We start from the raw sequence: 117,210 nt of genomic DNA, 5'->3' as shown, positions 1-117,210 counted from the left end.
TCTCACAAAGCTGATATTTAACAGGATCTTCTTATATCTTTAACCTCTAAGCAACCAAAAAAAATCATGAAAAAAGGTAAAGAAAAATGATAATCTTGATTTTCTGACTTGTAATTTGGCACAAAACTAACATCAAATTGATGAACTTAATGTAAGTTCATCGATCAAAAGCACCATAGAAAAGTATTCTTCCAAACCGATAAGTTTGTATATAATAATAGTTTATGTATTAACACCTTTGCTTTCTTGTGCTCTATCGAAGTGACAAAAGCGGCAGAACTGACGAAGCCAACCTACCTCTCATCCCACCACCTAAGGTTTTCCCGAGCCTTCTAGCCTTAAAAAAAGAAGACCTGAGTTTGAGCATAGGTTTCATAGATTGTTAAGATATTTTTAGTGGCAAAGCTTTTGCATTGAAAATGCGTTCCCCATTGATGCGTAGCTTCAAACCAGGCTTCTTGGCTAGCTCACCGACTCTGTCTATATGCTCCATGGGCAAGCATCTACCATCCGAGTTGCATTGAGTAGAAGTGAACTGATCTAAGATATTTCAGTCAAGAAAGGATAAAGAAAAGAGTGAAGTAAACAAATCATTTAACAACTTTAACTAATCAGTTTCTTAAGATACCACTAAATAGGAAAAATCTAAAGCATTATCAAAAACCATATTAATTTGAGGGCTTTACATATCTAGTTTGGAAATGTGATGGGTTCTAAGAGATTTATACCACTGATGATTTCCTCATATATTCACATTTAAAAGTAGGGGCAGCCACAAAAAATATTATGCGAGAACTCGTACGCATATAAAATATAATTGAAAACCTGCCCCATTTTAGCTCTCCCGTTAACAAAATTGTGAAACATCCCAACATAAATCGAATTATTAATTTGTGTGTGTATGAATATATTAATTTATGTAGAGAGATCAGGTGCAGTATGATCGTGTGATTATAAGTGCTATAATTGTGTGGTATGATCGTATAAAAAATTTTAGGGTTTTATTTTAGTCATTCAAGTGCTAAATTATTAACAGCGGTTGATTGTATATATCAAATCATGTCCACAATTATATTTATACTTTCATTTTGGTTATTTAATTTTTAGGTCAGTTTCATTTTAGTCATCGAAAAAAATCTTTTCTTTAAGTCTTGATTTCAGTAAAAAAAATTAAAGATTAAAATGAAAAAGCTATAGAAACTAAAATAATGCATTAAATATTTGTCATATTTTACTTGTTTACCCCATTGAGAAAGTTCTTAAAATTTTTTCAATATTAAAAATTTAAATTCCAAAACATGAAAATCAATTAAACAAATTGTTGAAAATTTTTTATCTCTTGATACTGTTAGCCGATTTATTACTATAATATTGAAATTAATTAATTTAATCTCCTAAAATTTAAGATTTATTTTTTGTTTTCCAAATTAACATCAAACCAAATAACTAATATTTAATAGTTGTCTGCAAAACCCAATTTTTTTATTATATGATATTGAATCTTCCGTACTAAGCTAAAAGTAAAGAAAAATTCCTTACAATTAATTTTATCTTTCATGCCAAACAAAACTTCAAATTATTTTCATCACTTCTTTACCAAAATGAGGAACAATAAATTAATTAATTAATTAATTGTAAGGACTTTTTCTTTACTTTTAGTTTAGCCTAGAAGATTCGAGATTATATAATCAAAAGAAATTTAAATTTCATAGACAATTATTAAATATAAGTTATTTGAGTTGATTTTGTTTAGAGTAAACCGGAAACATAAAATTAAATTTAAAAATTTTAAAAATTATATTAATTAATTTCAATATTATACTAGTAAATTGGTTGACATTATTAAAGGATAAAAGAATTTTCAGTTTTTATTCAACTCATTTATGTACACTTAAAATGTTTAGTATTAGATTCTAAGATGGCGATTGATGGAGGGGTTGAGGGCATGTAAGCGGATGATGAGAATCTCCTTGGTGACTCGGGCGGGACATCAAGACTAGCCCTAGATCGTGGTGTTGTCGTGTGAACAAGAAACTTCGATGCAGAGAGGAGAATCTTCATAATGATTTTATGGAGACTAGTGATGACAGAGGCATGTTGGCTTCTTTCCAAGATGTATTGGCGAACGTGTGGGGCATGAATAAGAAAACCAATATGTCAGATGATGATATTTAACTGAAGGAAAGGGATGTGCTTACTGGTACACTTGATTGCATTCCATCAATTAATTTCTCTGATAGGGTGTTGTAAAAACGACGGGTTTACTTGCTTCACAAATAGAATCTGTAACTAAAATGGTGCTTGAAATTGTGGTAATAGTTCCAACCACAAGATCAAAATATGCACAAAAGTAAAGACGAATATTGAGATGGTTTACGTAATTTGACATCAATCTTCATATGCGGGGTCTTAATAATGATCTACTATCTTTCTCATAGTACAAAAAATTATTTAAGTCCTAACATCAATCTAATTCCCACTAATTTAGCGACATCGCCATTGTACAAAGACTAGATCACTCTCCCAACCAACTTCCTTATTGAAAGCTTAGCTATGCAACTCAAGAGACTCTCTTTGATTGTTTACAAACACAATGCACACATAAACTTTCCTAACTTTGACCTAATTTGTGCTCTATCAGACTCTCAATCCCTCAGTTACTTTTAATGAATACTCTAACCTAGACAAAACTTAAGTTTATCTACTACTTAAGTTTTGCTTACATAAAAGTTATAATCTAATCACTTTTTTATAAAGTAAAACTAAAAAATAACATAAAATAAAACTTTCATAAGAGTCTCCATGTAATCCAAAGTCTTCAACTTTAGAAAGTGACTTTACTAATCTTCAAGTCTTCACTTTTTTATAAAGTAAAACTAAAAAACAACATAAGATAAAACTTTCATAAGAGTCTCCATGTAATCCAAAGTCTTCAACCTTAGAAAGTGACTTTGCTAATCTTCAAGACTTCAATTTCAACTCAATTGGTCTTTATGTTTTGGGCTCTAACTTGTCCAAATATTTTCAAAACAACTAGCACAATATCACCTGCAGGTTTATGCTGTAGAATTTACAACCAATAACAAGTTTCATCTACAGGAATTATTTCTGTGAACCCACAAACGAAAGCAGATTCCAACTGCAAGGACTTGTTGTGTGTCCACAGCCAAATGGCAGTTATTATGTGCGAACCAGTAGTGATATATCCACATCCCAGTGTGTTGGAGAAGGGAGTTATAGGGAACTCTCATGATGGTGTATAGCGGTGGGGTAGGATGTATTTTGTTTAAACCTGGAATTGTATGGCATCTTATATGGTGTGTGTGTGTTTGTTCTAAATACAATTATTATGAGTTCTTAAATTTTGATGATGATTGCACTAAAAAATCAATACTCTATACTGAATTGCTATCTATAATTATTTTATTCAATGTTATTTAATATGTATTAACAATTGTTTGCACTAATTTAAGATATTATGCTATGATTAGTAATTAGTATACATGAACCCCAGTAATGTTTTATCTAAATGACTGATGTAATCTTTCAAATTTGGGTCCAACATCTAGGCCGGGTTGAGGAGATTACGTTTAGATAGTTGCTACCCCTTTATATAGCCTAGGTCTCTTTCGTGCTTTGTAAATGTGGGATTCTCCTAGAGTGTTACAGTGTTAATAGCATATGCTATCTACACATGTTACTTATTAAATTATTTATTATTAGATTTAAATTTTGACAGATTTTTATATTTATTAAGATTATAATTAATTTAAACATTAAGTAAATTGGTTCATCGCATAGATAAAGAAACTAAGAGCGTATATATTACCGGCTATACAATAATTTAAACATTAAGTAAATTGGTTCACACGCTGACAAGTGACATTATTGATTACCTGAGACAGTTTAGTTTTGTCAATATTTCAATTAGTGGGTCTCGGTAGTATTTAACCATTTTAATTAATGAAGTTTTGTCAATTTCAAAATCTTAAATGTGTTTTTATTAAATTATAGGAATTATAAAATTCAATAGTAATCATACATAATTGTGATAATTTGATGCAAAATTATACTAAAGTTTAATAGATAAATGCTAAACTTTAAAAATTAGAAAACAATGGCATTAAAAAAAGTTAAGAAAAATAATTGTAAATAGTTTTTATTCAAAATTTACCAATTTTTAGGCAAATATAATTAATATTCTATTGAAATTTTAAAATAAAAAAAAATCGAATTGTATTTGTAAATATTTATTAAATAAAAATATAAAAATAATAATTTATAATATTTACAAATTTTGTTATGTTAATGATATACTAAATATATTACATTTTATAATTTTTTCATGTAATCTCAATGTTATAGAATTAATATTTCTTTTCATTATCATATTGTTTTTGAAATTTTACGAATTTAAAAAAAAATATTTTAATTACTATATATAATCAAATTTATGCATTTCATGAAATAAAAAAATAGTTTATTTAAATGGTGAAGAATGGAGGACTTAATTTTAATAAAATTAAAATACTTGGTTAAGAAATTTTAGTTAGAATAATGGAGTGAATAAAAATATGAAAGCATTTCATAACTAACATGCTATTATTCTAGGTTAGGCTTTGGATGAGTGTTAATATTCACCAAACTTTCCAACTCATAATTGCTAATTCAAACTCAATTTTATTCTTTTTAAAGATTTTCTTTACGTTATAATTACGATTATTTCTAAATTCAATAGCTGATTAATCTTACCTACCAAAAACATTCAACTCTCAGTTTGTAGTAAATATGGAATTTTGTCCCATAAATTTAATTATTCTATTTTTTAAAATTTTAAAATTTAGGCTCAACTGTTAAGATTATTTTGTTAAATTTAGATTTATTACAACATCATTTTTTTTAATTGCGATACTACCATGTGAATGTTTTTATTTCAAAATATCACAGCAACAAATTTTAAAAAAAATTTATTCGTGTTGATAAATGTACTTAAATTTTAAAATCTGAAAAGTAGGGAAATTAAATTCTTGAAAATAAAAATATAAAAATTAATCTTCAAATTTGCAAATAGTATAGTTACTTGATGTATGATTTCAACCAGTCAACAAAATTCTTGAATGCCTTATCAGAATTCCCACCTTCACCGACACTTTTGGTAACCATTTGCTTCAATTCAACGGCTCTTGTTTTGAAATTTTCATCACCAACCAATTGTTCCACCTTGGTTCTAATCTCTTCTTTTCTAATGGTCCCTCTTTCATCCCTTTCAAGTTTCAATCCAACCTTCCAAATATCATAAATGTAACTCTCATTCAGAAACTGGTCAAAAAAGTATGGCCAACATAAGAAAGGCACCCCATTGCTTACACCTTCAATGGTGGAATTCCACCCACAGTGACTTATAAAGCAAGCAATGGAGGAATGACCCAAAACTGCTACTTGCGGTGCCCAACAAACAATCTTACCTTGATTGCTCACTCTTTCTTTAAACCCTTGTGGGTAAAACTGGTGTTTTCCTTTGATAATATCCTCTCTTACTACCCGAAGGAATGGCTTCTTGGTGAGTTCAAGTCCCAATGCTAACTCTTGGAATTGCATTTCGTCAAAAACTGTGGAACTACCAAATGCGACATATATGACTGAACCAGGTGACTGTTGATTCAGCCACTGCAAACAAGTCGGATCCTTGGACCAAAAATTCCCTGATAAGTTTCCGACCTGATTGGTTGCTGAAAGTGGGCCTATGGGTAAGACTTTGGGAACCAAGTTGCACGCTTGTGGCTCCAACTCCGAACTTGAGTTATAAAGTACCCAATCTGCTGTTTCCACAGCTTTGTTGTTTATTAGCCTTAAAAAATCAAACATAAATTTTTGTGTTGAAGGAGAGTTACCAAAGTTAAGCCATGCAAAATTCATCGGGTGTACAACAGGCGTCATTGGTGACAACTGAAACATCTTATGTTTCATAAGTGGAGTGCCTGCAAAAACAAATTTAAATATTCATTGATAAACCATTTTTAATATTTTCTTTTTTGGCGTTATTCAATAGTTAAAATCACATTTTGTATGGACTATTTTGGAATTCATTCACTTAAAAATGAGATTAGCGTCTTACCATTGTCATCAATCAATCCATCTTCAATAAGCTTTGGGATACGAAGGAAGAACATTAGCTGAAACATCGACGGGGGCCACAAGCCCGCTGTAGGAATCCCCAACTCCGCTGCAACATCAAACGCCAACCCCAGGCTTATATCAGCTAAAGCACATGAAATCTTATCATCATCAGATCCATTAACCTTATCAATTAACTCCTTCAGATGACCAGGCATAATTTTTCAGTTAAATTCCCTATCTGATTCCTATCTTCCCCATCTTCCAACCCATCGGGGACTGAAACTAGATGAAGTAAGCCATTTTCATCCAGCTTCTTGCCCAGAGCATTGATGACTCTCATGATTAAACTCGGTGTTAACAAAGCTGATTTTGATGCCTTGTTTTGCTAAATTTTGGGATAGTTCCATGAAAGGAATAACATGACCTTGTGCTGGATATGGGACTACCAAAAGATGTGGATTCCCCATTTTCGAAACTAAAGGTTTTTTATAACTTAGAGCTCACACACTGATCTATTATTTACGGGAACAACTTGGGGCCAATACCCATTTCCATTGCTATCCTAGTAGAATTTAAAACGTTTTCATTTAAGCTTTACTTGGTTAAGTGTGAAGGAAATTTGATTGGTAGAGTTGAAAAATGGATAGAAAGAAAATAGAATATTTGAAAAATATATAATTTTAAATTAGCAGACACATATTATTTATTTTTTTTCCTTTCATCTTTTCAATTTAGAATGATTGATTAATTTTATGTATTAGAATGAAAAATAATCCTTCTTTTTTACTTTTTTCCTCTTACTTTTCTTCTCACCAAACATGCTCACAATTGATTTTATTTTCACTTTTCCACTCCTTATTTCCTTATTTCCTTCTTTCCACTTTTTTACACAACCAAGTGCATCATTAATTTCGTTTTTAGTGAAATTTCAAGACAAGACTATAATGTAAGTATGAAAATATGTTAAATACAATTAAATTATTTATTAAATTTTTTACATTAGAAGAACCTTAGACTTCACCTCCTCCTACCCATGATGTTGCTAATTGAATTTAGCTTTGATTGGCCTATAAAGATTGGTAAATAGAATTGTTGGAAATTTGGCTCTGTATACAATTTTCTAAAACAACAATAAAAACTATAAAAATAACTTAAACCAAATTAAAGATAAAATATTAATATGGTTCGAGATTAAAGCAATATATATGCTTGGAAGATAGGAGTGAAGAATGATTTGTTGAAATAGTACCCTGGCCCTCAAACAGGTTTCTCTGGCTGGAAGTGTTTCATTTAACAGGTTGGCGGAGGTATGCGGGGTCGCTGATTGCCCTTTTGGATTGTACGATCGGTAAGCTGAGCGTTTCGGTGGTGAAGACGATGAAAAGAAAAAAAGTACTTTTTGGCTGTCATTTTAATTTCTTTTACAAAAATGACTTTTCACACTGCACCCACTAATCACTTGTTCCCAAAAATTACTCTTTTTTTAAATAATGACATTTTAATTTTATAAAAAAATTATTTTAGCCTTTTATTTAATTTCTTTTGTCATTTTTAACTCTTGAATTTATAATTTTTTATTAAATTATCCTAAAATAGATGAAAAAACTAACCTTTGTTAATTTTGTTGACATGGCATCTACGTGGATTGCCACGTAGATATATTAGCATTTAATTAATTTTTTAAATATTTAAAAATATTTTTTTTAATAATTTTAATAATTTTTAATTTTTAAAAATGGTTTTTATAATTTTAAATTTTAAAAAATTAACATGTATGCATCGTTAACAAAGTTAAAAACTTTAACTTTTCATTTCTTTTGAGTGATTTAACAAAAAAAGTAAGTTTAAGAGCTAAAAATGTAAAAATTTAAATAGAAGTTTAAAATAACTTTTTTCGTAAAGTTTAAGGGCTAAATAAGTTATTATGAATTTTTTTTACCTTAATTTTGTTTAATTTAGGTATTTTTATTTTTTATTAATTTAATTTTTAATAAAAGTAGGAAACAAAAGATAAAAAAAGAAATAAGTATTTATTTTTAAAATAAATAATTAATTAGATTATATATTTAAATTTTAAAAAATATATTATATTTGATTGACTAAAAATGAAAATAAAATAAATTGGAAAGACAGTGCATTTAATGTTTGGGAAAGAAAAAAAGGGTAAACTACAAAGTTGGTCACCTAATGTTTATAAATTTTCATTTTAGGCATAAAAAAAAGTTACAATATAGGCATTGTCATTACATACTATTATCATTTTAGTTACTGTTATTACATATTTTTATCATTTTGGTCACTCATCGATAATTTTTCATTAGATGCACTTAATTTAGTCACCCAACTTTAATAAGTTTTTGTTTTGCTCATTCATTTATCTTTTTTAATTTCTTTTATTTTTTAAAAGAATTAATTTTAGTTTTTTCTTTTAATAAGGGGAAAATTGGGGTTAGAAAATTTATTTTATTTTTTAAATTTTTATTTCTTTTTTAGAATTAATTTTAATTTTTTCTCTTGTAAAAGAAATACAAAGATTACTTGACTTTTTATAGGAAAGCTTATGAGGTTATACAAAAATACACTATATTTTTTAATTAAATAAATCGAGTCTTAATTATACAGATTAAATCATTTTATAGAAAAAATATATTTTAATATATAAATTATTTGAATTAAATTATTATACAAACTACAAATTAATTAGAATTAAATTTAAATATACTGAGTAAATTTTAGCTCAAAATATACTATATGAAAATTTCAAGACTTAATTTATTACTTTTATATTTTGTCAAAATGGGTCTATTTTATGTACAATTCTTTTAATATAATGTATTTATAACAACAAATATATATTAAATTTAGTTTGAATCAATTTACAGTTTGTATTAAGATTAAAAAAACATTTTGTACATTTTATAATTAAATTTACATAAAGTATTTTTTATATATAATTAATTTTATTTTAAAATAAAAAAGAAACTTATCAAATTTGATTTAATATGGACCGATTGTTCGAGCCCACACTCGAAGCAATTTGTGGTATGAGAATAGTGAAAAATTTGTTGGGTTGAAAATCGGGAAGGTCTAAGATCCGTCTCGTAGAAAGCACAATTATTTTTTGGAAAAAAAATTATTAATATAAATATCACAAATTGACTCGATTTTCAAAGTTTTAATTTTATTTGTTTCGACAACAAGCACATTTCTGCTGCTCAATCGGTAATGGTAAAGAAAAATTTTAAATTTCATTATTTTCAACTAACTTAATTTTAAAGTTTTAATTTCTTTTATTTTGTTGATGATTATATTTTGGAGGGGTTCAAACACAATTTATCAAAGAGCACACCCAATGAAATTCGTGGTTATTTACAAAATACGATATTCTTACATGCTTTACGTATATTCAGGGACTGTAAATTAAATCCTTCACTTATCAAGGTGTTGATAAAATTAATGGCATTTCAACTCCTGAAAGTGAAAATCACAGACGACGGCTAAAGTTATAAAACTCGACTTATATGAGATTATTCATCTTTATATGTATAGTTGACATTTTCAATACATTACCCATTTAAAAGGTATATTTATATTTTATTATTTAACATCTTCATCAGAAGATCAGACCTTAGCTCCTTTTTTTTTTAGTCTCATTAAAACGTGGATGCTTTCAACTTGAAACTTCACCTAATTAGTCATCTCAATGGTCGAAAAAGATAAGTTAAAATTAAGGATATATTAAGTATCTAATTTTTAGATTTTACAAATATAATTAAAAGCTTGATAAATATCTTATAGAGATGTACTAAAATAAATATTTATAAAAAATAACCATTTTTTAAAACTGTTTACTAATATACCAAATATTAACTCATATATTAATAAGAATATATAAATAATTTAATTTTAAAAAATATTTTATAATCACCTCTAACAAAAACTATCTCAATTGAAAATCGGGACTGGATCTGTATATTAGTTGGCGGATTAATCTGTGAGATTGAACCGGGAATTGAATTGAATATTTTTTTAATGATTAATAAATCTTATGTCTGTGAAGAAAAGGGAGACATGTTTGATCTCTTGTTTGGAATTTGCGATTGATGGTTCATCTTAATTTCTGGATTTCAGATAATTAAATTCAACTTGTCGTTTCTTTTGTCTTATATCTGAAAACATCTATAGAAATAATTCAGATTTTATTTGTTTTAAATTCCATGTTGATCTCTTTTTAACTTGAACTGCCACTTGTATATTTAAATAAACTGTCTTATTCTTTTATAAAATAAATTACTCAAACTCTCCACTTTGTTATGAGTAAATTAATTAGTTATATCAAGATTTTTTTTTTAAGACAATCTAAACCTGAACTCCAATGGCAATGCTACCTTAATACTACAAAAACTGTGAAATCTAATGCCAATGTATTTATCAACTCTTACCCTTTTTTTAAATATGCCATTTACTTAAAATTTTGTAAAATCCAATGTCTTTTTTTTTCTTTTGAATTCAAAGATGTATTCAACGTTTCTAATCCACATGATATGACTCAATGGTTTTCTTTTGCTTTTCTTTATCCTTTCACCACAATCATTTGTTATTAATATTAATGTCAAGGAGGGTAAGTCTAATTTACATATTTGGATAATTAGATTCTCAATCTAAATTTTGTCTTAATTTAAATTTCGTTAAATATGATATGATTTTAATGATCCTATAATGTGCTCGATTGATATGGGCATCATTATTACTGTGAGTTGGAGTATTGGAGTATGTTGAGAAAAAACTATGGATAATTCCAATTATTGTATCAAAAAGAACATAACTTATATATACTTATTTGATATTTGTTTATCTCAATACTAGAATTGAGTTTGTGGTTGAGTATGCTGTAGACTTAGTTTAACATTCTCAAATGAAAATATTTACGACTAGACTTTAGTCTTTCAGCATTTGTTGTTTTATCTCATTCATGGAATTGTGTTTTTTTTCCCTTCACATATAATATTTACAGGAATTAGTATTATTTTTTTAGTTACAAATTAATTTAACAAATTTGATCATTTCTATGCGTAGACCTCGTCTGCAATCTTTAAACAATATATATAAATAAAGTGGGTCATACAGGAGGAAGCAGTTAGAATCCTGCCCCGCAGCATTCCGCGATAATTGAAGCAGACACTATGAAAGGTGAGTTTTATCTACATTTTCCAAAGTTTCAACTTTACAAGAAAAAGGGAAAAAAACATAAAACAAACTAAACAAATAAAATCACATAAGATGAAACATGAAACAAGATTGAGCACTTCTAAAGTTCACCCTCCATCAACAAAAGTTGCGACCTCCCCGGATTCAATGAGACCAAGAAAAGAAAAGAAAAGAAAAGAAAAAGTTAGAGAGAGAGAGAGAAATTCTACCAAGGAACATTAGTCTCCGTTTCACATGAAGTTAGAAGCTGTTCCAAGTAATCAGCTCCTAAATCCTCCAACACCACTAAATTTTGATGTTGCAATGGCGTTGGGGCCACGTTTTGTTTGGTGTTTTTGTTGCTGGACTTGGATCTTTTCCTTAAGCAGTGCCTCTTTTTAAGAGCCACAACAGGGGAGCAACCCTCCTCACATCGATACTTGATGTCCTGAAGCGATTCCCTCACCACTTCCACCGGGAAATTCAGAGTAGCCAATGACCCTTTCATCGAAAATGCGGCTTGATCGTAGGCTATGGCGGCTGCTTCGGCGCTGTCAAATGTTCCAAGCCAGACCCTGACGCCATTCCTGGTCGAGTCTCTAATCTCGGCGGCGTATTTCCCCCAGGGCCTCTTCCTCACCCCTCTGTAACTTTTTTCCTTCTTGGGATGATTAGCGTCAGAGGTGACCTCTTCCTCCCTCACACTGTTGGTGGAGTTGGACTCTGTGGATTCCTTGGGTCCATCACCCAAAGAATCCATCCAAATCATTTCATCTAAGTCATTGAAGCTGAAAGGAATGGAAATATTGTAGTCAAGAAGAAGGTCGTCCCAGCAACCAAACGATGATGATTCAGGGGAGAAGTCTGGTGTAGTTGAATTTTGGAATAAAGTGGGTTCTTCCATAACCGCTGGGACTTGGCTTTAGATTTTGGCGATCGAGGTTGTTGTTGTTTTCTCTGTGGGAGGGGATGATGAATTGTGTTTTGGTCTCAGCAACATTTGAAGTACCCTTGGACACTTTATATACCAGATAGTAAGGGCAGATTTGAACTAGAATTATTTTTCCTTCTTCAAGAAAATGGATTAAAATTTGGAGAAGAGATGAAAACGAAGATTAATTACGCACGTGAGTCAATAGTGACGTACGGCGGCGGGGTTGGACCCAAAATTGCTTAAGATGTGATGGATACCGCAATATCACCACACTTTGGCTTCTTTCACCCACGTGGCAGAAGCTTTTCGATACAACGTGGCATGGAATTTCCTCTTTATTAGGAAGCAGCTTTGATAGATGGTGCTGCCTAAAAGGAATTTTTCATAACCTCAGCAGAATTTTATAAAATGTTTTAGGAATTTTGTAAGTTTAATAATTTACTTAGTAGTTTTTTTTTTAATTTATTCAATTTGTTTTCTTATAAAATAAAAATTCCCCATTATCCTAATCAAACCAAAATTTATTGTTTATTAGATTTGATAAAGACTGGGTGGATTTCAATTGATATTTGGTTTGCTTTCTGAGAAATCAAATTACTGCAGGGTAAGCACATTTTTTAAAACGATGAGTCTGAAATGGCAAACCTCCATCCTTTTACACACACTATTAAATGTTGAAAACATATCAGATTGTCCATTTCATGAAACAAGGGAACCACACACTGCCCTGCTTATCCTTGCTTTCCTTTCACATTGTTTTCATGTTAACTGTTTTTCTCACGCATGATTAATCACCAAGTAGAACATTTAACTACGCCTTTTCTTGGCACATCACTGGGTCAATGTTGGTCTACTTCAATCACTTCTTTATGCTCCACTTTTACAGTATTTAGCCCCATGCAATCAATCAAAAGTAATTGGCAATTTCCTATCAACCAAAAGAAATGCCTAATAACTGTTTGGGTTTGGTGGGAATAACAATCATGCTAAATAACCCTACACATATTTCACTTTAATAATATACGACCAACCATACATTTATATCTGTACTTTTTTTTAAAGCTGTTTATTACTACAATTATAGTATAAATATATAAGTCCAAGCAACTATAAAATAGAATTCAATCAATACAAAACACAATAAATAAAAAATCCGACAAAATCCATCTATACTAAAAACACACCTAAAAGACTTACATAGCACAAATGCTTCGAATTTGAGTGCTTAAGGACCTAGGACCTTAACCTAAACTGATAACATGGTTAACAAAGAGGGGGAGAGTAGAGAGTACAGCTCCATCTCTAATTTCTATCAACACATAATTAACACCAACAATGTGCGCATGACCATCACCATGTACTAATACACCAACAAGATTGAAGTCAGCTTACTAACCTAACAATTAATGTACATTGAAAAAAAGAAGTCACAGTTGAAATAGTAGAATCATGAATGAGTTGGGAAGGAAATTGAGGTGAGTTAAAAGCGACAGGAGGCGTGCTTTGGCGTCGCTGCTTAGTTTAGTGAAAGAAATGGTGCAGATTCAGCCCCCATCCATCCATCGTCCCCGTCTTGATAAGCCGTTGAAGGACTTTGGTATTAAATTGGTTGAATTTAGCAAGTCCTACCAAAATAGGAAACATGGGTGGTTGGTGTACTTTGATTGCGACCTCCCCTCTCTTAGTCCCCTACTTTCTTGTTTAGTATAAAATTACAATTTACGCTTTTGCTATATGGGTGGATAGTTTCCTTAATTCAAACTTCACCAATTTTTAGCATAAAAATGTGTTTGTCTTGACTTCAATATATTTACAGTCTGGTTACTATTATATATTGGATTCAAACTTGAACAACTTTTCCCTGATGTCGATCTGTGTTTCTCCTTTCCTAATCATTCAAATTCACTTCATATAAAACACCCATTTTTATATGGACTTCACTTAGAGTGTGTAATTTCTTTTAAAATTACACACATCATCACATATTTTTATTTAATAAATTTTATTATTTAGTGATCATTTCAAAAATTAATGGTGAAAATTTGTCTGTAAACTTAAAAAAAACCCACACCCAGTCTCTTTTTAACACAAAAAAACCCACCCCCTAAAATAGTCCCATATCGGATTTTTTAAAAATATAATTATATAAATAAATATATTGGTCAAAAGTTGATATAAATAAATGGGACTATATTCAAAATAAAAATAATAATAAAGGAGCTTTAGTTGAATTGTAAAGTATAAATGTAAATAATTAAAAATGTATGAGTTCAATTCCTATATAAAATGATAAAGATATCTTGAAAAATAATATAATTTTTTTGAAAAATAAGGGTGTTTTCGTTATTTTCTAATTGAGTTGACATCCAATCAACCTACGACACCAATTCAAATAAAAACTTTATAATAAGTAGAAATAAATAATTACATGTATATAAAAAAATTTGTGAAATTAACCAAAAAAAGAATATATTTGAATAACTGAATATAAATTCCAAAAACAAATATATTGTTTACAAAGCATCAAAGTAGAATTAAGATATCAAATATCCAAATAATTAGCATTAAAATATATCAGTGGTATTGCATATATAGAGAAGAAAGAAAGCAGGCAGAGTGAGATTGAATCGAAAATATATATATATATATATATATATGAAAATCTACTTTTTTAGGAAAGTTGTATGACGTCACGTGGGTCAGGTCAAGAACCATACCTGGAAGACTGGACTTGGTCATTTCTAATTTGACTCAGAAAGAAAATAAAAAATTGTCAGGATTCATCGTACTTGGTCACTTCCAAGATTACACGTTATAATATGTTGTATTTTAATCCATCAACATTTCTTTATCAAGCCCTCAATCCTGACTGCCCTCCTAATGACTTTACACTCATTTCACCGTCCGGCGCAGCCGTCACCGTCTCCGGCGACCACTATCGTTCTTATCGGATCTTAATGGTATCACTTTCGTTTCTAATAAATTATTTATGATGTTGACTAAAACTTTGGAAGCTTCTGATTACAGCTATTAAACCATTACTTTCAATGAAATATTCTTTTTATCCACAATCAAGAAAACATTTGTACAAATTTGAACACACATATTTCTTATCTATCTTACTACAGAGAGTAAGAAAAAAGAGGGAAGCTTTCCTAATTAGGGGATATCCATGGTGACTTCATTGCACTGCTGGCAATCCATTTAGAACTTTGTCCTGGTTTTTTACAAAATTATTATAAAAAATAAAAAATAATCAAAATGTTATCTTTTTTTTATTTACCAAAATATTATAAATTTTTTTATTTACTAAAATATACAAAAAAAACAAAAACCTGCAAAAAAAATCTGTGGCGGCACCAAAGGTGCCAAAGTGATTGACCTGACAAAATGTGCCAAAGAGATTGGCAGCACAGAACTAAAATGTAACTCTCTGCAGTTTCAAGGACCTGACATGCAAATTTACCATTTTGAATTTTAAAAGTGAATTGGTGCGGCTGTGGGTGTGTCAGCGCCAAAATTGAAACTTGACTAATTGCCTTCTAAGCCATCCTTATTTATTATTTTCTTTTTATTCCCCTTCAACTCACTTTTTTATTTAATAAACAAGCCCTCAACCTATTTTTGTAGTTAAATAAGCTCTTAATCTATGATTTTTACTCATAAAAGCCCTTTATTTTATTATTAAAGTAAATATATTTTACCTAAAGTAAAGCTATTTAAAAAAGTATAAGCTAATTCGCATTTTATGTATTATTTTGGTAATTTGATGAGAATAGTTTATTAAAAAGTAATTGTCGAAACCATTTTTTTCTTTGAAAAATGGGGATCGATTTTGAAAATGAAAATGGGAGTTGCCACCGATCTTTTATTGTACTGCGATCGGATCACCTTGAAAATAATTTTAAGTCTGCGAATTTTTGAGAAAACAGGTTCGGGAGTCAATTACGCACGAGGAAGGGTTAGCACCCTCGTGACGCCCAAAATTGGTACCGAATTGATTGTTTAATGTCTTAATTTCGAAATTTTAAAAAGATTTTAAAATACGATCCTTCCCTTTTTTTATTAATATTAGTTTTATAAAAGATGCTTGGATAAATCGAGGCGAGTGCTAAAGACCTTCTCGTCTCAGAGTAATAAAACGTCACACCCAATACATTAGGGCACGACATTTTAATCCTCGAGAATAAGCTTGTCTTTTGATTTTCAAAACTCGTGTGGCGAAATTTAAAAAGGGACATTCAATTGCTTTAAGTCAGATGAAAAATCGAAGCCCAATACGTTAGAGCACAATTTCTCAAAATTCCGAGCATTGAGTGTTGCCCTTATTATTTTTTAAATCTTCATTTCGAGAAAACGACATGTCACATCCAATACATTAGGACACGACGTATCGAATTCCCGAGAATGAGTTTTAATTTATGTTTTAATTAAAAAAGGGTATTCGATTTTTTAGAACCCGAGTAAGATTGGGATCCAGTAAGTTAAGACACAATCTTTTCGAGGATCCCAAATTCCGAGTGTCGCGTTATTTTGGAAGTTTTTGAATGAAATGACTTTGACATTTGTAATCTCTTGAATGAATGATAAAAAACGATTGTACGACGCGAAATGATAATTCGTAAATTAATACATATGCTAATACATAACCTAGATTCAAAATACGAATAAACAATATTGCATACATAAGAACCACAGTTTTATATCCTATATTGTGCAAACATTCAAAGGCTAGTAAATATAGAATCAATCGAAACACCAAACAAATCAACACATGAAATTGTACAAATTTAAAATAACTTAAGAAATATGAAAGAAGGGAAATTATAATAAAGTAAATTTCAAATAAATAGTATATATATATACATATGTGTAAATTTGAAATTAATAATAAAAGAATAATAAAAAAATACTTCATAAGATAAGAGTATCCTATTAAATTTAAAAAATAAGTATTATATCAAAATACATAAAGTCATATACATATATTAATTTAGATAAGTACCATAAAAAATAAAATAAATAAATAAATAAATGACATGCGCATGTACTAATAATAGAAATAAAATTAATTAATTAATAAAAACGAATAAAAAGGGGTAAATCACAAAAAGGTCTAAATTACACGAAATTAATAGAATTAAAACAAAGTGGGGGGTCTAAATTGCAACGCGCGGATTATATGGGGGCCAGATGGGAAATATTCCCTCCATCCCAAAACACAACGTTTTATGCGGGCCTAATTAAAACAAAATATTAAAATGCGGGGCAAAATTTAAAGGAAATAAAAGATCTATTTAAACACGCTATATTAACCGAGGGACGATTTGCGCAAATATCCCTTCCCATGCCAGAACACGCGGACCTATCGGTGTCTGGGTCGGGTCATCGGGTTTGGTCCAATACGGCACCGTTTTGGTGCCATCGAAGCAAGGCCCAAACAGTGCCGTTTCGCTAATATAATTGCCATATATATATAAAAAAAACCTAAGTCATTAGCTCCCATTTAGCAGTTCCTAAATCGGGTTGGCAAAACCCTAGCCACTCTTCCCTTAAAAATCTGGCCGTCTTAATGTGGATTAATCTCCGCCCAGACTCCGACGGCGACGGAGGGAGCGAAGATCCAACGGCGCCGTTAAAAGGTAATTTCACTCCTTTTTTATATCTTCTTATATATCTCTGATAAAAAAGGAAGAAAGGAGATATGAATCGAAAAGGAACCGAAAGGCAGAAAGAAAAAAGAAAGGAAAACTTTGAAAAGGAAATCACCTCAAAAAAAAACTCAGCCTTTTTACTTTTTCGATTTTTCTATTATATCCTCTGTGTGTGTAACCTTTTTATAACGCGTATTTGGCTTTTATATAGCCAAAAATAAAAAGAAAATGAAAAATTACAACAAAATATCTTTTACTTTTTTTTATTTGCTGTTGTTTTCTGTTTGTTTCGTCTTGTTTGCTTGTGTGCAGGTACGGCCTAGAGGAGGTACGTGTGGACCTGGCGCGGAGGCGCAGCATGCGCGGGGTCTGACTCTGCTGCCTACTGCTGCTGAGGCGCAAGAGTATTTCAGAAACCCTAGGGGTTTCTGGGATTCGAGTTGTTTAGTTTGGGCTTAATTGGGTTTGGGTTGTAGCTGGGTTTAGGCTTGTTGGGCTATTCGGGTATTAATATTTGGGCTTGAATTTTGGGTTTAATAATCTGGGTTTAAATTTCTGCAAACGGACATTTAATTATTTTTTGGTTTTTATTTCTTTGTGATTTTGGGCCCGGGCAAAGTGGGCCTATTATAGCTGCCCCTCTTTGCTCGTTGTCGTGTAACGAGAATAGAGCAAAGACTAAAGAGGACCAATTTTGCCCGGTTGTGCTTGGACATTGGTGCTCTTTTTCTTCAAGTGGCTCCATTCCATCCTATTGCATCTTCAGAGGTATAGGAATTCGCGCTTCGATCCACTCCACTGTAATATCAGGGAGATAGGATTCGATTCTTCAGTCTGCCCCCCTGTGACTTCAGGGGGATAAGACTTGTTTTCTCAGTCTGCTCCGTTGCAACTTCAGGGAGATAAGATCCGATGCGATCTGCTCCACTACTGCTTAGGGAGATAAGATCTATTGTTTTAATCCGCTCCACTACAACTTCAGGGAGATAGGATTGATTTCTTCTGTCTGCTCCACTACTGCTTAGGGAGATAAGACTTGTAATTTCCAACCTATTCCACTGCTGGCCAGGGATATAGGACTTGTAATCTTCGATCTGCTTCACTTTCGACGCAGGAGAGAAAGATCTGCTATCTTTAACCAGCTCCACTGCAACTAATGGAGGCAAGGCTTTGTTTTCGATCAGCTTCGCTGTTAACGCAGGAAGGAAAGATCTGCTATCTTTAACCAGCTCCACTGCAACCGATGGAGGCAAGGCTTTGTTTTCGATCTGTTTCGCTGTTAACGTAGGAAGACAAGATCTGCTATCTTTAACTAGCTCCACTGCAACCGATGGAGGCAAGGCTTTGTTTTCAATCTACTTCGCTGTTAACGCATGAAGGCAAGATCTGCTATTTTTAACCAGCTCCACTATAATCGATAGAGGTAAGGCTTTGTTTTCGATCTGTTTCGCTGTTAACGCAGGAAGGCAAAATCTGCTATCTTCAACCAGCTCCACTACAACCGATGGAGGCAAGGCTTTGTTTCCGATCTGCTTCACTGTCAATGTAGGAAGGTAAGATCTGCTTCTTTAACAAGCTCCACTGCAACCGATGGAGGCAAGGCTTTGTTTTCGATTTTCACTGATCTATTCTCTGGGGAACATGCCATGTATAATGAACCTAATTATGCCTAATGATTAGGATGACATGATCAAAATGAATCAAATGCTCCTAACTAGACATGTGTGAATGGTGTTTACATGAATGCAGAATTTTATTTTTCTAAGAATGATCCCTCTTAGGTTGTCGTTACTCGAAGTTTATTAAGGCTTTGTGACTGATGTGCTACATCGCCTTCTCGCTTGACCATCTTTTCTGAAAAACATTTAGCCAGGTTGCCCCCCCACTGTAAACCTTAAAGTTTAATCCACTGGGGCAAAAGAATTTGTACCATCATTCTCCCACTGTAATCCAAGGATAGAAATATGACTTTTCCTCAATCCTCTCTTATCCCAATTCAAGGATACAGGGTCTGAATCGTTTTGGTTTCTTACACCATTCTTAGGGTGTCATGCCAAAGACTCTTGCGCAAATGAAGGCTCTCTTCTCTGAGGTAACCTTTTCCTATTGTCTGATGATCATTGCTTGCTTGTTCATTTAAGCTTTGTCATTAACCCGTCATCTTATCATCTTGTTCAACCAATGCATTTGACAACAAAATCCAAAGAGAAAGTCTAAATCTAGACTATTCCTTCTCAAATTTTCAACCTTTAAATAATAGTCCTGTTTCAGGCTCCTATATTATTTAGAAACTTTTCAGAGTAATATGCAAAACTTCCTTTGTGAAAGTTTTATTAGTCCATTAATCATTATTCCAATGCAACATGTTTGCAAAAAATGTCACAACAATGGGTAAGAATAAAGTTGGTTCTGAGCATAGCTCGAAAGAGTAAATTATCAAAAATAGTGAAGAAGGATGACAAAGAAATTAATTAGGAACGTGTATCTTGGAAAAGAATGAAATATTCCAAGAACAACAAATAATATGAGAATTGGGTGCCCCAGATATCGCAGCTTGAACTTCTCTGTACAAACTTTCTGAAGACCATTTTGAGTTGGACATGTGTTTAGGAGATCTATAGTGCTCTTTCGATGCCCCAAGATGTCGCCTATCCTTTCCTGTTGATTCAGGCATAGCAAGATCACCACATGCCCCAATCTGATCAATATTTGAGCTGCCCTTTTCGGGTTTTCAACTCAAATCTCCTTTATCCTAAGGTGCCCTCTGCGGGTTTTCCCCTTAGCCTCTCCATTTTTACTCTTTCATTTTTCATTTTTCATCATCTTTTTTTTTCATTGTCTTACAGTACGTGACAAATCGTGATGTCTGATTACAGGCCGCAGCTATCGTGTTGTCATTCAAGTTTGATGCAATTTTCAATACCATCCCCTCTGGAATTCTATATCGGCATATGATGACATTGACGCATGCAGTAGCATCTATCCATTTGATGAAGTAATTAATGATCTCAATAGTGAAGCAATGCCCATTAGAAGTCTTTGATAATGGTGATGTCCATGCCCCATTTTGCTCAAAATTTGAGTCGCCCTTTGTGGGTTTTCAACTCAAAACCTCATTTGGTCACAAAACGCCCTTTGCGGGTTTTCGCCTTGGCCTCTCTTTTTCTTTTCTTTTTCTCTTTTTCTTATTTTTATTTTGTCTTTGATTGATTTCTCTCTTTTTGTATTTGATTTTGATTTTTTGTTTTTTTTTGAACCCTTTCGATTAGAATCAATGTTTTTATAGATAAGATTTCTTACTTTCATCTTGTATGCGAAAAACCCTCCTTGGTATCAGGTTTCTTTCATAGAGCCTTCTGAGGCGAAACTACGATAGAAAATTTTGGATCCTCCTCTTCAATCAGGATAAAATCTAATAAAGCTTGAAGAGATAGAAACTCAACTTCAAACGGGCAAAGCTATACTGAGTTAACAAGAAAGGCATTGCCCCAGCAAAGAATTTTCATTGCGTCATTCACACTGCAAATTTTGTCATTGTGCTGTTGCGCAGATTTCATTATCAGCGCTTAACCCGGCATATCCTGGTATGATCCTACAAAAATATCTTTGAACAAGGTCTTGCTTCATCTTTGAGGACAGGTCAATTCTAACCTTTACCAAGCTCAGAATTCCTAATGATTCCTTGTGAGGTAGAATCTGTCTATCCTCCTGTTCAACCATCCTCAATAAGTCCGGAGGTAAGCTACAATCTTTGTCATTTTCACAGTCCTGAGATCCCTCTGAACATATGCATTGCTCAAAAGGAAAATCTGAGTCTATAGCAGTGTCATTCATGTCATTGATATCTGAGGACCCATAATAAGCACCGAAGAATATACAAAAAAATGTATAATTTTATGAATAATTATTTATACAGTATGGTTATGAATAAATGAATGATGGTTTGGAAGAAAATCCAAAAGAATGAAAGAATATAGAATTATCTGTAAAGAATGAAAATGTTGGCTCAAAAATAATCGCAAAGATGTATTTCATTAAAATAATAACGTTCAGACATAAGCCTATTTCACAAAGGAATTTCTATCATTTCTAGGCTAAACATAACAAAAATGTTCTGAACATTACTCTAGATAAGCTCTAAAAACTATAGGTATTTCTTCCGCAGTCTAATTGCTTAGAACACTTCCACGTTTGTAAGGGCGGATATCTAACAAGGTCCCTTCTTCAGTTGCTTGTGCTTTGCATTCACTCCATTTATCAATTATGATTGGGTAATGAATTTTTCGCACTGGAAGAATCATCAAATTTAACGATGCCCATACTGATAAGCCTTTCAATCAGTTTCTTAAAGGCAATGCAGTTTTCTATGGAATGCCCCGTATTTCCTGCATGATATTCGCATTGTGCATTTGCGTCATGCCATTTGGGGTACGAAGGCTGTCGAGGCTTTGTGTACAGAGGGGCAACAATACGCGCGTTGTATAAGTTTTGATACAGCTCCTTATACAACATCAGAATTGGCGTGAACTTGAGGTTCTCAGTGCCTTGTTTCACATAAGATTCTTGTCTTGATGAACCTTGTTGGCTAGCGACCCCTTTACTTAGATGACTTACTAACCTTGAGTAACCTGTGTTATTCACCTCATTTTCTCTTCTCCTTGGGGTTGACCTCTTATCAGTCTCTTCCGCCTCAATTTTTCCGGCTCTTATAGCATTCTCGATCATTTCACCATTCATAACTATGTCAGAAAAGCTTTTTGTTGCGCCTCCTAACATATACGTAATGAACGGGGCCTTCAGCGTATTGATGAAAAGTATTGTCGTCTCTTTCTCCAAGAGGGGTGGTTGAACCTAGATTGCAACCTCCTTTCACCTCTGTGCATACTGTCTAAAACTTTCGCTCGATTTCCTTTCCAAATTTTATAAAGTGATTCTATCGGGAATCACATCCGTCACATGACTGTATTGTTTCATGAATGTCTGTGCTAGGTTCCTCCATGAACCAATCTCGGTACGGCTCAACTGATTGTACCATTTCGACGCTGCCCCTACCAAATTGTCTTGGAAGTAGTGTATTAGCAGCTGGTTATTGTTAATATACCCAGTCATTCTCCTACAGAACATGGTGATATGAGCTTCTGGGCAACTGGTCCCACTATATTTCTCAAATTCAGGCATCTTAAACGTGTGAGGGAGTACTAAGTCTGGAACCAAGATCAGATCTTTTGCTTCGATTCCATGGTGAATATCGGTGCTTTCCAGGGCTTAAAATTTTTCCTCCAGCCATTTACACCTATCCTCCCATTGTTTTGACAGTTCGACGTTTGCCTTATCTTTTTCAACCATTTCGTCGAAATCAGGAATAACAAGATTCACTGGGTTATCTCTAGGATTAGAACCTGATCCAGCCTGAAAGTTCATCAGCATTAAAACATCAGTTTGAAACCTCTGAGGCTCAATTGAAACAGAAGATCTGTGCGGAGGTACCTCGATTTGAATCTGTGCATGCAGAGGCGTAAAACCTAGAGAATAGATAGGTCTATCCTTGTCTTATTCTTCATCTTTAACCATAGGACCCTTCCCCTTATTTACACCTTTAGTCAGTAGGTGAGTCAATTCAGCCATCGCATCTTTTTGAGCCTTGATCAATTTTTCCGTTATGTCTTCTTGAATTTTATCTAACCGCTCTTGCATTTGTACTTGTAACTGTTCTTGCATATCCTTTTGCATTTGCTCCAGTTTCTCTAATCTTTGATCTATTTCTTTTGTTTTTGGACGAGTGCCGTATTGATGCTTAATGGGTGAGCTTTTTTCGGTTTCCAGATTAGCTGAAATAAATTTTCTCAATTAAACCCTTTCAGTGGACTCTAATGCATGTAATGCAGATGCATAAAATGAATGCCTAGAGAGACATTGATTTTGATTCAATTACATTTAGGAAACTTTTCTAGAAAGCAAATTCCTTTACATAAAACGGATACATGTACGACCTCTCCCTCATATTCCAAAAAACAACATCTATCTTCTTCTTCATGCGCATGTTTGGGGTATTCTCGCCAATAGATGTCATTGCTAGCTCCTTCTCTTATTCTTGGTCGCGATTCCATCACCTGCCCCTCTTCATAAAGCTCGTCAGCTTCTTTAAGGGGTTGAAACATCGAAGACTCTCAGATGATCGCCTTGAATCCTCAGGCCACGAAGCAAGGTCACGAACTCTTCCATCACTCTTCTTGTATTTATCAGAATATATTCGGGAAGTCGTATTGTTTTCCACTTTATCAAGGAATTCGTATTCCATGACAAGCTTTCTAATTTAGTAATCGGACTTGAATCAATATCTCTTTCCTAAGATGCAAATGCAATGCAATCATAATCAAAACACAACAAGACAGGTTAGTACAAAATAGAAGCAAACAAGGAAAACAGAAAGTACCTAATCAGGTAACCACTAGGGATTTGGAGTGGCTCTACCTAGGTTAAGTTCTTAAGTCCACTATATGAGGGTTAGTTCTAAAGTCAAGGTACCCGAACCAGCAGATTCCTCGATCTTCACTCATTATAGGCTCATACAAACCGATTTCGGTTCAGGGGAATACATTTCCCTATGGCTGCACGGAGATAAAAATCTCACGAAGACATAGGTACAGATGTACTCCGAAAGTGATCCACTATCCTGTACGGAGGTGAAAACCTCACGAAGGAGTAGCTTCTCACTCCCACTTAAAAGGGTAAGACCAAAATAACATTTATGCAATATGATGCCAAAATATACAACTCAATTTACAATAATCATGCAAGCAAGTGCAAAGAAAAGATCGTAATTTTTTCAAATCAAATTTTCAGTTTTCGACAATAAGACAGAAACAATCAATTTTACGGCCTGACTCTCTAAAGGCGTCCACAGTGGAGTCGCCAAGCTGTCGAAACCATTTTTTTCTTCTTTAAAAATGAGGATCGATTTTAAAAATTGAAATGGGAGTCGCCACCGATCTTTTATTGTAGTGTGATCGGATCACCTTGAAAATAATTTTAGGTCTGCGAATTTTTGAGAAAATAGGCTTGGGAGTCGATTATGCACGAGGAAGGGAATAAAAGAAAATAAAAGATCTATTAAAACAAAATATTAAAATGCGGGGCAAAATTTAAAGGAAATAAAAGATCTATTTAAACACGCTATATTAACCGAGGGACGATTTGCGCAAATATCCCTTCCCATGCCAGAACACGCTGACCTATCGGTGTCTGGGCCGGGTCATCAGGTTTGGTCCAATACGGCACCGTTTTGGTGCCATCGAAGCAAGGCCCAAACAGTGCCGTTTCGCTAATATAATTACCATATATATATAAAAAAAACCTAAGTCATTAGCCCCCATTTAGCAGTTCCTAAATCGGGTTGGCAAAACCCTAGCCACTCTTCCCTTAAAAATCTGGTCGTCTGAATGCGGATTAATCTCCGCCCAGACTCCGACGGCGACGGAGGGAGCGAAGATCCAACGGCACCGTTAAAAGGTAATTTCTCTCCTTTTTTATATCTATTCTTATATATCTCTGATAAAAAAAGAAGAAAGGAGATATGAATCGAAAAGGAACCGAAAGGCAGAAAGAAAAAAGAAAGGAAAACTTTGAAAAGGAAATCACCTCCAAAAAAAACTCAGCCTTTTTACTTTTCCGATTTTTCTATTGATATCCTCTGTGTGTGTAACCCTTTTACAACGCGTATTTGGCTTTTATATAGCCAGAAAATAAAAAGAAAACGAAAAATTACAACAAAATATCTTTTGCTCTTTTTTATTTGTTGTTGTTTTCTGTTTGTTTTGGCTTGATTGCTTGTGTGCAGGTACGGCCTGGAGGAGGTACGTGTGGACCTGGCGCAGAGGTGCAGCACGCACGAGGTCTGACTTTGCTGCGGCGCGAGGGTAAAAAAAGCTGCTGCTGCTGAGGCGCGAGAGTATTTCAGAAACCCTAAGGGTTTCTGGGATTCGGGTCGTTTAGTTTAGGCTTAATTGGGTTTGGGCTGTAGCTGGGTTTAGGCTTGTTGGGCTATTCGGGTCTTAATATTTGGGCCTGAATTTTGGGTTTAATAATCTGGGTTTAAATTTTTGTAAATGGACATTTAATTATTTTTTGGTTTTTATTTCTTTGTGATTTTGGTCCCGGGCAAAGTGGGCCTATTATAGTAATAACTCTATTTTACTTTAATAAGTTTATTAAAAAGTAATTTTATGTATTATTTTTACTTTAATAAGTAAAATTTTATAAAAAATAGAGAAGTCTCATATCAATTAATCCAAATTTTTTTTACCTAAAAGTATTTTTGTAAAAAAGGTGATTCCAACCACAAATAAATTTTATTTATTTTTAGAAAAATAATTTTCTATTTAAATTATGTCTGACTTAGCAGTTAACGGTACTCATAGTAGTTTTCTTTCGCTCACATTATATTTAGAAACTATAAATTTAACTAATAATTATAATTTATACTTGAAAATATTTTTCTAAAGCTTTTATAATTATCCTTATTATCAATTTAATTTACGTATACAATATAAAATTTTAATTATAAAAACTTTAGAAAAATCTTATTATGTATAATTTATAATTATTAGTTGAATTTATAGTTTCCAGATATAATGTGAACAAAAAAAAATTATTATGAATATCATTAACTATTATGTCAGACATACTTGAAAAAAAAAATTATTTTTTGAAAAATAAATAAAATCTATTTCCGGTTGGAATCGATTTTTTACAAAAATACTTTTTGGACTAATTGGTATAAGACTTCTCTATTTTTGGCGTTGAAAGAGAATAATAAATAATAAATAATGAAGGTTTATGAAGCAATTATTCTTATTTAAGGTTTGATGTCGCCACACTCTCAGACGAGACCTTAAAGCTTTTTTTTCAACAATCAATCTAAATGAAAAATTTACTTATCAGGAGTTTGAATATTTTAATTTATCATATTTCAGTTTGATGTCGCATGTTTAATATTATTTTTAAGAAATATTTTTAGGATAAAAAATATTTCTAAACAAGTTACTTTTTAAAAGAAAAAATACTTCTCCCAAATAAAAAATTAGCTAAAAAAGTATTTTTTTTAAAAAAGCTAAAAATTTTTACTTCTCCTTAAAAACATTTTTTCCTAAAAGCATTTTTTGAAAAAACATTACTAAACTAAGCCTAAAAGCAATAATTTATTAAAGTAAGGGTGCGTTTGTTTGCTATAAAATGGTTTCCAGAAAATATTTTACACCATTTCCAGTGTTTGTTTGGGGGAAAATGAAATCCTTTAGTAAAAAATTTTCCAAAACACGGTAAAATCAAACCCATTCCTCCGGAAAATGTCTTACGGCTTCAAAATTGTAAGACATTTTCCATTCTTCTCTAAGCAGACATTTTCCATTCTCTTCTAAGCAGCAAACATTTTTCATTCCTCAAAGCTTCCGCCTCTCCTCCTCATCTCTGCCTCGCCATCTCTGTCTCTCAGCTTCATCTTCCTTCTCCATCTCTCTGCTTCATAGATCTGTCGGTGAGTCACCCAAAAGCTTCAAGTTTTTATGAAATTGGTGGTTTTTGCTGGATTTTCCAGAAATTGGAAAAAGGATGAAAACTCATCCTCTTCTTCCCTACACCACTCGACCCCCACTTCTTCACTAAAGGGAAGCTTTCCCTTTTAATTTTCTTGCTATTTTCACTATAAAAATCTCAACATTTCTACCTTTAAAGCTTCAGTTAGTAGATGAGATTGACCCGATTCATTTATTAAGTACATGATTATAAATCTTGCTTATTTTTGCTGACTTACAATGATATCGGTATTTCTGTAACAGGCTTATTTTGTTTCTTCCTCTTGATTTTTGAGTTTTTGATCCACTGCCTTGAGAGAGTGAATCTTTTTTCTGAAGGGATGCTTTGGGTTCATTTAAAAATGCATGAAAAAGGCACCGATGAAATACCAGTAAATTCTTGGTGACAGTTTATATTACTAGGATTTGGATTTTGTGTTTCTAATGTTTGCCTTTTTTTGAGTGGAATTGTTATAGCTTTGATTCCAATTTTAGAGACCAGATAAGAAGAGAAAATGGAGAAAAAAAGAAGAATATTTGGTATTTTTTCTTTCATGAGAAGTTGTGAATACACTTGATAAACAATGCATGTTTTAGCTCTTATCTCAATTATAATAGCTTTTACCTTCAACTGCTTCCTTATACAATCTTGCTTCGTTGTTTCCTTCTTGCCTACTAGTTTCACGACACTCTTCTTGATTTCCACTAAAGTAAAAAGATGGTCAAGCAACCAATATGTTTACATACAGAGAAAAAGAAAATCAGGAATTTCTCCATTTCAATTACCCTCCCTTTCTACAAACTCTGAATCACAACTGATTAGGGACCCTGCCTCGGACAGAGTATCTGACTCCTGGGTGGTTCTGGACCGCCTGGAGCTTCCTTCACCACCCATGTCTTTCACCTTCTTTCGCCTACTTTTCTTTGAGTCTTTTGTGGTTATCTCAGTTGTTTGGCTTGCATATAGGATAGTAATCGTGTACTTAATAAGCATGTAGCAGATTAGTAGCGTCCTATGTGGAGATTTTAGCTTCACCAGTGGTGCACTAAATAATCCTTTTTTTTTCATGGAGACAGTAGATTCTTTTATGTTAAGCATACTAGCAAATAGTGTATTCCATTGCAATTCCTCCTAGGCTCCTGCTAATGAATGATGTTGACACCATTTTTTGTTGAAAACGGGGTCGACTTGGATTTAAAAAAAAAGAATGAAAACGGGAGTCGCCACCAATCCTTTTTTGACGAGGTGTGATCGGGTCACCTCAAAAAGTGGTTGTTTTTAATAAATGATTTAATTTTATTAAAACAACGATTTTGGTCTACGAAATTCAGAAAAATGAGTTCGGGAGCCGGTTACGCACGAGGAAGGATTAGCACCCTCGATACGCCCAAAATTGGTACCTAGTTGATTAATTAGTGTCTTAGTGTCGAAAATTGAAAATTTGAAGAGTTTTTAAAAAATACGATCCTTAAAAGAAAATCTGATATCGTGAATTGAAACATAAGATTCTCTTGTTCCGAAGGAATATCACATCCAGCACGTTAGGACACGATACTCTAAACCATCGAAACCAAGATCACCTTATAGTTTAATGAAACCATACTTTGAAGCTTTAAGAGGATATTTGGCTATTTAGTCAAACGAGAAATCGAAACCCAGCACGTTAGGGCACGTTTTCTCGAGTTTCCAAACGCGAAATATTGCCTTATTTAGAAAAATTTTCCTTTTGGTGTTTAGTGTCAATGCTTGACAAAACAATAACGAATACGACAAGGTGAGCAAAGTAAAGTGAGTAACAACAATGCAATAGGCAAAATGAAATGACGAGGCGATTACATAAACAAAGCATACAAATAAATAAATAGAACTAACATTTAAAAAAGGCACAAGTGTACACGAATAAATAAACAAACACCAAATAACAATGATGATAATAAATACGATTATGTAAAAATGTATATGCATATATAATTTTAAGCCATAAAATAAGAAATGCATATAAATTATAGAATATGAAAACATAGATAAATATATACATATATATAAAATCAGTAAGTATTATAAAAATAAAAATGTAAATATGTGTTTATATATATTTACAAATCGTGATAATATAAAATATATGTATGTGAATTATGAAATATGTGAAATATACAAAAGGCATTTTTAAGAATATAAAGAATATATATAAGTATGTATATGATATAAAATATGCATAAATATATGTAAGTATATAAGAATTAAGAAATATGAAAAATATATTTAAGTATGTATAAGTACGTATATCTACATATATATGTAAAAAATATAATATTAAAAAAGGGTATATATATATGCGTAATATATATAAATACATATATAATATAATGTTAAAATATTCACATAATATACATAATAATAATGTTGAAAACATCTATTAATAATAAATATATACTTATATGTATTAAAGATATATTCATAAATACAAAAACATATACTGATAATCACAATAGTAAAGATAAAAAATGTATACGTAACATAATGCAAAAATATATAAATGTTGTGATATCTAAAAACATATACATAAAAATGAAAGAAATATATGACGAATAATGCAAAGATATTTGTATGAGATAATGGGAAATATACGAATAGCACGATATTTACAAGTGTATACTTAATATAATTATTTAAAAAATGATATAAATAAATGAATACATGAAAATAATACCATATACACAAAAATACCTATATATATACGTAATGAAATATGTGAACAAATATTAATATTAAAGAATATATAATATATGTATATAATAGTAGAAACGAAACAATATATATATAGTTAAATATAATACAATAATAATAAAACAACAATGATAATAATATTATATATATAACAATTAATATTTAAAATTGAATTAAACAGCAAAAATATTATGAAATTTAAGGTAAAAAAATAGATGAAAAAGGGATGAGATTGGATTAAAACCAAATCTTTGGGGCGAATTTTGAAAGAAATTAAAGGAGAATGGACTTATCAGAACGCGCGTTAAACTATGGGGGATCAAATAAGTAATTTATCCAAACACTTGAAACGACACCGTTGGAAGGGGACTAAATCGCAAAGTGTAATGGATTTCAGGGTCAATTTATAAACAACGAATAACTTGATTGCGAAATATAAAAATGCGGAAGGGCCAATTGCGCAAATAGCCCTTCCGCTAAAAAACACGCGGATCCTGCCCTGGTGCGGGTCGGGTCGACCCGCCCCACGTCCGAAACGACGTCGTTTTATCATTAAACAGGGGGGACCAAAACGGTGCGTTTTGGTCCCCTATAAAAGCTAAGTTTTTTTGAAAAATTCATTTGTGACCAGGTGAGGAAAAAAAAAGAAAGAAAGAGGGAGAGGGAGGGCACGGGGCGATTTCCGGCCAAGGGGGGGTCACCGGACGGCCACCGGAGGCTCGCCGGCGCCGGCGCCGGCCACAACTTTGTTATTTTTTTTGTTATTTGTTCTTGGTCTTAGAATATATAGATTTTAGGTTTATATTAACTTTAAAAATGTATAGATATGTATATAGAAATCGAAAAAAAGTAACCTTTTCCGTTTGCCTTTCCTTTTTTCCGAATGCTTGCTATCTCAGTACTGAGATCTATGTATTTTTTTTAAAACTCTAACTTCTGTTTTTTGTATTCAAATGCCGAAAAAAACAAACAAAAAAAAAAGAAGAAGAACCAAAGAAAAACACCTCTCGATCGGGTTCCTCCCCAAGGCTTTATAGCCGATTTCGCTATTGTTTTCTGCTATCTCCTTTGCTGTTTGCACATGGTTTTTGTCTTTTTGTGTCCTCTTTTCTTGCTTGTTTGCAGGCTTTGAGGGGTGTCAGACGCATGGAGGAGAGGGGCATGCGTGGGGCGTGCGACGGTGGTAGTGCGCAAGGTGGCCAATGGTTGGCCTAGAGGTTCGGTAGCACACCTGGGGGGCTGAGTTGCGGCTGAAGGTTGATTGCTGAAAAATTTTGGAATAGTTGGGCTAGGGTTTTGGTATTGGTTTGGGTTTAGGGTTAATTTTGGGTAGTTTGGGCCATATGAAATTTGGGCTGCAATGTATTTGGTTTATGTTTTATTTTTATTTTGTTTTTGTTTTGCACTGGGCCCGGGCAAAATGGGCTCATACAAATGATATGGATGTTTGAGTTATGCTAATTGAATTTCAAATGCAGTTTATCCTGAGGTGCTTAATGTTTGAGAATGGATGTTAAGCAATATTATTTGTTTAGTTATTTCAAGGATATCATACTTTTTTGCAGGGCTATTGAGCACCCAACTTTTTCAGCACTTACAAGAACATTGTGTGATCTGTATTCACTTATTCCTCCTCTTCTAGTTGTAACGCATAAGAAACTCAGGATATGTAGATGTTTTTGTAGTTTATGATATTCTGAATGCCGTGGGTCTTATTTACTGGAATAAATTGTTAATGATTTTAGTCCTTTGCATTATAATTGATTCCATGGTTTAGTTTTAGCATTGAGTTAATGGATTAAAAGGAAGTATTGAGGTGATTCTCCTTTGCAGTTTAACATGGGAAATGATGTGTTGTCTTTTGGTGATTTGAATGTTTATGGAAGTTGAGTTCTTCTAGTAATGAGTTTGAGAGCTTTGATGGAGGTAATAAAGGGAAAGCTGCTGGTTTTTATGGTGTTGAAGATTGGGGTGAAACTAGTGGCATTGATCCCTTGCCTTCTGATTATGGATTAGGCTCAGGAGTTGCAATGGGCAAGCACTAGGTTTAAAGGCAATTAGGATTTTATTGATGTGCATGTATAAGTTTTTTAGCTAATGTCTGGTTCATCATTTTTTGCTGCAGTGAAATTTATGCTAATGTATAAGAGACTTTATGCTTGAGATTTTGGACTCGTTTTCATATGCCAATTGTTTGTGAAATGAGTTGGTAACATGCTGAACATGTTTAAGAGCATGTAGGAGACCATTAGCATATCTTGAAATTCTATTTGTTTGAGTTACTCTATCAACAAATTTTGCGTCTTTCATCCAAATCCTCAAATTTGCACCTAATAATATATTGATTTTTAAATGAATTCCATTCAAATTTCCCATTCAAATTCTTGATTAAATATATAATGGGGGATTAATTAATTAATTAATTATACGGGAAAGATAACCTAATAATATATAATAAAATCTTGCACCAATCAAACTCATGATTCAACACATTAGTTACAATTCTTTCACAATTTCCTACAAGAAAACTCATTTTTCATGCTTTCATTTTAAGTGGTACTTTCAAAAAATTTATATATGTAAAAACAATTTATTAATATATATTAATATATATTAATAAATATATATGTTAATATATGTAAAAACAACTTTTCTGGAAAATATTTTCAGGAAATCTGCCAAATAGCAGAAAATATTTTACACAGATTTACCAAACACTAGAAAATATTTTCCAGTAAATCATTTTACAGAAAAGTAAAACATTTTCCAGAAATCATTTTACGGAAAACATTTTACTGCCAAACAAACAGACCCTAAAATAGAGTTATTACTTAATTAGAATTCTAATTAAGTATCTTAATTATCAGTTAATTATAAATTTTGGTAATTTGATGAGAATAGTTTATTAAAGTAAAATAGAGTTATTATTTAATAAACTATTATCATCAAATTACCAAAATAATACATAAAATGCGAATTAGTTTATATTTTTTAAATAGCTTTACTTTAGGTAAAATATATTACTTTAATAATAAAATAAAAGGCTTTTATGAGTAAAAATCATAGATTAAAAGCTTATTTAACTACAAAAATAGGTTGAGGGCTTGTTTATTAAATAAAAAAGTGAGTTGAAGGGGAATAAAAAGAAAATAATAAATAAAGAGAGCTTAGAAGGCAATTAGCCAAGTTTCAGTTTTGGCGCTGACACACCCACAGGTGCACCAATTCACTTTCAAAATTCAAAATGGTAAATTTTCATGTCAGGTTCTTGAAACTGCAGAGAGTTACATTTTAGTCCTGTGCCGCCAATCTCTTTGGCACCTTCGGTCAGACCAATCTCTTTGGCACCTTTGGTGCTGCCACAGGGTTTTTTTTGCAGGTTTTTGTTTTTTTTTTGTATATTTTGGTAAATAAAAAAATTATAATATTTTGGTAAATAAAAAAAAGGGATAACATTTTGGTTATTTTTTATTTTTTTTGTAATAATTTTGTAAAAAACCCACATTGTCCACTCATTCTGGAATATCTATGCTCACTTCATTGCACTGCTGTCAATCAAATTAAAATCCACAAATATTATAACTTATTTTAATTACAAAAAGATATTTCCGTAATTTCTCTAATCGAGTTGGTGTCCAGTTGACTCGTGACACCAACTCAATCATTGGCTTAAGTAATAGTAAATACATAACTAATTGAGATAATAAATTATGCGTATTAAAATAAAAATGTATACAACATATTAAAATGAAGCTTTGGTTGAATGTTAAAATAAAAAATTAAAATAACCTTGAATAATATAACTTATTTTTATGTAATTATAAATATATAATTTTGCTAAAATATAGGTTTTTAAATGGACTCACTAGATAGATAGGAGTAGAGATAAATATTGGGGAGAAAACTAAAGGTAATATATATAGTAGTGGAAAGAAGAGAGGGGAAGATAGCATAATATACGAAATCTGATGATAGCTTGTTAGTGAATTAATAATAGGAAAGTAAATGGTAAGATGGGCATGGGACCGGTCGGCCGCCCATGCCAAAATGCTAATTTTCAACTCATTGATGCAAAGATGCATGAACGTGTTAAATGGTGGGAGTTTATGCTCAAACATTAAGATTTTGCAGACGTTTAATTAAATGCTATAGATTCTGACAGTTATATTATTTAATAATTAATGTTTATGATAATCCTAAATTGTATTCATGGCCACATTCAATGTTTCATGCTCCAGTGACTCAACCGCTTAAGGTGGGAATTTAATTAGTGAAACTAGTAACACATCAACGAAATTGGAGCCCTAAACCAAAAACAGATTTCTAGTTTGTGGGTGGCATACTCAAAACAAGTGTACGGTCTTCCCACGTGATATAGCTAAGCAAGTGCATGAATCCATTCATCATCCTCATCCTTTAATTTTATCCACTTTGTAGATAAGTAAAAAACAAAACATAAAAGAGTGTGTTGTTGGTCATGCATGTTGCCGATATAATACCCCTTTGCAATGTTGCCGTTTACGGTTTTTGGTTGGGGATCGAGATGAACAGATAATTGCATTAACAAAAGTGGAAAATGAACAGTTAGGCTTCATCACATTCATATATTAAAATGGATTATTTCCCACTTATAAAAGTAACACTGATTAGGCGTTTATACCAAATTCCATGAATCATCTTAGTTTTTAAAATCAAAATCAGCCTAGTTATTGTCTTCTTCTACGTTTACATGGTGGTCCCCCTTTTCTCTTTTTTCATCTGTTGAGCCCACTACTAACTATATTACATATTTACATGAAAAAAAATAATTAATTGAACAATCCATGGTAGTGAACTTTTAAGCAGATTCAAAATTTATCCACTGTGAATTTTATTTAACTTTGTCCATTGATGTGTTTGATTAAATAAGGATGATTGTGTAATTTTTTACTTTATCGAAACAATAGTGGAGTGGGTTGCATTCACAGCGAAAATCATCTGCTGTTTGGAAGTCTTGAACTTGCTTGTCAATGGTCCAAACCAAATTGTTATTTGAAAAAGAAGAAAATGATGATTAATGTATAATTAATAAGGATTAATGTATGGTTAGCGTTGAATTTCAAACGATAACTTGTGGCTTGTGGTGGGGACAACAGAATCTAGATCGATCCCAGGACTATGTCACCTATGAACAACATTTGATTTAAATGCATTGCACAACTGCTTTTCCAGCGACCATGTAATAGAGACACAGGATTAGATTACAAAAAGTGAGCATTACCAAGACGTCTACAATTTTGTCTTCTACTTAGGTTAGGGCACTGCAACAATGTCATGATCAGTTGCAGCTTCTACGAAGTTGTTGGAGAGACAAACCTCGTACAATGGCGGATTAAGAAGAAGGAAACCCTGTCCCTGTTTGAAATCAATTTTGTATTTTACTTGAATTGATTTATTAATATTTCAATGTGAAAAGAAGATGGTGGAACATAGATTTAGAATGAATGCAGTTTCCTATTAAATTAATTTTGAGGAAGCGTGCACCATAATTACAAAACAAGAAGACCAAATTAAAAATGTTGTCCAGCATACAAGGAATCGTTTGACTAAATTAATTAAAGTTTAGACTGATTCACCCATGTTACGTCGGTTAAGGTTGGGCTTTGAATTTCAGCATTCTCTTTGAATCATATCGCCAAACTAAACCAATTCCTTGCTTCTCTATTTGATGCTGACAAACAAGCCTCTTCAATACCTTTAAGTTGTAGCAGCTGAAACTAAATTCAAACCAGCAAAATAAACTTATTTTATAAAAAATATCATTTTACTCCCCCATTTAAAATTAATTAATTATTGATATTGTATCCATGTGGTAGTCCACATTTATAAAGGTTAAAATGATATTTTATAAAGTTAGGAGGTGGAAGAAATTTTGTTGAGGTGAAATTAATTTGGATCTCTAGGCAGACTGACAAATTCATCCAAACTGATGGTCCAATTATTGAACTCTATTTGGATAAATCCATCGTGGAAACACTAATTTTGTTGGGCCCATAAGGCTTTGGCAATGACTATAGATGTCAGATGATGCCTGCGAGCTGCATGCAATTGATACCTCCCTTAGTCCCTTATAAATCTATACTATTTTTCAAACTTTTATTAAATTACATCACTTCCTTCAGGCCCACTCATTTAAAAATATGAATATTTATACTTTTAATAAAATTAATAAAAAATTATATACATTAAAAATTTAAATTCATACCACCAATAGGCACCAACTCATTTAGGTAAATTACTAAACTACCATTCATATTTGGAATGAGTTATATTTTTACAAAAGTATTTATCTTTTTGTATTTTAAAAAAGGGAAAATATTTAGTACACTGCTAGTTGAATTTTTAGACTCCACGAGTATGGTTAGAAGGTTGACACGTGTCTTATAGAAGTATAATAAAATATTAAAAAATATATATTTTTAAAAAGACAGGTCAATTTTTCAAAACTATTTATAAATTTAAAAAAAAATACACTCCCAATATACCAAATACTCACCCTTTAAATAAAAACAAGTAAAAAAATTGCAAACAATGAGATTTGAACCCATACAATCAACATACATAAAACCTCAACTTTACCACTCCAATCAAAGCAATATAATAACATTTTGACATTTTGATAACATGTTTTTTTTATACAATACCACTCATAATCCCTCTCAACTTTTTTTTTAAATAGAAAAATAAATGCATTTTAGCGTTTCCTACATTAGCAGCAAGATCGATGCCAACTAAGCTAAAACATTTTATTATGATGATAGTAAAATGAGCAAGAAAGTAATTGGAGTGCATCTAATATTCATAATCACATGTATTTACTTCTGTAAAATTATTTTCACTCACAATTTAAACTCATATGTTTTGTTTTAATTTCATACCTATTGCATGTATATTGTTATTATGGTTGGTTTCAAATAATATGTTTTATTATTCGTTGAATACTATTTTTAAAAGTACACATGTCAATTACGTTTTAACTCGATTAGTATGAGCATTGTTGTTAATGCAGGAAAATATGGTTTCGAGTGCGCTGAAACACATCATCCTTCTATTTATGAGTTGGAAAGGGGCTATGAATAGTTTCAAATATTGTCTCAAAAATAACAGATGAGATTGTTAAAAAATAAAAAAGCTTTGTCTTTCGAAATTATTAGTTTTTTTTCTACCCAACAAAGATGATGCTATGCTACTATGGTTTTCTAATTTGTAACAATAGAACAGTAGAAGAGCATTAAGGAAAGGCAGCTATATATTAATTGCAAACCAACGGCAAAATGAATCCACTGAACGTAGAGCCGCCATCTCAGACTTGTCAGCACTAGCATCATGATTCATGAAGCTCCCTCCTCTCTCACTAAACTTTCTGCAACAAAAAGAAAACCATTACTACTGTCTACTAGCTTTTTCATATATCCACTCCAACGAAGTTTCCTAGCAATAACCATTTCCAACCGTCAGCTATGACTATGCTTTTCTTCCTAATAATTTATAAATGCTATTGCTATTCATTCTTTTTTCCCAACTCAAGTTACGAGTCTTCATTTTTGTGAAACTACTTAATTTGGAAAAAATCAACCAATGGAAGCACCTCAAGGAGGGAAGAAGTCGGGGAACATTAATGCAGAGGTTCGGTACAGGGGAATCCGGAGGAGGCCATGGGGAAAGTTTGCGGCGGAGATTCGTGACCCAACGAGGAATGGAGCACGGTTGTGGCTAGGAACATACGAGACGGCTGAAGAGGCTGCGAGAGCCTATGACAGGGCTGCCTTCGCTTTCCGGGGTCACTCGGCTATTCTCAACTTCCCAAACGAGCACCAATATCAGAACTCAACGTTTCCTCCATCCTCTTCTTCAGCTTCATCGTCTGCTACAGCACGAAGAACTGAAGTTATAGAATTTGAGTGCCTTGATAACAAGTTGCTGGAGGATCTTCTTGAAACGCAAGAAAAGCAACGGTCATAGTGAAAAAGTTGTTTTAACAACTTTGTATTATTCATTTACCTATATTTCATTTGATTTTGCATTCTTTTTAAATCTTTGTTAGAAATTGCTATTGTATTTGGAATTTATTAATGAATTTTGTATTATTCTCAAAGGAAGGAGAGAGCAACAGCCCATGGCGGCTGTCAAAGTAAAAACCAAAAAGCACATGCTTAGGATCAGAACAGTAATGTGGAAGATTAGACTAAACGTCAGCCAAATGAAGTAAATGTCAATCCGTACTCTCAATATGGAGCCATGAAATAACAAATAAAAATATTTATTTTTGCAGAACAAGTTCTCCAGAAATAACAATACTCAACAGTTCTCAGTGTCAAAGACTGTTCAATAGTCAAACATCACAACCTCCAAACATCATAAAACATGTATAAAATTAACAACTTATGATTTGGGTTTAGAATGAACATTCCATTTCTTCCAATACTTGGAAGGCTGTTTCAAACCCTGGAGCCCAAATAAAGAAATTTAAACCAAACAAACAAGTCCACTAACAAATCAAATCCTACTTCCCAAATTTAGGGTTTAGAATGAAATTACCATTTCTTCCAATACTTGGAAGGCTGTTCTCCATCACACAATCACAAGTTACAAAGCCAAACATACCCCCAACTGTCATAAAGTTGTTCTCTCTATCATCTATCCCACTATCACCATCTTCTGACCACATTGACTATAACTGTGAGTATATAATATAACCCAGAAGCACTTTGCTTGCTAACATACACCCTACCATGTAATGTGTTCCTCCAAATCTAAACTTCGATTCATTTATGGTACTATACTCAGATATGAAACAGCAGCGAGGACACCAAAAACAAGTCCAAGCTTATATTGGTATCTGTTACCATTACTAAAGATGATAGAGAACGTCCCACAAACAAAGCATATCAATATCGGGGAAGCTTTTATGACTGCTTCCTTTGCTTGTCCAAGTAAAAATGAATTTGCTGAAAATTCAATATGGCCCACAGAAATTGACGAAAACCAATCTCCGGCCAAAGAACCGAAGGCGAGTATAAATAGCAGTTTGCACTCTGCCATAAAAGAAAATTGCTCAAACGAGTCTCACCAGAAGTACGTATTATGATATCAGGGTCAGGTGCAGCTGCCATATACATATGCTTCTCGATATCAGTAAGTTTTATAAGGTGATCCATTTCATCCTGTTCATACCCTCCAAGGCTGATTAAGCCATAACCTGCTCCACTTGAATTCAATAGAGTAATTTCATCCCATTTTTCTTCACAAGATTCTTGAACAGCATGCATGATCTCATTAGTGGAAGTGTAGGCAACACAAATGGACAAGACTGCCTTGGAGTTCTTAGCAGTGGCAAGCATAGCCCTCTCCGCTGCCAACCTAACTGGTTCACTCAAGAGTTTCAGGTTCCCTGAAAATATAACTCTAACACCATAGCGGTTGACAATGCTCTGTTCCTTGAGTATCTCTTCAATCTTTTCTAGCATCAAGTCCATCAACGATTGAACTTCTTCAGGACTTCGCTTGAAATTTTCAATGCTGAAGGCATAGACTGTTACGTATCTCACACCAAATTCGTAGCAGTACTTGAGCATGGACATGAGAGCTGAAAATCCAATTTTATGGCCTGCTCCTTCCATCAACTTGCACTTCTTTGTGAATCTCCGATTCCCGTCCATAATAAATGCAATATGATTAGGTATGGGACCAACAGAAAGAATGCAAAATATGCATTTCTGCAATAAACTAACTAAGTTGCCATATATCTGGATCACTCTCTCTCTAATTCTCTCCATATCAAAACCTAGTAAGGATTTGAAATCTGTAAGAACTGTCAAAATGGAGAAGAGAAAGAATTGAAATTTGGTTAATATATGTAGGGAAAATATTTCACAATCTATCAATCAAATATGATGTGACTATTAAGTAGCAATTAAACATGGCTAAAGATTTAGACAAGAAAAATGTCACAATGTTTTGATAAATGAGGATAGTTGGTAAGTTTCACGCTCATGTTTAAACTCCTTGCATCAGACCTATAGGCTGTTTGTTCAGGTCCTAAAGGACTGTTCCCCAGTTCATCATGACTAAAGAACCAGAAAAGCAGAAGCCTTAAGAAATCAAATCATAGCCAATACTGCTTCTGGAAGAGAACTGATGGAAATGTGTATCTTTAAACAGCAAAGCATAGCACATCTAGACTAGAGGTTCCTGACTTTAAGACACCACAATACCTAGTAAACTCACTTAACTGTTAATATGTTACTTTGCCTCGGGCAAAACCTAAATGACCATTGAAACTAAATAACAAGATGAGAAGGTACAGGGTTGTATTGATCCCAACACTGGTAGATAAAAAAGCTTGGATTTTTTTTACTAGGTTGCCAAGGACATAGTGCATAAGAGAAAAAAATGGATTGCAGAGACGCTCAAAACACACAAAAGGTAAGCATGGAACTAGTGCATATTCTTTACGTTGAACAAGAAAGATTAAGTTTCGAACTTGTAAAAGAATAACTTAACAAGAGCAAGTAACCAATGCATAATTAAAGCATCAAAACCCAGACTTTTCTTTATTATTGGTAACTAAGCAACCACTACCGCATAGATTCAATTTAAGCACTAGTCAATTCTAAACACCCAAAACCCAAACTTGGTATCCAGCATTGGTGATAAAAAGAAGGTATTTTTATTTTACAATCGAATCAAATAAAAAAAGAAGTAATAATCGGGTTGGTTAAAATTAAGAACAAAAAGAATCAAAACATTAGATTCAGATTCCAGAAATTCCTTTGGTTTGTAAGGCAACCAAAGCAGTAGAGTTGGACTGGTTACCTTAGGATGTTGGATCGATTTCGAGAAACCCAAATTTGCCTCTTCCTCTATTCTTTGACTTTGCTCCAAGATTTTGGATGGATTATAACTATTTTTAATGTTGTATTAGTTGAAACACTGATAATGGCTGACACTTGAACGGTTGAACAAACTATTTAGACCAAAAAACAGGGCTTGGATCCGATTAGGCTCCCAGCGCCCATGTTGGGCAAAGTAGGCCTGACCCAATCCATTACTTGCTTGATATGGAAGTTAACAAAAGAGAGATTGATAGATTATTCACTAATAAATTTGTAAAAATATTTATATAAATATTAAATATACGAATTTATAATATTTTGAGTTTGAATCATATCACGTGTATATATATTTTTTATATATTATATAAAAACATAAAAGGATAAGAATATTTTCAAAACTTTATTTAACCCCTTTGTTAATATAGGGAGTTTTTAATAAATTTTCAATTAAATTAAGATTCGGTTGAGAGTAGCATTAGCTCAATCAAAACTTTAAATGTCTATTAATAAAAAGAGATTTGATTTAATTTTTTTAATAATTTGTCATTACCAAATTCATATAAAATTATTTTATATCAACTTTTTTCTAGCTTTACAATTATATGTGAATATCGCTTATAAAAATAGATTTTACATTGAATCTTATATAAGTTTAACTTCTAATTTATTAATTATAAACAATTTGTTCCAAAAAAAAATATGACTTAACTATAATTTATTTATCATATTTTAGTTGCAAATAATTCAGTTTCTATTCCAAACACTATTATTTCAATTGAATTTTAGTTTTAGTTCTTTCAACAATTTTACTTTTTTTTTTGTTTCTACTTCAACCGAATCAATTCAAAGGTTTCACAAATCAAAGCTTCAACAAATATTTTCGGATTTAGATTTCTCTTCTTCCTTCTCTTATTTTTACATTTAATTTGAATGGGCAATATTCGAGTAGAGAAAGTTGCGTCTAGTATGGCCAAGAACTAAAAACCCTTGGAAGGTTGACAAGCGAAAGTGAGACTGATTGACTGAGGGTTCGAGGTTTACCATAATTTAGTTGGAATAGGTTAAGTGAGATTAAACCCTAAGATTGACGAAACCAGGAAGTAACTTAGGTAGAGGAGGCCGAAAGAATAATCTACTTAGCACCAACTTAATCTAATCCGATTTAAGCTATCAGGTCGAAAGATAAGTAGGTTGAATCCATCAATTAATCTGGTTATAGGCCGAAAGGTATTAACTAGGTTAATCCTTAGCTAATTTGTTAAAAACCTCAATCTAAAGTTAATCATGAACACAAATGCAATTTAATCTTCTGTCTACTTAATTTATGTAACAACTCTTATCCGGTCTGGTCACCGAATCCAAGTTACGAGATGCTACCGTAAAATACAGGAACATTTACATGCAAAGTTTAATGAGAAATTTTGTTTTAAAATCATTAAAACTATTCTAAACACATTTAAAAGCAATCATCAATAGATTCAAGCATGTTTAAGATTCAAATGGAAAATTTTAAAACATAACGTGCCAAGGTTATCTGCCAAAGATAAGTTTCGCCAAATGACTACCCGCCAAATGGATTAACTGCTAAAGATGATACACAAATCCGTCCGCCAAATTTCTCACATATACTCCACAAGCCATAACCACTCGCTCCCTAACATGTCTACCATGTTGGTTTGCCTCTAGAAAATACGCCATATCAACTGGATTTCATATAGTCCGCATATTAAGTCACGCTTGGACCATCCACCATGAATGCTCACACAATTACTATCTACGGCTTTGAACATACTTTTAATATCCATTTAACAACCCATATTTATAAAGTCCACCATGAAACCAAAAATAACTTCACACATTCAAGGCATGCATTCATTTCAATTCAAGCAATTAGTTATCAATGCCATACACATGAACAAACATCATCAATATATATAAATACCTATAATTTATATCATCAACTATTCATATTCAATTCCTCAAAATAGGCTTGTATACAATTTAAAATTATATACATGCCACTTAACCGAGTGTAGGATTAAAAGTAAAATCTATCGAAACATGAGTTGGATAGTGTGAGTTGTGGATTGATCCATCTGTCAGGTTCCGCAAAATATAACTACAAGAATAGGGAAATTAAACAGAGTAAGCATTAAATATGCTTAGTAAGTTCATAGGTTTAAAACATTAAAACTCACCTCACAAAACATTAATATAAATAACTTAACCAAAACTCGTATTCCCCTGTCAACAAATTTCACACGTACAAGGTGAGTGCATCACATTGAATCATGTAACATTTTCCATGCATTTTGTACCATTAAAACACAAGTCATTCCATCAAGCATTCTTACCTTTTTCCAAGATATATATATGTATATATATCACCATAAAATCAATGACACCCTTACTTTAAGTAGTCAACCCGACAAATTTTTGTGAACAGAAATGGATATACGGGTAACCAATTGAAACACACCAGTTTGCTCATAAGAGCTATTTTGTTCGATAACACGCCAGTTTGTTTATAACAACTATTCTATCCGATAACACGACAGTATACACGAAGAGATAAAATTGGAAATGCGCAACAAATGTTGGACTCCAATAACATCAATGAACTTCTTTCATCTTCTTCACATCCCTTTTACAACCCATACATCTCGCAATAACCCTATTTGCATGCTAATTGTATCCTTTGCTCGTTTGAGCTCTATATACATATTTGAATATTCCTTTTTACCATTTAATACCTTTCTCACGTTATGTGCCAATTTGCTAACATTTTCTATATTCATTCAAACTTAAAAATTTCATAATTAAACACAACATTACCATATGAACTTACTTGGTATAGCAACAAAAGTATAATATCAAAGATTAATTCGTGATCTTTCCTTTTCCTCTGTTATCTACTAGTTGATTTGGTTCTTGATCTATACATTAATACATTCAATTCATAAAGGACAACTCTTCAAAACTTAACAATTTTGAAATCAGACATATAGGTTAGCTAAATCGAGATACAACAATCTCAAAAATGTAAAATTCATGAAGAATTGACTTTGAAAGCACTTACATGCAAAGTCGATTGTTCAAAACTACCTAGAGCTTTTTTTTTCTTTCTTCTTTAATAGAGATGGTTTCACTGGAAGAAGATGAGAATGAGACTCTTTGTTTCCATCCACTAAATATTTCTATTTATATACCTCAACACTAACCAATATTTTCTAGGAAAATGTGGTTAATTGCCGCATAAAACCTATAACAATTCTTATTAAATCCATTTAACTAGCTAACCAATAATGTGTAACTTTTACCATTCTTACAGTTTAGTCCTTGCATCTACATTATTAACTTGTCAACCAAATTACCAATTCAAGAATTGATATAACACTATAACGGACTTGTAAATATTAATGAATAATATTTATTGACTCACTCATCAAAATCGTGGTCCTAATACCACTATTTCTAACACTACTGAAAACCGAGCTATTACAATTTGATTGAAATTTGGATAGTTTACTTTAGAATTTATTTTCATGTTGATTATAAATCATATCTCCATTATTTTCTTTGTTGTAATATAATTAGTACGTAAGTAGTATTTATACCTAATAATGTGTAACTTTTATCATTCTTACAGTTTAGTCCTTATATCTATATTACTAGTCAACCAAATTACCAAATCAAGAATTGATATAACACTATAACAGACTTGTAAATATTAATGAATAATATTTATTGGCTCACTCATCAAAATCGTGGTCCTAATACCACTATTTCTGACACTATTGAAAATTGAGTCATTACAATTTGATTGAAATTTGGATGGTTTACTTTAGAATTTATTTTCATGTTGTTTATAAATCATCTCTCTATATTTTCTTTGTCGTACTATATTTAGTACATAATTAGTATTTATACCTAGTAATGTGTAACTCTTACCATTATTACAGTTTAGTCCTTACATCTACATTACTAACTTTTCAACCAAATTACCAATTCAAGAATTAATATAACATTATAACAAACTTGTAAATATTAATAAATAATATTTATTGACTCACTCATCAAAACTGTGGTCCTAATACCACTATTTTTGACACTATTAAAAATTGAGCTGTTACAATTTGATTGAAATTTAGATAGTTTACTTTAGAATTTATTTTCATGTTGTTTATAAATCATCTCTCCATTATTTGTTTTGTCGTAATATAATTAGCATGTAAGTAGTATTTATACCTAGTAATGTGTTAATTTTCAATTTAGTTTAAACAAGCCTCCATTGGGTACGATTATCGAAATACTTCCTAGTGTTTCGTTGTAACACCTTAACTATATTACAATTTGACTTGTATACTTGCAGATACTACACTTAATACTTTATATTTAATTGCATATTTACAAGCTCCAGCGTACGCACAGTGGGGTGTGGTCACATGTCATACAGAGTGGACCGACGTGATCTTTAAAAGATATATGAGGAAGAGTGATAACACTCTAGAATAAAGTATTTTTATGTACTAATTATGTATTTATTCTGAGTATGATTCTGCTAATTTGAGCTATTTATGATCTTTTATCTCATAGGGACTAAATTTGAGGCAAAAGTAAAATTAAGGGCCAAAAGCGTAACTTTAGAGATAAAATGGGCCAATGCACGACACAAGGAAAAGTTGGTGCCAAAAGTGCAAGCATGGAGGAAACAAGGGTTGAAATGCAAAAAGAAGAGATTTTATTCTATCAGACTCTATTTTAATTATATTAGGATAATTAATATTAAGATAATTATTAAGGATTATTTAATTTTAGGATTTAATTTTATTTATCTTCAATTAAATGTATTTATCTTTTGGGAGTTTAAGTAGGATTAGACTATCTCCCCTAGCACTATAAATAGGGGTGAAGTGACTCAAAAGGCATCCATCTTTTTTTCTGTAAACACTCTCTCCCCAAAATTCTAGGCTTTTTCTCTTCTCATATTTTCATTCAATAAAATCTCCATTTTTATTTTATTTATTTTCTTTTCCACCACAATCATGAGCCACTAAACCCATCTAGCCGAAGGTTGTCGATATTCCCCAAAAAGGGTTCTTGAGGCTTAGAGTCCATACTTAGCCTCCTCGCTGAGTATTCATCATTTCTCCGCACTATGGGGCTGACGCTTCCGTCCATGTCCCTTAAGAAGTAAGCTTTTCAACATATGCAAAGGCGACCGCTTTGTATGTTTTGGGAAGGTTGCACAGTTGGTTCGTTAGCTTACTACATCAGAGGTTAGCGAGCCCAAGAGACAAAATGGCGTGGGATTCGCCATTGAAAAGCGTTGATCTAGCATAAGATGATCCCACAGAAGTGATTGTTGGCTAGAGTCAGGTTTCACTAAATCGTAAGTCTAAATCCTTGGAGCTGGTGGTCGTAGGCGTCCTCTTCCACTATAACTGGCTTATTCAGTTTGGGAAGGATCATATAAAAGTCGAGGATTGAACCCAAGGCGGAATGAGACAACTGGAGGCTGGAACCTCCCATAAGAATTTCCTTTCTCTCAACTCTATTTTTAATTTCTCGAATCTTCGATTCAATATTCTTAATTCTGTTTTTATTTTATTTTTTGTTTTCAGATCCAAACCTTTAATTCTGTTATTTTCTTATTTTTCCAAGAACGCAGGTTTTCTTGGGCAAGATTCTGCCTGGGATTTCACGGAACAAGACATTGTGCAAATCCAGTCCATGAGGATTTGGCCCTACTTCCCTTTTACTATTCCTTTTCATTATTTATTAGGGATAGAATATTTTTGGTGCTTTCAACGACCGCATCAAAGAGTTTCTGATAACATTGTTAGTCAATCACATACCTAACTTGATGAATGCTTCGTCCAATCCCTTTAGGTCAACTCTAAAAGTACTCTCAACTAACATCCACTGCTTTACCACATGCACTTGTGGAATAGGAAAATCAGTATGTAATGCCCTATACCTGACCCGATCACAAGGTCTGAGCTCTACGATGTCACATTCGTTGCCGAAGCAGCTACAAATAATTTCCATTTAATTTAACATTTTTGTTCGTGCTGTTAAGATTATTACACACTTATAACATTTCACAATCTTATCTGAGCTTTAAATAGGCTTATGAAAGCTCTTTTAATAACCCAAAGTCGAATAAAAATTAAATTGTAAAGTTTTTAAAACTTTCTAGGTGACGTCGCGACTTCAAGGATTTTAGGTCATGAGGCGACATCACTCACTGTCCAATTCTTGTCATGACATGAAGGATCTGACGTTGCGACATGAATTCTGTTTTCAAATATATCAAACTCAAATATTAAACCACTAGATACTTTTTTTTATTAGTTCATTAATTCACTTGTGTACATGCCATACTCTATATCATAAAATTTATTTTATAACCTTTTTTTCCAAGCTTTGATGATATGGTGAGTTGTGTCGAGGTTGCTACTTTGTACAAAAACTTCACTTCGATCTTTCATCTACACATTGAAAAATAACACGTTAAGCTTGTGAAAGCTTAGTAAGTACCAATGAATTTAAATATTTTCATTTCTTTAATTTAATTAATAGTAACAATATTACTAATGTACTTACATGAACATATCATTTAAATCAAGAGAATATTCAATATATTTACCAAATTTACTAATACTTTAATTTACTATATTATCACTTTACGCTTTAACATAAATTGTTATCGGAATTCACTTATCATATATCTTTCTTTGACACTTATTCCATTAATCACATATCTCTCGTTCTCAAGATTCTTTAATCACTTACCAATTATGTTTCTCATGAGTTGATAACCCATAGTAGACTCAATTGAACAAGTAAGATATGCGGAAATAACATTGTAATGCATCGAAGTGCAAAATCATTGAAATGCTCTGAAGAGTCGCGATCATTTGCACATATTATAATTTCCTAATGGCATGCCATCTATATCGAACATGTTCAATGCTAGTCTACATAGGCACTCGAATATCATTGAATTTACAATAATTAATTACAGATACTTTATTCCATAATTTTCACAATTTCATTACACTTTCACTTTTTTTTTATTCGAGTTTACTATTTAAGATTACCTGAACATATAATTTTGACATTAAAATTTTCAAGAGTATTTTCTTTACACTTCCACTTCATGAATAACCGCAGTTTTTATTCATACTAATATTTATTTTATGATTTTTACAATTTAACTACTCTTTTGCACTTATTCAATTTAGTACTCATATCCACTATCTAAAGAATAATTGTAATTTCAATTACAATATTCATTAGATTTCAATCACTATATTTTTAATTTATGACATACTATATTTAATTTTCACTAGCATTAATTTCGCTGTTTACAAGATTTAACTCACTTTTGATTCATTTACAATTTAATCCATTTTTACATCATTAAAACATTTATATATACAAAAATCAATTATCAAAATTATTAACCCTATTTATTTTATCCATTATCAAGTGTTCTATTTCATAATAAATCTTCAAAAACCATGTATATAAATTTCAAGATCTCTAACACTTATTAAAATCATTAACACTATCAAAGTATATAATCATTGTCACTAGAAAATTAGTATCATGTACGACTTTACATTATTATCACACCCCAAATCTAGCGGATCTGAGAAAAAGGCGTGTAGTTGTGAAGTTATTTGTTTTGCATAGTGTAGTCTACCAGCTAAATAGTCTTCTTGCGGATTAGAATTTGGTGTATGGTATATGGGTGAGCATTCGATCGAATCAAATCGAATCGAAAATTTTCGAGTTAATCGAGTTTTCGAATCCCATTTTATCATCCTAACTTTATTTGAAGTTTTCTCGAATCGAGTCGAGTGAGATGGAATTCAAATTGAATCGAATCGAATATGTTTGTTCGAGTTAAATTTTAAAAAATAATTTTGGGTCCTTGTAACTACTGTCACCCATCGTAATAAAATTTGTCCACCTTAATCAAATTTTTTATTAACTTTCATCACCTCATAATTTATTTATTAATTTTTTATATACTGGTTAGCTTCTTCGCTTGCTTAGTTGTTTCAATTATCTTCAGATTCTTGTCACTATGTATTTTGGAATTAAAAAATATATTAAATGTAAAAATATGATTTTTTAATAAAACTTATTTTAAAAATAAAATGTGAAATTGATATCAATATAAAATTTTAACACGAATATTTTATGGCATAATTAATAATTCAATTTTAATATAAATATTCAATATGACTAAAAAATTCAATAATATAAATAATATAAAATGTGAAATTTAATTTAATAATATAAATAGTAGATATAAATAAAATTATTACTATTTATGTTTAGTGATTTTTTTTGGTTAATTTTGATTTTTTATTTGAGAGTAAAGGATGAGAAGTAAAAGTTTAGGGGGAAAATAAAAAGTTTTGGGGAATAAAAGTTTGAGGGAAAGTAAATAGGGGAGAGAAAAATTTTGGAGGAAAAATATTAAAATTTAATTGGAGGGGGAGGGTTTGGGGTAGATGAGAGGTGGGATGGGAATGGAATAAAAGTTTTAGGGGAAAAGTGGGAGGGAGTAAAAATTTTAGGGGAAAATAAAAGGTTTTGAGGGTTTTTGGGAGTAAAATTTTGAGAAAAAGTAAATGGGATAGTAAAATTTTGGTGGGAAATGAATTTTGGGTAGATTGGGGGGTTGGGAGGAGAGGGGAGTAAAAGTTTTAGGGGAAAAGTGGGAAGGAGTAAAAGTTTTGAGGGAAAAGTAAAAAGGTTTGAGAGTTTGGGGTAAAAATGTAAAATATTATAGTTTTATATTCGAATTATTCAAATTCAAAAACTCAACTCGATTCGAACTCGAAATTTGAAAAAAAATTCGAGTTGATTCGAATAACTCGATTAACTCGAATAACTCGATTCGTTTAACCCGAAATTCGAATTTTTTTCAAATTTTTTGAGTCGAATCGAGTTTTACTTACCCCTAGTATGGTATTCGCTGTAGAAGTAATTAAAGGTTTAGTCTCAGGTTATTTTGCTATCTAAGGAAAGGATATGATAAGCAAAGAGTAAGCCTGGTGAGAGTTAGAACTAAAGCTATAGTATGCCCAGTTATTTGAGCACTATGCTAATTGGTTTGTGTAATGTGATCTGGTTAGAAGCCAACTGGATTGACTGGTCAAATAACATTGGTACATGATTCTCATTTATATTTATCTCAGACTCTGTAGGCCATTTATTAGGACAAATTTTGGATACAATTGACACTTGTCAAGATCCACTAAAGGGAACTGGGTATGTATGTATTTGGTGAGAAAGGATTATTTGGGTGGTTTTTCTTCCATCGATATTATTCCCTGGTTCTTCTTCTTTTTAAACTTAAATTTTCTCTTCCTTTATTAAGATGGAAGCTAAGGTTTTTGAAGTTATCAGTGGATGTTCCACCTCCTGGTAAGTTTGATAGCTTTGCATGTTAAGTTTGTAGAAGAATAAGGATATTAAGAAGCATATGATCAGTAGATTGTGAATAAGAGGCCCTGCATGGGGGTCGTCTGTATTTGAGATGTTAGCAAATTGTCTATATATGGGTTTTTAATGGTGGTTCCATATTTCTTAAACAGTTGTTGCTTTTGGGTCAAGAAGGATGTCAGAGTTTGGAACTTCAAGCTACAGTATATGTACTAGGTGAGTCCCTAGTCTTGACTCTTATAATCGTTCCAGAACGTTCTTTATATAGTTGATGTTCTAGTAATGATGCATGAGTTCTTGAATGACTATTAAACATGTATATGTGATTTTCGTTTAGTATCCGTGTGAATTTAGTTGTGTGATGTGTTGTATGTATGTATGGATACTTGTCATTCTGTGAAGCAACTGTATGTGTGTACATGGAACATATACTTTGATGCATGATCGTGTTGATGTGGGTGAAGTATGTAAGAAGTATGATTGAGTTAGAAAAATGAGTATAGCTTACATAAATGTATACTTATGTTAGATGTACAATGCATGAATGAAAATGTTGGAGAAATAGGGGTTTAATGGAATGTTGAGAAATTATGGGATATGAGTTCTAACACCGCGATGGTATTCAATGAAGTCCGTTGGGACAGTAAACACAAATTTCGGTACGACAATTCTGAGGAAAGACCATGGCTATGGCACGTTCTAGAATAGACGGATAAGCCGCATCTATCTACTAGGGTTTCTCGTGTCCCAAGGTGATGATGGTCAAACCTCACGCGATAATGAGTTTAGGCAAATCCATATCACAAACACGATAGTTCATATGATGCGGCAACCAAATAGAGCCTTTTTAGGCAGGTTATCTATGGTGCCTTTGTAGCGTATTCTTGACCGCCTCCAGACTTACCAACGTCTAGAGTAGAAATCCTGTACAAAATACATGAAAGGCAGTATTTGCAAGTATACAGGTCACGTTGTAATATAGTTACAACAGAGTAGGTGAGTACTTCGAGGATCGTACCTAAGGGAGGCGAGCACTAAATTAATTCTAACATAAACATAAATAAATCTAAGTAGTACTTTAGATGGATTATATTACGATGAATAACAAGAAATGTTGTGGTAATCTATACTAATAATAAGAAAAGAAAGAAAAGAAATAAACAAATCACCAAAAATCAAATAATAAAATATATATCAAATCTAGGCATGGGTGATTAGCTCGCTTCAGTAATCATAACCAACTACTGTTTCGAGTTTTCTTGTTCAATCAACTTGTCAATACCCTAGTAGGATCTTCTGATCTTCTACTGAAATATCGAGTCGGCAAGAACTACTTATCTATCGACCTCACAGTCCAAACCAATTTAGGGTTAATGTGTTCACAGATAAGTCATACCAAATTTGGGTTAATTCCCACCTTAATGACTTTCTAGGGTTGTCAGGCTTAGGGTTTAAGTCCTTTCTTTCCTGAACAGTTGATCCACTAAGAAAACCCTACAAAATAGTTAAGTAATCATCCTCCACTCGCTAATCCCCCATAGGAGGATTAGTTCCTCATGGATCTTATAAACAATATAAACTTGATAGGAAGAATAAAAATGAAGAATAATTCAAAAGAATAAAGTTTAGAAGAAGCCTGATTCATATTAGAATTAAACACATAATCCTTATAGAGTTTGATTGTGTTTCACAAATTTGATTTCTCCCACAAAGGCAAATAGCAAGAACTGAAATAAACCTAAAATCTAAGAAGAGAAAAACTAAAGACTAAATCTAAGAAGAGAGTTATACAATATAAAAAATTGTTCATAACATGTGCTAAATGAGCTTATTTATAAATTTTAGAGTGGTTGTTGTCCTTAACCCTAGGTCAACTGCCGTCCTTATGCTTAACATTTGATTGTGCTGACCAAAACTCCCTTGGCTCATAATTATTTCCCGTACAGAGGTGATGTCGATGTCGCAACACACCGGGTCTTGTGTTGCGACATCCAAGATAGTATGCTCATCTTCAGGGTATTTTCAGGGGTGTGCCGTGACATCCTCAGGTTGTGTCGCGACACCGAAGGTAGTTTTAGAATTCTTTTATTCTGCTCCCTATGTTGTAACATCCAATGCTCCGTGTTGTAACACATCGACCGGTATTGAGTTAGCACACCTTCTAGTGGTCTTCTACACTCTCATAAAGTATATTAGCTCACCCTTAGGCCTCATTTGGCCCTTAAGGTAAATAAAAGACTCAAATTACACATTTTATTGAATTTAACTAAACTTACGAAAAAATAATTAAAACTTAACTAAAATGCTTATGTTCAAGCTCTTAAAGTGCGAAAACTAGTTTAATCTGTTACATTGAATTACAACAGATCAATTCTGTAAGTGCCCTTGTGACGTATTCTGTAAGTGCCTTTGTGGTGTATTTTGCAAGTGCCTTTGTGGTAAGTTTGTATCGCCTAAGTGGCGAATATCTATTAGCCATTTTCGAGGAAAGGTTTGAATTTATGTTGTAGAAATGTGTGACATAGTTTCTCTACAGATACCTAATAAATGAATCCACTATGGTTTTACCAGAATAGAGAGTTCAATGGGCTTGAATTTACGAGTAGTATAAGTGTTTATCAAGCCAGGGTATTTCCATGCTAAGTATAGTTACCTGGTTTCTGTAGTATCTGTCTAATACGAGTATCTCTAGTTATGTAATATAATGTTCTGGGATTCTACTAAATGTCTTAAAATATTACATCCATTAGAATTGGTTGCTCTCTGGGTTGATTCAAGATATGATCTGATAAGTAATCTGATAGTTACCAAAACAAATATGAGAATTCGCCAAAATTAAGACTAGCATGAAATTCAACTGATGAGATATGTTAGTCTTGATATCCGTCAAGAGAAGTGTTTGTGAGTATCCATCCTGGAAAAAAGTATTTTATGACTGTTTGAATAGGGTTTCTTCAATGGTAGGCTTTGTATAGACATTCTTTTGAGAAGTACCTTCGTGATTCTCAGAGAAAAGAAGATATGTACATTGTCTGGTAAGATTTGAAGTCAGCCAAAGAGTGAAGCGAGAGTTGATATCTTAAGTATGATAGTTAGCGTAAAAGTATGTATTCGATATTATGAATGCATCCACCAAAGACAGAGCAGTAACCCAAAATCTTCAGGATGAGGAATTCAACTAGGAAGGCTCCAAGGTATTTTATTATAAGACTCACTAAGTTCGTGTGAACTTACAAATGTTTGTTCGTGTTTTAGGTTTTGCTGTAAGAGTGAGTACGCCATGAGGGACCAAGCCAAGAATGCATTGAGAAAATGGTGATTTTGGGTTATTATGCATACAAGGGACATCTTAAGAGTTTTGGCGTGTAGTTCTCTACGTCAAGAAGACTCTGTTTTAATAAAATTTTATAATTTTGTATACTGTTTCATACGTCATTGTAATTATTTGTATTCTCTTTATATATAGAAGAACAATACAAAAATAATACGAACTATGTTGAAAAAGAATTACACGCAAAGTGTTTAAAATTTATGCTAAGTGTTTGTATCTAGTAACATCCGATATCCGGATTAAGTTTCGAGTTAGGTTGATGGTGCTACAATTATTTTCAACTTCTTGGTCACTTTATAAACAATTTATTTTCATATAATATCTCACTTGAATATTTTATCTCAATAATTAGTTCATATACCCACTTTTGGAGAGTCATTAGCATCATGAAAATTCCATATTTACTATAATTTCACTTTAACATCACTTTATATTTAATCCACTACCATATTACACTTCAATTAAGTCTTCTATCATATTATTTGATTTCACATTTCGATTTTTTTACACTTTATTTTAATAATTTACCACAAATTTCATAAACTTTACATTTTAGTCCCTAGGTAACAAGAAAATTCAAGGGTACTTACCTATCACCAACCTCAAACCACTTGGTTTTCCCTTATCCTTATCACTTGATTCACTTTCTCGATTTCTTTCTTTAACAAAATGTCAAGAACATAAAACTTTTCATGTGTAATCTTTACTTTAACATCATTTATATACTTTTCTAACAACTTGAAAACATGATAAAACCTTGGTATTCATACTTTTTTCTCTTTATTTCAAACCTTAGTTTGATTTTGTCTCTCCTCTAACTTGAACAAACATCTTCACTTAAAAATCACCTTGATATGATGTTGTATTCTTGATTTCACTAAGGATTTCTATGGAAATTTGGTGGTTTCTAGCTTGGATTTGATGATTATGGTGGAAAGGGACCAAATTGAAAGAAAATGAAAACATTTCCTTTCATGTAAGATAATGGTGTGAGATGGAGAAGAAGATGAATAAGTGTTCTATACATTTCCATCAAAATATCTATTAATTAAAATATTAAAATATAATAAATTAATCCCAGCATCATCATTATAACACCCCTCACCCGGTCTAGTCGCCGGACCCGAGCTACAGGGTGCTACTACTATTATCGGAGCAATCATATGTAATTCTCAACAATAATTCATTCAACCATCAATTCTTATAATAAATGCATGCACGTTATAGTATACAATCAAAACCAAAAATCATTCGAGCTTATGAAAGCTCTTAAGTTAACCTAAGCATGAAGAATGATCAATCTGAAAACTTTTCAAAGTTTGAGAATAGGTATTGAGACCAATATCAGGTACCGATACAACTTTCAGCTTCAGTATTTAAAAAATCAAGTCAAATACACAAGTATCAATACTTGGAATAAGGTGTCAATACCCTTATTATGAAGGTATCAATACTATTTTGGCATTTTGCCATTTTCAAAATTTTGAACACAAGCCAATTTGTATCGATACTTTTATAAAGTATCGATCCTTGAGAAGTAAGTATCTATACTTTATATTGGCATCATTACCAAATTGACATTCTGTTGTTTTAAAATCTTGTTCATTTGGTAAAGTACCAATGCTTCAACCTATAATATTGATACTTTTTTCTAGAATGTCCAAATATCACATTTTGATACCATTTTCATGTTCAAACCAAAAACTAATTCAAATAGTGCATTAAAGAATATTTAGAACCTATTCAAAAATATTTTAAAACATATCTCAACATCCATTAAGCAATCTTAATATCAACCGAACGAACATGTCACATTTTGGCATTATTTCTCATCAATACATACCAATTTCATAACAGAAGCACAACATCAACTTATTTTCCATTCAACTAACCAATGTACCCCAATATGGTACCTAAATCATAACAAATCAATTTATGCCAATTCATTCAATACCATGAAAATTACTTCTTACCATTAGCCAATTACTACTTAATCAATATCTATTTCACATATGGATACTTTATAACATAAAACATTACTATTTCTCAAAATTATGCATAACATATACTACAATTCATATACCATTCAAACAGACACAATTCATCACACCTATATACATGCCACAAAACCAAAATTAAAACAAGCAAAGGTTTACCAAATCACTGATAGGATAGTGTGAGCTTCGTGGTGATCCAACCGACGTGTTCCCCAAACCGAAGATCTACAAGGAAAAGAAGACTACGAGTAAGCATTTTGAATGCTTAATAAGTCCATACGAAATTTACTTACCTTAACATTTCAACAATTTATACAATTGTAATAGATTGATATTTAACATGGCATCTTTGGCAACCTTACACTTTCATAATCATTTCAACAAATATATCAAATGGGTTAGTTCGATTACAAGTCATGAACTCATAATACAATCATATAAACATTTAACATTCCATCATATGACATATACCACTAGTTCAATTTCAACTTATAACATATGCATATAATTTAATTCATATATATATTTTCATTCCAACCATTTTGTTTTCATATAGTACCATTTCCATTTCTTTTTTTCGCTTAGAGAACTGAAGTAAATTGTACTCGGATACTCGAGATTCATTTGATTACATATGCTGACATTATCGGGCTGCTAACACTAGCTTTGGATAAAGGTTGCTAACACTATCTTGGTTCAATGTTGCTAACACTAGCTTCAAAGAACCCACAACATATGCTAGGCCTCAAGCCATTGAATTAATCCCTGATCATAACACTCGTTTTCCTTTTTGGAACCCTAATGGCATGTCATTCGTATCCCAATCGTTCACTAAGTTCACAAGGGCTTTAATACCATTTCCATATCAATTCAATCTCTCCATAACAGTTCATACATATTGTATAACCCATATCATCATATCTTTTCCATTCTATACCTCGTATAAATTCATGGTTGCCGTATAATTCGTACTTTACAATTTAGTCCTTTAGATGCCAAAATCGTCAATATTACACATATTTATAAATTTATAAGTATAATCACACAATTCAAACATAATATAAAAGAACATAGTAAGTTTCATATGAACTTACTTGAGAAAACAACAACAAACAAGGTGTCAGGGACTGATCCTCAATTTCTCCTTTTTTCTTCAATTATTTTCTGGTTGATTCAAGTTCCAATTTATAATAATTCATTAAAATTTATCAATTCTAAATATCTTTCAACAGCCTATTATAACCATGTATCACTTCATTTCATTTCTCTACAACCGTATATTATCATAAAGTATAACTTATTATAACCAATTCTAAACATCCTTTTCTTTAATTGTGAACACCTTTTTCTTCAATTATCTTCTGGTTGATTCAAGTTCCAATTTATAATAATTCATTACAATTGATCAATTCTAAACATCTTTTAACAACTTATAACCATATATCATTTTAGTTTCATCCCTTTACAACCCTATATTACCATAAATTACAAAAATTTAACATCAATTATGAAATTCATGCATTTTAGTCTCTATGTTAAAAAACTAGCAATTAAACTTACAAACTAGTCATATTTCTAAGCTTCAAATTTAATCAAATAACACCAATAACTTCAAGAATTCATCAATGACAACATTTTGAAAATTTGACAGTTTTGAAAAATAACACACGGGTTAGCTAGACTGAGCTTTTATGATTTCAAAAACATCAAATTTACAAAAAAAAACTAATCTAAGCTTACCATGCAAGTGGCCAAAAAAATTGCTTTAAAAGAAATGACGTCTCTTGTTTTCTTGGTCTCTAAACGGTGAAGAAAAGAAAAAAAGATGAAGATGACAACTTATTTATGTTCTATTCATTTATTATATTATAATATACTTAAAATTTAATAATGCTATAACAAATTAATCATCAACCGTCCACTCGCTTTTAAAAATGGCTTACTTTTCATATTAGACCATTAATTAACACTCTTTTAGTCCTTTGACAAATAAAAATCTATAGCAAATAGCTTTTACCACTCTTACAATTTAGTCATTGTACCTTAATTAATCACTAATTCGGCAAAATTACTTATCCAAAATTTAATTCACCTATATAATAATTCAAATTACTAAAACGAGGTTCCGATACCTCATTTTTCAACACCATTGATTTTAGAGTGAAACACTTGTACTTAAACTAACTATTCGATTTAGGGGTGAGCAAAACTCGATTCGACTCGAAAAATAGAAAAAAAATTCGAATTTCGAGTTAAACGAATCGAGTTATTTGAATCAACTCGATTTTTTTTCGAATTTCGAGTTCGAATCGAGTTGAATTTTCGAATTCGAATAACTTGAATAATTCGAATAATTCGAATATCAAACTATAATATTTTACATTTTTACCCTAAACTCCCAAACTTTTTTACTTTTCCCTCAAAACTTTTACTCCTTCCCACTTTCCCCCCAAAACTTTTACTCCCCTCCCCTTCCAACCCCTCAATCTACCCAAAATCCATTTCCCACCAAAATTTTACTCTTCCATTCATTTTTTCTCAAAATTTTACTCCCAAAAACACTCAAAACCTTTTATTTTCTCCCAAAATTTTTACTCCCTCCCACTTTTCCCCTAAAACTTTTATTCTCTTCCCATCCCACCTCCCATCTACCCCAAACCCTCCACCCTCCAAATTTTTTTTAATATTTTCCCTCCAAAATTTTACTCCCCCTATTTACTTTCCCTCAAACTTTTATTCCCCAAAATTTTTTATTTTCCCCCTAAACTTTTACTTCTCACCCTTTACTCTCAAATAAAAAATCAAAATTATCCAAAAAAAATCACTAAACATAAATAGTAATAATTTTATTTATATATACTATTTATATTATTAAATTAAATTTCACATTTTATATTATTTATATTATTGAATTGTTTAGTCATATTGAATATTTATATTAAAATTAAATTCTTAATTATGCCATAAAATATTCGTGTTAAAATTTTATATTGGTATCAATTTCACATTTTATTTTTAAAATAACTTTTATTAAAAAATCATATTTTTATATTTAATATATTTTTTAATTCCAAAATACATAGTGACAAGAATCTGAAGATAATTGAAACAACTAAACAAACAAATAAGCTAACCAGTATATAAAAAATTAATAAATAAATTATGAGGTGATGAAAGTTAATAAAAAATTTGATTAAGGTGGACAAATTTTATTACGATGGGTGACAATGGTTACAAGGACCCAAAATTATTTTTTAAAATTTAACTCGAACAAATATATTCGATTCGATTCGATTCGAATTCCATCTCACTCGACTCGGTTCGAGAAAACTTCAAATAAAGTTAGGATGATAAAATGAGATTCGAAAACTCGATTAACTCGAAAATTTTCGATTCGATTCGATTCGATCGAATGCTCACCCCTAATTCGATTAACAAATTCGTTTGACCAAAATTCAATATAATATCATAATTAACTCATAAACATTAAATAATTATATTTATGGACTCGATCATTGGAGAACAGTGTTCTAAAACCACCGTTTCCGGCACCATTGAAAATCGGGTTGTTAGAATCATTGTCATCTAATGGTCACCATTCTTTCTCAAATTCCAAATTCATCCAAGGGCTCAAAATTTTCCACCAACTTATGAAATTTTTTCTTATAAATATCTAATTATAAAATGACTCTGCAATTCCAGCCTTGATTCATTGTTAACTTTTGGTAAAATCACACTTCTAATCCTTATTCTTTCTCATTTTACTTCAATTTAAGCGTTCTTATTTTTTAATTTTTATATTTTTCCTCAACACTTTTTACTTTCTTACAATTTAGTAATACCTTGGATTTATTTTTCTCAATACACGAGTCTTTTTAGTTCCTCCCAGTATCCAACTACCTACCTTTTTAATTATTCCAAAAATTCTAACACGTGCGGTCTCGTATAAATACTATTTTTGGCTTAAGGGATTTTAAGGATGGTACACAGTAATTAAGACTCATGCTAAGATAATCCCCTCGATAAATACTTCTTATCAACACCAAAACAAAAGACATAGTCTATACTCTTTTCAAATATCACCTTTGTTTTAATAATTGTGTACAATTTATGTAACTTAATTGTTATGAGAAAAATATATATCTTTGAAAAATCATATCAATACTTATGATGCCCTCGGGGTCTAGTTTACAGCAACCACATTTATATGTAGTTCAGTATTTGAAGTTACACTTTCATATGTGTATATGGCTTTTCTTAGATATTAACATTTAGTTGTTGTTTTATTTTGCTTATCTAAATTGGCATGTATTATCATCATATTTTTATTCGTTGAAATATAGAAGTCTTGTAGTATGTATAATATTATTGATGATTAAGTTTAATGTCTCAAATTAAAAACATTAATTTAGTTAAAGCCTATTATGAACAAAGTCGATATTTCTAAATAAAATATTTTTAATAACTACATATTGAAGATAAACTACTCATTTAAAATTTTATTTTTGCCCTAAAAAATTAACATTTAAATTCACTTTTAATTAAATATAAATATATATTTTTTATTACTTAGAATTCAAACTATTAAATTGAATAATAATACACACTTAAATTTACAAAAATCACATTTTCTTTATTATTATAATAACAACAACGTCACTAAAATTGAAGCAACAAATATAAATATATACTAAATTACAATTATTTTCACCCTAATTAAATTATAGTGTTTTATAGTGGTGCATCAAATTTAATAGCATTCCAAATGAAATCAAAACTGTTCATGATTCTTTGAATATTTATTTAAGCTAATCCTTTTAGTGTCCTAAGGGTTGCACAGTCTTTTTTTGTCATTAAAATGACTAAGTCTTAGAGAGATTGTTAGCTTGTTAGTAGGAGTAGGAAGCTAAGTTTGTTAGCTTGAGTCATGTATATAAACATTAGTGGATATAAGGGGGGCAAGTGGCCCTAATTTTTTAGAAATTTACATAGCATCCCCTTTAAGATAAACTTTATTACATTAAACCCCTTAAAAATTTAAATTCTAAAAACCAACCCCTTTTAAAGTTTAAAATATATATATATTTATCCAATTACAATGAAGCATCACTTTCATGTAGATATATTTTATGCTACAATTGACTCTCAATTGTAAAAATTGAATGAGAAGTTTAAAGAAGATATGGTGGAACTGCTTATGCTTTGTTCAGCTTTGGATCCTCGGGATGACTACAAATTAATCTTTCAATATTGATAAAATTTGTAAGCTTGTAGAGAGATTCTATCCTGAAGACTTTTCAAAGCAAGAGAAGTTGCATTTGAGATGTCAACTAGACCACTTTGATCTTAATATTCGTCAACATACATCTTTGCAAAATTATCCTCAATTCCTAAATTATGCCAAGAGTTGACCAAGATAGGAAAGTTAGTTATTTACTCGCTTGTTGATAAATTAATTCGACTTGTGTTGACTCTTCCTATTTCAATAGCTACTATTGAGCGTGCATTTTTTGCTATTAAAATTGTGAAGACAAAACTTCGAAATAAAATGAAAGATTATTTGGGAAGTTACTTGATCACATACATTGAAAAAGAAATTGCACTGACCTTTGACGATGATTCAATTATTGATGATTTCTGTGACATGAAAGAAAGGAAATTACAATTTAAAATGCCCAACTTGTTTAAATAGGTAAGTGATTTTTTTTTTTTGTATTTTAGATCATATGATTCTATATGTCAAAATTATATTTTAATTTTGATTTTTTTCACCAATAGTAGAAGATCATACTAAATTTTGGATTTTGATATGTTAGTATTACTTATTAGAAATTAGAAGTATAATGTAATTATTAAGGTTAAAAGGTTAAACTTTAATCTTATTCATATTTCAATAATAAATATATATGTATACTTTAATTATTGAATAATTATACACTAAAATTAATAGTAAAAAAAATATAGTCAATAATATTAATATAGATTTATTCCTAAGTCGTATTTCCGGACCCCACTACTGTATATATAAGCATAGCTTAGTTAATGAATTTGATCACCCTTCCCCATTCTTGCTTTCTGTGCTTCAATTAGTTGTCTGTTAAATTAACAAACCTCAATAGTATAGTAGTTTGCACTTTGCAGGAATAAACTTGTTGCAATTTGATTTTGTCGTTGGTGTTTTAATCATTTTATTTATTTATTACACATATGACACTGGGTTACGAAATAAGAAGAAATCTTCTTGTATCCCATAATTTCGAAACCTTCGAGATTCGTAGAGTTTTAAGCTCTTCTGTGTTTTTCTTTTAAAAAAAAAAAAAAAACTAGAACAAGCTTCATTTGCCTTTGGATAAAGACAATTCCTGGGAATATTAATGGGAAAACAAAGCAAAAAACATTTGCAACAAATTTATATATATGAACTAAACTTGTCTAAGGATTGAGGGTTATGAGCTCCTTAACAGCTTCACCGGTATCATCGGGGTTGAGTACGAAAGCAGAAACGAAGTCAACAAATTTGAAGGCCTTGTAAATTGCAGGATTGCTTGCATTAACCAAAGCTTTAGCCGGTTCTATGAGGCTCTCATCCCTTGGATACACGAAGAAACAAATTGTCGTCCTAGCATATCTCGAGTTCGTCACCACTCGATGTTCAGCTCCTTTTAGTTTCCCGTTGCTGATAATCTATCCCCGCCACCCAAATAAAAAATAGTATGAGAAAATTTAAAAAAAATGAAAGTTTATGAGGAACGATAAGATGGGGGGGGTACCTGTAAAAGGTAGCCTATATTAACGACGAAGGCATGAGGAAGAGGTTGGACGCCAATCCATCGGCCATCTTTGAAGACTTGGAGGCCATTTATTCGACCTTGAAGAAGAATGGTAATGATGGTAGGATCGCAGTGTTTAGATAATCCCAGTGTTAAACTAGGTGCAGGGCATGGAGGGTAATGATTAATCATGATTTTGGGAACTTGAGTGAGATCGTTGCTGAAATAATCGGCGCTAAGCCCTAATCCTTCACATATAAACTCTAGGATCCTACAACTCAACTTCCACATTTCAACCGAATACGTCCCAACCACTTCTCTGAAATTAATTAATGAACCAAAAGAAGAATGGACGGGTCAAACTGTGGAAAGTCAATAACCACAAATATTTCATGCAGATTACATTTAAAGCTGGAAGTTTAAGACATATCACATACTATAAATAAAGTTTTGATTAGAAATGACGTGATAGTTTACCTGTATCTAGTTGGTTTTTCAGGCCAATATTGAATGCGTTCATCTAAAGGACGACAAGGGTGCGTCACGGCATCCCTCCAATAGTGAAAATCCTCCCTGGGATAAGCGTAGCTGCTCGTGTACAGTTTGCAGCTTCCGTTAGGGTCCTTGCCGCATTCCCTTTCTTTGTCCAACCCAGGCATAGCATGGAATTCTTCTGCAACATTCATCGTTTCATCCATTAACTCCTCCGAAACTCCATGATTGATTACCTGATGTTTTCCAAATATATATTACTGTATAAAAAAAAGGATGTTAATTAATCTTATATCATGTGATTATATACATATGTTTGTACCTGGAAAAATCCGTAATCTTGACTAGCTTTCAGGATTTGTTGAATGGTATCTTTTGGATCATGACACTGAAGATCAATCACGGGGATGGATTTTTCCAATGGAACAACGAGATTTCCGGGTCTTCTCTCTGGTGGCATCACATAACTTTCTGGTAAAGATCCATCATAACACCAGCTCGAAAGAAGTTCCATGGTTTCAATCTCAACGCAAAAGTTTCGAAACTATAGAAGATGTAGGTTGTTTTTCTTCGAAGCTGTGTAAGCCATGGAGGCCAAGGTAGAGGAAGTAAACGGGGGCATTAAAATCCTAGTCCCATAGAAAGTTGACCCGTAAATAAACAAATAAAATCCCTTTCGCAAGCCATATGCACCGCATCATCCAATTTTCTAATTATATAGCAATGATAAAGATGCTGATGATATTGAATTGGCAAGTTGACATTTTTTTTTCCCAAGAAATTAAATTAGTTCACATTGTTTTTCCACCTTTCTTTATTAATCCAAGGTGGTGGGATGATGTATGATTTGTTATTCAATTCTTGCTTGCTCTGAAATGCACGTAATTATGTAGTAAAAATAAATAAATATTGGAGCCATAGTATAGTAGCATCTTAGATAGAACTCCATGGCAGCCTCTAAACCGAGAAAGTTTGAATCATGGGAAAAGATTTGTAGTTTTAATAAAAGGTTGAGATAAATTTTAAAATTATACATGAATTTTGATGATACATGAATTTTAATTTTATATAATTAGACACATCAAACTTTGATTATGCTTAGATGTATACATATAAAATTGATTTCGATTTAATTGTACACATAAATAGATCAAATTATTTTTACATTGGATAAGTGTAATCATTTGTGTATGCAATATATAAATATAAAATGATATTATATCGATAATAGTGTTGGTCGTTTGTAAAAGCTAAATTATGTCACATGTAAAATTACACAAAATCAAAGTTGATATAGAGTTAAAATTCAAGTCATCCCAAAAAAAATGGAAAGATTGTTGATTGATTGGCATGACATCATTTTTGCTTAGAAGGACACAGCAGTTATGCCAAAGAGAGTAATAAAGGAGGAGCTAGCCCACGGTGAAGCGTAACTTTTAACATTATTGCTAGCTGGGAATTCATGTTTGGTAATACGTAGTTTAAGATGAATGAGAGATAAAAGGAGGATTAAAAAGCAAATGGTGAAAGTGAGCTCAAGTTGCAAAAGATTTGAGTCGGAAATGCAAGCATGGAGAGGATGATATTTTGTTTTGGGGGTATTGGAAAAAGATTAGAAAATGTCCAAGTTTTGTTGCTTACTTCACGGAATACAAAATAATAATAAAGGGAGGTTAGGTTAATAGGAAACAATAGATTTGTGTTATGGATAATAGTTTTTAATCATAGAATTCCCGACAATCACGTATTGGTAAACCACTACATGATGAACATCAACATGGGTGATTGGAGCACGTAAAGTACTAAAGCAACCCAATCAACAAACGGAAGCAACTCAATCCAATGTTCTTCCACTTACAAAAACAACTAAACCTCATCATTTTATAATTTTGTACCCTCAAATTTGAATTTTCAAGTTTTATTTTATATTTAACCCCATTTTTTAATTTTATTTTTAAATCAATTTTTTTGGGTTAAAGTTCAATTTTAATATTAATTTTAAGTGATTGAAACATAATAAAAAAATAAAAAAGTGTGTTTGGATGAAGAATTTTAAAATTTTTGAGATTTTTTAAATGCTAGTACTTTTAATTCTTTTGTTTTAATAAATAATTGATTAGGAAAAAAATAGGTTATTAGAATTTCACAAATTAAACAATAATTGTAAAAGAATAATAATTACATTAAAAATAAATAATATAAAATATTCAATATAAATATCGTTATATTTGTTTAAAAGTTATAAATAGCTCTAAATACAAAATTTTAAAATATATATTAAAATTAAATAAAATGATTTTTTTTAAAATAAAAATAATTTTTGAAATTTAAGTTTTCTTTTATACAAAATTTTGAGGAATTTTGAAAAATAAAATTGTAATTTGAAAAAAAAATTGAGATATTAAAATTTCCTCTTAAAATTAATCACAAGTTTTAAAATTCTCCAATATATCACTACACCAAAACAGGTTTTTAGCGGCATTTTTAGTGGCGTTTGGACAAAAAACGTCGCTAAAAATCGAGCATTAGCGGCGCTTCTACAAAAACGTTGCTAAAGATTGAGAAGTAGCAGCGCATTTAGGAAAACGCCGCTAATAATAAGCATTAGCTGCGTTTCATGAAAAGCGCCGCAAAAAACCTAAGGCCAACGACGCTGTTTTCTGAGTTTTGGGCCTTTAGCGGCGTTTTTTAAAAAGCGTCGCTAATGCTCGGGGGACTTAGCGGCATTTTCTAAAAAGCACCGCAAAAAACCTAAGGCCAACGACGTCGTTTTCTGAGTTTTGGGCCTTTAATGGCGTTTTTTAAAAAGCGTCGCAAAAAACCTAAGGCCAACGCCGCTATTTTCTGAGTTTTGGGCCTTTAGCGGTGGTTTTTAAAAAGCACCGCTAATGCTCGGGGGACTTAGCGGCGTTTTCTAAAAAGCGTCGCAAAAACCTAAGGCCAACGACGCCGTTTTCTAAGTTTTTGGGTCTTTAGCGGCGTTTTTTCAAAAGCGCCGCTAATGCTCTTTCCTTTAGCGGCGTTTTCTAAAAAGCGCCGCAAAAAACCTAAGGCCAACGACGCCGTTTTCTGAGTTTTTGGGCCTTTAGTGGCGTTTTCTGAAAAAGCGCTGTTAATGCTCCGGCCTTTAGCGGCGTTTTTTAGGAAGCGCCGCTAATAGTAATAAAAGACCATTCCAATTATCTCATTCTTTGATATATATTTTTATTATAAGATGGATATATTGGTCAAATTTACATTTAAATGATAACAAATAAGATTAATGTTTAATACAAAATGTTTTTATTAAAGAGAATTTCTAACTCCTAACTATTTATTATTATTTTTCAATCACAGTTTGTTTAAACTACTTTACTAGAAAAATATATTAAATTATGGGTGCGTTTGTTTGCTGTAAAATGGTTTCCGGAAAACATTTTACACCATTTCCGGTGTTTGTTTGGGGGAAAATGAATTCGTTTAGGAAACCATTTTCCAAAACACGGTAAAATCAAGCCCATTCCTCCGGAAATTGTCTTACGGCTTCAAAATTGGTAAGACATTTTCTATTCTTCTCTAAGCAGACATTTTCCATTCTCTTCTAAGCAGCAGTCATTTTCCATTCCTCAAAGCTTCCGCCTCTCCTCATCTCTGCCTTGCCATCTCTGTCTCTCAGCTTAATCTTCCTTCTCCATCTTTCTGCTCCATAGATCTGTCGGTGAGTCACCCAAAAGCTTCAAGTTTTTTATGAAATTGGTGGTTTTTTGCTGGATTTTCCAGAAATCGGAAGAAGGATGAAAACTCATCCTCTTCTTCCCTACACCACTCGACCCCCAATTCTTCACTACAGGGAAGCTTTCCCTTTTAATTTTCTTGCTATTTTCTCTATAAAAATCTCAACATTTTTACCGTCAAAGCTTCAGTTAGTAGATGCGATTGACTCGATTCATTTCTTATCTCTTATCATTTTTTTATTTGTTTATTCCTTAGTTGGAATTTTAACTTTATTTTATCGCGTTTTGTTGTGTAATTTTAGGGTTGCTGAATTTCTTAAACGAATTAGGCTTAATACTCTAATATTCACTTCTTTTTGTATAGTTAATGATTATCATCATTTACGTTATCGTGGATTTTAGAAACCCCATAACTATTCTTACTATTGCTGTATTGTGTTTCCATTGTCGATTTTATTAGGCATTCATGGCTGTCAGTTAACTTGCTTGGGGCGTTTTTGAGCTTTCATATAGGATAGTAATCTTGTACTTAATAAGCATGTAGCATATTAGTAGCGTCCCATGTGGAGATTTTAGCTTCACCAGTGGTTAAATAATCCTTTTTTTTCATTGAGATAGTAGATTCTTTTATGTTAAGCATACTAGCAAATAGTGTATTCCATTGCAATTCCTCCTAGACTCCTGCTAATGAATGATATGGATGTTTGAGTTATGCTAATTGAATTTCAAATGCAATTAATCCTGAGGTGCTTAATTAAGTAAAACCTAGTCAATATATGACAAGTTGGAGTAGAGGGTAGTTATCAAAGATGAAATTCAGAGTTGGTTACAATGCTATCATCGTTTTATTGTTAGGCTAGAGAATTATACACTAACATTTGTGTCATTTGCTATGATATGTTACAAAATATTATGGGCTCTCTCTTTCAGCAAGGAAATGGTTAAAATTCTCAAGTTATCAGAGTGTTTTAGTAAATACTAGCATGTTATGGATACTTTTTGTAATGCATCAAAAGAAATATTGTTGAGCTGGAGTGGACTAAGAGCATTTCCAGTACCTCTAATTTTTAAGTAGTTTCTGAGTACAATGATGTTCCTCTAATTTTTGCAGGGCTATTGAGCACCCAACTTTTTCAGCACTTACAAGACCATTGTGTGATCTGTATTCACTTATTCCTCCCCTTCTAGTTGCAACGCATAAGAAACTCAAGGTATGTAGATGTTTTTGTAGTTCTGAATGCCGTGGGTCTTTTTTACTGGAGTAAATTGTTAATGCTTTTATTCCTTTGCATTATAATTGATTTCATGGTTTAGTTTAAGCATTGAGTTAATGGATTAAAAGGAAGTATTGAGGTGATTATCCTTACTGTTAAGTTTTTGTTTAAAAATGTCAAATAGAGTGACTTTATGCTTGAGATTTGATTTTTTATTTCTTGAATATTAAAAATTGTTAGCAACTCATATATATAGAGTTTATGCTTGAGAAACAAACCAATAAAAAATACCAATAAGACTTTCAGTTCAATCCAAATTTCCTTAGAAAATTCAATGCTAAAATGATTACTAGAAGATCTCTGCCATAACCAGTTTTATTGTTTAGTTCAAAACTTAAAAATTTGATAATTTTTTAACTTTTTCTTTAATTTTCTATTTTACTGATTTTTTTAAATACTACATATAATTACAATTTTTTTAAAAAAAATTTAAAAACCAATGAACTAAACCAAGCAAAATTTAATTTCAGTCATGAAACTTCTCATAGTGTACTGGTTAATAGGCTTACAAGTAGAGAAAAATGTATCGCAATTCGCGACCCCGTATATTATAAATGGCAAAGAAAATCTGAACACAAAAAAATTTTGGCAGAAATAAAACTTATACAGGCTTGAAGTAGCCATCTTCAGTCGACTATGGTGGCCCTTTACATTCTATTTTTATTCAAGTCACATTTGAATATATAAACTAAATAAAAATTTGGTATAACATTATTTAATTGTATTGTAAATGCCAATATTAGGGTTTTGAATGTCGATTTTAAGGGAGAATAGTGGACATTTTCAGATTCAGGGGCACAACAAGCTTCTTTGTTCCAAGGTTGCATTATCCATACAACAATAGCAAAAGCAGCTTTTTTGCATTTTCTTCTTTAACTAAGGCCGCTTTATGGACAAGCTTAGTCCAATTTTTAGCCTTAGAAATTGAAGTGACAGAACAGATTTTTTTTTTCCAGATAGAACTGATAAACCAAAATAAATATATATACTATATAAGAAAAACATAGGGTCTAACCCTACGTACGGTGAGCTTGTTTCAGCCCATAGCATACTTTTGGGTAACATGCTGAACATGTTTAAGAGCATGTAGGAGACCATTAGCATATCTTGAAATTCTATTTGTTTTTTGCAAATTACTGATTTGCTTCAGTTTGTTTCAGTTATAAGTGGTACTTTCAATGCTTTCATTTTTCATGCTTTCATTTTAAGTGGCACTTTCAATTATAATTAGCTTGATATGTATGTATGCACTCTTAGTCATGGTAACTTTATGTGATCTTATGAAAATCTTGCATCTTTTTGTAGTGATCATATATTTGTGTGGCATTATTTTGTGTAGATGGACCGTAATCAACATCAAACTGCAATTTTCGGAGTCGTGGCTTCAGTTTTAGCTTTTGGGGCTCTTTGGATTAAAAAATTAGAAACTAGGAAGGAAATTGCTTCTCGCCCTCGTGTGAATCAAGATTATGAAAGAGAAAATTATATTAATAGTATTTTATATAGTGGTGACCAACATTGTATTGATGTGATAAGGATGAGACCGGTCGCCTTTTTTAATTTGTGTGATATTCTTAGTAGGAATCATTTGTTACAATCAACAAAATCTGTGAATATTAGGGAGCAAGTAATTATATTTTTACATATAATTGGTCATAATGTAAGGTTTCGAGTGATTGGATCTAGATATTATAGATCAACAGAGATAGTTCATCGTTACTTTAGGGTTGTATTGAGAGCTATTTTGAAATTGTATAGACTAGTTATTAGATTACCTGATGAGTCAACTCCTAGTGAAATTAGAAACAATCCAAGGTTTTATCCTTATTTTAAAGATTGTATTGGAGCATTAGATGAAACTCATATTCATGCATCCGTTCCACTTAGCATGCAAGGAATATTTCGTAGCCGTAAAGGGGGGACGACACAAAATGTATTGGCTGCCATTACATTTGATTTGAAATTTTCCTATGTTCTAGCTGGTTGGGAAGGTAGTGCACATGATTCTCGTATTTTAAGTGATGCACTTTCACGTCCAGGAGGATTAAGAATTCCGGAAGGTAATATTTATCATAAAATAGCAAATAGTTCTAATAAACTCATAATTTATTAGTATTAATTATGTATTGTAAAATTTTAGGTAAATATTATCTTGCTGATGCTGGATATGGCATCCGAAATAGATGTATTACCCTATATCGTGGTGTCCGATATTATTTAAAAGAGTTTGGTGCTGAAGGGTCTGAAAATGCAAAGGAACTCTTTAATCTTCGTCATTCATCATTACGAATCACTGTTGAACGTGTTTTTGGGATTTTGAAGAAACAGTTTCGTGTATTAGATGCTGAACCATTTTGGAATTTTCAAACTCAAGTAGATATAGTTTTGGCTTGTTGTATCATTCATAATCATATAATGGGAGTTGATCCTAGTGATTTACTTAATCAAGGATTATACGAGGCGTCTGAGTCTGATTTGATAATATCAACTCTCACGGAGCGAGAAGAAAGACAAGAAGCAAGAGAATGGTCTGCTAAGAGAGATGAAATTGCACAAACTATGTGGACTGATTATATGGCTAGAAATATTTAGGTTTAGGGCTTAGGGTTGTTGTTTCTATGTTATGTATGTTTTAGTATTAAAATTTTTTGAATGTTGTTTTTGTAAATGTTGGTTGGATAATGATATTGAAATTTTAGTTTGTTGGATTTTGATATATGTCTTGAATTTGTTAGATATTGATTATGTTTTAAGCTTGTTGGATATTGAATTTATTATTATGTTTTAAGCTTGTTGGATATTGAAATGGTTGAATTTATTTTGTAGAATGGGTAAGGGCAACAAAGAAGGGACCTCCAAGCAATTCAGGTGGACAAAACCGATGGAACATGTTTTCCTTGAAATTCTAGCAGAGGAGGCTCGAAAAGGAAACAAACCTTCTAATACTTTCAGAGCAGTTTCTATTAATCGAGTTGTTGACGCCATTTCAGAAAGATTCCAAGTCCAATGCGATGCGAAGCATGTGGAAAATCATTTGAGGACAGTAAAAAACCAGTGGCAGATTATATGCAAAATTCGAGGTGAAAGTGGTTTTGGATGGGATGATAACATGAAAATGATCACATGTGATAGAGCGATATATGATGCAGCAGTGATGGTAATATATATATATATGTTAAGTATATTTCAATTGTTTTTTACTTGTTATTCTAATTGTGTATAATATCCAACAGGCACACAAGAAGTATGAACCATTTTTGAATAAAAGCATTGATCATTATGATGAAATGGTTGTGGTTGTTGGCAAAGATATGGCAACAGAGAGTTTTGCCAGAACATTTGCTGACATAGATTTGGATGATGGTAATGAAGATTCAATGCCTGTAGACTGTAACAATGAAAAGGCTGAAGAGGTAAGAACAAATGTATCTTCATCTGGCACATCCAAACGTAAAAGAAAAAGTGGTCAAGAAAGTCTCGTTGATGAACAAATTAAATTTGTGGGTAAACAACTTGGCAAAATTGCTAATGCTTTGGAAAAATTTACTGCCGATAATACATCACAACTTTACGAACAAGTGATGTCGATGGAGGAAGAAGGATTTGATGAAGACTTCTTGTGTTCAGTGCTTGATTATCTAGGGAGTCATGAATCAGAGGCCAAACTTTTTTTAGTTAAAAATAAGAAGCATAAAAAAATTTGGCTTCAAAATTTTCTCAGGGTTAAAGATATTGATACATTTATGTGGTGTAATATTATGCACTTGGACAATGTTCTTACTATGTGGTGTACCATTAATTATGTATTTGGATATATGTGGTGTAATATTATGCACTAGACAATGTTGTTACTATGTGGTGTACCATTAATTATGTATTTGGATAATATTATTATTTCTAGTACTCATTGTGGTTTCGAAGCAATTTATAATTATTCAATACTTGTTTTTTTAACACAATTACAAATAATTTATTTGATATTAGTTTTTTTTCAATTTATAACGATTAATATTGTAGCTTAATAATTGAGTATTATTATAATTAAATCATTGCAATATATGTAAAAACAATTTATTAATATATATTAATAAATATATATTAATATATGTAAAATATATGTAAAAACAACTTTTCCGGAAAATATTTTCAGGAAATCTGCCAAACAGCAGAAAATATTTTACACAGATTTACCAAACACCAGAAAATATTTTCCAGTAAATCATTTTACAGAAAAGTAAAACATTTTCCAGAAATCATTTTACGGAAAACATTTTACTACCAAACAAACAGACCCATAGGTAAAATAAAATATCATAAAACTTAAATTGTTGTGTTGTAAAGAATAAAAAATAGAATAAATTTTGATATATAGTTCGACTAAATTAATAAATCAAAGAAAGTAATATAAAACACCAAATTAATATCGTGATTAATAATATTATATATTATTTAGTCGGGTTAGTACGGATAATGATGAATAAATATAATAATATGCATGGGACATGGCTACATATATAGCTTCCTAAAACGATGTGGAGTGGGCACCAAACTCTAATAATATGTAGTCCATGCCACAGTAGAATGGGTTGAAACATCTTTTTCTCTGGATAATGATATGCAAGTGAGATGCTTAGGGGTTAGGGGCTTAGGGTTTAGGGGTTAGGGTTATAGGGGTCGGGTTAGGGTTTAGGGTCTAGATTAATTTTTTAATTTATATTTTAAATATGTTCTTATGTAATTGTAAAAGAGATAATAATAAATTTAATAAACTGAAATTATGAGTATAGTTGAGATTATGGCTTAAGAGATATATATTAATATATGTTATATTTAATTACTGAGATTCATACCATTTGATATTATAAGAATCTAAAATATTTGTTTTGTACTACAATAATATTACGATTTGGGATTTTTGGTTTTTGAGTTTGGGGTTTAGTTTTCGGGGTTAGGGGTTTGTGGTTTAGGGTTTGTGATTTGGGTTTTTGAGTTTGGGGTTAGTGTTTGGGGTTTGAGATTTGGGGTTTAGGGTTTAAGGATAATTTATGGTATAGTATTCGATTTTGGGGTTTGGTTTATGGTTGTTTGTAGTTTTTGGGTTACGGGTACGGTGTTACGGTTAACGGGTCACGAGTCATGAGTTTTAGGGTTTAAATATGGATATTTTATAATATAATTCGAATTAAATTAAATTTAAATTATCAATTTAATAAATATATATATATATATATGAAAATGGATTAAATCTCAGAAGCTTACATTAAGGATGGTTTAATGTTAAATTGAATTCATGAACTTTAGTGTTAAATTGTATTCATGAAAACGACTCCGTTTCTAGTGGATTTGCATTAGAATTAGCGGCGCTACACAGGAAACGCCGCAATAGATGAAATAATACCGGCGTTTTTTATAAAAACGCCGCAAAATACTGCAAGTTGTGAAGAAAATGGCGCCGTTTTCTTATTACATTTGGTGGCGTTTTACAAAAAGCGCCGCAAATATGTTTTCTTTGTTAAGGGAATTGCGTCGTTTTCCGTTGTTATTAGTGGAGCTACACTCAAAACGCCGCGAATATATTTTAAAATTTACAGGAGTTTGAGTTAAACGACTGCGTTTGACCTTATATTTAGTGGCGCTTATGTATAAACGCCGCAAAAATCTAAATGGTGTTATGGAAAACGGCGCCGTTTACTTAGTTGCTTTTAGTGGCGCTTCACATAAACGCCGCAAATATGCATTATAACTTAAGGAAACTGCGTCGTTTTCCATTGTTAGTAGTGGCGCTTTCCTTAAAATGCCGCAACTTTGTTTTAATTTTAATACAAATGATGCCGTTTTGTATATATTATTCGTGGCGTTTTTTCTAAAACGCCAAGAGGTTTAGTTACTTGATGGGGAAATGACTGCGTTTGGCGATATAGTTAGTGGCGTTTTTTTATAAACGCCGCAAATGGGTTAAATATTTTGACGAAAACGGTATCGTTTGTTTTCCATCCTTTTGATCGAAACTGATACATAACCCCGATTCTCCCCCCAAACTCTCATCTCCCCAAAATCCCTAAAATTCCCCTAATCCCTAACAGTTCCCCAACGTAGTCCAGTACAGCACCGTTTGCTTTGCTGCCTCACAGCCTCCGTGCGTCACCGGTACCGCAACCATCGGTAAGTTTGGCAACTTCCTTTTTCTTCTTCATGCGTGAATGTTATCTGGAATACCGATTTTGAACCAAAAAATCCATTTCGGGTGTTTCGATAATGTTGTGAATTTGGGGCTTCTGAACATTTGGTTTTTTTTATTTTCTTTTTCAGAAAAAGTTATAGGTTGAGAACTTTGAATAAATTATCAGTTTTATATATCGACATTTCATATATTTTTATAAACCAGTTTCATATATCCTTTTCATTTCATATAGTAGGGCGAATCCCGTTGAAATTTATATATATGTATATGTATATGTATTAAAACTAAAGCATACTTATTCTTATTTCTTTTTTGCCTTGTTGAAAAATTCAAGAAAAAGGAAGAATTGAAGTCTTACGGTACTTATATGAAAAAGAAAATTCAAAGTAAATTAGTATGTTTTACCCTTCTGTAATGGAAAAAAAAGGTTGAGTTGGAAAAAGAAAAATATTAAGTTATCAGTAGGGGAGATGAGAAAACAATGATTTGTTGTGATTTTAATTTTTTGATATGCTTGAGCTTAGGCTGATTTTTTTGTTAACTTGTTAGTTCAGTGCAACTATTTACTCTGTCATTTTTTGTTCAGTAACTGTTTATTTATTCGTTATTTGGTTCTCATATTGGTAAAGTTTTAAGCTGCCATTTTATGTTTCCAAGTAATATTTGGTTGTGATATCGATAAAGTTTTACATATTTGATGGGTAAACTGAAAAAATATTTGCTGCTAACTGATCATGGTTCATCTATTGTAGGCAGAATTAATATTTGGTGCAACTTAATACATATCTGACCATTGACATCTGGTTTGCTGCCTGTGTTTTGGCCGAACTATTGTTTGGGCAAGTACATGTTAACAAAATTCATATGCATTTCCCTTATTTGTATGCATTTTCCCAAATTACTTATAATATACCATATTTTTTACTGCAGTCTCTCTTTGCTGGTGAGAGTGAAGTAGACAAAGTTGAGTGAAATATTAAGGTATGTTTTAGTTCATAACTTAAATCAATAATAGTTTTATCATGATGATTTTTGAAAAATGTTTCTTTTCGGGCTCTGGTTTTGTATACATGTAATTGGTTTTGGTTGTTTTCCTTTAGCTTATGTTTCATTTTACTTATTTTACAATTGCCATGTACTTTTCTGACTTATGTTTTCTGTTATCATCCATCAACGATTGCTATATATGTTGAGCAAAATAGAAGCAATTTAATAAATTGTACTGGGAATTGGATTAAATTTTTTTATTTTAAAATTATTCGAAATTTCGGAACTATACGTTACATTCAATAACAAATTAATCCACTTTCTTTTCACATTTTAGTGTCATTGATATCAAATATGCTTAATTGTTGTATACATATTATTCCATATCGCAAGTCAAACAAGTTTCGAAAATGAAGGTTATTTATGTCTAAATAATATAAACATTTGGTTAAAAGCCTGTATAGTTTGCAAATATTTATATGTTTTCCTCCAAAACATATTTTTTTCCTTTAGTTGCTATTTTAATCACGAAAATTTAGTTTGTTTTGTTTTCTTTTATTTAATTTGAATCATGGAAAAAAAATTCAAACTTTTAATTTATTTTTAAGTTTAATTTTAGATAACTTACAAAAATTGTTTTTTATTTCAAAGTTTAATTTCAAAGTTATTTTTTATTTATTTTAAAGTTAAAATTCACATAACATACATAAATTAAAGTTAAAATTTCTTAACTTTTGTAAATGGTATAACTTGCTTAATACAAAACTTACATAATATTAAGATCAAATTTCAAAACTTGCAAAATCTTACGATCAGATTTCATAATTTATGTATTTTATGTAACTTACATAATATATAACTTACATAGCTTAAGTAACAGTAATTTCAGATCTACTTTCACAAGTTGCATAGCTTTTAGCAGGACACATCATAACTTATTTCTAATTACATAACTTATTTCAAATCTAATTATATATATATACATGTTCATAATATATATAATACATAACTTAAATAACTCACATAATACACAACTTACATAAAATACAACTTACATAAAAAAGTCTATGACATAGCTTACATAATACATAACTTACATAGCTTACATAATAAATAACTTACATAAAATACAACTTACGTAGCTTACATAATAAATAACTTACATAAAATACAACTTACATAGCTTACATAATACGTAACTTACATAACTTATATAATACATAACTTACATAATTTCGGAGCTGAACGTTGTAATTTATACATAATATATATCATACATAACTCATTTATACTTATAAGTGAAGAACTGAACGTTGTAATTTCTGGTGAAAATCAGACTTCAAGAATTAAGAAATGGACCGGCCTTGGATGAATTTGTCAAGGGTAAGAAACGATTATCGAAATGGAGTACAAACATTTTTAAATTTTGCATTTCAATACGCAAGCCAAGAGAACATGATTCTTTGCCCCTGTAAGAATTGTGTGAACATAAACTGGCATTATCGTGAGGTTGTATACGAGCATCTAATTGTTGATGGGTTTTTTTGGGGTTATAAACAATGGTTATTTCATGGAGAATGCCCGCATAGTACTTCCTCTTCAAAGATTGATGTATCTTATTTTGGTACTGCTTACCATCAGTCTGATAGAGGGGATGACATGAAAGGTATGTTGCGGGATGCATTTAATATGTACAACCATGGTGTGCAGTCGTGCCCAATGAATTTTGTGGCATCTGATGATTGTAATATTGGTGGAAATGCTTTTACCGAACCGAGAAGTAGTGTACCTCATGAAGAGCCGAATAGAGAAGCGGCGAAGTTCTACGCGCTACTTAATGACATGAACGAAGAAATGTATGAGGGATCAAAATTTTCAAAAATGTCCTTCTGTGTTTGTCTTTTTCAATTAAAATGTTTAGGAGGGTAGACCGGAAACTCGTTGACAATGCTGTTAGAGTTTTTGATTGAAATGTTTCCGTTTGCAAAAATCCCTCAGTCACGTAAAGATATGAAGAAAATGATAAAAGATTTAGGCCTTGGGTACAACAAAATCCATAGTTGCCCGAATGACTGCATGTTGTATTGGGGCGATCGGAAAAACCAACAGTTCTGTCATTTATGCGGCCAATCCTGTTGGGTAAATAGAAACACAGAAGATGGGAACGACGATGAAAATGATGCACAGTTGAGGAAGAAACCAGTCAAGATTTTGTGGTATTTTCCCCTTATACCAAGGCTTCAAAGGCTTTTCATGTCGTCGAAGACAGCGGAGTCTATGACGTGGCACCATGATGGACGAACCGATGATGGATTACTAAGGCATCCGGCAGATTCTTTAGCTTGGAAATCATTTGACAATAAATTTCCAAGCTTTGCAAGCGATCCTAGGAGTGTGAGGCTTGGGCTAGCATCTGATGGATTTAATCCTTTCAAGATCATGAGCACTGCATACAGTACTTGGCCAGTAGTGCTTGTTCCTTACAATCTGCCTCCGTGGATTTGCATGAAGCAATCTTCCCTTATCTTATCTATGATTATCCCTGGAGAGAAAGGGCTCGAGAATGATATCGACATTTATTTACAGCCACTTATTGAAGAGTTAAAACAATTATGGGCTAGTGTCGAGACATACGATGTGCTGAGAAAGGAGAACTTTAATTTACATGCAGCTATGATGTGAACCATTAATGACTTTCCCATTTATGCCAATTTATCCAGTTAGAGTACCAAGGGTCGTTATGCGTGTCCTTGTTGTGCTGCACAAACATGTTCGCAATGGTTGTACAATGGGAAGAAGTTCTCTTACATGGGGCATCGTCGGTGGTTACCGAAAAATCATAGATTTAGATTTTAGAGTTCTGTATTTGACGGTACTGAAGAGTTTAGAGAAGCTCCTTCGTAGACCAGTGGCTCTGAAATCTTGTTCATGTTGGAAGATATGAATTTCATTTATGGGAAGATGAACCAACCGCCAAACACGCAAAGAAATAGAAGATCAAATGATGAGGCTGATGATGACTCTGATGAAGAGGATGATCCTAATGAGGCGGACTTGTGGAAAAAAAAAGTATTTTTTTGAGTTGCCTTATTCGGAGCATCACCTTTTACGACACAATCTTGATGTTATGCACATTGAGAAAAATGTCTGCGAGAACATTATGGGTACAATTTTGAATGTCGACAGAAAATCAAAAGACAATCTTCAGAGTCGACTTGATTTAGTCCAAATGGGAATTTGGCCTGATCTTCATCCCAATCCACTTCCGAATGGGAAATATCGGTTGCCGCCTTCTATTTTTTCAATGTCGAAGACGGAATTGAAGACGGAAAAAGAAGTGTTCTGCACGGTGTTGAAGGATATAAAGGTTCCAGATGCATATGCATCAAATATATCTCGATGTGTTAGTGTTAAAGATCGAAGATTATATTCGTTAAAATCACATGGCTATCACATCTTGATGCAAGATTTACTGCCAATTGCTCTACGATGTTGTATGTCCAATAAGGTGACGTCTTGTATAATTGAACTATCCAATATAATGAAAGTCATTTGTGGCAAAGTTTTGGATGTTCAAGAACTTCAGAAGGTACAGGATCGAGCCGCTTTGACTTTATGCAACATGGAGAAAATCTTCCCACCTTCCTTCTTCACCATTATGGTTCACTTGATAATCCATCTCCCGCATGAAGCAATTTGGTTTTACAATGGTGAACTTCACCCGATTGATTCACACAGGACAACAACTGATAGATGAGCTGTATGTATTCTCATCTCAAGTCAAACAAGTTTTTTATTCAAAAGATCCAACTGATGAGGGTTGGTACGTTGTACTCCGTAACATCCCTAGAGACTTGTTTGACATGGGCAGTGGAAGTAGAGATAACATCGACGACAGATCAGAAACTTTGCCCTTTCCAGAAAAAAACTTAAACGATAATATCCCTAGTACTAGTGCACAATTTCAATGGGTTCGTCAGGATACGGATGAAGATATTTACGAATAATGATGTAGTAAGATTTTATGATTGTTTAATTATATGTAATATCATAATTTAAATCTTGGTCTTATTATATATTTCAACTATTTTATATGTGCTGTTATTGTTGTAATTAGTTATTAAGTTTTCAACTATTTTATATATATTGCAGATAAAATGCCTAGAAGAAAAATTCCAAGGGGAAGTATTGTTCAAAATGATCCAAACTCGACAGAAACAAATAGTACTGAACAACAGACAGTAATTGGATCTTTAAATGTTCCGATTACACTTGAGGATCTTGAGGATCCTACAGAAGTTCAAAGTAATTTTACATTTAATTTACATGCGTGTTGACTTATAATTGATTTATTTTTCAAATTCTTATATTATAATATACCATTTGCAGCTGAAAATGGTGGGACGCGCAGAGGTCGAGGACGTACGCTACTTAGAGATTTATACGAGTTAGATCTAGGCGAGCGTGTCAAGGTATGCAGAAACAGTTTTGGTCAGCCTGTTGGATCAGAAGCTCGACTTTTAGCAGGATACATGGGCATTTTAACACGAAATGCGAATATGTTGTCTATCAACTACGAGTCATGGCATCAAATGCCCAATAGCAACAAAAACCAAGCCCTCGATAATATTAAGGTAACAAAATGTTAATGTCATCTGTAATGCTTGAGAAATAGTTCCATTTATATTTACTTTATTAACTTGTGTTTTTTGTAGGCGAGGTTTGCTTTAGAGGTCTCCGATGCTTATGTAAAGAAGGCATTGGGAAAAAGATGGAGATACCATAAAAGTACTTTGAAGAAATATTATTATAAGACAAAAACAACCCTCGATGAGAAATTGCAAAATGTCTCGCCGGGTATGCTGAGGTACCAATGGGAAGATGCGGTTAGATTTTGGCATTCGAAGAAAGGCGAGCTATGACGTACTTCCAAACTATTGTAATTTGGTTTATAGTATTTACTATTTACGTACTAAAAATTTCATAACGTAGGATCGTGAACGAGTTGGAACAAGCAGCAGGTAGAAACAAAAATTCACTCACACATCCGGGTCGAGAAGTTTTGCATGTGTAGCTGAGGCGGAGGTATTTTTAATTTTTTAATATTGTCAAATATGCATAACTTTCCATTAAATAATATTTTTACTACTATATTGTAGGAACTGTCGTCCGGTCAAAAAGTTGGACGTCTTCAAGTTTTTGAAATTACATATAGGAAGAAAGATGGATCTGCTATGACTCCTGAAGCTGGTGAAATTATGGTACGTTTACTTAATACGATTTGACTTGTTTTAGTTATTTATAGTGTTTATTTTCTAATAGTTTAATTCATTGCTTGTAATGCGACTATTGTTATGTTGCATTTGTTTTTTTAATATATATTGCGTTCCTAACTATGTGATTTATTTATTAGGAAAAACTAAAGGATAAAAAGGCGGAGTACGATTATTACTGAAGTGTAACAGCCCGATTTCGACTCTAATCGGACATTATGGTTTCGGGACCACAAGTCTGAGTCAAAAAAATATTTTAATATTATTTTGTGTGTTTATTTTGTGTGCATTTGATTGTGTAAAATTTTCGTGTTTTAATTTCATCGTTTAAGCGTTCGATTTAATAAAAGGGCTTAATTGCGTAAAATAAAAATTTAGGGGTTAATTATAAAAGCACCTAATTGTTGATGTCTTTTTAAATAGGAGGATTTATGATGCAATGAGACCATAAAGTAGATAGTGGGTGGCATATGACATAATTGACCTTAATATATATGATATATATTTATTATAATAAGGTTAATTTAGTCAATTGTTAAATTAAACATTATAATTAAAAATAAATGATGAAAAGATGAATGTTTTCATCTTTTCTTAGCCGAATGTTAAGCATGAAGAACCCAACAATGGCTTTCTAAAATTCGGCACTTTCATAGCTTGATTAAGGTTAGTTTTGTTTCGTTTTTTTTATAATTTTTACGTTTTTGAGATCGTTGCTTTGTGTACTACAAGACCCATGCTTTAATTTTAGAATTTGATGGTGATTTTGAGATATGCCCTTGATGAATGTTTGAGCTTTTCGATAGTTGATGATGAAATATGAAAGATGGGTGAAAGATTAAAATGTTTTGTCTTTGAATTTTTAGTGAAATTGAGTAAATAGGGCTAAATTGTGAAATTAAATTTTTGGGGGACTAAAATGTGAAATAAATGAAATGTGTGGACTTGTATGAGAACCATGAATATTCGGCCCTTGTGTGGTATGGGCAAATTTTGTGTAAATTGTGTTTTATGCAATAGGGAGTAAATTACAAAAAGTGTAAATATTAGGGGCAAAATAGTAATTTTCCAAATTATGTGTTTTTGGACTAAATTGAATGTGTTAATAAATAAATTATCTCATTTTGAATATATTTAGATCGAGAACCAAAGAAATCGGAGTTAGATCGGGGAAAAGCCAAATTAGTCGAATAATCGTCCGACTTCGATTTTCCATCATCCGAGGTAAGTCTTTTAGCAATTTAATGTTATCAAATCAGCATAAATATATATGTATATTTATTTTATATTTTATGAGCTATAATTAAAAATATATGAATTGAAATTAGTTAAGTATGAATGTTATATATATGCATAAATGAAGTTTGAATATATGTAAATATATATGCATATCTATTGTATATTTGATGAGCTATAATTGAAAGTATACAAATTGAAATTAGTTAATGTGTGAATGTTATATATATGCATAAATGAAGTTCGAATATATGTAAATATATATGTATATCTATTGTATATTTGATGAGCTATAATTGAAAGTATATAAATTGAAATTAGTTAAGTATGAATGTTATATATAAGCATTAATGAAGTTCGAATATGTATATATGAATATGTATAAGATCTTGAGTTTAATTAAAGGTATGAATGATATATTTATATATATAAGGTTTGAATATATATGTATATACATGTATAAGTTTTTGAATGGAATTAAAAGTATGAATTCTATATATTCATGCATATGTGTGAGGTTTGAATATATAGTTATGTGTATATATATAAGTTTTTGAAATGAATGTAAAGTATGGACTTTACATATGCATGTGTGTGGTTCGAATAGATATAAATACATATACAAATACTTAAGTTGGATTAAAAGTATAATTTGTAAATGCTTGTATGATTCGAACATGGGTTACAAATTTTCTGGAGATAAAGTTGAGGTTGTGAATTATACATAAATGTTATGAACATGTGTTGCTATTAAGAAATGTTCGAGGAATCATCTTTGTATCTGTGAAATTGAAATTTTTAGGCTAAGCGCCTAGCAGGCTTAATGCCGGTGAATTTTTCGGACTTTAAGTCTAGCAGGCTAAGTGCCGGTGATCTGAATCAGGTTATAAACCTAGCAGGCTAAGTTCCGGTGATCTGAATCAGGCTATAAGCTTAGCAGGTTAAGTGCCGGTGAATATGTTAAATTAAGTGATTATATGCATTTGATATATATATATAAATATGTAAATGATTTTGGGTTATATATAATGGATAAGTATGTGAACATTTATTTATATGTATTTGATGAGCATATAAATGTTTGAATCTATGTGTTTAGTGAATAGGCACATATATATTGGTTGTTATGAAGATTGTTGAATATACATGTATGCGTTCGGCACATGTGGATTAGAAGTATAAATGTGCATTTGGTTCATGAAGTTGATAAGTAAAAATATAAGCTTTTGACATATGTATTGGAAAGATCATAGAAATGCATTCGATGAAATCCAAATGATAAGTATATTAGAAATTAGTATATGCAATTAATGATTATGTTTGTAACTTGATTATAAGCATATAATGTTTATACATATGTTCGTTTATAAGTATTTTTAATTTGCTATAAACTTACTAAGCTATAAAAGCTTACTTTGATTGTTTTTGTCCATTTGTTTTATAGTTTTTGGAGTCACGTTACAAGCTCGGGGATCATCAGCATAGTCTATCACACTATCGACTTCTTTTGGTATTTTGTTAAGTTGATCTCGATTTTATGGCATGTATAGACTTGAGTTTGTTTTTGGTTAGTTTTGGATCATAAAATATAAATAGCCATGCGAAAATGGTTTAATTTCCATGTTTGTGATCAGTTTGGTTTAAAAAAAAATGTTTTGTTCATGATCATTTTGTTTAAATTGGGTTTTATGTGTTTTCGAATGTGTGTTTTGTTTAGTAATGCCTCGTAACTCTAATCCGAGCGACGAACGCGGGTCAGGGTGTTACATGAAGACATTGATAACCGGATTATTACTGAAGTTTTGGGTCCTGAAAGGTATGGTCGGGTTCGATTTCAAGGATCTTTTGTTAGCCTAACCCAATATTTTGGATCCAGCTTGCAGCAATACATGGCTTCAGGGAGTCAGGCTCAAGCTGAAGTTCAGAGGTTAAAAGACCAGATGGCTCAAATGCAAGCGACCACAGTTGAGGTTCAAAGGAAATATGAAGAACTCCAGCTACAACTTAAAGCAGATGCGGCAGCGAGGGAAGCAGAGGTTCAAAAGAAATATGAAGAACTCTAGCTACGACTTAAAGCAGATGCGACATCGAGAGAAGCAGAGCAGAGCAGAAAGTACGACGAACTCCAGCAGCAGCTTCAGAGTATGATGAAGATGTTTCAACAGTCGCAACTTCCGCCGTCATAGTCTATTGCATAAATATTTTTTTCATTTTAACTTTTAATATTTTTGTAAAAATAATATGAATTCACTTTTATTTATTGATATTAATATTATTTTATTCATTTAATTTGAAAGATTATATAAATTTATTGCTTTTGGCTGGTTTAGATCTGGTTGCTTTTGATTTGTTGCTACAGGAGGGCTGAAAAAATGGAAAATTTTATTTTACAAAAATCCCAAAATTAGTGGCGTTTTTTATAAAAGCGCCGCTAAAGATCATGTCTTTAGTGGCGTTAGTGAATAAAGCGTCGCTAAAAATCACGTTCTTTAGCGGCGTTTTTTACCAAGCGCCTCTAAAGAACATGATCTTTAGCGGCGTTTTTAACCAAGCGCCGCTAAAGATCATCCGCTAAAGAACATGATCTTTAGCGGCGTTTGCGAAGAAAGCGCCGCTACCTAAAGAACATGATCTTTAGCGGAGTCTGTTTCCTAAGCGCCGCTAAAGAACATGACATTTAGCGGCGTTTAATTTTGTAAACGCTGCAAACGTTAGCGACGTTGTCGTTAGCGGCATTTTTTGCGGCGCTTCCACCTTTAGTGGCGCTAAAAAGCGCCGCTACAGGCCTAAAAAAACGCCACTAAAAACCTGTTTTGATGTAGTGTATTTACTCAAAAAAAATAATATCCTTTTAAATATTTTTAAAATATATATATATATATATATATATAAAAATCCCTCTTACAAATCTCTTACCCCAATGAACGCTACAATTACAAAAATCTGCTGAGTCCACTTGCTTCAAAAATTTGCTTCAACTTCTTCAACAAATTTTGAATCAATTACTAATCCACTATTGACACCACACCATTTTGTTTCTAGCAAAGAATTTACTCTTTGACAGTATTAAAGCAATACATTTGAAAATTTGTAGAGATTAATTTAAGGTATTTAGAACTTTATTTTAAAAAAAAACTATGACATTTACAATTACATATATTTTGTATGTGATTGAACAAAGTAGTGAGTTTGAATGGTGGCTCCCAAAATACCAAAGCTTTTAAAATATAAAGAAAAAAAAACTTACGTATGATATAGATATTAAAAATTGGTTTAAAACATGGAAATTTAATACCAAACTGTATGCACCGATACGCAACAATACAAGCTATATTGGCATTTCTACCAAAACGAAATTTAACCTATTTGGTATTGGAATGGTAGGAACTACTATACTTGGCCCCTGATGTTTTATCCAAATATATTTCACTTATCCAGAAAGTTTAGGCCTCACTACTACAAAAACATTGACTTGAAGCAATAATTTTTGGAGTGTTTGGCATATGGTTACTTCATTTGTTTTTGAGAAGTTATGGTAGAAAAACATCCACTCTCTTTTATTTACAAAAGTGTTGCTGACATTTGGGGAATATATGATTCTAGATCTCAGAACTTCAATTATATTCCGACTTTGAGGCTATATTTGTTTTCAGCAAATTGCTATATACTTGTTGTTTCGTTTCTGAGAATAAATTACAGTTGACTTATAGCGGCATATCACCAATTGACATGGCTGATGGAAGAGTTGCACCAATCTCTTTTTCAGTATAGTAGTTCAATATTTATACATTTGCATTGAAGAAATGGAGAACAGGGATGATGGCGTTACCATTGAAACAAGGCAATATGAAATCTTGGGACAGGTGAGCTGATGATATGATTGAAATGTTTAAGCCCTATTGTACCTCTTTTTTAGGGCCAATCTTATTAAGACAACTGAACTTTCCATTATTATCTCAATAAGCTAGATAACTCTTGTATTCATGCGGTATCTTTTATTTTCTCGTTATGCCATGTAGATTTTGACATGTTCATATTATTCGTATCGTGTTTTGTATACTTTTTCTCATCATCATGTATGTGTTTTACTATATTTGCATCCAAAATGTAGTCTAAGCCTTAGCTTCCTGGCTCCAGCACATTAATAGGTAGGCACATGTGTGCCTTTCCCAGCCTGCACTGAATTGGGTTCTCCTTTTTTTAAGTAATCAAAATCTTTGGCTTTGGCTCTTTAACCCCACTCCTCATTATCCCAGTATCTTATTTGGTAGTTTCCTTCAAATCCCGTCTCTCTTCACTCTTTAATTCCTTCCCAGGATATTCTTTATGTGATATTCACCTTATACTTTGTCATTCAGCTCATGATCTAGTTTTCTGCATTTTTCAAACAGGTCAGTGAGACTTCGATCATATTTGCTTATGGCACAAGACAACAGCCTGAGATTTCAAGCTCTTTCCTTCATCAAATATCAGCAGAATCTAACTTATCAGCCTCCCTTGCCTACTTCAGACCCTGCATTTCCTATACTAACCATTGTTGTGCTAAGCATCATGGGTACAGCTTTCTTGCTAGTTGGCTATTATATTTTTGTGAGTAAATGTTGCAGCTCTAACTGGTACCAACTTAATCTGCTAAGCCGAATATCTTTATTTCGAGGTAGACAAGAGGAAGATACGTTCATTGCCTTGTCGCCAGCAATGTGGAATCGCGGTCTCGACGAGTCTGTCATTCGAGAAATTCCAACTTTTCAGTTCAAAAGAGAAGGCGATGATGAAACAAGTGTGTACGGTTGTGTGGTTTGTCTGAATGAGTTTCAACAGCATGACATGCTTAGAGTTCTTCCCAAATGCAGCCATGCTTTCCACTTGGATTGCATTGATATATGGCTCCAAAGCAACACCAATTGTCCTCTTTGTAGAACAAGCATTTCAGGCGATACCCGCTATCAGATCAATCAAATCATTGCACCGAGCTCTTCACCTCAAGACTCACTGCCGTACACTGATAGCCTGATGGGTGGAGATGAGGACTTTGTAGTGATAGAACTTGGAGAAGACGATGGAGATGCTCTACTGCCGTATAGACAACAAGAAAGAGACAATTCGAGAGAGTCGTTGATGCAGCTTCAGCCTAGGGGTCAATCACCAAGAAAAGTGGAGCAGAAGCCTGGGAAACTAAAATCAAGAAGACGCCACCATCTCTCAGTTATGGGAGATGAGTGCATTGATGTTACACAGAAAGATGAAGACTTCTCAATTCAACCTATCAGGAGATCTTTCTCATTAGATTCTGCTGTAGACAGACAGCTTTACCAATCTGTTCAAGCCATTGTTCAACAAAACAGGCATCCTGGAGGGATTACCACTACTGAAGAGTGCAGTAATAGAGGTCGTACATCTTTATTTCCATTTGAACATGGTACAAGACCCAGAAATGCGGTACTTCCTGTCTGAATTTTGATTATATAATTAGAGATTGTTTAAAGTTAGTTTTTGTTGTTTTGCTTGCTTTAAGATGGAAATTTTTTGTGAGGCAAAAAAAGGAGAGATTTCAGACGAGTGTAGAGTGACTTTTCAGTGATATTGTACACAGTGAGAAAAACAAATGAGTTCTTACCAAAAAAGAAAAAAAAATTGCAGGCATGGGTGTGAGAATCATTGCTTAAGGCACTTTGTGGGGATGAGATTGATTTCATTCTATTTTGCGGACTTACTCTTTATGACTGACAATCATTGCAAACATGACATTCTAGCTTAGAGTTGCAGAGTGAGACAGAGGAGGTAAGAGGGGCATTTAATGGAGTCCAGAGACAAGGGGACCCAACATTGAGTAACTACAACTCTACCAATTTAGAGAAATGGAGGTCCTTTAAGCAATGATCACCAACTTCTTTTGTCTTGTAGTAATTATTTGCTGCTGCTAAACAGCATAGGGAATGATTCTGTTCAATTGTAATTAATCTTAATTTGTTCTTACATCATCCATTATGCCATTATTTTGAGCTAAAAAAAATGCTCCAAATGCTTCCGGCGGGGTAGTGTGGCTATATGCTCCAACAGGATCATTCCGTTCAACTCGTGGCTAAAATGAGCTTACATTACTTGGACCGACTCCTTTTCTTAAAGTATTAATGTCTGACATCTATGTCAAATACATATTTAGATTTTAGACATATTCTCTGTCTGACGTATACTCTTATCCCGTACTAAAACCCGAGCTTGAATAACATAACCATGATACAGAGAAAACATATTACTGTGTTCCTTCTTACTTGCATTGAACTAAATATTGTAAAAGCAAGGATGAGAAAGTTCTAAAGGGCAATCATGGCATTAAGAATAATATATCTTCTCTGCTTGACCTAATTTTTATAGCATAAAGAAGACATACTAGTACTACTTTTCAGACAATCTCATTTGCAAAGAAAACAAAAAGCTTATTTCATTAAAGAGAAAGCCTGCTGCTTTGGAGAAAAATGAAACACAAACATTGCCTCACTTTCCTACACAAAACTTGTTTGTTAATTAGCAACAAATTCATGTCTAAACTTGTTTTCAAGGAGGGTGGGGGAAAGAAAGTAGTTCTATATGGGTGCTTAAATTGACCAGCTGAACATGATGTATAATAATAAAGAACAAAAGTGTTCCTAACCATATCAATGACAAAGTCAAGCTCAATGAGACATTCCACTAACATTGAGATCACAAAACCTAATAATACTATAAGTCTACCGCATTGAGCCGGCTGAGTTCTGGTTAAAAGAAACATTAGGGTGCGAATTTCTGGAAGCAAGACTATGTTGTGGCAAAGGCAAGGCCTTTGTAGGAAACTGGTTGGTGGATGTACCACGGGCCTTTGTCTTTAACTCTTCAAGGATATGTTGAGCTTCTCGGAGTTCATCTTCTGCACTTGCTCCGTGACCTTCCCAGGCATCAACTACTCGCCGCTGGAATTCAATTGCAAGGGGGTAGCTGCAACATCCAAAAATTAAATTTTCAGATCCAATTTTAACCCTCAAAAGCTAATACACATTGTAAAGCAGATTCATTTATGTGCACTTGCAGCCCAGGTAAGGACTATGCTTTTATGCATCTACACGAGCATAATTTCTAAAGTACTCAACAAGTATCAGTGCAGCAAGCATGGATGTTTTGTGAACGTACAGGAACACAGAATATCCTGTCGTCTTATTACAGTATTGACCTTTGATAATTTCACCTTTAGACCACCTTCATATCTGTTTACCCTTAAAAGTTCCATTTCACTCTCTTTCTCTAATAGCCAAGAACAGATTTCACTTCAGCACTTCCCCAGGTTACCTAATGTCATGGCACTCTTAATCGCAACTCCGAATAATTTCCATTTATTTATTTCAACTCACGAATCAAAAACTAATTAAAATGTGATCAAACATTAGAAAACAACATATCAACAAGATGTAACTATCTAGTCTTTCAGTAAAATACTAAAATGCAATACTGGTGCTTTTACTCATTTAACAATCAAGGATGGTAAACCATTTTTTGATGCAAGAAGTTTAGGTGAATATGTTCAAAGAAAATACTTTGACTGGCCCAAAGATAAAGGCTTCAGAGTTCAGATAAGGACATAATTATTTACATAGCAAGAACTAAGTCATCACATTAGTAGTGTAACAGAAGTATATTTGCAAAGCAACAGTAGTAAGAGCATCATAAACAGAGAATAAAAAAGAAAAAGAAAAAGAGCAAAACATCTTACCTTCCCATTGCACTATATGCCTTAGAAAGATTCTGGCAAGTTTCTATTGAATCCACATGATGAGGACCAAGTGAGACATCCATGATGTCCTTTGCAACTGCAAACATCTGTGCTGCTGACTGAGGTCTATCTAATTCCAAGTATGCTGCTCCCAAATTGTTATAGATATAGCCGACCCCAAAATGCTTGGAACCAAAGCTCTCTTTCAATATCTCTGCTGCACTCTCCAAGTAAGGAATTGCTTGTGGCACCTCACCTTTCAAAAGGAGTAACCACCCTATTCTAGCAGAAACACTTCCCTCAGAGTGCTGCTCTTGGGGTTGCTTCTCTAGTAAAGCCAATGATCTCTTTAACAATGAAATTGCAATCTCAAACTCGTTCATAGTCTCATATTGCATTGATATCTCTGAGTATGCCTCGGCAACTTCAATTGGAGAAACAGTCTCTTTCTTGTCAAGAATTCCACAAGCAATCTCCAAACACCTCTTTGAGTCTGCAAATCTTTCTTGATTGCAGAGAGCCTTTCCCATCGATATAAACACCAGAGCTCGGTTCTCACTATCTTTGTCTGTCTGTTGAACTATACCTTTCAAAGTATTAATAGCCTCATCATACTTCCCCAAAGCAATCTGCATATTAGCAGCATCAATTTCTGAACGGAGCAACTCCGAACTAAGACCCCAACTCTTCAAAATCTTTTGTGACAACTCGTTTTGCTCCAATGCCTTCTCATGCTCCTCCATACCGGTATAAATAACCCCAAGGATCCTCCTATCATGAGCAACCTCCACTGAATTATTGCCCAGCTCCTTTCTATGAATCTCCAGCGCTTTCAAACCAAAAGGCAAAGCCTCCTTAAAATTTAGAACCGAAGCATAAGCTTCAGCCAAATCCCTATAAGCCACCCCCAATTCCTTACAATCCTTCTCCAAAGTAATCTCCTTAATCTCCAAAGCCTTCTTAAGATTTCCAAGAGCCTCCTCTCTCCTCCCCATAGCTGTCTTCACATTTCCCAACTCAAGCTGCACCGCATGCATCACTGGCCTAATATCCTCGACACTAGCAACCCTCTCTTCCTCTAACCTACCAAGCAACTTATTAGCCCTATTAAGATACCCTAAACTATCATTAAACCTTTTCAAACTATAATTAACAGAACCCACCAGTTGTAAAGCCATGGCAACTAGTATCGAGGGTTTACCATCTTGATCCAACGCTTTCAATGCTTTGTCAGCAAAAGATAGAGCCTTTTCAGGGTCTTCACCTTCTTGGTCTAGTTTGAGTCCAATTTTCAATGAAGCTAACCCCAGCTCTCTCTCATCAAAACAAGCTTCCATATCTCTAAATGCTCTGAGCATTTCTTCAGAGGTTTTAGCGGACTCAAAAGCTTCCTCAAGATCAGATTTTTCTTTCAGTTTTCTCTGTCTAGAGGGCAATTGGTTCGGTTTTTCCACAAGGGTACCGAGGTTGCGACATGGGTAGACTAAGCCAGGGGTTTTGGCACAGAACTGGATACGATGGTCCCTTGAGTGAAGCGGTGATGGTGATGATGATGATGGAGAATTAACAGAAATGTAATCTCTGGATAGGAGAGGGGAAATTCCCCTGAATCTTTGGCGGTTTAACTTCGAAATAAGTGAAAGTGAAGCCTTCTTCATGGCGGAACTTCGATTAGTTTCGAGGGATTTTGGCAAGTTTGGAGTTTCCAAGGATTTATTTCTTCGGCTTTTTGTTAAACCCTTGCAAAAGCCCTAAACTGCATAGTGGTGACCTCTTCTTAGAGTTTTTAATGTAAACTCTAGCTTATTTAATTATTACTATTTTTTTCATTTAATTATAAAAATAAAAAATATTATTTAACTATTTAATTTTATTATAGTTTTTAAAATGGATATAATAATAAAAACATTACATATTATAAAATTTAGGTGACTAAAAAAAAGATAAAACTAAATAGTGGGTGACACTTGACTTATTAATAGTTAGGACTCGTTTCATCTCTAGAGTTTTACAAAATTAATGATGCTTGATTAAGAATTCAAGACAAAAGTATGTACAAATGGCTAGTAATTGTTTGTTTATACACAGATCACAAAGTTAACAGTGAATCATTTTTCTAAGCATGTTCCTTATAAATCAAGATCTGAGGCCATAAAGAAATAACCTCATAACGAATCTATATACAACAAAGAATACAGGGTTTCTTCCATCGACACGATAAATCTTAGTCCAGCATTAGAAACCTCATTTCAATTTCATTCTACTGAAGGAAACTATCACACCACAAACTAAGTGATTATAGATCAATTGAAGCTCGGGGGCCTTAAATTTAGAGTGGGAGTTTCTGGGGGTCCACTGTAAATATCATCAAAATGAAGATTTACATCCTCTCCAGCTTCAAGATCATCCAAGTAAGTCGTTCGGGATAACCTCCAAGAATCCCTCCAATCAAGGAATTGGTCTTCATCTTCCACATTCCTCTCGGAGAAGTTATCGTATGGGTGGTTTGAAGAATGACGGTTGAAATCAGGAGGCTCAAGAAAGCTTGTTTGAGGCTGTGCACTGTCTGAACCATCTCTAAGCCACCAACAGCTCCGTGTATGGTGCACCGATACATTTGTATCATGATGCTGAAGTACACTCTCATGGAAGAAAGGAGCTGATGTTGAAGCTTCAAGATGCGACAGGGATCCATCATCAAAATGGTGTGGCCGGTATTCTTTATCTCTTGCTTCATCATGCGTTGTGTTGATCGGACCCCAGTAATTCTTATGCTGTTCCTCAGCTGGTTCAAATGGCCTTGCTGCAGTGTCTCTTCTATAACTAGGCATCTGTTGCGCTCGAGAGGTATAGTACCAATCTAGAAGATATGGGTGATTCTTTTGATTAGCATCAATTAGCCATAAAGAATCCATATTGTAGCCGCCTGGAATATTCTGCTGCATTTCCTTTGATAAAAAGTCATTTCTATCACTGTAGGCTCTCAGCGGGCTACCTCGCCACAATCTATCAGAAGAATATACATGTCTAGCTCCCTGCCCTTGCAACATTTGATCCCGGAAAGTTCGAATATTTGACAAGAAATGCTTTCCTTGAGCATCTGGTTCCCATGAAGGATAGCTACTCTTGAAACTGCAATCGGAATAAAAAATTAGTCAAGCTGAAATTATACATGAGAAGAGATTCAACACAATATAAAAAGCAGAGATTAATCATGAATAATCGTAAGTTGTATGTAAATGAAATTTCTTACAAAGCATTAGCATATTATGCCTCATCACATAGCATATTCTAAGGATGCTGTAAGCTTTTTATCACATAGAATACTGTAACATTAGATTCCCAAACTATATTCAACAAGCAATGGAGTATACCTCAAGAAAGATTTCTCCATTTTCCCCTGAGAACTCCTCTGTGCACAAGGTGCATTATGTGGAGAGCCATAATTACCATTGCCATGATTTTGGAAATCAAAGACACTAAAACTGCAAATGAGAAAGAGGATGATTAGACAAGTTATGTTGATTAACTGGCGCATGAATTAGCTTGTAATAATCTGGTTTCAGAAAAAAAGTCACTCTACCTGCAAACGTGACCAACACCTTCAACATCCACTGTAAAATTTGCAATGAACTGTAACATGTCATCCACCCGCTGCAAAATGAACACAGCATTTTAGTTCAAAAACTAAGACATGGCGTATTTAAAAGAAATGAGAATAGAAATAATTTCAAAAGAAAATAAAAACCTTCGGTACAATAAATAGAAGCAAGAATGGAGTGAGGAAAATTGAGGCCATCTCCTCCAGCAACATCATTCCTGTATACTGCATCATAACATAAAGAGAAGTACATTGAACAAAAAAAAAAAAAATCAGAAGTCTAAGGAGAACAGAGTACAAAACACTTCTCAAGTAAAAATGCCCAGAGAATTGATATATTATTACTAGAAAATCCATTGACTTTGGGGAGTTGCAAAACTAAATGCTAAAGCATCTCTGACATCATCCAAACTGAGCTTAAAAACACCTAGGAAAAGCGATAAATGAAAACTATCCATATAGTTATATGGAAGTTAAAACATCTTATCATGCAAGATTTTTACAATCAAACAAGCATGCTACTCCTAGATTACAGGTAAAACAAAGATAGGAACCAAGCAGGATTACCTGAAACAGAGTTTCAAACTCTATCCGGACCATTTCAGTATTTTCTTTACCACGCCATCTCTTTGGCATGTAATGTGTATGTTGCACCACCATAGACATTGCTCCTTCTGGAGCAAGGACCAAAAGTTCATCTGTTATAGCAGCCCGGCTAATAGCTGTTATGGTTCCAAAAACAGCTGCATACCAAAACAAGTTCCGACCAAATATCTACAAATTTAAAAACAAATAATTAAATAATTAAAACGAAATATAGAAGAAAGTGGAAGACTCTGAAAAGATGGAAGTTCAAAATCATTACATGGCCCTCTAACAATGATTCCTCCAGAAAGGCAATGATGATCAAGATAGCAGCAAAGCCGCCAGATACAAATGAGATAAACTTTGCAATGATAGAAATAATTGGTGAGGGGAATTGCTTTAGGTACTCAGAAGCATGCATTACACTGCTATTAATTCGATGCTTGAATAAATGGTCAACCTGTATGTCAAAGACAACAGCGTATTAAAAAAAACAGTATTACAGAATGTAAAAACAAGAGAATCTGGAAGTGTAAAGTATCCAACAGAAGAAACAACTATTGTCATCTTATTTTCATAGTAGGTTCTAAACAACTTTTTCTTCTTTATGGTATGTACTTTTTCGATTTGTAAAAATTAAAGCTTTCACACAGAACACATGAATGTAACGTAAAATAAATTACAAACGCTAAAGAGTACTAGTTCATAATAACAAAAGCTTGTGAGGATATGTAGTGCATCAATACTCAGAAGGGGGGAGGACAATACCTCATTGAATTCCCTAAACATCCACTTTGCCAAATTTGACCATCTCCGGGATGAAGCTGTGCTTGGGTGATTATAGAATTGTTCAGCATGCTTTAAGAAAAGGTAAACCAGCATGAATATAACAAGGAATGGGGAGAGAAGAAGCATTGCAAGCCCGACAACCATGAGCCTCTTCTTCAATGTTCTAGGATTAGAAATGAAGTCCCTTCTAACACAGAAGTTTCTGCAAAAAAGAAATGCATTCCCAAAAAAGGTGGTCATATACCCCTTTTAACTGTTTTTTGTTTTCTTCAAAAAGCAAAAAAAAAAAAAAAAAAACACTAATAGCAACTACTTTTGGCTATTAAAATCAACAAAACCTCATAAAACTTGCCAAGGTTAATTTCAGAGTTACATTTTGAAAGTTGAAGTACTTCATAAATTTGTTTCTCCCTAAACATACAAAAGAAAAGGAATCAATTAAAGCTTTTCAGAATCCTGACAAAGTTCAAATAGGTGCAAGTCGAGGAATCAAAAAAGCAGCACTAAGAAAAACCAATGGAAAATTATTTTAACCAACTCTTTTCTAGCTACTCAACAACTAAAGACCCATCTAATCAGAACTACCAAAAGTTAAAAGACTTTCTAGGAAAAATGAAAATCAGCCGTTAGTGGGAAAACCATGTAGATGAGGCAAAGAAAAAAAATACCTCCTTGTCTGTAAAAGTGAATGTAAAACTGACATAGACTAAGACCATTTTACTTGGTCATATCCACAACAGCTCCTTTAAACACCAAAAATGCATCTTGTAAAACCTCTTTGCACAAAAAGGACTAAATAACATTCTTGAAAATGAAATATTACACATTAAAAGAATCAACAAATAAGTCATTTTTCATTAGTCTGAAAATAGAAGTCATGATACTTCCATAGATTGTTTTGTAAAACAACAACTGTGAGAGGAAGTAACATAAAGCAGAAAATCAAATGCTCGTTAAAAGCAGGACATACCGGTCAAACATGCTCTGCAGTATACACCAATTTAAGGTCCATTCAAGTGTCTTTGTTAGTATTAGACGATGTTGCATTCCAGCAGGACCAAATTTGACAGTTGGACCTGCACCTGGAACCCAGGGTGAGAGAGGAAAGGCAAGCACTCCTTTATTAAGCATTCCAATCAAGTAGTTCTCCTTCCGCATCAATCGCATAACCACATCATGAGCGGAAAGATCCTTGACTACACAGAGTTGCTGTGAGATTTGTAAGCGGACAACCCTTTCAAGGATTTCTGCCCATGGCATGGTCTGAATTTCATTGTCAGTAACATGGAGGCTGCAAAATTAAAATTCAAAACATAATAAAATCATTAAGCATTTATAAGATACCACTAATGTACCAACTGCAGAACTAAAACTTCCAGTGTATGTTTTTGACTTATCAAATATAAACTTACCTGTTATAATAGAAATGACGTATTCCAAGAGTATCCTTTAATTGTGCAAAAAACCTTAAAAAACAGAATATCCAATAGATGGAAAATAGCCCCAGATATCCAACAATAATAGCTTTTGAAAGTGTTAAAGGGGTTAATGGGTGCTGGTGAAGAGCTTCCTTAGAAAGATCACATTGCTTAGTTCCAGACTCAAATGCATCCATCCCACACTTTGCATTTCGGAGACCATTCCAATCAACAAACAATAAGAAAAACCCAGAGAAACATATGGTAAAGCCTAGGCTCAGAAGTTCAACTATCCATTTTATGATGATGCACCAAAGGCCTTTCTCACAATAGTAGCTATAGAGCCGTTCAAAGAACAAGTCCAAGTCAGCAATCGGTTCCACATTCAGAGTCTCACCATTAAGAAGCCCTGAAGGGCTCTCACTACCAGGGCTTGGTGGCACTGTTCCATAGCCAGACAACTCAATTTCAGGAGGAACATCACCTAATAAGCCTGTTGACAAAGAGGATTCACCGCCCCATCTCCACTTAAATATGCCAAGAGAATTTGCAGCCTTTTGCCCCCTGAACATCATTTATAAATCTTGATGGCAGGGAAAAACAGCCAGTCCATCCCCAAATTCAACTGTTTATTACAAACTTCTGTAAACAAGAAGAAAATCAGACAAGTTCCTTTTTACACTGTATGTATGCATATGCTCAGATGCATTGAGAGTGGGGGAAATAGATGAAAAACAGAAAGCTAATCCCCTGTAACGTGCATTGGAACTGTGAAGAGACCGACTGAACAACATTATGGACGTATCATTTCAATATAAGCTTCAATTATTGAAAAAAAAAAAAAACCAATTCTTACAAAATGTTTGTCCTAATTCTTACAGTAACCAATTAAGTTCAACTACCTGCAAATCATAAGATGCAGCAATTTGATCCAAGAAAATTAACTGCGATCCTGAACACAAATTGTAACGACTAAATGCACAACCATTATAAATAAACCATAAAACATAAATAAATGAATAATATATGGAAAAAATACACCAAACTGAGATAAAATTTCAGCAGATAAATTGGTTCTCATTCTGAGTTCAAATAAGTTCTATTAAATAACGCCCCACCCAAGAAGAAAACTTAGCAGGGGAAAATGCTAAAAAGAAGGTAATTCTTGGTGAATTTTAAGTCAAATAGAGACTCTAATATCAAATACAAAAAAAAAAGGCTTAAAAAACAAAACTTCACCCAAATTATATCCATAAATTCTACAAAAGATAAGAAAGTAGACAAATACCAAGGCAAGATTATCCATTCATGAAAATAAACAACAAAAGGTATTGGAATTTACCTCCGACCCACCGACGAGCAGCTCCAATAACACCCGAAAGAACAAAAGAGGCCAACACCCGCTACGGATTATTCCGCAATAATCAAGAAAAAAAAGAAGCTTGACCGTTACCCGCAGAACTCAAATACAATAAGAAAGAAAAAGAAGGGAAGGGAAGGGTTTGTTGCGTGGAAGAAAATAAAAAATAAAAGATTTAATTTGTGAGTAAATCGTTTTATAATTACTAAGAAGTTAATCAATTCAACAAGTTAAAGAAAAGGGTATCCTTGGGCTTCTTCTTCTCCTCCTCCTCCTCCTCCTCCTCCTCGTCTGTGAAAATTAAAGAAAATAAATAAAAATGAAAGAAGGAGACGTGAAGGTGAGTAATACCATTTATTGTTTTGTTTGAGCAGCCGAAGGAAGGAAGGAAAAGGAGGACTTTTTGTCTTTCATTTCTTCGTTTCGGTGATGGCAATAACTTTTTGCTGTAATGAATATAATCTCTGCCTGCAACAAAGTCCAAACATGTTTTAGTTGTTCCATTTCCTTTTTTGTTCTATGTTGTAATTTGGTTTATACCGAATGTTCAGGTAACACAAAAGACCAATGGCCCTTTCCAATAAATTTGGAACTCTTTTTAACTTGTTGGGCCTCTTTTGGTTTCTGGATAATTTCGTTTTGGGTCCTATGGGCTGATTTTAATAAACGAAAACCGGTGCCGAATATCATACCCCTGCTTTGCTATATAACCGTTTGCTCATCTAACCGTTAACGCAACTCTCCAAACAAGCCTTAAAGGAAGCCGCGGGACGCAACGAATCAATTTGGCGGGAATACACGTGTCAAGCTTCGGTAGGTGCTCCATCTATGGTTTCCCGCCAGGACAAAAACCCTCTTATATACTCCCATCTTCATTTCCTCCGCCGTAAAGTACACTCTCAACGCTCCCCTCTTTTTCTATTTCTCTGTAAATTTTCAGCTATGAGCTCCTCCGATTCTCTCAAATCCACCCCTCTGAAACCGAAAGCTTGTCTCAGTCTAACCTCGAAATCGCCCGTTTCCAAAACCCCAGAAAAGCACTCCTCCCAGCTCCCCAACCGTGCTCGTAACCGTGGGGTCGCCCTCTCCATCAAGGAGATCCGGCAAGTGGCTCAGAGCCGGCCTAAACCTCCGACCGACCAGACCAAATCGGCCCGAAAACAGATTTTATCCTGGCCCAACGAATCTCCTCCACCCAAAACCTCCGGTGGCCGTCCTGATAAACTCCCAGAAAAGTAAGTCAGTCTCTCACTACACCCTGTTTTATTTCTTTTTAAAAGCATGATTATTGATTGACAAGTTTTGAAACAGGTACGAGATGTTGTGCGAATTTTTCAATAGCTTAGATTCTGCAATCCGGCTACTGAGATCGAAGGGGTCAATGCCAACTTTTACTAATATCAGCCCCAAAATAGAGTGCTTAACTGATAGGTAAGTTCACCTAAATCATGTCAGTTAGTGCTGGTTAATGGCTTTGTCCTTTTCAAGTTCCGGCGATTTGTTTTATTTGGGTATTTTATCTTTTGGGGTTTTATGTTGTTTAATAGGAGGTTTACATACTGTCACTTGGCCCAATTGAAGCATGTTTTGCCAGAGGCGATTGAGATAAAGAGGATGCTTGTCTTCGATGAGAAGACTAGTTGTATGAAACCAGATCTCCATGTTAGCATCATTATGGATGCGATTGACTGTGGGGATAACTCAAAATCTGAGACTAAGAATATGAAGTTAAGGAAGGTTTTTCGAGATCGGCTTGCAGACTATATCAAGGCTCATCCTGAGGTATTTTTTTTTTAGTTTAGTAATCTTTGATTGTGCATAGAAGTAGTTTGCTGTTATGCATGCTTATATATCAATTGACTGTGTTAAAAAATTTGGAGCACAGAGTTGGTTTTAGTTCTGAAACATCTAGTTGGGTTTCAAACCTATAAGCTTGAGGTTTGCTAGCTATAAGATTAAGTTGTGGAACTTTATTGTTCCCTATGTGAAGCTTTACACTCTGTCGAGGATGGTGGAAAAGCTCTTAATGAAAGGACCAATGATTGGTTCTAAGCAACTGCAAGTATTAATACCTGGTTGTAATAGGCCTTCAATTGAAACAAACATATGTTTTCCTTTTGTTAGAAAGATTACCTTTCGAATCTGTTTTAGGATCCAGTGATCTTCTTACTAAAAAGCACAAACTACCAGAAAAAAAATGAAGAAAATTCAAGAAAGGTTAGGGATTATGAAGCTGTTCATTTAGAAATGTCAGAGACTGGTTTTTTTGTAGCAGTGACCACCTGTTAGTAATGGTGCTTGATCTGTGCATATCGCTTTATTGGATGAAAGCCTTATTTGTATGGAGAAGTGAAGGCCTTTTTATCAGACTAGTCATTCTGAAGCTATTCATTTGTAGCATTGATTGCTTCCTAATTAGAATGAAACCTAAATCACTTTATGTTGCTCCCAGATGAAAGCTTTTACTTAAAAAATAAAAGCTCGCAGTAAAGTCCAACGGCTAGTTTTATTCAGCAATTTAACAAATTAATATGTTCACAATAGGCTTAAGTTAAAAGTAAACATGCAGTACCCTTGGGAACCCACATTTTAAATATCCGGTGCTCTGGAAGCTAAAAATCTAATGCTGTTCTAACCTCTTTTTTTTTTTTCAATTATCGTGTTGGGTTGACTTAAATTATTGTGCTTCCAGGGTGATGAAATTCCAGAAGAGGATCTCCCAGAGCCATTCAATCGGTCAAAGAAGAATATACAAAAGAACATGATCAAAGGACCTATTTCATTGTCATCTGATGCGTCATTAACTGATACAATCATGGAGCAACAATCTGTGGCTGCGAACGATGAAGTTGTTCAAGAGGAAGCACAGCCACAGCCATCGAATCACACAAAACCCAATTCAAAACTAGCTTTGGAGACTTTACCTGGTTTAGTTAATCATCTGCAGCCTGTGGTAGCATCACATGTATCTCGGTCGTTTAGAAAGCGCTTCTCCCTGAAAACCACAAGCAAAGTTCAAGAAGCTGTCCAAAAATGTTCAAATTTTCAAGGTCCGGAGATATGTGCTAACAGATCTGCCTCCAGTGATGAAACTACCTTTGCTCCAACTCCTTCCCCAACTAAATTTATATCTAAACCAACTACCAGCAAGACACATCCTAAAAATTGCCTCCCTGCAACTCCAGTCAAAGAGTTTAATCCATTTAAAACAGAAGATGAATCCCCGATAAAAGCTGGCTGTATTCAGTCCACTCCTGTGAAACTTGCTTCAACTCCTGCTAGGCTGATGACTGCCACACCTACCTTACAACCGCAGAAGAGATGTTACATGAGCCCAGATGAAGTTTCTGCTACTTCATCAAACAAGTTGGTACGCCGACCACCACGTACCAGGTCCTTGAAATTTGACACTCCTATGAAGGAAGAGATGGATGTTGATGACACGCAAGAGATGGCAGGCAAACCAGTTGATAATAACAAAGATGATATTCTTTCCATTTTGCCTGAAAGCCTTCGACATTCAGTAAGCCCACTATGAATTCTTTTTGCTATCATCATTTTTAGATCATGAATTCTGCATGCTTTAGTAACTACTCTCAAGTAATTAGTCACCTACTCATGACTTACCGGATAAATATCATTTAGCTATTTTCTAGTTTCTACTAGATATAGTAATTCCATCTGAAATGAGCCATCAGCCTTGGTTGCAAGAGTAAAATGCTTAGGTAACCGTTTATTATCCCTGCAGATAAGGGAGAAAGAGAGGAAAGCGTTGGAGGAGCAAGATCCAGCAATCTCACAAGCAAAGCAACGGCAACGAATGATTGCTTGCCTACCTAAGCTCTTCAACATGATTCACTACCTATTCCAGTCCATAAAGCGCTCTGTTATTACTAAAGAGGAGCTTATGCACAAAATAATTGCTGGCCATTGTGATATTGTTGATAGAGGTAAGCCTTTTTACTAAAGAGGAGCTCATGATATTTGTCTGGATTATGAAACGTTAGCTGAATTATGTCTTGGCTATGCTTTCACAGGAGAAGTGGAAGAGCAGTTAAAACTGTTACAAGAGCTAGCTCCAGAATGGATATATGAAAAGATGGCCTCTGCTGGGGATTTACTTGTTTGGTGAGTCTTTAACTCATTTGACATGGTGATATGATTGTTCACGTGTTTTATTACAAAAATCCATGATAAAAAATGCTTCTAATCCATCAAACTTGTGTTATCTAAATATTTGCAGCATCAATAAAGTATCAAGTCCTGAGTCAATACGAATGCGTATCCAGGAGGCAAAATGAGTGGAGAATCAGTGCTCTGTTTCATTAAATTATTCATATTGACAACTGGAGGTTGAAGTTCCTGTCTAGGTTTTTAGCTTTTTGTACACTAGTTATGTGTATGTATTACCGTATTTATATTTGTAGAAAGATCGAAAGAAGCTACAATTGACTTTGATCCACCGTGTTTATAACCAAATTTATCCATTTCCTTTTTAATATAAAAATATTTAAAAATAATGAATGATATAAAATATTCATGGGCTTCAATAATATTTTTATTATTTATTATAATGATAAAATTTTTGAAATTTTATAATTTTCAAATATAGCATATCTATCTATTATAGTGGAGACAAAACATGGTGAAATTGAAACAAGATAATTTTTTGTTGATTCCGTATGGACAACATATCTAAATAGATAAAATACTTGATTGGATTATGTTTTGTTACTATGCTTGAAATCGAAAAAAAACTCAGCTGATGTATATAATTGGAGTACAAAACCAACTAGATTGAAGAAAATGGCAATAAAACAGAGTGAAGTGCTTTGTGTTAAAAAAAAATGAAGTTGTTCGAATAAAATTGGACACATCTCTTACACTGCCTCCTTTCCTCTTCCAATTCTGAAGCAGATTGCTGTTCCTGGCCTGGAGTCTTGATGTTAATCTGATCTCTTTCCTTTCCCCAAAATGGTATCTTGAGTGCTTCTGTAGACATTTGTGGTTGGGATGGAAGTATGAAAGGAACCATGGGTTTTTTTTTTACCTGCCCGCACGTAGATTTTCACCCAGAATAAAGTATGCTGAGAAAGCAACCATAACTTTGGAAAGGGGAATAAACACAGTGACAAAGACTGGCTTTTGCTTTCATGCACCAAAACTGAAGGAAAATAAATATACCAGAGCATACAATACCCTGGAATATTCAAATTTCAAACTACCAGGCTCAGAACAATGTTTGGAACAAATATACCAACACGTTTAAAATATTGGATCAGCCACGAAATCAAATTACATACAGAATATGTAACCGCCCACATCTTCATTTGTGCTGTAATAACAGTGCCCCTCCGATACAGTTCATCCATGCTGTTGTGCAGGATATTTCTTCAAAGTAACTGCCTACAACGTTCACATGCATTTTTTTATATTGAGGAGAATTTCCAACATCTTTCTAGTCACTTCATTTTTGGGCTTCTTAAATTTCAAAATATTCTAATTACTCAAACTATATCACCCATCCTCACCTCACATGTCACATTTTAGTATTCTTTTTCCCACCCTCTTTTTATTCTTTCTTTCATTTTCTTTTCTTTTCTTTTCTTTTTACAATAATAAATAAAATAAACGTAAAAAAATTTGATGTATTACCTTTTTTTTGTATTTAATAAATAGATAAAAAAATACAAAATATATATCTTAAGTATTTTTATGAGCCAATAAAATTTATTTGTTTTTGTTTGTAGTTTAAAGAAGAAAATATTGCAAAAAAAAAATTAAAATATAATATATAAATTAGTTCAATATTTTGAAAATATATATTTTTATTAAAATATTAGTTTAAATTATTATTTCTTTTTTTGTATTTATTCATATAAAATAAAAAGGGAAAAAGGAAATTGCTGTACAATTATTATTATTATTATTATTATTATTATTATAAAAAAACTTAATATTTTTTTTATTTGTATTACTTTTTAAAAAGTAAAAGAACAACAAAAAAATTAAAGTATAAAAAATATATATTACAGCTTAACTGACATCAAATAGAAAATAGAAAGTTAACGAAATGGCCAGTGGCAGTGCATCGAACGGTAGAGATAATTCGAAGACTCGATTAAAATGTTGGAAAGTTTAGAGATGGAAGTTAAAATTTGATCATAGTTGAAGGACATATGGTGCAACTAATCCTTTTCTCCTACACAGTAAAAAGGAGCTACTAGTTTTCTTCTGGGCAAAGAAGAGGTCACTAACAACTGGTTAAAAAGCGATCACCTGCATTATGTACCATAGAGCCCATGATATGCAACTAGCAACAGTCAAAATTGACCCTTTAACCATTCTCATGCCCAGAGGAAAGTCTTTTCAGCTGAAGCGGGGCAGACCACAAGCTGTGGAATGCAGATCCTTTATACAAAGTGATGATGGTGACCCCAGTCTACGATGTTAAGGTCCCAAGAATTTTAGCTATCCCTTGACGGCTTCTTACATCGACTTCCTCCATCATGTGTCAAATACATGAAGAAATTTAATGATAATAATAATAAAGGATTGGTGATATGGAATAAAGAGTCTTATCTACCTGAGTATGATGGCAATCACGAAAGTCAAAGAAGACAACCACAGATGCAAACGAATGTTGGAGAAGTGCATCTCAAACTTGCAAAGTAGATGTTCATGGTTAAGCCGACGCTGTCCTTCCAGCCAGGAGGGGAGGGGGAATAAGAACCAAATCCGTGAGTGTTTCTAGTTTTATGGAAATAAATCTTTTTAAGTCAATATTGGAATTATCAAAAAGCATAACAGCCTACTCTACCCTATGAGAGAGAGCAAAAATAACTCTAGAACCAGTGCTCGTGTCATCTTTGGCCTTGATATTCTGGAGGACAAAAAGAAAGATATCAGTTTGACAATGAACAGTGAAGGAAAATGACGGATTTCATGGTGGAGGAATATTTTGCACCCTCCTTTCCAGGAAATAGGCAAAAGGAGACATGACCAAGTCGGCGATGATAAACCGATAAGTTACATAAGGATGAGAATTTAGGCCCTCACTGAATGATGCTTCCACAATGAAGTAGGAATTGTATAACTTATCTGAGCTGCAACCATACTCAGGTGCGGCATATATCTTGCAAACCTCACCTTTAATGCGCCCAATATGTCATATTACTGTGTGTTAACTCAAAAACTCTCTTTTCTCCGTTCTCTTTGCTTATAGGTGGAACAGACATATACAATTGACCCAACCACCAAAGGTTTTATTCTTATAGAATTATAAGCTTATTATATCACATCAACAAGTTTCTGAGGACCCGTTATGATATATATATGTTTGAATATATGAGTGTGAGGGGTTTTTAATAGGATAAAACATAAAGGTTTTTAGGCCCAAACAAATAATAACTCAAATTGAGTGTGAGTTTTACAAATATGTAAGAACCTAATCTCGTATCAACAAACTCTAAAAATTGATTATGATACAGATGTAAAAACTTAAACTCATATTTATGAATTTTTGAATCAAAACAGACAACATGTTAGATACGAGTCACTGTATGTAACCCGTGCGTGTAGAGCATCATGTTCTTATTAAATTCTTATATAGAAAACTAATAGCCGACTCAACAAAAGTGGAATGGAGAATATTGAAAGAGCATATATGTTTCTTTTTTATAAGACATTCAGGATTTCTTAGTATGTTTTCCTTTTTATATTATTAGGTCTCCATTTCGAATATTGTCAAAAGCTTCGAATATAAGGAATAATAAACCAAATTTACAAGTTGTAGAATGTGCATTGAAGTGTAAGCTGCCAAATTAAGTTATTTCAATCTAGGATTGTGACCCTAAACTCCATTGAAATAAACCAAACAAGGGAACATAGCATCTTAGCATCTTTTCATATATAGCTATGAGCACTGATATCTCATCTTGCGAAGATAAGTTTTTTAGTGTTAGAATAATTTTGTGTAGGAAAGTAAAAAAAAAAAAAAAAGAAAGAATAAGTGAATGATTTTAGCAACTTGGAGAACTATATTAGTAAATGATAACCCTTCTTTTTTAATAGGAATTGAAATGGTTTTACATAGATTGCTGTTGCCGTAAACCCCACAAAACACTAAATTCTTATACAATTTGTGATTACTGAAAATGACAAATCAATTTATTTTTCTATGCCAATTCTAATATTCTCTGATGTCCTTCATGGTTCCTCTTTTACTGCCGAAGCTACCTCCTCCTTGTCGGCTACCTTTATCTCCTCTAGCTCTTGGCCCTTGATGTAAGATTCATCTTTTTCTTTGCCCCACAATAGCAAGTATAAGCCTATGATAACAGTGACTCCACCTAGTATGCTGAGCAATGAAGTCAAAGAGAATTAATGAGCATATGATCCATAGTTCTTTGCTTTTACAACCTTTTAACTTGTTGAATTGCCATTTCTATTTTTTATTCACTTCTTACCTGCCTGTATACAGTTTTTCACCGAAAACGAAGTATGCTAGAACCGCCACTATAAGTGTTTGAAGAGGATTAAACATGGAGACAAAGACTGGCCCTTTCTCCTTCATGCACCATAGTTGAATGAAGATGACAAGCCCCGAGCCAATAATTCCCTGCCATATTCATTTTCATCCTAGCAGGCCTTAGACTAGAATTTGGAATATATATATATATATGTATGTATGTATATAAACTGTGGTAATGGCTATGAAGTTACTTACACAATATGTAATGGCCCAAAAATCAATTCCGAACATTTTGACAGACCAAACACCCGGTTCATGTTGTACTAAAAATGCAAAAACAGCTGATTGTGCTCCCCCGATGAAGCTAATCCATGCTGTGAGTGACATTTGTGCTGGATATTTCCTCATAGTAAATGTCTACAAGGAATAAATATAATTTTTTTTAAGATAAAAGTTAAGAGATAACTATTACAATCACCTTTTAGTTTTTAGAGAATATATAACCCGTTACCTGCATAATGTACCATGCAGACAATGTTATGCAGCTAGCAATAGTAAGGATTGACCCTTTAACCCAATTCTCATGAATAGAAAGTCTTTTCATGTGAATCGGAGTACCCCACAAGTTCTGCAGTGCAGGTCCTTTGTATAAAGTGATGATGGTGACCCCTACCAATGATATGAATGTTCCAAGGATTTTGGCCATCCCACGATGACTCCTTACATCAACCACCTCCATCCTGCATCAAGATTATGAAGAATATTGTTCCATGAAATCTCCTTTTTTTCAACTGTTTATAAACTTTTAAGAATACTTATGGATTCCTAGTCTCAAACCTCAACAAGATGGCAATTAGAAAAGTCAAAGATGAAACAGTGTTGAACACTGCTGCCACGAACGTTGGTGAAGTGCACCTCATACTTATAAAGAACATGATGAAGGTTAAACATATCCTGTTTTCCATCATTAGGAAAAATATGGTAAGAAAAATTGTAGTGCTTTTAATTTTATGTACAAAACCTTTGAATTTCATTAGCATTACGTAAAAGTGAAAGAGTCGTGATATAGTGCCTACCCCATGAGAGAAACCAAAAATATCTCCAAAAACATTGCTACTGTCAGCTTTGGCCTGGATTTTCTGCAAAAGAAAGTTAAATCAATTAGGCAGTGTCTAACCGATTTGTTTAAAACAAGTTTGCTCATAACTTAAAAGGGTACAACAAGGTGGAAGTATGGGTAAGTGTTTGCAAAGCCAACCTTTCAAGAAAATAGGCCAAAGGAAACATAAGCAAGCCGGCTAGTATAAATCGATAACTGACATAAACATAAGTGTTTAGCCCTTGATTGAAGGCAGCTTCTGTAATGAAATACACAATTGCAGACAAAATTTGCACTAGAACCATGCTTAGATGGTGCTTATAGCTAGCAAAATTTGTCATTAATGTGCCTGCCATATTTTTTGGTTGGGTTACGATGTCCATGCTGCTTCTTTCTCTTCGCTTATAAATAAAGCTCCAAAGGCATCTAGAAACTGTTGCTGAAAATGATATAAAATTCTGTCGCACTGCATATAGATATGCTCGGGATATATAATATACATATGCTTGGGTGTTTTATCTTGTAAGAATAATTTTTCTGCGTGAAATTTTGTGGTGCAGAATGCCATATGCAGTTTTTAATTAATGGCTGCGCCAATGTCCAAGGATTAAAATTAATAATAGAGTATCCTTGTTTAAAAAAAAAAAACTGGGATTTGTATTATTTTAGCTAACACTGAAAGGTACAAATATGTAAAGAAAAAAATATATATGAACAAGCAAGAATTAATTTTCCCATTAGAGCAAGTGTAGTGAAAAGCCTATAATAAAAAAACGTCAAAGAATTTGAGCTAAACCAAACAAAGTAAAAAAAAAAAAAAAAAACTGTTACATCAGGAGGATTAGTCTGTAGTAAAAGGGACATCAGAAGATGTTAGTATCATTCATTGGTATAGCCTTTTAGTTACACTCGTCATCTTGCAAAGTGAATTCTGAAGTGCTTAGAATAATACCGTGTACAGCAAGCCTTTTTTTTTTTTTGGGGGGGGGGGGTGGTTTTTTGACAATCTATGTATCCTCTTCAATGGATTTGAAAAGTTTAGAGCACTACTTAGGTAATGATTATTAAAATGTTAATAAGTAAATATTCTTCAAATCTCTTCCTTTTCTTCCCCACCATTTTGCTTTTTTTAAGGAGTAGAACTTCTTGGTGCTCTCTCAAACCTCAAATGTTGACTGTATTATCAATTTTAAAAAGCTGTATCTTTTGACTAGTTACGTTGGTCCATTTCTTTTCATTAAAGAATGAAATGGAAATCTAGGTCTAAAACTTTATGCGAATGTGTCGCGAAATCTGTAATACCTTCTATTTGACCTAAATCACCGAGTCTGGATATTATATGTTATGACATACAAACACTTAGCATAAAATTTAAATAATCTGTCTATGATCCTTTTTCAATATATTTATTTTTGTATTATTAAATATTTTCTGAATAGAAGAAATAAAGAAAACATCTAAGAATACAACAGACTCTTCAAATAATGTAAGATATTACAACACAAAAGTTCATTTAAGGCAGACTATTCTTAGCGTAGTATACTATACGCCCTACTCCTAAGATATCCTTTGTATGCATAATAACCCAACTTGCCATTTCCTTGACGCATTCCTAACTTGGTCCCTACTGGCAAACTCAATCTCACAACAGAACCTAAAACAAAAACAAACATTTTGTAAGTTCACGCAAACTTAGTGAGTTTTTAGCATAGAATACCTTGGAACCTTTCTAGTTGAATTCCTCATCTTACAAATTCTAGATCACATCTCTGTCCTTGGCGGATACTTTCATAATATCTTATATATACCTATATGCCAGCTACCATACTTAACGTACCAACTCCCGCTTCACCTCTTGGCTAACTCCAGATCTTACTAGATGATACATATCTTATTCCTTCCTAGTACAACAAAAGTATCTCCCAGAATAATATTTATACAAAGTCCACTTTCAATGAATTCATCTTCAAACAAACACTAAATATTTTTTTTTCCAATATGGTTATTCATAGATACTACTCTTTGGTAGATAACTACTAATTGATCTTACATTTGGGGGATTCTCATACTGAATTTGATAACTAACAGACTATAAATTAGATCATATCCTGAATCAAACCCAAATCAGATTCATACTGATGATGAAACATTCCAGATCATCCAAAAGAACTCCAAATGTCTATGTTACATAACACAAGAACGCCTAAATTGACAAACAACTCAGATTCCAGTTAAACTTAAAATGAGACATGAAACTATTCAAATATGACGAATACCAGATAACTCAGATTTCATCTCTACATAGTGTACACAAACTTAGACCAACAAACATTTATACCTTTCATAACTACAAATATGACAATACCCTATACTAACAGACTACTATGGTGGATTCTGTCTTTAGAAATACTGATACATACTTTCTTTCAAGAAATGTCCCTTTAAAACTCATTGAATTTCATCACTAGACTAACCAACCAAGTTACCTTTAGACATATCAGATCATTATCATAGAATTATCTATAGAAAAAATCTCGAAACCTACTTGAATCTTGCAACAATGGCGGATAACCAGATTCTTTAATACAAACATCATTGAATAAGCCACATACGCGTTATGGGATTTGCCATAGAGGCAATACAGAATACGTCACTAAGGCTTAGCAGATCATGCCACACAGAGTCACATGTTTACTGTCCCGACGAATTTTCACAGAAGATGTCATGAGTTTCTCCCTCATGGACTTATACATATCTTCATGTCGTGATCTTTCAGTCTGATTTACATTTCACCGAAAGCATCACCATGAATATTATCATTATCATATTATGTCATGGGTCTCAACCACATGGACTTACACATTCTCATGTCGTGATCTGACAGTTCAATTTTCATCTCACTGGAGACATCACCATGAGTGTTTTCGTAATCATATTATACCATCGGTCTCAGCTACATAGACTTCCACATATCTTCTTATTGTGACTTGCTAGTCTGGTTAGCAATATAACTGTCATATTAGAGGCATCACAAATGGATGTTTTACTCAGAAGTTACTTAACTAGATTTGTTCACATACCTGATTGATTTTCACTTTCTCATATCAAATTTCAAATGCATTCTTATCATTTAACTTCTTATTCAAACAGTACTTCATACATATCATCTTTACACATTCAGAATCTTTACAATACTTCGCATACACACTTACTAGTTATTCGAGATATTATTATCATATATATATATCTACTTGAACAATTCACATGCAAGAGTTAGGGTAGAGACCCACCTGATACTCACCTATACTGTAGCTTGGAGTTCCAAACTTGAACATTCTTCTCGAACCAATAGCAGCAGCAACTGTTAAAAAGAACATGGGCTCACCATTAAAAAACATTTTCAAATAATTCGCTATCATCTCATCTACAGACGACCTGTAACAGCCCAATTTTTAGTGGTGTCAGAAACAGTGGTTTGGGGCCACCAAATTCGACCAATAAACTCGTAAATTTTATTATTTAATATTTACGAGTCAAATATAGTTTTAAACAGATTTTTGAATTAGTAATTTATGTCTTATAATGAATTATTAGGTTCGAGTGATAAAACCCTAGTTCAAGTGGTTTTAGAAAATGAGGTATCAATACCTCGTTTCTATAAACTGAGCCATAAATATTTTTATAAATATTTACGAAGCGTCAATAAGGTGGTATTAAAGTTTTGTTGAAAAATTTTAACGTTTTGATAGTTAATTAATTAAAAAAGACTAAATTGAAAAAGGTGTATAACTTGCTAATTATAATAATTAAGTGATTAAATGGCTTGATTAATAAATAAGGAAGGTTTTTCTTCTCCAAATTTTGGTTTAAAACAGACAAGGGAGAAAGATCAAGCTGGTTTTTAATTTTTCTGCCTCATGTGAGTTCAATTCTTACTCGTTTCTTGTAATTTTTATGTTTTTGAGATTGTTGCAATTAGGTCCAACTAAATCTTACTTTAGTTTTTGATTTTGTTCAAGATTTTGGATGTTTCCATTGATGAATCTATATGATTTTTATGCTAAATGATGAATTTGATATATTAGTTGTTAATTAAAAGTATTTTGTTAAGTGATTTTGATGAATTTTTCGATTAAGGACTAATTTGATAAATTAGTAAAAATACAAGGATTTGTTATGAAATTATTGCAAAAATGGGCTTTATTGAATTCCATGAATATTTTTCTAGCTTGTATTTGTATTAAAAATGGTTAATTTGCATGTTTTGGGTTTAGGGACTAAATTGAATAAAAGTAAACCTTTAGGGGTAATTTTTTAAAAATGTTAAAAATGACCAAATTGCATGAAATGAATTATTTTACTGTCTAAATTAATATATTGAATGAAATTATTAATTTAGATCAAGATCGGGTGAAAAATCGAGGAAAATAGAAAATTACCAAAAAGCCCCTGAACTTTGGTATTTCTGCAATTTAGCCAAGTAAGTTCGTATGAACTTTATTCTGTATAATTTTGATTAAATTGAATGTTAATATGTGATTATATTGCGAGTAAATCAATATATATGTGTTAGTATGCAATTTATTGTGTTATAAAACGACATAAATTCAAAGACATGCAACAAGTACTAAGTCCTGTTTGAACCTTAGAAAATTGATGGATACAAATTACATTTCATTAAGTGTTCCCGATTGGTTGTGATCCTGCATATGTTACGGACACACCACAACTCTTATGAGTGTCCCGATATTTAGCTTTCACGAGCTTCCCGATAATTGGCTCACATGAGCTTCCCGATTAATGGCTCTCCGGAGCTTTCCGATATTGGATCGCATGAGCTTCTCGATTACGGCTCTTATGAGCTTCTTGTTACATGGCTCACATGAGATTCCCGTTATATGGCTCGAAAGAGCTTCACATTTACATGCTCGTAAGAGCATACATGTACCTGAATTGACGGATTATGGTTTTGTACACTTTGTGTGTACTACCTGTGTATCCAATCATATTCTAAATGGTTCAACGGGTAATGTTCTATTATGAGACAATATGAGTTCGATACGAACTATTACCGAAATATATATATACAAAATATATGGAAATGATGGTACATAATATATTGATATAATGAAATGAATTATATATGTTTATGAAGAAACGGTAAGAGAATGATATGTATCATGACATGTACATATATGAATATTTTTTATATGTTGATACAAGTTATGTAAGTTGAGATGAGTAATAAACTCAAGTGTGATGATGCGAGTCTTAAGGCACAATTTCAGACCCATAAATGTGATGGGTTCACACTACCTCAAGGCCTAACAACAATGTCAAAAGGCTAAGCAAATCAAATCAGGACTAGATCAAAGACAAGATTCGAGGATGAATCTTTTTGAGGAAAGGGAGAATTATACATGCACAAATGGGGTGAAATTTATTAGATTCCAATCATCAAAACTGCCAATTTCAGGCTTGGGAAATCAGCAGACTTGCGACTGCTTTTTGGATGGGATCCTGGCATTTTTGGGTTGAGATGTCTCATGGCATTTGAAGATCTATCTCTTAGCTTCGAAACACATTTTGAATCACTCAATTTTGAGTTCGGGAGCTCAAGTTATGACCGTTTTAGTGAAGACTGCGCGAGCAGAATTTTTGAACGAGATTATGATGGGAATTACGAATTTCGGGCTTTTAATTCGAGTTTAAATCATATTGGGTTCGAGTTTTAGACTTAATTTTTATTATATATGAGCCCAATATTATATTTTTTAGATCTTATTATTTTATTATTATTTTATTCTGAATTTTTGACAATTATTAAGTATTTCAAGTTATTTAGGAGTTTTATGTTAACAAGAAAATTTAGTTTAAAACTACTTCTTGTTTAGATTAAATTAGAGTTCCAGTATACTTAAGAGTTTTATTTAGATTTATTTAGCTAGCTTATATATAGGCATTTGCATTGTACACAATTCATTCAATTCATTATTATTCTATTTCTCTTTTGAGTTAATAAATTCTCTCTCGGTTTTTCTTTTTAAGAATTTCTTCTTTTAGAAGAGTTTTAACAATCTTTTTAGATTGTGGGGATCATCTTCAAACTTTTTCTTGCGAAGGTTTCTATCTTGGAGGGGAAATTAGAGCTGCTTGAAGGGGGTAATGGATTCTTCGTGTTTCTAAGGTTTCTTAGGACTCCTACACGCCACGTTCTATCTTTCCATTTATCTTCTTTATTCGCTTCCTTAATCTTTGATTTATTATTTTATTTTATTTATTTATTTTAAATTTTTTTATCTGACTTGGATTCAATTTCTTTTCAGGTTGTGTCAAAATCTAAAATTCTTTCTGAATGTCTAGAGCCCTAAGTCAAATCTGCGACTTTGACAAATTTTACGATTCGCTTTTGCGTTCATCCATCTCATCATTTTTCATGTGACATGTCGAGAAAATAAGTTTATCAATGTTGAATTTATATGAAATATGTGCAAATACGCTAACAAGTGTTGCTGTTGATGCTTAGGCAAGTGCCAAGCTATTGGTTGAATGGTAATATCTTTATTTATATGATGCATTGAAATGGTAAGTACTCAAGAGAAAATATGCTAGTGCTAATGAAAGAGTGGTAAGGTTTAAATTGTGCAATTTCTTATTAAATGACTTGTCATGGGATTAATTCGAGAAATGCTATGTGTAAATGCACTAGCTTGTGGCTATGGTTGAATGATATGCTTATGACTTGAGTATGGAAAGTAAAGAAGTGCAAACGAAAATAAATAAATTTAAAAGAGTTTAAAGTTGTTTAAAATCCTACTGAGCCAAAGATAATATGTATAAGTGATGTTGTGGATTTATTCATCTTATGAGTTGATGAATATAGCTTTATGAGTATTGCGGTATTAATATTGGATTATTCATGATATGTGTAAATTTCATATTTGAAATGAATTGATATGATTAAAGTTTATACGAGCATACTAAGCATTCATTGCTTATGTAATTGTTTTTATTTGCTTTTCAGATTATTGGAAGCTCGATCGGGTTGGAATTTTGTCGGAGCTATATCACACTATCCATCGATTCTATTGGTACTTTTAAATGTTTTGATTTTGGTTATAATGGCACGTATAGGTATTTTGGTTAATGTTGGCCTTTATGAGTTTTGTTAATATTAGCCACTTGTTTGGTTTGTGTTTTGGCACATTTTGGTTTGTGCATATTTGCCTTATATGGTTGATGTGTGGGTTGATTTATGGTTGTATAGTGAAAGGTAAAATGTTAGCTAAATGTGCATTTATATGCATGTGTTTTGGTATGTTTTGGTAGGTAAGCGACTTGGTTTGAAATAATGTAAATTAGCTTAGTAAACCTTGGGTACAATTATGCATATAAGTTAGTTATACATATGAATACACTGAATACATGAACACACAAGTTATAATCTGTCATCTGAGGTGCCTGAAGGAATATTGATTGTATGTAAAGATATTATATATTTAAGGCTTGATTTTTACTTGTTTTGGATGCTATAATATGACTTGTTTATATGTATGATGATAGTTGTAGATACATGTCTTGTTGAGTGAGAAAAATGGCTTATAAAATAGCCTGTTTTCATCCACATGGGCAGAGACACGGGCGTGTGTCTCAACCGTGTGTGACACACGGCCAAGTGACTCGGCCATGTGTCCTTTGTATCTTTTAAAGAATGCAAGTCAGTGAGTTACAAGACCTTAGACACGGACATTTCTCTTGACCGTGTGAGTCACACAGCCATGTGACCCCTACAGTGTTGAAAATATTAAATGTTTTCGAAAAATTTTCTGAGTTTCCTATTTAGTCCTGATTTGTTTCTAATGTGTATTTTGAGTCTCGATGGCTCATATAAGGAACAATATGTATGATTTTGATTGGTTTTTAACATGAATGATATATAAAACATTTCATATCTATTTGATTTATAAACTCCGGTAATGCTTTGTAACCCTGTTCCGGCGACGAATTCAGATTAAGGGTATTACACGACCCCCCATGTAGGGTCTCTTATTCATATCATTTTGTTTAAACGCTTCTTAATAGCATTATTCTTTTAAAAACTTAACATGTAGAGCTATCAGATTTACCATGAGGTGGAACACCTACTGAATAATTCAAAAACCAGCTTGTCTTCGATCCTGTATATATGCTATTTGACTAGTCAAGTCAGTTGGCTCCTAATCAGATCACATTATAAAACCCAATTAGCACAGTGCTCAGGCAAACTGGACCTATTATACATTTGGCAGTAATTCTCACCAGGCTCACTCTTCGCTTGTCATACTATTTTCTTAAATAGCATAATACCCTGAAATAAAGTCTTTAATTACTTCTACGGCGGATATTTTACACCAAACTCTAATCCACTAGAAGACTGTTAATTGGCGGATTATACTACGTCAAACAAATAATTTCAACTTTACACATCTTCTTCTCGAAGCCATCAGATTTAGGGTGTGAAAAATCTGATTTTTGTGACTGTAATCAAGATGTGGTTTCACTCACATGTTTCAAACACCAGGCCATATATTTTAATTTGTATAAATTAGAAAGTGAGATAGTCTTGGATAAGAAAGTTCCAGATTATAAGATTCTCTTATTCTTAATACCAATCCACTAAAAGCACAGGTTCTGTAGAAATCTCCCTTGAACCCACCTCCATGTTGGTTCCTTAAGGATTCCAAAGGGCAAGGGACAACTTGTTTTTGGGTGCAATCTTTAATGGACTCTTTGTTTAGTTATGAGTCCAAAACAAAAACAAAAAACAAAAAAAAGAAAAGACACAGGCTTTGGATTGTAGAAGTGTATTTGACCTTGATCATCATGTTTGATTACAACAATGCAAATTCCACATTAAATTATAAACAAACATAGATATAAGTTGTTCTTTTTAATACTTGACAGTGCTCTCTGGGCTTAATTTACTTCTCCTGCAAGCTACTAAAAGTAAGTCAAATTCATTTGCTATGGCATGCCATCCTCTTTTGTCCGAAGCCATTTTATGTTTCCTTCACGGTTCATCTTTTTCCACTGAAGCCATCTCCTCCTTGTCAGATACCATTATCTCATTACAATGTGATTCTTGGCTCTTGTTGTAAGACTGCTCTCTGTCCTTGCCCCACAACAGGAAGTATAGGCCAATGATAACGAGGAATCCACCTATAATGCTGAATGATCAAGTAAAAGTAAAGAGGTGTTGTTTATATTTCTTTTTGCAAGTTTAAATTGTAAAATTGAGTTTTACATTTTACCTGCCTGTGTATAGTCTTTCACCAAGAACTAGATATGCTAGAACCACCACCATAACTGTTTGAAGAGAGTTAAACATGGCGACAAACACCGGTCCTTTCTCTTTCATGCACCAAATTTGAAGGCAGACAAAAACAGCAGAGCATATTCCCTGGAATTTTTAGTTTTCATCCTACCAGGCTTAGGACATGAATTGTGAATGAATGGATTTAAACTGGTTTTGAGAGCCATGGAATTACTTACAGAATATGTAATGGACCAGAAATTAACACTGAACATTTTGATTGACCATGCTGATGCCTTGTGCTGTAAGCACACTGCAAAGACTGCCGATTGTGCTCCCCCGATACCGTTCATCCATGCTGCTAGTGACACTTGTGTTGGATATTTCTTCAAAGTAATTGCCTAAACATTTTCAGGGATCAACTCCTTAGTTATTTTGTACACTAACATTTTAGTACATGGCGTCATTAGAAGTTACTACTAATTGATTACCTGCAGAATGTACCATATGGCCCATGTTATGCAACTCGCCACTGTCAGAATAGGTCCTTTCACCCAGTTCTCATGAACCGAACCCGAATGTCTGTTTATGTGAACTATAGCAGCTGACAACCTTTGCACTGCAGGCCCTTTGTACAAAGTGATGGTAGTTACCCCTGCAAGGGATATTAAGGTTCCAAGGATTTTAGCCATCCCACGAGGGTTCTTTACATTGACAACCTCCATCCTGCACCGCAAACGTAAAGGACATTGTTTATGAAAATCTCTTTTAAACTGTTCATTTATAAAGGTTTAACGAAAGAGGCACTGAGGCAGTGCATATATAGAGTTTTACACTCTACCTGAGTATGACGGCAATTATAAAAGTCCAGGAAGGAATAGTGTTGAACAGAGTTGCAACGAATGTCGGAGAAGTGTATTTCAAACTTGCAAAGTGCAGGTTAAGGGATGAACAGATTCTGTTTTTATCATCAAAGGGACAAAATAAGGAACAAACGTTATAATTCAAACTCTTTGAATCAAATTGGCATTAACTAGAGGTAGATGGACGTTTATAATTTACTC

General features: G+C 32.9%; 11 protein-coding genes and 1 pseudogene across 19 annotated transcripts in view; 4 read left to right on the top strand and 8 right to left on the bottom strand.

The window, feature by feature from the left end:
* Positions 1-5,076: 5,076 nt before the first annotated feature.
* LOC107923344 (UDP-glycosyltransferase 83A1-like) lies at positions 5,077-6,584 on the bottom strand (annotated as a pseudogene).
* A 4,511-nt stretch (positions 6,585-11,095) lies between these two features.
* On the bottom strand, positions 11,096-12,648 carry LOC107923059 (ethylene-response factor C3). Its single transcript, XM_016853270.2, has one exon. The coding sequence runs from the start codon at positions 12,206-12,208 to the stop codon at positions 11,531-11,533; it is 678 nt and encodes a 225-aa protein (XP_016708759.1). The 5' UTR covers positions 12,209-12,648; the 3' UTR covers positions 11,096-11,530.
* Positions 12,649-27,286: 14,638 nt separating this feature from the next.
* Positions 27,287-72,014, top strand: LOC107923142 (uncharacterized). 6 transcript variants are annotated; one of them, XM_041106133.1, is made up of 5 exons: positions 66,519-66,821; positions 67,949-68,048; positions 69,451-70,171; positions 70,938-71,268; positions 71,345-72,014. In XM_041106133.1, exons 4-5 carry the CDS (start codon positions 70,939-70,941, stop codon positions 71,948-71,950), a joined length of 936 nt encoding a protein of 311 aa, XP_040962067.1. In that variant the 5' UTR covers positions 66,519-66,821; positions 67,949-68,048; positions 69,451-70,171; position 70,938; the 3' UTR covers positions 71,951-72,014. The 6 variants fall into 6 exon arrangements, with proteins under 6 accessions (XP_040962069.1, XP_040962068.1, XP_040962066.1 ...); XM_041106135.1 differs by lacking the exons at positions 66,519-66,821; positions 69,451-70,171 and adding an exon at positions 27,287-27,424; XM_041106134.1 differs by lacking the exon at positions 69,451-70,171 and having other exon boundaries at positions 66,473-66,821.
* Positions 37,353-38,412, top strand: LOC107922962 (ethylene-responsive transcription factor ERF098). Its single transcript, XM_016853164.2, has one exon. It carries the CDS (start codon positions 37,807-37,809, stop codon positions 38,188-38,190), a length of 384 nt encoding a protein of 127 aa, XP_016708653.1. The 5' UTR covers positions 37,353-37,806; the 3' UTR covers positions 38,191-38,412.
* Positions 38,473-41,177, bottom strand: LOC107922961 (dehydrodolichyl diphosphate synthase CPT3). The gene is made up of 2 exons (XM_016853163.2): positions 41,044-41,177; positions 38,473-40,039 (listed from the first exon to the last, which is right to left on the bottom strand). Exon 2 carries the CDS (start codon positions 40,002-40,004, stop codon positions 39,135-39,137), a length of 870 nt encoding a protein of 289 aa, XP_016708652.2. The 5' UTR covers positions 40,005-40,039; positions 41,044-41,177; the 3' UTR covers positions 38,473-39,134.
* On the bottom strand, positions 62,034-63,815 carry LOC107923239 (hyoscyamine 6-dioxygenase). Its single transcript, XM_016853455.2, has 4 exons — positions 63,447-63,815; positions 63,110-63,360; positions 62,633-62,951; positions 62,034-62,546 (listed from the first exon to the last, which is right to left on the bottom strand). Exons 1-4 carry the CDS (start codon positions 63,636-63,638, stop codon positions 62,295-62,297), a joined length of 1,014 nt encoding a protein of 337 aa, XP_016708944.1. The 5' UTR covers positions 63,639-63,815; the 3' UTR covers positions 62,034-62,294.
* Positions 72,015-85,800: 13,786 nt separating the features above from the next.
* LOC107923271 (RING-H2 finger protein ATL16) lies at positions 85,801-88,102 on the top strand. Its single transcript, XM_016853484.2, has 2 exons — positions 85,801-86,055; positions 86,180-88,102. The coding sequence occupies exon 2, from the start codon at positions 86,208-86,210 to the stop codon at positions 87,240-87,242; it is 1,035 nt and encodes a 344-aa protein (XP_016708973.2). The 5' UTR covers positions 85,801-86,055; positions 86,180-86,207; the 3' UTR covers positions 87,243-88,102.
* Positions 88,103-88,204: 102 nt separating this feature from the next.
* On the bottom strand, positions 88,205-91,298 carry LOC107924529 (protein KINESIN LIGHT CHAIN-RELATED 1). Its single transcript, XM_016855022.2, has 2 exons — positions 89,530-91,298; positions 88,205-88,760 (listed from the first exon to the last, which is right to left on the bottom strand). The coding sequence occupies exons 1-2, from the start codon at positions 91,185-91,187 to the stop codon at positions 88,517-88,519; spliced, it is 1,902 nt and encodes a 633-aa protein (XP_016710511.1). The 5' UTR covers positions 91,188-91,298; the 3' UTR covers positions 88,205-88,516.
* Positions 91,299-91,581: 283 nt separating this feature from the next.
* On the bottom strand, positions 91,582-97,787 carry LOC107924103 (autophagy-related protein 9). 3 transcript variants are annotated; one of them, XM_016854394.2, is made up of 12 exons: positions 97,634-97,785; positions 97,265-97,325; positions 96,825-96,874; positions 95,917-96,564; positions 95,475-95,795; positions 94,484-94,706; positions 93,996-94,175; positions 93,698-93,904; positions 93,278-93,355; positions 93,113-93,183; positions 92,904-93,014; positions 91,582-92,661 (listed from the first exon to the last, which is right to left on the bottom strand). In XM_016854394.2, the coding sequence occupies exons 4-12, from the start codon at positions 96,495-96,497 to the stop codon at positions 91,833-91,835; spliced, it is 2,601 nt and encodes an 866-aa protein (XP_016709883.1). In that variant the 5' UTR covers positions 96,498-96,564; positions 96,825-96,874; positions 97,265-97,325; positions 97,634-97,785; the 3' UTR covers positions 91,582-91,832. The 3 variants fall into 3 exon arrangements, with proteins under 3 accessions (XP_016709883.1, XP_040962064.1, XP_016709884.1); XM_041106130.1 differs by having other exon boundaries at positions 96,825-96,866; positions 97,265-97,787; XM_016854395.2 differs by lacking the exon at positions 96,825-96,874.
* Positions 97,788-98,021: 234 nt separating this feature from the next.
* LOC107924104 (CDT1-like protein a, chloroplastic) lies at positions 98,022-101,740 on the top strand. The gene is made up of 7 exons (XM_016854396.2): positions 98,022-98,517; positions 98,594-98,713; positions 98,830-99,064; positions 99,975-100,805; positions 101,031-101,232; positions 101,320-101,410; positions 101,526-101,740. The coding sequence occupies exons 1-7, from the start codon at positions 98,111-98,113 to the stop codon at positions 101,581-101,583; spliced, it is 1,944 nt and encodes a 647-aa protein (XP_016709885.1). The 5' UTR covers positions 98,022-98,110; the 3' UTR covers positions 101,584-101,740.
* A 3,584-nt stretch (positions 101,741-105,324) lies between these two features.
* Positions 105,325-107,229, bottom strand: LOC107923275 (WAT1-related protein At1g43650). Its single transcript, XM_016853485.2, has 7 exons — positions 107,014-107,229; positions 106,832-106,894; positions 106,593-106,709; positions 106,267-106,495; positions 106,011-106,172; positions 105,751-105,902; positions 105,325-105,641 (listed from the first exon to the last, which is right to left on the bottom strand). The coding sequence occupies exons 1-7, from the start codon at positions 107,208-107,210 to the stop codon at positions 105,491-105,493; spliced, it is 1,071 nt and encodes a 356-aa protein (XP_016708974.2). The 5' UTR covers positions 107,211-107,229; the 3' UTR covers positions 105,325-105,490.
* An 8,464-nt stretch (positions 107,230-115,693) lies between these two features.
* LOC107923700 (protein WALLS ARE THIN 1) overlaps positions 115,694-117,210 on the bottom strand; it is a 2,041-nt gene continuing 524 nt past the window's right edge. Inside the window, exons 3-7 of one of the 2 annotated variants that reach the window (XM_041106129.1) lie at positions 116,988-117,104; positions 116,638-116,872; positions 116,386-116,547; positions 116,145-116,293; positions 115,694-116,052 (exon numbers count right to left, since the gene is read on the bottom strand). In XM_041106129.1, coding sequence (XP_040962063.1) covers positions 115,962-116,052; positions 116,145-116,293; positions 116,386-116,547; positions 116,638-116,872; positions 116,988-117,104 — 754 coding nt within the window. In that variant the 3' untranslated portion in view covers positions 115,694-115,961. Of the gene's footprint in view, positions 116,061-116,144; positions 116,294-116,385; positions 116,548-116,637; positions 116,873-116,987; positions 117,105-117,210 lie in introns of both variants that reach the window. The other variant, XM_016853873.2, reaches the window with a different exon arrangement.

Source organism: Gossypium hirsutum, chromosome D11, assembly GCF_007990345.1.
Source record: "Gossypium hirsutum isolate 1008001.06 chromosome D11, Gossypium_hirsutum_v2.1, whole genome shotgun sequence".
Classification (NCBI taxonomy): Eukaryota; Viridiplantae; Streptophyta; class Magnoliopsida; order Malvales; family Malvaceae; genus Gossypium; species Gossypium hirsutum.
Note: the sequence above shows the minus strand (reverse complement) of the source record. Positions and strands in the feature narration are given on the sequence as shown.

Excerpts from the sequence above, each read along its gene's own strand:
- LOC107923059 (XM_016853270.2), bottom strand. The coding sequence starts at position 12,208 with ATGGAAGAACCCACTTTATTCCAAAATTCAACTACACCAGACTTCTCC.
- LOC107922962 (XM_016853164.2), top strand. The coding sequence starts at position 37,807 with ATGGAAGCACCTCAAGGAGGGAAGAAGTCGGGGAACATTAATGCAGAG.
- LOC107922961 (XM_016853163.2), bottom strand. The coding sequence starts at position 40,004 with ATGGAGAGAATTAGAGAGAGAGTGATCCAGATATATGGCAACTTAGTT.
- LOC107923239 (XM_016853455.2), bottom strand. The coding sequence starts at position 63,638 with ATGGAACTTCTTTCGAGCTGGTGTTATGATGGATCTTTACCAGAAAGT. Across the intron at positions 63,361-63,446 it reads AAGATTACGGATTTTTCCAG|GTAATCAATCATGGAGTTTC; the intron begins GTACAAACATAT and ends GGAAAACATCAG. Across the intron at positions 62,952-63,109 it reads GAAAAACCAACTAGATACAG|AGAAGTGGTTGGGACGTATT; the intron begins GTAAACTATCAC and ends AATTAATTTCAG.
- LOC107923142 (XM_041106132.1), top strand. The coding sequence starts at position 69,451 with ATGGACCGTAATCAACATCAAACTGCAATTTTCGGAGTCGTGGCTTCA. Across the intron at positions 70,172-70,251 it reads AGGATTAAGAATTCCGGAAG|GTAAATATTATCTTGCTGAT; the intron begins GTAATATTTATC and ends GTAAAATTTTAG.
- LOC107923271 (XM_016853484.2), top strand. The coding sequence starts at position 86,208 with ATGGCACAAGACAACAGCCTGAGATTTCAAGCTCTTTCCTTCATCAAA.
- LOC107924529 (XM_016855022.2), bottom strand. The coding sequence starts at position 91,187 with ATGAAGAAGGCTTCACTTTCACTTATTTCGAAGTTAAACCGCCAAAGA. Across the intron at positions 88,761-89,529 it reads GCATATAGTGCAATGGGAAG|CTACCCCCTTGCAATTGAAT; the intron begins GTAAGATGTTTT and ends TGGATGTTGCAG.
- LOC107924103 (XM_041106130.1), bottom strand. The coding sequence starts at position 96,497 with ATGATGTTCAGGGGGCAAAAGGCTGCAAATTCTCTTGGCATATTTAAG. Across the intron at positions 95,796-95,916 it reads CGTCATTTCTATTATAACAG|CCTCCATGTTACTGACAATG; the intron begins GTAAGTTTATAT and ends TTAATTTTGCAG. Across the intron at positions 93,356-93,697 it reads AGTTTGAAACTCTGTTTCAG|TATACAGGAATGATGTTGCT; the intron begins GTAATCCTGCTT and ends GTTATGATGCAG.
- LOC107924104 (XM_016854396.2), top strand. The coding sequence starts at position 98,111 with ATGGTTTCCCGCCAGGACAAAAACCCTCTTATATACTCCCATCTTCAT. Across the intron at positions 98,518-98,593 it reads CCTGATAAACTCCCAGAAAA|GTACGAGATGTTGTGCGAAT; the intron begins GTAAGTCAGTCT and ends GTTTTGAAACAG. Across the intron at positions 99,065-99,974 it reads ATATCAAGGCTCATCCTGAG|GGTGATGAAATTCCAGAAGA; the intron begins GTATTTTTTTTT and ends TTGTGCTTCCAG.
- LOC107923275 (XM_016853485.2), bottom strand. The coding sequence starts at position 107,210 with ATGGCAGGCACATTAATGACAAATTTTGCTAGCTATAAGCACCATCTA. Across the intron at positions 105,903-106,010 it reads TTTGGGCCATTACATATTGT|GGAATTATTGGCTCGGGGCT; the intron begins GTAAGTAACTTC and ends TGAATATGGCAG. Across the intron at positions 105,642-105,750 it reads GAAAAACTGTATACAGGCAG|CATACTAGGTGGAGTCACTG; the intron begins GTAAGAAGTGAA and ends TTCATTGCTCAG.